The sequence below is a fragment of the Pinus tabuliformis genome, chromosome 4_2, assembly GCF_031772625.1.
Source record: "Pinus tabuliformis cultivar Carrire ecotype Pingquan chromosome 4_2, CPIR1, whole genome shotgun sequence".
NCBI classification, from domain to species: Eukaryota; Viridiplantae; Streptophyta; class Pinopsida; order Pinales; family Pinaceae; genus Pinus; species Pinus tabuliformis.
Window position 1 is genome coordinate 891,065,758 of NC_142304.1, and position 144,179 is coordinate 891,209,936.

The window sequence follows — 144,179 nt, forward strand, 5'->3', positions numbered from 1 at the left end:
GGAAAAGGATACGGCCGAGGTAACCACAGACCAACTTTGGACTGCAGGTTCTAGCCAACCTGCAATCAGAGAGGGTTCTCTCTTTTAGATTTAGCTTTGTTGAAAAGGATTTTAGGCTAGGTTTTGAGTTCGGAGGGTTTTTTGTTTTGTTTTTGGTGGGAAAATTGATGTTTTCAGACAGAGAGGCAGGGCATAGTCTGGAAGTTTCAAACCATTGGGCGTGGAGTCGAGGAGGAGAACCGCTAGTGCATTTTTTCGGTCACAAGAGACGGAAAATGGAGCAAGATAGCTGAGCATGAAACAATATTTCAGGTTTAAATGATGGAAAGAATGCTAAGTAATGAGAGGCAGTTAAGAATCTCTCAATCAGCTTAACAGATGGGGGTAACAGAGCTCTACCTAGGGGCAGTAAAGAATCCCTAGATAATTGGCAAACACAGGTGAATCGGGGTAAATATGAGCCCGGGGGAATTCACATTCATAACCAATTCATTCATTCAGAGAAAAACATAAAGAAACAACAAAAATTGAGCATAGAGTGTACTTAAACAAATTCTAAGCTATTCTTTCTTTCTGCTATTTAGATAGTGGTAAACAATAAACAGAGGTAAGATGCACTTATTGCTTCAGACTGCAGCACAAGAATTCGATCTTCATATCTCCAAGCATTCATTTACAACAGAAAGTTTGCTCTCCCAGCTTTTAGCAATCTTTGATTATAGAAAAAACTCAGGTATACAATGCGAGTCTCTAGTGAAAATTCTCAATTTTCCAACCCTTGAAACAATGTAGAGGGCGGTATATATAGGGAAAAACTCTCTACAACTGCTTTTATTACAACTTGACCTAAACAGGTCTGAAAGAAAGATGATTACTTAACCTAATCCTATCCAGAAATAAATGCAAAAAAAAAAATCTCGGGCTGCGCTCAGGGTTGCCGTATCAAAACTAAGTAAATGATGTAATCCTTGGCGGCTTGGTGCAGTGTTTTCTGCAATAAATGTGTATGGGTTTCTGCTTTTTTGTTGTCTGTCTGCATTTAAAGCTTTAACTGTGATTTGAGGGCAAGGATGGGCTTACGCCTCTTGATTTGACTTTCTGGGGGGCTCATCAATGTTCAGGTGCTTCGAGCCACTAAAAAAAATCTTCGGCTGATATTCTTTGGCTCTTCTTTTTCCTCTGATACTCTTTGGCAATAAACCGATGTTGTTCTGACGTGCTGTGGGTCTAATCACAAATTAATGGCCGTTGTTCGGCCTCTGTTTCCTTCAAAACTGTTTTCTGCTCCTTTCTGAGTGCTTCGCGAAGAAAAATGGTTCATTCGGCGCCTTTCGGGCTTCCTGGGGGCTGCAAAATGAAAATATTCCCTAAAGATTCCCCATTCTGGCCTAAAAAATCTAGCGGCAAATCGCTCATCAAAAACTGCCTCAGAAACTGATTCCGGGGCTCCGAAGTGCGATTTTTGCTCCTTCGCGCCAAAAAAGTGCTGATGACGTCAGCATGACGGGACGTTGTACGGCGGGTGACGTCAGCATGATGACGTGGCGGGATGACGTCAGCAGGTGACGTCATCATGTACGGTGGCAGGAGGCCACGTGGCTGGTGACTCGGTAGTACGATGGCAGGGGGCCACGCAGGCGGATGACGCTTCATGGTGATGCGGCAGGTGACGTGGGGCTTACGTCATAGGGGAGGGCGGTAAGCGGTTTTGGGCGCACCGCCTTAGCGCCTGGGCGGTTTTGGGGGGAGGGGCTCCGCCACACCCCAGAGCTTGACGCGTGGCGGGAGTACGGCGGTAATACCGCCCATCTCCCGGACGCTAAGCTTCGGGCGGTTCGGGGATGGGAGGGCCCGTCAGCCGTAGATCTGCGGGGCGGATGATCCAACGGCTGGCGGCGATGGTGAGTCGGCGGGGGTATACGGGCGGGGAATATGAGCGGAATATTCCAAATTTAATACGGCGCGGCGGTAGGGTTTTAAAACTTAGGTTTAGTGGGTTTGGGGGGTTTATGGAGTTTAAAAATGGGCGGGTTACGATATTTACAGTTAGGACTTAGGAAAGAGGGGTGGAACATGGGTTTTTTGCGCGCGGGTTTAATGATTTATGTACAAACTTTGGGTTAGGGGTGGAATAGAGGGATTTTTGAGGTTTTTAGGGCTAGGGGAGAGGTTATTAATCTGGCCAGGTGTCAGATTAATCCCTGCTTGGACACGGATGGGCTAAAAGCAGCCCCATATGGACCATTTTTTCCCGGACTCATAAAGAATATGGCTATATAGCCAGGGAGGGGATATTTACATAGGGGAATTTTATATACAAAGTTGTAGTAGGGGAAGGGGGAAAACTGATAGGGAGTTATATACTAGAGTTAGTAGTCAATATGGAGATGATAAGCATGCGCCAAGGTCAGGGACCTTAGGCTAATTTTGGGGAAAAGAGTTTGAAAAGAAATAAAATCCTTGAGTGAAGCAGATCTTCACCAAGGCAATTGATATGGAGGATGATGAAACTAAGAGGAATCAAGCAGATCTTGACCTCTTTGGGAAGTTAGTAAGTGACTTGGGGAATTAGAAGAAGGGGGAGTTAGTTATGTCCACCTTTGAGCTCCTTTGCATGAAAACTGCCTGCATTGTAATCTGTAAAGATAAAGCACTTTGTAACACAAAATTGATCATAAATTATCATTCTACAACCACACAGCTACCTACCCAGCCTACCTTCCTAACATTTTTTCTTCTTTTTGGTTTGGGTGCACTTAGACTTGCAGACCCAGATTTACAATTTTTCTTTTGAATGTTTCCTATCTAAATCTGCACTTATTTCTGCCAGGGCCTAGATTAAACAGTTGGGTCCCTTTGATTCTCTACCTATCTACAGATCTGCCAAGATTAAACTGTTTGGACAGATATCATTCTCTATATTCTAAAACAGGAAATTGAAACCTAGGGAGACCAAGATTAAACTGTTTGGACCTCCCTTAAATGAAAACTCTTCAAAACTGGGACAACTCATCAAAAAATGGAATACAGCAGTGCATTTGGACTAAGCATACTTCATGGCACCTCGTGGAAATATGGAACATTGCAGCCTGCAAAGTATGACATATTTGGCATGTAAAAATGTCAATCATGAAAGATGATATCCTGTTGCAACAGGAGGCTAACACATGACATCGAAAGGAGCCCCACAAGAAGTTTATATTACCATGATCTCCATTAAGAGCAGAAAGTTGTTGTAAGCAATTCCCTAGATAAGAGGGAGCTTGGACAAATCCCTGGATAAGAGGGAGCTTGGTTACATTCCTTTTATAGGGATGGTAATATCTTCCCTAGTTGAGAGGGAGAGATAGACACATCATTCTTGTCTTCATATTGTGAAGAAAGAATGGAGGATTAGGTAAGGATTTGGCATTTGATACTCTTTGAGGATGTGGTAGGGTATCCAAGATAAGAGTAGTCGAAGAGGACCGATATTCTTTGAAGACTGGGAATCCAAGATAAGAATAGTCATGGAAGGACATACCCTATCAACACCTGGGTGGGGTATGTTGTTAAAATTGGCAACTAGGGCCAAACTCCATGTGGATCACCTTATTTATGGCTTCTGATATTTTTCCTAGATTCCTCTCATCGCGAGGTGTAGGATTGATCTAAAGATCATCCGATTCCAATAAATATTTATGGCGATATGAATTTATTTTGATTATGGACAAATTGTCAAAGTCGGCCAACTAATTTATGTAGGCTCAAAAGCCCAATAGTCATGTCTATTCAACCTCAACGTTTGCATATAAATACAAGGAGCATTCTCCTCATTTGGACAATTCAATTCACTCATCTTCTCTCTCTCTCTCCTACGCATAAAAGGAGCCTCTCTCTCTCTCTCTCTCACGTGTCGCTGAAAGGAAGACGTCCTAGGGCAAGGAAGACGCAGAAAGGACGCTAGGGAAACAGGTCATCTCTTTGACAAGCATTGACCTTTTAGAAGCGCTGATTGAGTGTGGTTGCCTCTCCTAGGCAGGCCACAATTTTTGGCATGAAAATCGAGGTGATCTGACCTCTGGTTTGACCGATGTTGATTGCCCTAGTTTAGGGCTGCAAGTTGATTTCAGAGATTTGCAAATTGACTGAACTTTTGGGGATGTTCAAGGGCTATTTATTCAGGTTGTTCAAGGACAAGTTGACCGGAAATTGACCAAGTATTTTAGAGGTCAATTTCAACTAGTTTGACCAAGTTTGACTTTGTTGATCTAGGGTTTGCTGCTGCTGATATAAAATTACAGAATTCAAATTTTTTATTATTTCTCTTTGCTGAACTACTGAAGATAAAAGAAGATTTGATCAAAGGGTTTCCCCGCATTCGAGTTTGTCCTTGGCTAGCCGCCACATCTTTTGTCTCTTGCCTTGGCTTGTTTTTTGTTGATCATTTAATGTTCTATCTGCACTTTAATTAATGTATATGTGATTGCTAATCGATGGCTAATAAGAAGAAAAATAAGTAAATTGCTCTAAGCATAGAACATACCATAATTTAACATGGTATCAGAGCTTAGGTGAAGACAAAGCCCAAGCAAGAGCAAGAGCAAGAGCAATCACTGAAGAGAAGGTTGGCAAGGTTATCTTAAAAGGAAATTATGGGGTCCTCAACACCCTTCCCTGTTGAAGACAAACTCCATGAGAAGTCTGACTATCATGGATGGAAGATGTCTCTCGATCTAACATTAAAAGAACAGGAAGTGTTGGACCATGTGAGAGGCGAGATTGTTGAGCCTCCATCAAACGCATCCACTGTTGTTAGGAACAAATGGACCAAGGGAGAAGTCAAAGCAAGGAAGATCATTCGGGACTCTATCGACAAGTGCTTGGTGGCCTATGTTTCCGAGCTGAACACCTCCAAGGAAATCTACGATAAACTCGTGAGTTTATTTAAATTTAATGATGCAAATCAAGTCATGTTTCTTAGAAATAAGCTGAAGGAAATTAAGAAGGGCAAAGATGAGAGTATGCAAGAATATTTCTTAAGGATCACCGAGATCAAGAATGATCTCCTATCTATTGGGGAAGTAATTCCTGACAGGGAAATGATACTCACAACTCTTGGAGGACTGCCATCTGAATGGTATATATTTAGGACTACTCTTCTCAACAATAACTTAATTCCTGGATTTGAGGAATTAATGGCCAGATGCATTCAAGAAAAAACGAGGATGGAAGAGCAAGAAATGCCCATACTTAAAGGTCATCCCTCTGCTTTTTCTTCTCATACTAAAAGAAGAAACAATTCCGAGGCTAAATTCAAAGGAAAGGCTAGACCAAAGGATGGAAGAAAAGGACGATGTTACAATTGCAATATGGGTCATCATGCAAGGGAGTGCCCTGATAAAAGGGACTCACACTGGGACAATGATCAAAATCCCTCTCAAGGCAATCAAAGAACGGCAGGTCAAATGGCAGAGGTAAAAGAAGTGTCGGAAATCAAGGAAGAGGACAACCATTCAAGAAGGCAATAAATTCCAAGTATGAATCTAACACTGTTAACAATAAGCAAGATGAATATTGTCTACCAGCAACTCTATCTACTACTGCTCTCCCGGACTCGCTAGGAAATTGGCTTATTGATAATGGTGTCTCAAAACACTTCACTGGTTACAAAGAAGCTCTCTATAATCTGATAGAGAAGGAAACCAACCTAGAAATTGTTCTTGGAGATAATTCAAAATATCCCGTGAAAGGCATAGGAAATGTCACTCTTCAATTGAATCAAGGTAATACCATCCACTTACAAGATGTATTATATGTACCTGATCTCAAAAAGAACCTTGTGTCCATTTCGGCAATGGAAGACAAAGGCTACAAGGTGGCTTTCAGCGATGGCAAGGTACGTGTATGGAAAAAGAACTTTAAAGATGCTTTTACTCTTGGGTTTTGAGTTGATTCATTATATCAGGTCGGTGGAAGTCCGTTGGGTGTCATGTCTTGTGACACATCTCTTCAGTCCGAACTATGGCATTGGAGGTTTGCTCACCTTCATTATAAAGCTCTACCCGATGTAAAAAAAATGGTGACCGGGATGCTCGAGTTCATATTAGAGCAAGAAGGTTATGTCCAGGATGTGCCGAAGGGAAGCTCAAAAGGGGACCATTCCCCTCAAGCCAAAGCAAGACCTTCGATATTGCAGTTGGTTCACTCGGCCATATCCAGTATGATGCTTGTGAACTCCTTGGAAGGATATTTATATTACCTCACTTTTACAGATGATTATTCTCGCAAGACTTGGATATACTTCTTGAAAAAGAAGGATGAAGTGTTCTCTTGGTTTCAGCACTTCAAAGCCTTGATCGAGAATCAAACCTAAAAGAAGATCAAGATCTTAAGGACTAATAATGGGACTTAATATGAATCCAATGAGTTTCATGACTTTTGCAAAGAGGTTGGCATTAAGAGGGAGACTACTACACCATACACTCCTGAACAGAATGGTGTGGCAGAAAGGAAGAATCATACAATTGTGGAAGTTTTCCATGCTATGCTCCATGATCAAAGACTTCGGAAGTTTCTATGGGCCGAAGCTGCAAATACCGTCGTATATGTACAAAAAGCATTGGGTTCCAAGACTCCCAAAGAAATGTTCACCGGTAAGAAACCTGGCGTATCTCATTTTAGAATTTTTGGAAGCCCTGTATGTTTTCATGTGCCCAAAGAAAAAAGGAATAAATTGGGTACATCTAGAAAGAAAGCAATTTTCGTGGGCTATAGCAAAAATTCTAAAGGCTATAGAATCTATGTAGTTGGTCAAAGGGAAGTCAAGATTAGTCATGATGTAACCTTTGACGAAGATATGGCTCTTAGCAAGGTAGACAATCTTCCTACTTTAAGGGAATCTAAAGAAGCTGACACCGGGGAACCGAAGGAAAAAGGAGATGAGATGATCCCTGATGTGGAAGAACCTATGGATCCTATTGATCCTCCTCCGCAAGAGCCTTCCTCTTCTAGGAAGAGGCCTTCATGGCTTAGGGGAACACTTGATGATGCTGAAGGACACATTGCACCTCGAGGAACCTTCCGTGAAAGTAAGAAGCTGAACAGGGATCAGGGATACCTAACCATCATGAGCACGATCATCCAAAATGAGCCTTCGTCATTCACAGATGTTGTCAAGCATCAAGTATGGAAGGATGCTATGACCGAGGAATATGAGTCCATTGTGAAAAACAATGCTTGGGATGTGGTCCCCAGACCCCAGGACAAAGCAGTTGTCACTTCAAAATGGCTTTACAAGATAAAGCATGCAGTTGATGGAAGTGCGGAAAAGTATAAGGCTCTTTTTGTCGCTTGTGGCTTCTTCCGGAAGGAAGGTATAGACTATGAAGAGATATTTGCACCTGTTGCCCGATATACCACCATCCGCTCGATCATAGCCCTTGCTGCTTCGCAAGGATGGAACCTACATCAGATGGATGTCAAGACTGCGTTCTTACATGGTTCGATCAAAGAGGAGGTCTATGTGGAGCAACCCGAAGGATTTGAGATTTATTTCGAGAATCTCATGTGTGCATGTTGAAGAAGGCCCCTTATGGGCTAAAGCAAGCACCCCGAGCATGGTATGAGAGGATCGATAGCTAGTTGATGAAACTGGGATTCACTAGGAGTGAAGCCGACCCTAACCTTTAATTTAAGGTTATAGATGACAAGCCTCTAATATTGGTGCTATATGTTGACGACCTCTTTCTAACAGGTGCAGACCCTCTCATTCACGAATGTAAGAGGGAGCTGGCTTCTGAGTTCGAGATGAAAGATCTAGGATTTATGCACTATTTCCTAGGGCTGGAAGTCTGCCAAAAACCAAGGGAGATTTTCCTATCTCAAGGAAAATATGTGGTGAAGATACTGGAGAGATTCGGCATGGTGGACTGCAAGCCCGTAACTACCCCGATGGAGCTTGACTTCAAGAAGTTAAGCAGTAGTGATGCTGGACCTGTTTTACAAAATGCTAATGAGTATCGTTAACTTGTCAGAGCATTAATGTTCTTGGTAAACTCCCGTCCGAATATATGCTTTGCAGTCAACAAATTGAGTCAACATATGGTTGAACCTCACCACTCACATTGGATTGGTGCCAAGAATCTGTTGAGATATCTTCGTGGCACAATCACTCATGGGTTGAGATACACTGTCGGAGAAGTGAGACTACTTGGGTATACTAATGTTGATTGGGCAGGCAGTGTGGTGGACCGAAAGAGCACTTCCGGGTGTTGTTTCATTTTGGGACCTGCCTCGATATCCTGGATGAGCAGGAAGCAGAAGTCGGTGGCTTTGAGCACCGCCAAGGCAGAGTACATTACCACTAGCATGGCCTCCTATGAGGCAGTTTGGTTGCGAAAGCTCTTCAATGAGCTGTTTGGATTTACATTGGATACCACCGTGATTCTGTGACAACCAGAGCGGGATCCGTTTATCAGAGAATCCTATATTTCATGATTGCTCCAAGCATATCGATATCAGGTACCACTATATTAGAGATATGGTGCAGCAAGGAGCAATAAGGATCCAACATATCGATACAGATGAACAGGTCGCCAACATTTTGACAAAGCCCCTAGGAAAGGTCAAATTCCTAACTTTCCAAGAACGACTTGGTGTTGTTCAGAGACCCTCTTATGAGGGTCGAGTATGATGTATTGAGCTCTGGGAGCTCCAAGGGAGCGCAGGGTACTTCTTGGAGCGACATGTGACCACAGGGCGACTCACCATCCCCTGGTGGTGCACTATGTACAAGGTAAAGGTTCAACCTTCCCCTGTGACACCCCGTGGCAACTGTGGAACAGGATGATTAGTTCTTCGTGGCATCCACTGGACAAAATGATTCGTTCTCATGTGGACAGGATGATTAATTCTCCTGTCGAGGCATCCTACCCATGCAGTCTGGGACTCATGGGAAGTACCTCCCATTTAATCAATGAGCAGGGAAATGAGGATAGGGACCATAGTAGTACTATCGATGGATGCATCGATGTGTCTACCATACTCCCTATGCTAGGATGACCTCCATTGATCTGGGATAAGTGAGATTGGTTCACACTCTGAGACTTTAGGTCAGTGGAAGATGGTATGATACATCCTCGATCATTTCTTCTTCTTCATAGTTTGAGCAGAGCAAAGTGGGGTCAAGTTGTATAGGGCAATGCATTTGATGGATGGATAGCAGTGACGGTCTGGCAGATTGCAGATGAAGTTCTCCCTAGTTGAGAGGGAGTGTTAAAATTGGCAACTAGGGCCAAACTCCATGTGGATCACCTTATTTATGGCTTCTGATATTTTTTCTAAATTCCTCTCATCGAGAGGTGTAGGATTGATCTAAAGATCATCTGATTCTGATAAGTATTTATGGAAATATGAATTTATTTTGATTATGGACAAATTGTCAAGGTCGGCCAGCAAACTTATGTAGGCTCAGAAGCCCAATACTCATGTTTATTCAACCTCAACATTTGCATATAAATACAAGGAGCATTCTCCTCATTTGGACAATTTAATTCACTCATCTTCTTTCTCTCTTTCTCCTACGTATAAAAGGAGCCTCTCTCTCTCTCTCTCACATGTGTGGCTGAAAGGAAGATGTCCTAGGGCAAGGAAGACGCAGAAAGGAGGACACAAGGGCAACAAGTCATCTCTTTGACCAGTGTTGACCAAGTGTTGACCTTCCAGAAGTGCGCATTGAGTGTGGTTGCCTCTCCTAGGTAGGCCACAATTTTTGGCATGAAAATCGAGGTGATTTGACCTCTAGTTTGACCGATGTTGACTGCCCTAGTTTAGGGCTGCAAGTTGACTTTAGAAATCTGCAAATTGATTGAACTTTTGGGGATGTTCAAGCACTGTTTCTTCAAGCTGTTCGAGGACAAGTTGACCAGAAATTGACCAAGTACTTTAGAGGTCAATTTCAACTAGTTTGACCAAGTTTGACTTTTCTGATCTAGGGTTTGTTGGTGCTAATATAAAATTACAGAATTCAAATTTTGTACTATTTCTCTCTGTTGAACTATTGAAGATAAAAGATTTGATCAAATCTAGCCAATGCGGGGAAACCTAAAAGGTTAGCCAGGGACAAACCCCAATGCGGGGAAACCGCCACATCATGTGTCTCTTGTCTTGGCTTGTTTTTTGTTGATTATTTAATGATCTATCTGCACTTTACTTAATGTATATGTGATTGCTAATCTGTGGCTAATAAGAAAAATAAGTAAACTGCTGTAAGCATAGAACATACCATAATTTAATATATGTGCCTTGAGAGACAATCATGATGGTTTTTGCCAGTCATTGGTCTCACCAACATTGTGCTCTGATCTTGTGGAGTGATAGAGTTGTTAGTCAAGGCTTTGCTATGTGACAATCTTGGTTGGTATAATGCAAATAGATGGCTTACCAATCCGACCCTTCTTATGAGAATTCTTCGAATTGAGAATGTCCAAGTACCTTCTATTGATTATGAATACCTCCCTAGTTAAGAGGAAGCGTTGAAATATGTAACTAGGTTCGGTCTTCATAATGACATATGTAATCATGATTTTATGTATTTAATGAAAAGAGAAAAATAAATTTATTATTGTTATTCTTGAGGCATGGGTTTCATGCTCAAGGGAAAATTATTTTTAGGTCAAGCTCCCATTGTGAGCTTCTAGGGTTTTTCATTGAGTCTACAAGTCAAGAGAGTCATTGTCATGTATGGAAGACCCATTTGGGCATATTACATATTGTAAAGAAAAAATTATTTGAATCAAAAGACCCTTCAAGTCCTCGTCATGGTGCAAATATCAAGTCAACCTACTCAAGTGGACAAGTCGGCCTAAAGGGTGCAATTCGACCTAGCAAAAGACCTATATATAAGGAGATGTCGACCTCACTTGCAACACTCACTCACTTCACTTCAAGTTCAATCAAGAAAGAGAAAAAGAGTGTGAAGAGGAAGTCAAGAAGGAGAAAAGAAATTTGAGCTTTTTGGGGTTGTTTTTGGGCTATTTTTCTCACACGTGTGAAGTGGATTAGGACAACTTTCTGCAGTAGCAAGTACCAAATTGCAATCATCATTAAGGGCCGAGTTTTGGGTCAAGAAAGATCTCCTTTGCAAGCAAAGTATTAAGGAAGAGAAGTCAAGTCAAGCGAAGGAGAGAGGAAACAAATTCATCCATCTTCTCGCCACACGTTTGAACTAGGGTTTATGTAGAAGATTTTGTTGGGCAAGTCGAAGTTGAAGAAGATTTTGTTGGGCAGGTCAAAGTTGCAGAAGAATTTGTTGGGTTAGTTGAAGTTGCAAAATGATCTACTGAGAATCGAAATTGCAGAAGTTGCTAAAAAACAGAAAAGATTTGACTTGGTCTTGGAGGGTCTTGGTCAAGGGTCATATATCTTGGAATTCGTCAATTAAAGGTTTATAAGAAGAGAAGAATTCTTGTGGTTTTTCCTCTCAGTTGGAGAGGTTTGGCCTTGGCTCATCGCCTATATTTTGTGTCCTCTTGCCTGATTGTTCTTTATGGTTTGGTAGTTGTTTGATGATAACACAATAATAATCATATTGAAGAAGAATCTAATTAAGATAAGTAAAAATATATCACAAGCAGTTATCATAGTAAGAGAAATCACCTAATCTAGATGCCCCTAGATTTCTCAACATAGGGAATGGAAGCGGCTACCAGATATCGTGCCACCACATCTGCCTCGGCGATAAATAGAATTGAACGCTGGGAGGTCGAAATAATCAATGGAGAGGAACCAAAAATAGAGGAACTTGTCAATGAGCTAAGAGAAATGGTGACGGACCCGAGACACACCAAGGGGAGAAGATATATGTATTTACAAACATTATTGATTTATTGGAGACTTAAGACTTTGATGGCTAGGGCTATGGCAGCTTTGTCGACAGGACACTCAAAGTCCAATGGAGACCTGGGTGGGATAAAATGGGAACAACAGCAAATCAAGTTTTACTTCATTCAACTGAATGGGAGACTAGCCAAAATTGAAATCCATATACCATGAATAGCTCCATCAACTCAACCGAGGGTCAAGTGCAAAGGAGCCTGCTCCCATGGACTCATTTGATGAGTAATTTTGTTTATCTGCACTTAGTGACCTCCAAGAATGCTTGTAGCAGTGGTAGGAGTATTGTTGATATGTCAGTGCTTTTTTATTTTCAAGACCTTTTAAAAACATACAAATTTTGGACTAGATATGATGCAAACAGATAGTCAACAAACTTGGTTTTGCTATGGTCAGGTTGAGGTCATTTGGTTCCATTTTAAATTCGCATGTAAAATCTATCTTTTTTGAAAAAATAGAAAAACCCACATCACCATACAAAAAAAAAATCATAGTTTATTCCTTTTCCTCTTTTTTATTTTTCTGATTTCTAATTTTTAATATATTCTTAATTCATTAATATCTTTAATCTTAATTCTCATATTTGAAATTTATTCTTAATTCTCTTCTTTGAAATTAAGGTTATTCATTTTGATTTTATTCATATTTTTAAATCAATTGTTCATTAGATATCTTTTTTTCTTAACTATCACTTTTAGCAGTACGGTTTTTCATTTTGGTTTTATTCAAAATTTAATTTTAAATATTATCATATTTTAATTTTTATCCCTTCCGTTAAAGTTTACCAGGGGCTTTGATATCACTTTAATCTCAACAGCTATGTTATAACTTAACACTTGGTCTTTTAGAATTTTTCTTGATTAATCTAATCTTAATTTATACCAATTATCTTTCAATTCAATCCTTTGTCCAACAATTACCCATAAAATTTTCTCCTTTATATCATATCACCAGCACCCTTCCATCATTAGTACAACTTTCTTTCTCCATGATGATAGCTGGAATGTCAACTCCAAACATTGAGTATTTCATAAACTTGCACACAGTTTAATTCCAAACAAATTATGCAACGTCATTTATCTTTATCAAGGACCTTTCCTAAGATGAATGTGTTTCAGATTCTCCCTAGATCTTTATGCTAATGTACAATGGTTCCTCAATTGTGCACAGATTTTGAGCAAGATATGATCCACCAGCTTCATTAACATTAACATATGACCGGACATCAATGGTTCGGTGTTTTGACTTAATTAATTTCAAACCACAGAAGAAAGTAAAAGGAATGACAACCAGTTCAATGCTCTTTTTCATATTACTCAAATTATCAAGGTTGATTTGGCATAGGAAACTAGTAAGGTGTGAAATGATCGAATAAAGACCTAAATTTGTATTAAATAGGGCAATTAAATTACTTGTCATTTTGCAAGTTTTAACTCATGTGAACCTCGAAAATGTTCTGCAGGGCGGATGCAAACTACTTTCAAGATCCCCTTCAAAAAGGTTTTTGCAGGCCTGATGCAAAAGACTTTCAAGTTCCCCCTTGAAAAGATTTTAGTTTGGTCACAAGTCAAATGTTGATAACACATTCAAGTTTTTTTTGTCCCAAAATTAAATGCAATGTCAAAATAAGATTGTGAATATATCAAAATCTTCTCACATGTCATATTTTGCCATTTATCAGAATCCTTCTTCCAAATGTCTTAATTTCAAAATATACAAATACTAAATCGAACTCCATATTGGAAATATTCTGAGAAGAACAGGTTTCCAACGAAAAAATAAATTGTATGAACCATATTCACAAGAACTTACATCAGGATGATTGTGGTCATCAATTTGAAGCTTCTTGGAAGGACTTTAATTTAGATACAAAATGTAAAGAAATCATGCATAAAATTTTAGAGGTCCAAGGAGAATCCTGTCCACTACACCTCCAAATTGACCACATTTTTTTCAGAATTCATGGCCATTTGTATTCTATATATGAGAAACATCTATAATGAACACAAAATAATGATATTCACAATATAAATAATCTGCCTTCCGAAATTAAATTTCTTATGCAGGTGCAGATATCTTGCCAGAAATATTTTCCAATGAATGACAACATTGCCTTTTAAAATGTGTCATTCTCAATTAAAACAATAAATGCTCTTTGAAAGCCGAATTTGAACCTTCACGATAGATTAAAATCATTTCCGCAGTTTAGAGATAAATCGAAGGAATCAAATAAATAAATATTCTACCTCTGTGGAATGTTATAAATACTGTAATGTGTCAGATGAACAAGGATATCAAACAAAGGCCAGTCATCCAACAGTCAGCTGCCTGCAACAAATAAAAGTCTAAATAAGTTTTGCAATCCAGGCACTTGAGTTTGATGCAATCGTTATAGTCTAGGCTACATACCTTTGAATAGAATCCATCCCTCTTCTCAAAATAACAATAATTGTTTCCTTACTCCAGCCCTTTCACAGTGTCAATCAAAGCAGTTTACATGCTATTTATAATTTACAATATTTCAGTTGTCTAGTCCCCTTCTATCCACACAATCAATAAGAACATTCTATACGATCCTACAGATGGAGAATCAAAGAGTAGCTGGCCTGTAAAATTGTTTTATACTGCTAAGTATCACCTTGTATTGAAAGACAGCTAGAAGAGTGAGAAAGAATCTTTGCAATTAGCTGGAGAGAACAAGAGAACGGAAAACTCATAACCTATGAAATTATATGTATCTGTGTGCTTCTACATACTAAAGATAGCGTGTACTCTGGAAATACTTCCAAGAAGTGCAGATATCACAAATAACAACCAAGGAACATTTTTCACAGAAGACAACCTCATTGCAAGAAATAAACTTTGATTTATTAATTTAGGAGATTCTAAGGACAAGGTACCAAACTAAGCACATCTATTTCATATAAAATGTGCAATACATGCATTTGACATTATTAGAACAAACACTGATCTTACCTGTCAACAACCCATTCTAGTCCAAAAATGTAAATCAATAGATTGGCATGCAGTCAATTTTCTTTGCACAACAGTGTTGGCCTATAAAATTTGCATAGACGAGGACAAAGGCTTCGTGTTGCTTGGAAGAATTTCCACACTTGCATTTTAAATACATTTTAATATTGTTAGCGATAATGTGACAGAACACCTAATTATGTTTAGGTTGGTGGGAAAGCCTGGCAGGACCTGAGTTCACCTAAAAACGGTTTTATTAAACATCTAGGGACTAAAATTACTTATTAACCAGCTTAGAGAACCAAGCAATGAAACGCATGAGGGTTAGGATCTGTGCATGCTTTGGCATTGAATGCTATCTAAACTTTATTCCCAGTGTCCTTCAGTGTTCCTCAAACCCTAGGTGACAGCTTCCCCTTGTTGGGTGGTAAAATTTTATAAATTATATCCCACACTCCTTCCCCCATGGCACTGAATACTGCAGGTGGTGAGAAGGACCGTGGTGTGAAACAAACTCAAAACTTTATCCCAAAGGTATAAAAAAGATCCATCTTAACCCTGAATCTGTTAAGTACCAAGATGAATCCAAACGAACCCAGATGCAAACCTCTCACTGCTTAAAAGATCCACAGTTAAGATGGGTTTATGCTAGTTTTTATTTGTTTGACATTACATATTGGATGTCCTGTTTTTCTCATTGCAGTTTATTAGCATGACATGTGAGTCTGTGGCACCTCTTTCATCCTGGGCTGCAACAGCCCCTTTCTTTTCTTGGTGCAATGAGGTAATAACTCTAAATATTTTTCACTGATCTTGATGATTATAACACTATATGTGAAAGACTCTGTCGACATGCTCTTCCTAGGTATTTTGTGGGTCAAGTCCCCTCTAATCAGAACCTGGGTGTGAAAAAATCAGGAACATCATGGTTTGCATATGCATGCCATCCAAAACCTGATTAAAGGATTCATCTTTTCCACTTCTGAAAGCAAGCACACTGTAACCAGTTGATTAGCTGCATGCCAAGGGTTCACAAGAATAACCATTTTGTTTTCTCTCTGTGGGCTGATAAAGCAGTAGTTGTACCAAGGTTACTTGGGAACGTGGGCGGGAGCGGGGAGTGACATTTTCAAAAGCTCCTGGTTTGGGAGCGAATCAGGAGCAAATTTTTATATATTTTGATGCATATATGTCAAAAAAAGCATGTAGAATGATGAACTAGATATAAAAAGCATAAAAACATGAATCAAACCATATAACATCAATCATCTGGAAGTTATAATCTTCATCAACCACGTCCAAAAGTTAGTAACATACAACATATCGAGTCTCGTGTTTCATCAATCTTAAAGTTTCAAGCTTTCAAAATTCAATATATAACATTTATCATCACTGATCACTAAAGTTGTAACTTGTACTTGTAACCATTACCGTTACCAAGTAACCAAACGATAACAAAGAATATCTAACATGAAATGAAATGTTTCAACTTTCAACTTTCACAAAGCATCATATTCATAATTCATTACCAATCAGCTATAAATGCCAACTTCAAACTTAAATTGTCATATATTGTTTACAAAAAATACCATAATAAATATGAAAGAGACAATAGTGATAAAAGGTACTAGCAACTAGAAAACACAAATAAATATATTATCTACTGCTTGACCCTCTTGCCACGAGAAATTTCTAATTTCTTGTCTCGTGCTTTATTGGAAGTCTCCTCTAGCATAGTCGAACAGCCTTGGTGCTCTTGATTAAATACAAGTTCCATACCCTAGTACCTTAGGTGCTCTTGATTATTGGGAGTCTCCCCCGCATAGTTGGTTTGGTGCTCTTAATTAAATACAAGTTCCATAACATAGTACATGACAAAATCCAATGGAAACATTGTAATTCCCCCAATCCTGAAAAAATGATAACTCTGCTGAATTTTGAGTGAGATCTAAATTTCTACTTTCTCCATATGAAATCCAATGACGTCAAAACCACTCTCAAACATCCTGAGTCATTTCATGGTAATATTAAAAATTTTAGTAAAAAGATGAAAATGAAAGATAAAGGAGAATGTCACTTTTACACATTACCATTAACTGCATATCAACACTAGGGCCATAGGCTTGAATATTAGGCTGCCCCACTCAAAAATTCTTGTTTCTGATCTTCAATAGCTCCCTCTATCACCCCTGAATTGGTAGGAAGCGAAATTAAAATTAGGGAGTGAATTTTGGGAGTGCACTCCCAAGGTTGCTCCCGCCTGGAGCACGCTTTGGGGGGACGGGGGGGGCGCTCCCCCGCAACCCTGAGTTGTATTGTCCCATCTGAGTTGAAGTTGTTGTCTTTCAGTGAAATTTTGGCCATTTTTAAAAATGGATTTCCCAACCAATTAACGAGATTGTTTACCAAAAGCCACATCACATGCTTATCCCCTGGCTAAATAGGTGTTACTCGTGTTTAACTCAAACTATCTCAGGACCTCAAAAAGTTTGTTGAAATTCTGACAGGAAACGAGAAATTCAGACCTGTCCAGTACATCAACCTTCTGAACACTTGTTTCTGTTGTCAAAGACCATACCATATAATTAAAAAGATATCCACTGTCTATAAGCAGTGCTAAGGTTAATCCTTGTCCCATCTGACCTCCATAAGCCCCCAAAGGAGAGGACACATGCTAGACCACAATAACAGGAACTACTTGCAGGCTACAAGACCTATGCAGACTCAAAAGGCAGCAAAGCACTGCCAGCCAAGGGATCAAGACTTTTGAAAAAGGAAAGCCTTAGTCTCTACAAGAGACTAGTAAAAAAGTTGGCCCAAGTTCTCAAGCCACAAACCCACAGGGGTCTGCTCCTAGGCATGCCTGCTTGCTGCCTTCCTAATGGAATACCTGGGGAGAATCCCCCAAGCTATAACCCCAACAACCAAGGCACAAAACCATGAGTCTGCAAGACTAATTGATCAAACCTAACAACAAAGAATCCCCCAAGCAATTTGGGATTGTACAGCATATAGCTGGACAGGATATGAATCTCAAGATCCTCTGTCAATCTTGTCAATGTTGTTGATTTTTGGGTGACAGCAGGAGGTATTCCCGCATGCCAAATAAGCCGACTAAATTGGCCAAAGAAAAATATGAAAAATAATATTAAAATTATAATTTTTGGAGATCATGTAGGCTCCAAATCATCAAGTCGGCTCCCCATGAAGGGGTGTGACTTTTGGTCAAAAGGTCACCCATTTGACTAATATAAAAACCACAAGATGACCTCCTCATTTGGACCAATTAAAATTATAATTTTTGGAGATCATGTAGGCTCCAAATCATCAAGTCAGCCCCCCATGAAGGGATGTGACTTTTGGTCAAAAGGTCACCCATTTGACTAATATAAAAACCACAAGATGACATCCTCATTTGGACCAATTCGAGGTGGGGTTCGAGGTGCTGAAGTTTGACCAAAAGTTTGACTGAGTTTGACGACTGAAAAGGGGCAAGTTTGACCACAAAAGAAAAAAGACTTTGACTGCAGATTTTAGCCACAGTCAACCACAGTTGACTGCAGACCTGCGACTGCAGGACCGAGCTGACATCAGGGCCGAATTTCAGACCATTGATCAGCGTTGACCAGCAATTAAATTCCCTGATACTTGGAGGTTTGACAAGCATTGACTAATCTTGTATTTGACGAGGTTTGACTGCTATCTTGAGCTTGAATTTGTGGCACAGATTTCTAGAATTCTTGGATTTACAATATTGCTGAAGAAAATTTCTCCTTAAAAAAAGTTTTGTTGGGTTTTTCCCAAGGTTCGGTTTTCCCAGGGTAATTTTGGTATCTCTTTTGTGTTTCGCTGTCTCTTTCTGATCCTACTATTTTCATTTCTTTACTGTTGAGATTTTTTGTTGTAATTGCTTAATGATATAGGTGATACAACATAACTGAATTGGAAATCATTGGAAAGTAATTATCAAGATCAGAAGATCAATTTCTACTTTGCATTATTGTAGAAAATTCAACATGGAATCAGAGCCTTGTTAAAAGAGCAGCCCACTAAAGAGACAAGTATTCAAGCAGCTTAATTGGGAAGTCAGCTTTGGAGACAAGATCAACAACCTAATTGATTTTGGGTCTCTTATCTAAAATGGCACCAAATCTTAGATTTGAAGACACAGGTTGGATGTTGCCTCAATTTCGGATCTTGGAATACATTTTGGAAGAGAATGAACTTCAGGAACATGTGGAAAATGTCAGTCCAAAACCAGAGGGAGCTGAAGAGAAAACTAAACTATGTTGCATGGGTTCGCGAACCCGGAGGTGGGGTTCTCAAACCCGTCCCGGGTCCTCGTCCCCAAGTACCGGATTTGGGTACGGGTGCTTCTGAGAAGAACCCATAAGAACCGGGTTCTTCTATGAAGAATCGGGTTCTCCATTAAAAAAAATTGGGTTCTTTTGTTTTGACGGGTACGGAGAACCCTGATTATGGGTACTTGGAACCCCAAAATCAGGTTCTTTGGGGTTCATTTTAGTTTTATTTTTAAATTTTTAATTAATTCAGTGGGCTTCCCCTAATATTCCAGGTAGCTAGTTCTTCATCTTGCGAGAGGAATTGGAGTACTTATGCCTTTATCCATTCAGTAAAGAAAAATAGGTTGGGCTCAAAAAAGGCAGAGAACTTAGTGTACATTCATAGCACACCTCGTCTCATATCTCGAAAAGACCCTGGGTACAAGGAAGGCCCTTTGAAGAGATGAGACCAATACACAGATGATGCTATGTGTGTGGACAAGAAGATACAACCAAATGGCCTTATTGAGCTACCTCCAGTTGCTATGGATGAGCAAGAGCCTCAAGATGAGTGTGATTCCTACCTGGAGAGCATGCTAACTAAAGATCTAAGTGATGCTAATGACATGGCTTGAGGAAGCCATTGTTCACTATTAGCTATTTTTATTTTAGTATTTTAAATTTTCCTAGTTCTTGTTTGGAGATGCCTTAAGGCAAATTTTGAATGTAGTATGACAATGGACATATATCACAATTCTTATTAATATGTAAACTCCAATTTGCACTTGATATCAAACTAGAAATTTTGAAATTTCATTGTGAATGTTGAATGTTCAATAATGTGCATGTTTAAATATTTAGCATTGTAATCATAAATATTTTAGTTTTCTTGTTTAAAGTTGAAAAATACACAAATTCATATATATTATAATTTATAAAATATTATATTATATATAAATCATAATATACCCCCGACGAACCCCCTGTTTCAAAAAATGAAGCACCCATCCCCGTCCTTGTACCCATACCCATCCCCGAACCCACGTTTCTTGGCACCATAGAAGCTAAATATAAAAGAATGAGGCTAAGGCCAAAAGAATCCTGGTAGATTCCATCAAATATCACTTGATTCCCCATGTAGCTAGATTCAAAACAGCGAAGGCAATATATGATGCTCCAATGAAAATATATGCAAGAAACAATACCTACAAAAATTAGCTTTGAAAAATCGTCTTCATGATATCACAATGACTAAATCTGACTCTGTTGTCTCATATGTTATAAATATCTCACAAGTCAGAGATGAGCTTGTAGCCATTGAAGACAATATTGAAGATCCAGAACTTGTTTCAATTACTCTCAATGGATTTCCATCCTCATGGGAACCATTTATTCAAGGAATTTGTGCATGATCAAAACTACCCACATTTGATGAGCTATGGACTGATTCTGTTCAAGAAGAGCCAATAATAAATATTATCATCTAAAAATAACTCACAAACTCCTCATAATGAAGAAGACAACCCCTTGCAGCTCATACTAGAAAAGGAAAGGGAAGAAGGAACTTTGAAAATTTTGACAAAAAGGACTTTGGAAAATTTAGTAAGAAGAATTCAAGTAGAAGACCTACTCACACTCAAGATAAGAAAAAGAAGGACATGTCAAAAGTGAAGTGTTTCACTTGTCAAAATTTTGGACATTATGCATCCAATTGCCCTGAAAGAAAAAGGAAGGAAAGGGAGCATGCATCAGCAGCCAACATTGAAAATGATGATGATGAGCAGCCACCTCATAAAAAAGTCAAAAGAATTTTTCCTTTACATCTGTCAAGAAATTGACAAATCCCCTCTATATTTTTCTTTTTCTTTTAAGAATTAAATAAAAGCATTTTTTTTCATTTAGTCAGCCTCTTATCCTCTTCATTTTTGGCCTCATTATGAACCTTCTCTTAGTGAAGTTCATGAATAATCAAATGTATTGCAGGAGAATTGCCACTACATAGGTAACAACATAAGAAAGTACAAGGCAAGGTTGCAACAAGAGAATTAAACGAGCAAATTTTTTATGGCTATATTCTTAAGAATGTTAAAAGAAATTGTACATATTGACATCTAGGATCGTGTCCAACAACAGGTAGAGTTGCCAGTTCCAAGAGAACCAACAGTTAGGCAAAGTGGAAGGAGCAGCCTTCCAAGAAGATATCATGAGCTTGTTATTCATAGTAGGATAAAACTGCACATGACAAGTTTGATGGAATTACAAAAAGTGTCGATAAAATTTGGAAGATAGAGGTTTGTAAACCTTAGAAAACTAGAAGGTTATGACTTGTATTGAAGTCTTGGATGAGAAAGTCCTAGGGTTTGTGAAACCCTAGAATGACACCTAGAGTGTTGAATGCCAATGGAGTTTGTACTTGATTCATCTTCTTGATAACATGGAAATGACTTAGCTTATCCCAGATAAGGTAGTATCTGATGTCTATATATTGGAGCAATCATAGAATACGAGATTCCTCAACAATCGAATCTCCACCTGGTTGACACAAAAGATCATTGTGGTATCCATCATGTGTACAAACAGCTCACTGAAGAGCTCCCACAACTAGGCAGCGTCACACGAGGTCATACTCGTAGCTATGTATTCAGTCTCAGCGGTGCTCAAAGCAACCGTCTTTTGCTTCCTGCTCATCCAGGATATTGAGCAGAACCCAAAGAGAATCAACACTCAGAAGTGCTCTTGAGATCCTCCACACTGCCTGCCTAGTCAGCATTCGAATAATCATGCAGCTTCACATTTCCGACAGTGTATCTCAATTCATGAGAGATTGTGCCCCGAAGATATCTTAGAAGATTCTTGGCACCAATCCAGTGAGGCTCAACCATATATGAGCTCATCATGCTAACTACAAAACATATGTCCGGACGGAAGTTCACCAAGAACATCAACGCGAATGAGTTTATGAAACTCAGAGGCATTTCCCAAATCTGGTCTAGCATCACTACCATATAACTTCTAAAAGTTAAGATCCTCGAGGTAGTCACGGGCTTGCAGTTTACCATTCCACATCCGGAATCCAACTCCCTCTTACTTCTACAAATGAGAGGGTCTGCACCTGTCAGAAATAGGTCGTCCTTAGAAGGTGTCGGTATGAGAGGTCTATCATCCACAACCTTCGAGCAATGGTTTGGATCGGCTTCACTCCTAGTGAATCTCAGCTTCATCAAACAACTATCAATCCTCTCATACTACGCCCAGGGTGTTTTGCTTCAAGCCATAGAGGGCTTTCTTCCACCTGCATACATGAGATTCCCGATCATGAATCTCAAGCCCCTCGGGTTGTTCCAAACCTATGGACCTGCTACATGAGGGGAATGGTCCCCTTGTAAGATTTTCCTTCGGTACATCTCAGACATGTACCTTCATGCTCTTTTTGAATTCAGGCATCCCTGTCACCATCTGACTCACATCGAGTAGGGCCCCATAATAAGTAGACCTTTAGTGCTATATATGAGATGTGACAACTGACATGGTCCCCAATGGACCATCCTGCAACTTGATAAAAATTCCCAACCCTGAACCCATGAGTAAAAGCATCTTAGAAAATTCTATTTTCAAACACGTACATTTCCATCGATGAATGCCACCCTGAAACCTTTGACTTCCATTGCGGAAATGGAAACCAAATTCTTCTTGTAATCAAGTACATAAAAGAGATTTTGTAAATGAATCGAGTTACCCTTATTCAATTGAGGGGTAATATTCCCTACACCCTTTCTGGGATAGGTGGCATCGGCTCCAAGTATAATCCCACGATTGTTTCCATCTCTACTAAATTAGAGAGATCACCCTTCTATCCGATGAAGTGCCTTGAAGCACTATAATCAATAAGCTAGATTCCCAAAGAATCTGAAGGAGAGGGCTAATACAAGATAACGCTTCTTTATCTTATCAGAAACAACATTTGATTCTTCGTACTTGGGGTTCCTTCCTTTCTCTAAAGAGTCAGCCATTTCCCTAATGACTTGCACTGTCATTCCTCTTATCATTGAAGATGTCCCTGGAATGGTTTTTATCATCATCAAGTGATGTGTCCATGCCATTCGGACACTCCTTCGCACAATGGTCGAACTTATTACAAACAAGGCATTTGCCTTTTCTTCCACCCTTAGATCCAGACTTCCCATGGAAGTGATCTTTAGGTAGGCCATCAGAAGCTTTCGTTGCGCCATTCTGATAATGTTCTCTGCTTCGATTTCACCCTCGGTGAATTTGAAGAGGGATGAGGAATCCACTGATCCTTTTGTTCTTTCCCAACTCTCTTCGGTGATTGCTCTTCCACTCTTGCTTGAGCTTTGTCTTCACCTCAATTCTGATACCATGTTAATTTTAGGTATGTTTTATGGTTAGAGCAATTTATCTCAATTTTCACAGTTAGCTCAATATATTTCCCAAATTAGCAATCACATCAACGTTAAAGTAAATTGCAGATAGAACATAAACATAGATCGCAGAAGACAAGCCAAGACAAGAGGACACAAGATGTGGCGCTAGCCAGGGACAAACCCTAATGTGGGGAAACCCTTGATCAATTCTTTTTATATGTTCTTCAATAGTTCAGTAGAGAGAGAGAGAGAGAGAGAGAGATAGCACATTTACAACAGAAGTCAACATTTTGACTTATAATACAATAGATCATCTCTAAGAACATGATACATGAGGTAGCCGAACTCAGTTGAAGACATGGTGCTTCAACTGATTCTCCAAGGTGATTCCATCACCTATCATTACACTGCACCTCGTCATCACGCTGCACCTCACTGTGCTGCATCATGCTGCATCCATCATCACTATGTTGGACCTCATTATGCTTCACTAATCATGACTGTACCCATCACTGTACTGCATCTCATTGTAGCATTTAATATCACTGTACTATACTAGCAAGTGCTGCACACAACATGCTACACTTTACTTTGTCATGATGCCCATCATTGTGCTGTAGCATTTCACATCATGTTGCCCCTTATCACAATGTTGTCACTGCTCATACTGTTGCACCATGATTGCTTGTTGTCCCATGCAAGCACCATGTCCTTGTTGTCCCATCTACCTTTGCTGCACCATGTGACCTTGTTGTCCCATCTTCCTTTGCTGCACCATGAGACCTTGTTGTCCCATCTATCTTTTGCTACACCATGAGACCTTGTTGTCCCATCTATCTTTGCTGCACCATGAGACCTTGTTGTCCCATCTATCTTTGTTGCACCATGAGACCTTGCTGTCCCATCTATCTTGCTGCCAACACACCATACAAACGTTGTTGTTTGTCACTTCATTACTGTTGTAATTTCTGGGACTGGTTAGGGCACACAACAGTCCCTAACCGTCCTCAAATCTGGCCCAAAATTGCCCTTATGAAATGCGGCCTAGGCAAGTGTAAACCCTCTGCCTTCACGCTGAAGATGAGGGTATAACATGACCCCAAAACATCACATGCTGTCCCATGTATCTTTGTTGTAGCTTACAACCCACACATCAAACCAAAACAGCCCTCCTCTGTTCGGCCCTCCTAACAGCAACTCGACCTTCACATATGACCCTAAAACAACCTCCAAAAACCCACGTTGTTCGCTCTTCCTTACTGTGGCTAGCACATGATAGATTTGCGTATTTGGGCAGCGTGAACAGGTCTTCTTCGCCGAGCTATGTCTCTCCTTTAGGTAGCGTAGAGGGCAGGTTGGGCAGCATATAGAATCAAGGGTCTTCTCCCTTGGACTGCAGCGAGATCTTCCACTTTAGGACTGCGGCTAGGGCAGCCTTTAGGAATGAGGCTAGGGCATCCTTTAGGACCGCAGTTAGGGCATCCTTCTCCTAAATTTCTCTTCCACTAAAACCCAAAGCGAGTGGAGAGAAAATCAAGAGAGAAGTGTGTGTGAAATAACTCTCAATTCATCTCCTTTTATACTAAAACATTGCGCACGTGGGGTTTATTTGGTTGTGGGCCGACCTTGACGAATTGTCTATTAACACAAATAAATTCATAACTCCGTGAATACTTATTGGAATCGGATGATCTTTAGATCAATCCTACACCTCTCGATGAGAGGGATCCAAGAAAAATATCAGCTGCCATAAATAAGATGACCCACATGGAGTTTGGCCCTAGTTGCCAATTTGAACACTAGGTTAGGTCATGACCAAAAGGATATTTATAAAAGTTGCCTAAGGAGCCAAGAAGGACTTTGGCCAACCTTGGATATACGAGGAGTTACATTGCCCACTCTAGGATGGAATTATCTATAGACATGCATCAATATGGAAAGCTCATAAACTCTTCTTAAGGAATGACAAATTTCATCTAAAGGAGAATCTATTGCAAACAAGGAAAATACCTCCCTCGCTAAGAGGGAGTGATGATTTTTGTGTAGCATGAGGAGGTATTCCCACGTGCCCAATAGGCCTACTAAATTGCCCAAAGAAAATTTTGCAAAATAATATTAAAATTATAATTTTTGGAGATCATGTAGGCTCCAAATCATCAAGTCGACCCAACCATGAAGGTGTGTGACTTTTGATCAAAATGTCACCCATTTGACTAATATAAAAACAACAAGATGACCTCCACATTTGGACCAATTCGACCAACACATATTCTTCTATTTTTTGATCCACACGTGTGAAGTCAAAGAAGAAGAGATCTAAAGGTTAACCGAAATAAAGAGGCTACCATTTGATTGAGTTTGACTTGCTCTGTTTGACCGAGATTCTGCAGAAGTTTGACTGAAAGTTTAATTGAGTTTAACCATTGAAAAGGGGCAAGTTTGACCGCAAAAGGAGACTTTGACCACAGATTTAAGCCACAATTGACTGCAGTTGACTACAGTCCTTTGACCGCAAGACCGAGCTGACATCAAGGTCAAATTTTAGACCGTTGACCAGCGTTAAATTCTCTGATACTTGGAGGTTTGACCAACTTTGACTAAGTTGGTATTTGACTAGGTTTGACTAGCGTCTTGGGCTTGAATTTGTGGCACATATTTCTATAATTCTTGGATTTAACGATGCTAGAGTTTATCATTGTTCAAATCCAAAACATTCATGTGAACATGGACAACCTCAAGAACCAAAGGTATGATGATCGTAACGAGTTGGCAACTTTCGTCAATGACATTCAATTTGGCCAAAGTGAAATCATGGAACAATTGGATAATCTGCGATGCCAACAAAGGCGCACCAACGACCACCTTTGCAGTCTAGAAGTGAGGGTGGAGCATATTGATTTTCATATGCACGAATATGCTGCCTATTTCGCAGCTCCCCCTGTAATCCCCCCAACCCCCCTCCTTAATATGTTGCTTTCTGTTATGTTTCTCTTTTTGTTTACAGTATGTATTTCATGGCTCCTATGCCGCTGGAAAATAATGAGTGAAGCCGGTAGCTCATGTTATCCTCCAGGTCCCAATCTCAACAAGTTTGGTCGGACTGAGAGAAAGAAGCCTGTTGAGATGCATTTTGTACTCTACACTTTGATGTTAATATAATGCTTGAACTTTGACTGACAAAAAAACAAAAAATTTGTTTACAAATTTACAATTCAAATTATCTATAAATACTTGTAATTTGTAAATAAGTAATGAAATGAACTAAGTTACTAATTAATGTCTTTTTCTTTGCAGCGCATTGGTGGGAGTCATTTCGCAGCCAATGTTCTCAATTGCAAAAGTTTGCAATTAGAGTCCTCAGCCAAACTTGCAATGCTTCAGGTTGTGAGCGCAATTGGTCTATTTTTGAGAACATATACACGAAGAAAAGAAACAGGTTCGAACAAAAACAGTCTTGTCTCGTGCAATACAACCTTCGACTAAGGTGGAACCAAATGATGAACAGAACACCTGGTCTAGATCCCATTATGTTGGACGATATTGGTCCAACATCAGAATGGGTGGAGGAGACTAAAGATCCTGTGTTTGATGTTGATTTTGATATTGACCTGGCATTGGGGGGGATGAAGCATATTTGGTAGAGCCATTAGAACCAGGATTAGTAGCCCCATCAAGAAAAGGCAAACAACCAATGGAAGGCACTAGTCGTGAAACTCGACGAACTCATGCTTCCATTAGGTCCTCTTCTATTGTTATTGGTGGCAGTGTTACTACTGAGGTTGCAGATGAGGCTGAGGCATCTTCAGACTTTGAACCAGATGATGTCTATGTAGCTTCTGTTGATGATCCCGTGTCTAGTAGTGGTGATGAATTTGATGATTGATCGTGTGTAGACTTGTAGTCTTGTAGTAGACTAACGGTCTCATAGCTTGTAGCATTATTTTTGGACTTTATGGGCCATTTAGAGCCTCATTGCTTATGTATTTTTTCGATGATATGTATTGCACTTGGTGCCATTTTGATATATTCACCTTTACATGGTAGATAAATGAGCAAACTTTGCATATTTTGTCTCTATTGGCTTGGAATCATGGTTTTAAATTTAAAAATAGTTTTTTTCATTAAAAATTAATTATTTAATGTATTTTTTTTTAAACCAATTCATTGAGATCTCACCAGTCCCGGTTTGACCAGTTCTAGTTTGAAACCCAGTTTATTAGGTTGACCAGTTCGGTGACTGGTTCCGGTTTTTAAAACTATGCCCATACCTCACCAAGATCTCTCAAGCGAGAGATGAGTTGGTTTCCATGGGAGAGGCTATCCCCGAGGACTAGTTGGTCAAAATCGCACTAGATAGTTTCACCTAGCAGTGGGATGGATTCATACATGGTATTGTGTCCAGAGAGCATTTTCCAAACTATAGGAGGATGTGGGAAGATTTCATCCAGGAGAAGTGCCAAGAGTGGCAGCCAAAGTGATGGGGTAGGTGAGGAGAGAAGGTTGCCCTTGCGACTAAGGGCAAGAAGAATAAGCATCAGTCCACCAATGGGGCCAAGCAGCAGAAGGAGGAAGAGAAGTCCGAGAAGGACATGAGCAAAGTCAGATGCTTTGCTTGTGGGGAGATGGGTCACTATGCTTCTAAGTGTCGCGAGAAGAAGGAGAAGAAGAAGAAGGATGTGGCAGCATCAGCTGAGGTGGAGGAGTTCACCTCGAGATTTGACACAGAGTTTGCACTGGTGGTGAGCTTAGCCACTAGTACTATATCTATGAGTGTGGCTTATAGACAGTGGAGTATCTTGCCATATGACTGGAGTGAGGGAGCACTTTACGAGTCTTACAGAGGGTTTAGACTTGGAGGTGGTGCTTGGAGATGACACCAGGGTCAAAGTGGTAGGAGTGGGGATTGTATCCTTTCAAAGGGAGTCATTGCCACCTCTGAATGTGACGGAGGTCCTTTATGTACTAAGGTTGAGGAGGAACCTGATATCGGTTTCCTGTATTGAGGACAGGGGATATGTTGTGTTGTTCCGGGATGGACAGGTCTTGATGTATCCTGTGGGATCTAACATAGCATCTGCTAGAGTGATTAGTGTCCATGAGGGGAGACTTTACAGGTTCATGTTTCAAACTTCCAAGACCATGAGGAGGTCACAGGAAGGTGATCGAGTAGAGTATCAAGCTCCTCAGCAGGGAGCCACACCATAGGTATCAGGGTACACTGGTATAGGATCACAGAGGTCAAGAAGATTACTGGCTTCTCAAAGTGTAGGATCTCAGAGTGTTGGATCACTACAAGGCACAAGGGCATCATCATCAGGGCCACAAGTGTCAAGGGATGGAGATGAGGCTCCCAAGCTTGTGCGGGAGACTTCTTCAAGGAGGTGGAAGCCGAGAAGACTTTATAATACATTGAAGGAAGCACGAGTCAATGAAAGAGAGTAGACCACCAAAGAGGTTGGGTGGTTATGTGGCGAGAGTAGTGGGTGACAAGATGGTACCATGGGGTGAGCATATCCACTTCAGAGATAAAGATGGAGTGGTGGGAAACAACTTCCTCGATAAGGAGTGTTGAGAAAAATGGTACCAAGTGTTTCCTAGTGCATTGGCCTTTATGCCAAGGAAAGCACTTTCATAGCATTTTTGTCATGTGACATTATGGATTTTAATAATGTCATGGGGTTAAGTCACTTTATGAAGTGGTACATGTGTTTGGTACTTTATAATAAAGTCACTTTATGTTTTAAATGTGACTTTAAGAGAAAAAGTACTAAGTGTCCTTTTATTATTAAAGTCACTTTATATTTTAATGTTGACTTTATGAGAGAAAAAGTGCACAAGGTACAAAACATGTTAAAGTGACTAGGAGTTCTTTAAGTGAGGGGTACAACATGAGAAAAGGGGTCAAGAGAGAGAAATGATCTCTACCCTTGACCTAATGAGCTGAGATTTAATTTCAACCATTAGATTTACAGGGTTATGTTTCTCTTCACTTACAGAAGACAAAAGAGAAAAAGCTAAAGATAATTCATTATTCTTCTCATGGGACTTGAGGAGAGCGTAGGAGGTCATGTTTGCAAGGAGAGCTTAAGGGAGAGTAGCACGCAGCCAAGGAAGGCAGAACGCAACCAAGGATAGTAAGTCGAGTTTAAGGCTTGTAGAAAAGGTTGAAGCTCTCATTATTCTCAAGAGCATAGAGGGAGGAGGAGGAGGGCAAGATCGTAAAGAAGGAGAAGGTGCAGCGTACAAGGAGGAGATAAACCAGAATTTTCTGTTGTAGATTCTTGGCACGCAAATCTAGATTCTCAAGGTTGAGATTCAAGGGAACGCAGGCTGATTTTCTAAGGAAAGGTCTACACTGATTTGGAGGAGGTTGAGAGTGATTCTCTACATAAAACTCAGGGAGGTTAAGGGTTGTTCGAAGCCCTCCTTTCTAGTCATTTCACATTTAACTGAGCCCGAGTTTTGCAGTCATTTACAACATGAAACCCAAGGCAGATTGCTTCAAATTTGAGGCACGAATTTTCTGGGAAAGTTTTGTTATGTTTGGCACAATATTCCAGTCAGTTTCAGCATGAGAATCAATGAAAAACAAATGACAAAGATTGTCAACTGTGTGGCAATGTTCTACATGCAAAAAGGACTGTACCATCTTGTCTACAAAGGGAGATAAGTTTGGTGTTATTTGTTGTGTATAAATTTTCCTTAAGAGCAATAAAAATCCTCTTTGAAAACTAGTTTTTGTTGAGATTTGTAGCTTGGGAGGTACTCTAAACCCTAGGTTGCAGGTTATGGAGGTAGGAGCGCCACAAAAATACTTTATATGCTTGGAACCCAAGATGTGGGCTTTGCACCCAAGCTTGTGGGTGTGGAACCACAAGGCGATTTTGGCATGTGATGATTTGAGATGATAGAGGACCTTGACAGAAGAAAGAAGCAACAAAAATCACTCACTGTGTTGTCTATCATGAGATATGAATTTTTGAAGTATATGTATGGGCTTGGTTAAGGTCGGCTAGGTCATCTCTAAAACTTGGTGCAAATTACCTTGTGGAGGAAGTCGCAGGCTTGAGGCAAATTGTATGAGGCTTGGGAGACCTATTTGGTGTGCCTTGTCACTAGTTTTTGGTGTGTTCTTCTTGTAGACTTAAGTCGTTGTCACAAAGGTAAGTTGGAGTCTGGTTTGTGTTACTTTTTAGTGCGTTTGGTGCTTTGTTTGGGTTGTAGGGGTAGTTGAAGCTACAGTGTCGTGTGGAGGGTTGTTTGGAGGAGCGAGAGGGCTAAGAAGGCTAATCCAACCTAGCCGCAATCAACCTTCCAGATCTTCGACCTCTTTGTAGCAGCACTTCCACCCCAGCAACTTTGACTATGCAACAACTCACGGCATCGAGCAGCAACTGGCAGCAACAACACTAGAAGACTTTGATCTCCCAAACTACGGCACAAAACACAGAATCTTCAGACATCTTGATACAACTTTGATTGTCACAATTAATCACAATAGGACCCAGAGACTTCTCAAACAAATCTATCAGAAGCTTCCTTAACCAAACAACCTCCTTTCCTACTTCACATGCAGCCACATATTCTGCCTCAGCACTACTTAAAGCAACGGGATCTTGCTTCCTACTCATCCATGAGATCATAGCAGCTCCCAGACTAAAACATCCTCCGGTAGTGCTCCTTCCATCGGTCTCACTGCCACCCCAATCAGAATCTGTGAAGCCAATTAGCTTGACTTCCTTACTATCATACTTTAGGCAGTGATGTAGAGTTCCACAAAGATTCCTCAATATGTGTTTGGCAGCCATCCAGTGATCATGACGAGGCTCCAATTAAAATTGACTAAGAATGTTTACTGCAAAACATATATCTGGCCTATTATTTACCAGATACATTACGGAACCCACCCACTGTCGATAGGAGGTAGGATCCAAGAGACTGGAGTCAGAGCCCCTCAACTTCTTGAGATTGGTGATCATAGGAGTATTCATCAACTTGGAATCCATCATCCTTAAATTTCTGCAACAACTTGACAATGTACTTTCGTTGCCCCAAATATATCTCCCCAGGTCTCTGCCATACTTCTAGACCCAGGCAATAGTGCATCAATCCTAGATCCTTCATTTCAAATTCAATTGCCAACATCTTCTTGCATTCTTGAATTCTTCGCTCCACACCTGTGATGAATAGATCATCCACATTTAGTAGAATAATGATGGGCTCATTATTCATGACCTTGATGTAGACATTCGGATTAACAGAACTCTTTACGAACCCAATTCTAAGTAGATATGCATCCATCCTTGCATACCATGACGCAGGTGCTTGCTTCAAACCATATAGGGCCTTCTTAAGTCTGCAAACATGAGAGTCCCTGCTATTAACTTCAAATCCTTCAGGTTGTTCGATATACACTTCCTCATCAATGGTCCCATTCAGAAATGCGGTCTTCACATCCATTTGATGGATATTCCAACCCATTGTAGCAACCAATGAAACCAAAGATCTAATGGTAGTGTACCTTGCTGTGGGTGCAAAGGTTTCTTCATAATTAATGCCTTCCTTTTGAGAGAAACCCCTTGCAATGAATCTAGCTTTGTACTTGTCTATACTTCCATCAACAGCATGTTTGATCTTATAGATCCATTTGGAGGTGACAACCGATTTGTCACTAGGTCTAGGAACAATTTCCCAAACCCCATTCTTCATGATGGATTGATATTCTTCCTGCATCGCTTTCTTCCAAACCTCTTGATGAGCAACTTCCTTGAATGTAGATGGTTCGACTTCAATTAACTTCATCATATATGTAGCATAACCAAAGTATCTCTTCGGTCTTTTACTTTCCCTGAAGGTTCCTCTCACAGCTTCATGTCCTTCATTATCTTCTAATGTAGCTTTTAACCAATTTGGCCTTTTCCTTGTAGTTGGGATGACCACAGATTGAATAGGCTCACTTGGTCCTTCTTGATTTGTAGTAGGGTTTTCATGATGATATTCTTCTTCTTCAAATATGGGAACTTCTTCATCATCAGAATCAATAGGAATATCCTTTGATTTCTTGTAGGCTTGATTTTCATCAAATATGACATCCCTGCTTACTTCAATATGACTTCCTTCCTTAATGTAGATTCTATATGCTTTTGAGGAGAGACTATATCCAACGAATATTCCCTTGATACTTGTAGAGTCCAACTTCTTTCATTTGTCCTTTGGAACATGAATGTATGATGGACTTCCAAAGATTTGGAGGTGATCCATGTTCGGCTTCTTTCTTGTGAATACTTCTTCGGGTGTTATATTATTAAGACTTCTATGAGGACTTCTATTTTGAATGTACACGGCTATCATTGTTGCTTCTCCCCATAAGAATTTTGGTAGGTCTTGATTAAGGAGCATAGCTCGAATGCCTTCTTCAATTGACCTATTCATCCTTCGTCCACTCCCTTTTGTTCGGGATAACAGGGAACAATGAGCTCCTTCTTAATTCCTGCTTCCTTACAATATGCAATCAATTCCTTAGAAGTGTATTCCCCACCATTGTCGGATCTTAGAGTTTTTATCTTTCATTTGGTTAGGGTTTCCACTTCGGATCTAAACTCTTTGAACTTTTCAAATACTTCATCTTTTGTTTTGAGAAGGTAGAGCCATGTCTTTCTAGAATGGTCATCAATGAATGTTACATAGTAGAGATGACCTCTAAGTGATTTTTCAAACATGGGCCCACACACATCAGAGTGGATGAGATCTAATATCTCTTTAGACCTAGTTTCACTATTCGGAAATGGCTTTCTTGTATGTTTTCCCAAAGAGCATCCCTTGCACACTCCTTCATGATCTAACTTCATATTGGGGATGCCATGAACCAATTGACTAAGAGTAGGGATGACCTTATAATGTAGATGACCATACCTCCTATGCCATAGCTCAATGGGATTGACTTCCATATGAACCAAAGCTTGAGTAGGTGGTGTAATGACTCTATAAGGCTTCCTTCAAGAACTCCAATAACCCTAGCTTTATCAATGCTAGTCTTTTCCCCAAACGGATACGTTTCCATCAACAACAACAACTCTATCCCCTTTATCTTCTAAACAAGAAATAGAAAGCAAATTCTTTTTCAAACCTGGAACATATAGTATGTTGTTGAGGTGCAGCTTCGATCCATTTTCTAGCTTCAACGATGTTGATCTCAGGCCTCTAACAGCATAGCTTTTGTTGTCACCCAATTCCACTGCATGAGAAGATGGCTCCTTTGATAGTGTATGAAGTTGTGAACTTTCTCCTATCATGTGTCTTGATGCTCCACTATCAATGATCCATGCATTGTCATCACTAAGTGTTGGCATTATGGTTCATGGTTCAGGTGTTGTCCTTGATGGCAACCCATTCAGGTGGTAGATCGTTGTTCTTCATGTCAGCAGCAAAGATTGATGATCAGCTCTTAATTTATTGAAAAATTTAAGAAGGACGCAGGTACACCTTTCAGATAGTGCGTACCCGCAGGTAATCCATGCATAGACCGCGTCCAGGGACGCAGTCCAGCCGTTCAGAAGGTGCGTCCACCCAGTGCACACTTTTTAAGGCAGAGAAAAGCACACGTGGGGGTTTCTTGTGATTTACTCCTGGTATCTAGCCGACGGTATTGTGTTTTTAAGGTGTTGGCTCGTGGTATTGTTCCTTGATTTGAGGAGGAGCTTGCCTATATAAAGCAAAGGAGATCATTTGGTTTGAGTATGTCTTTGGTTGAATATCTTATTGGGTGAGATCTAGTCTAAATCTAGAGAAGGCGAATCTACTGAAGGACTAAGATCTCTTTGGCGCATGATCAGATCTGTAGATCTGTGTGTTTGGGTTTCTCTTAAAGTCTTGAAATCATTCATACCCGAAGGCACGCAGGTACAGTGAAAGGAAAGTGCGCCGGGACGCAGCGCAGCAGAGAGAGACCTGCGTGGGGACGCAGGGCAGACGTGGCTCAGGTGCGTCCGGGACGCAGTTCAGTAACGGGAGATCTGCGTGGGGACGCAGGACAGACCAGGTTCAGGTGCGTCCCTGAGGTAAAAAGACGCGGCGCGATAGTATCTCTGGGTGCGTCTTTTGAGCAACTGGACGCGGCGCGATAGTGTTTTTGGGTGCGTCCCTGCAGCAAAAGGACGCAGAGCAGTTGAAGGAACAGTGCGTGGGCACGCAGTGCTGCAGTAGGATCTCTGCGGGTGGTCGCAGGAAAGCAGAAGGTGAACTGCGTCTATACGCAGGCCACAGAAGGGAAAACTGCGTCTTTGTTCTGTTGATTGTATTTCTCTGTTGATAAGGTGTTCTGGGTTAATTCTGTTATTGCTGATCTGATAACTATAGTAGACAGTAACTGTTATGTTCTTGATGATCATTTGATGTTTTATGAAAAGAAGTAGAGAGTTGTAGCTCTCTGCAGGTTGCAGCCTGCGTACTGGTAAATGACTGCACCAGTACTAAATCATTGTAAAAGGAGTTTCTAATTTGAAAGAAGATAGAGACATATTGCAGCAGGTGGTTTTCACCCACATTGGGTTTCCACCTTACATCTTGTGTTCTTTGGTGTGACTATCTGTTTTCCTTGTTCATGCTCATTATTTTATGGTACTGATATGCAAGAATAATTCAAAGATCAAATAAAGAAGATTTGTTAAATTGCTAGATAATACTGATTCACCCCCCCCCTCTCATTATTATTTCCAACAATTGGTATCAGAGCCGGTCCTTCAGAGAAGCTTGATCGCTTGAAGGTAGATCGTTCATCATGAGCAACTACGAGAGAGAAGCATCAATCAGGCCACCGGTTTTTGATGGGACAAACTTCAATTATTGGAAGGTAAGAGTTACTGCATATCTTCAATCTCTTGGTACAGAAGTTTGGGACATTGTAGAAACAGGCTATGCTTTTCCTTCAGCTACTCCTACAGATCCAGCTGAGAAAAAGAAGTATGAAACAAATGCAAAAGCAGTCAGTACTCTATTAGGAAGTATATCCCAAACGGAATTCATGAAGGTAATGCACTTCAAATCAGCAAAAGAGATATGGGACAAAATGGTCACGAGCTATGAAGGAGATGAACAGGTAAAGCGAGCTAAACTTCAAACTCTCAGGATTCAGTATGAGACTCTCAAGATGTATAATGATGAAAGTGTGGCTAATTATTTTCTTCGGGTAGATGAGATTGTTAATTGTATGAAAAATTTGGGTGAAGAAATAAAAGAGGCTATAGTAGTTGAAAAGATTCTAAAATCATTATCCCCCAAGTTTGAATCTAAAGTATCTGCAATAGAAGAAAAGGAAAATCTCTGAATTCTCACTATGTCTCAGCTACATGGAATTCTAACTGCTTATGAAATGAGAAAGGGAGGTCCATCAGACAGAAGGGAAGCTGCTTTCAAGGCATCAGGCAAAGAAGATTACTATGAAGCAAGACATGTTCCAGAAGAAGAGGAAGAAGAATCAAATTTTGTCAGAAATCTTCAAAGGGGTTCTGGAAGGTTCAGAGGTAAGCTACCTTTCAAATGCTTTGCTTGTGGAAGAGTAGGTCATTATGCTGCAAAATGTCCCTATAAGGATAAAGGTAAGGAACCTGCTAGATGGAACAAGAAACAAAGTACAAATAAGAAAAGCTACTACACCCATGAAGACAGTGATGGTTTATCAAACAGCGATGAAGATGAACAAGGTAATAAATATAAGTTGTTAATGGCATTTGAAGATGATGATTATGAGGATGCTGTAGATGTGAATAACCTCTATGATGAAATTACTAGACTCAAGAGATGTATAGAAGAAAAGAATGTGATCATTGATACTCTACAATTTCAGATTGATGAAAAGGAAAAACATCTTGAAAAACTAGAAGGTGAAATTGTTGGTCTCAGAAAAGAAATTGAGAAAACAAAAGCTATTAATCTTAAGTTTGTCAAAGGATCTGAAACTTTGGATGAGATTATCAATGTGCAGCGGTCTCCTCTAAACAAGACAGGTTTGGGTTATAATGGAGAAACCTCTCAAGCATCCACCTCAAAAAGTTATCTTGATGCGGCAAGAAGAAATGAGTAGAAGAACAATGAAGATAATCAGGTGAAGCAGGGACGAAATACAAACAGAAACTATCAAGGGCAATCCATCTTAAGGGTGAACAAAAGCTACAACCAGCCACAGGTAAAATCTTCTCAGTTTGGTTCAAGAATAGATGAAAATAGAAATTACAATCAGTTGGCAGGTAGATTCAATAACCGCAGAAGCTTCTTCAATGGACAATGCTTTTCTTGCCATAATTTTGGTCACAAAGCAGCTCAATGTGTTGCATATAAAACAATCATGACTAGGGAAGCTCAAAAACAAAGAAGCATGACAGGGATTACAAAAAGGACCTATAACAACTTTTCGGCTCTTGAGAATGAAGTTGAATGTTCCATTTGCAATAATTTTGGTCATGAAGACTCTGAATGCAGGAGCAGGTTTCAGGAGAGAAAGGAACAAGAGCGGAAAAAGGAACAAGCCTCAAGCACCAAAACATGGAGAATAAAGGAACCTCAAACAGAAAGATGTGGGATAGCATTCTATGCAGAGGGACAGGAAAATCTATGGTATATTGACAGTGGATGTTCGAAGCATATGACAGGTGATAAAGAAAAACTTGAGTCTTATTCTACTTTAGAAAAGGGAAAGAAGGTCTCTTTTGGAAATGATACTCCTGCAACTATAAAAGGAAAAGGTATTGCTCCTTTAAAAGAAAATGTCAAGGCTGGAAATGTTTTGTATGTTGATGGATTGAAGCATAATCTACTAAGTGTCAGCCAGATGTGTGATCAAAGAACCGAGGTTATATTCAGATCAAATGGATGTCTTGTTCGTGATCTTGATACAGGTAAAACAGTACTCAAAGGCAAAAGAACTCCAAATAATCTGTACATATTTGAAGAAGGACAACAACAATGCTATCTGAGCAAGGATGAAGAGCACTGGTTATGGCATCGAAGGTTGGGACATCTAAGCTTCTCACAAATAAGGAAAGCATGCAAATATCAGGCAGCTCGCGATCTTCCAGATATCAAAATTCCTGACAACACCATATGCAGATCATGTCAGTTTGGAAAACAAACCAGAACTAACTTTCCAGAGAAAGAAGGATCAGCTAGCATGCCTCTTGAGCTAGTACATACAGATACATGTGGTCCATTCAGGAAAAGAACACCTAGAGGAGAGGAATACTTGATATTATTTATTGACGATTTCTCCAGGTTTGTCTGGTTGGGACTTATGAAGCACAAAGATGAAGCATTCGAAAAATTCAAATCCTTCAAAGCCTTGGTTGAAAATGAATCAGGTCACAAAATTAAGTGCCTCAGATCCGACAGAGGTGAGGAATTTACCTCAAATGAATTTTTCGATTTCTGTGATGAACATGGGATAAGGAGAGAATTCTCTACAGCTAGAACTCCTCAGCAAAATGGAGTTGTTGAACGAATGAACAGAACAATCCAACAAATGGCTCGTGCTATGCTTGATGAATCAGGAACTCCCGCAACTTTCTGGGGTGAAGCTGCACATGCTGCGGTCGTTATTCTCAACAAGACAAATGTCCGGGTGAACAGCACTCAAACTCCTCATGAGCTTTGGAGTGGCAGGACTCCTTCGGTAAAGCACTTCAAAATCTTTGGGAGCAAATGCTATATCAAGAATACTGATGAGCAGCTTGGCAAACTTGAACCTAGAGCAGATGAAGGCATTCTTCTTGGCTATTCTCCACATAGCAAAGCATACAAATGCTACAATAAAAGACTAGGCAGAATTGTTGACAGCATTGATGTAGTGGTTGATGAGAAGGGATACATTCCTAGGCAAGTACATCATGAAGATATAGAAAAAGATGAAGGCTACCCTTAAAGACAGAATAATGAAGAAGAAGAACTCCAAGGAGAACCTCAAGAAGAACCAGAGGAACAGACAAGAATGGAAGAGAAAACTCCATCCAGATATGTTCAGAAGAATCATCCAGAATCTCAGATTGTGGGGCAGAAAGAAGCAGGTGTACAAACAAGAAGAACAGTTGCAGAAGCCTCAAGCTATTTGGCATTACTCTCCTCTACTGAACCACAAAATGTGAAAGAAGCATGCAAAGATGAATGTTGGGTGAAAGCAATGGATGAAGAACTTGAGCAAATCGAAAAGAACAACACTTGGGAGCTGGTTCCTAGACCAAAGGATAAGAATGTTATCGGAACAAAATGGGTCTTCAAAAATAAATTGAATGAAAATGGAGAAGTAATTAGAAACAAAGCCAGACTTGTTTGTAAAGGGTATGCGCAGCAAGAAGGAATAGACTTTGAAGAAACTTTTGCTCCTGTTGCAAGACTTGAGGCCATCCGAATGTTCCTTGCTCTCTCAAGTTTTCAAAACTTCAAAGTATTTCAAATGGACGTGAAATCAGCCTTTCTGAATGGAGACTTGGAAGAAGAAGTGTACATTGAACAGCCAGATGGGTTCATTCTTGGAAATGATCCAAATCTTGTATGCAGATTGAAAAAGGCTCTCTATGGTCTCAAACAAGCTCCAAGGGCTTGGTACTACCGGTTGGACAAATATCTTCATCAACAAGGTTTTTCAAAAGGTTCCGCAGATAGCAATCTGTATATAAAAGTTGAAAATGACAAATTGCTAATACTTGTTGTGTATGTAGATGACATTATTTTTGGTAGCAATGAAGAAGCTATGAGTCAAAGCTTTGCCTCGGTCATGCAGAAAGAATTTGAAATGTCCTTGCTAGGAGAACTGACATATTTCCTTGGTTTGCAAATCCAACAAAAGGAAGGAGGAATCTTTTTATCTCAAACCAAGTATCTCAAACAGATTTTGAAGAAATATGGCATGGAATATGCAAAACCAGTATGTACACCCATGGTCACAGGATGTAGCCTCAGTGCAAATGATGAATCTGCAGCAGTACATCAACCAACCTACAAATCTATGATTGGAAGTTTACTTTATTTGACAGGTACCCGACCAGATATCATGCATGCAGTTGGAATAGTTGGAAGATTTCAAGCAAATCCGAAAGAGACTCATCTTCAGGCAGTGAAGAGAATTTTCAAATATCTTCAAGGGACTCAAAATTATGGCTTATGGTATCCTAGAGATACAGATCTTACACTTCACGATTATACAGATGCAGATTGGGCCGGAAGCGTGGATGACAGGAAAAGCACAAGTGGTGGTGCGTTCTTTATGGGTTCCAGACTGGTATCTTGGTTCAGCAAGAAACAGAGTTCAATTGCCTTGTCTACAGCTGAAGCGGAATATGTTGTTGCTGCATCTTGTTGCACCCAACTCCTTTGGATGATGCAGACATTGCAGGATTTTCAAATCACTTGTACTCCACCAATCCCTATCTTATGTGACAACACAAGTGCAATCAGCATCTCAAAGAATCCTGTTATGCATTCAAAAAACAAGCACATACCAATCAAGTATCATTTTCTCCGGGAACAAGTACTTGAACAGAAGGTCAAATTGGAGTATGTTCCTTCTAAGGAACAAGTTGCTGATATTTTCACCAAACCATTGCCCAGGGACACTTTTGAGTACCTCAGGCAAAAGCTGGGGGTTGTTGATGCATCATCTTATTGTTGAACCTCTTCTTATTGGTGATACAGGCTCAGGGGGAGCACATAATGCATTGTTGGCATTATGGAGGATGGTCAGAAGAAGATCTTGGAAATTGTTGCAATATGTCTCTATCTCTTTCATGGTAGATTATGGTTCGTCGCTGCAGATCTGGTTCATATTCAGGAGGAGCATGATCTTAGGGGGAGCATACCCTTTGCCCTTGATGTCAAAGGGGGAGAATGAAGCTGAAGATTATGAGGTTGCCATCAAGTCCAAAGGGGGAGATTGTTGGCATTATGGTTCATGGTTCAGGTGTTGTCCTTGATGGCAACCCATTCAGGTGGTAGATCGCTGTTCTTCATGTCAGCAGCAAAGATTGATGATCAGCTCTTAATTTATTGAAAAATTTAAGAAGGACGCAGGTACACCTTTCAGATAGTGCGTACCCGCAGGTAATCCATGCATAGACCGCGTCCAGGGACGCAGTCCAGCCGTTCAGAAGGTGCGTCCACCCAGTGCACACTTTTTAAGGCAGAGAAAAGCACACGTGGGGGTTTCTTGTGATTTACTCCTGGTATCTAGCCGACGGTAATGTGTTTTTAAGGTGTCGGCTCGTGGTATTGTTCCTTGATTTGAGGAGGAGCTTGCCTATATAAAGCAAAGGAGATCATTTGGTTTGAGTATGTCTTTGGTTGAATATCTTATTGGGTGAGATCTAGTCTAAATCTAGAGAAGGCGAATCTACTGAAGGACTAAGATCTCTTTGGCGCATGATCAGATCTGTAGATCTGTGTGTTTGGGTTTCTCTTAAAGTCTTGAAATCATTCATGCCCGAAGGCACGCAGGTACAGTGAAAGGAAAGTGCGCCGGGACGCAGCGCAGCAGAGAGAGACCTGCGTGGAGACGCAGGGCAGACGTGGCTCAGGTGCGTCCGGGACGCAGTTCAGTAACGGGAGATCTGCGTGGGGACGCAGGACAGACCAGGTTCAGGTGCGTCCCTGAGGTAAAAAGACGCGGCGCGATAGTATCTCTGGGTGCGTCTTTTGAGCAACTGGACGCGGCGCGATAGTGTTTTTGGGTGCGTCCCTGCAGCAAAAGGACGCAGAGCAGTTGAAGGAACAGTGCGTGGGCACGCAGTGCTGCAGAAGGATCTCTACGGGTGGTCGCAGGAAAGCAGAAGGTGAACTGCGTCTATACGCAGGCCACAGAAGGGAAAACTGCGTCTTTGTTCTGTTGATTGTATTTCTCTGTTGATAAGGTGTTCTGGGTTAATTCTGTTATTGCTGATCTGATAACTATAGTAGACAGTAACTGTTATGTTCTTGATGATCATTTGATGCTTTATGAAAAGAAGTAGAGAGTTGTAGCTCTCTGCAGGTTGCAGCCTGCGTACTGGTAAATGACTGCACCAGTACAAAATCATTGTAAAAAGAGTTTCTAATTTGAAAGAAGATAGAGACATATTGCAGCAGGTGGTTTTCACCCACATTGGGTTTCCACCTTACATCTTGTGTTCTTTGGTGTGACTATCTGTTTTCCTTGTTCATGCTCATTATTTTATGGTACTGATATGCAAGAATAATTCAAAGATCAAATAAAGAAGATTTGTTAAATTGCTAGATAATACTGATTCACCCCCCCTCTCAGTATTATTTCCAACACTAAGAGACCCTGTAAGAGCAGCGAAGAATCCTTGACTTTTGACCTTGTTGAATAAGTAGTAGATGACCTTCTTGACCCAGCTTCCAACAGTGTTGATACTCATTTTAATGTAGTTTATCAAAGAGGGAGAATCCATGCAAACAAAGTGATCTTCAACTTTTCCTGACCTTAGCTTTGATACCATGTTCAGAAATCAATACTAGTAGCTTAGGGTTCGATTCCTCTTTCTTGATAACCTGTCAGTTATGTTGGCTTCTTTTACTTCTTTATTATCTTATCTTTCATCAAGCAATTACCATATTATGTGTGTATGAAGATCACAAAACAAAAGACACAAGATGTAGGCACTATGCCAAGGCAAAACCCCCCTCGAGGGGAAAACCCAATGAAAAATTATCTTCCTTCAATAGTATTCTTTGAGACTCTTCAACCTAAACAAAGACCAAACCTTCCCTCCACACCAAATTAGCCTTCCAGATCTTCAACCCCTTTGCAGCAACACTCCAGCAACTTCGACTATGCAACAACTTACGGCATCAGGCAGCAACTAGCAATAGCGACACTTGGAAGACTTCGATCTCCCAAACTAGGGCACGAAACAAAGAGAGAGTAGCTCCAAAACTTTGATTTTCTTCTTCTCCTTAGACTTGACCCAACTCGCACTTCCTTTAGACTTCTTTGACCCACTTCGCACTTCTCCAGCTTCCTTAGAGATATCAAACTAGCTTGAGATGAGATGCTCCAAATGAATTCGACTTCCTTCTATTTATAGGTTCCAAGTGAGGTTGAATTGGTGTCCTTAGGCTGACTTGATCTCCTTTATAGGCCAACTTGTTGTGGAGGTTACATAAACTATATTTGACTCAATAGTAAACCTTTTTACATTATTCAAAAGCCCAAGAAGGGTCTCTTTAAATGTACAATGACTCTATAGACTCAATATTAATCCTAGAAGTCCACAATGGGGACTTTGACTAATATAATGATGACCCAAGCATGAAACCCATGCTTTAATAAGTCATTGATACAATAATAAAAATTCTTTTCTTTATTCTTTTGACAAGTACATTTCATGATGACTCAAATACATTAATGAAGACCGAACCTAGTTACATTTTCCAACAATGTGTTGATGATAGATGGATGTATGAATAGCTAAATGATAGATTGGAGAGTCGATTTCAATTGCCTAACGGAGTAGGTGCATTGATAGAGGTGGGTGCTGCAGAACGGAAGTGAAGGACCCGTAGTGTACAAGATACGACAAAGCAGTTGTGATTGTCAACTACATCAACTAGATCAGCAATATCTTGTCCTTTGTATTCTTGTACTAGTGGATATTTGAGGGCGATTATCCCTGGTACGGGAGCCCTAGACTGTTGTATTATTCAATTGGATTAATATAACGAAGATTGGGTTATTATACAAAATTGTGTAAAAAGTTGTGTATATTTTGTGCACTAGTAGATTTATTGTTTTATATTGTTCCGTTGTGCAAAGTATACGCGTTGTGATACTTGGTTTGGTAGCCTCAATGATTTAAGATTCTATCCTAGACAATAGTATCATGGAAAAACAACAATTTTCCCCTAATGGGTTTTTCCAAGGTCTTCGGACCAAAAAATAACTGTGTAAAGTGTCTAATTTTCCGAGTGTGTGCTTGTTTATTTCTCATATCAGCTGAAAGTCAAATGTGTAGAGGTAGCTCTTAAATGTTTCAAACTATGTTGCAGGAAATGCCATATTAGTGGCGTACCAGTACTGGGGACGGCTCAAAACGCCGAAACGGGGCTGAAACGTCGTCGGTTGTAACGTATGGCGTTTCACGATTTTGAAATGTCGGACGGTACAGCGAGCAGCGTTTCGACCCCAACAGGTCGAGTTTCGACGGCCAAAAAGCAAAAAATAGAATTTTTGGGCCTTTTTTCAGCCATCTCAAGGAATGGAAAGAGGGTGTGGACCCCATCTAACACCAAAACACACTAACAAACCAATTTTTATGTGGATGTTAGCTAAATTTAATAAAAAAATTACAAATGGAATTCTCTAGAAGATGAGAAGAATAGAATTCTCTAGAAACCCTATGAGCCTCTTCTTTTCTTTAAAAAGGCACTTCATTCACTCATTTCTCACACATTGTTTTGCAAGAAGAGCTTCCTATAGCAGCAGCAAGGAGTTTATTTGTGTTTTGGAACATGGGCAGCAAGAGGAAGGGCATGAGCAACAAGAGGAAGAGTGTGGGCAGCAGCTAGTTGGTTTAGTTTTTCATTTCCTAATTTTGCATCATTCATGGCTTCTCAAAGTTGTGTTTCAAGTGCCCCTAAATTGGATGAGTTTTTCATTTTGTATTATTGTAATTTTGCAACATTCATGGCTTCTCAAAGTTGTGTTTCAAGTGCCCCTAAATCCACTCAAGCAAGCAGGCAGCAAGAATATTATCCTCTATGGAAGTATGTTACCAAAGTGAAGCAGATGGGTTCCAGTGGTACATGGGAATGGAAATGCAATTTATGCAAAAATGAAAAGACCTTCAAGGGCTCTTACATAAGAGTGAAGGCTCACATTTTGCATGAAGAGATAAAGGGTATTGATGTGTGTGCACATACCAAAAATGCAGAGGTGAGGGATAAATTCAAGAAAGAGAGCGATGATGCTCAAAGGATAAAGGATCAAAGAAGCAAAATCGGCATGGGCACTGCCAATCCTCGCATGTCTAATAGCATTGAGCCAAGGATTGTTCAGGAAGCAAGAAAGAGGATGACACTAGAAGTAGAAGCAAATTTATCAAAGCCATCAACTCCAATTCAAGGCAACAGATTGTTGAAAATGTTTGATATTCAAGGGAGAAAAGAAGTTGACTCAAGAGTGGCAAGGGCCATCTTTGCTTGTGGCATCCCCTTTAATGTGGTTCGATCCCAGTATTGGCAGGATTTGGTGAGAGCGATTAACAAAGCTCCTCAAGTTTACAAGGGCCCAAACTATGAAAAAAGTCGGAACAGTTTTGCTCAAGAAAGAGAGGCAACTTCTTGATGATGTTCTGAAACCAATTCGTAGTTCATGGGGCAGTACAAGGCTTTCTATTATCTCAGATGGTTGGACTGATACAAGATGCATGCCTTTAATTAATGTCATTGCATCATCACCAAAAGGAGCCATGTTCATCAAAGCAAAAGATTGTTCGGGTGAGATAAAGGATAGTAAGTTCATTGTTGATATTTTAATTTCTTCTATTGAAGAAGTAGGGCCAGAAAATGTGGTGCAAGATAATTGTCCACAATTTTAATCTGATTTTAGAAGAGATTGAGGCAAAAACAGAATGGATTCAGGAGGTCACAAGGCAGGCTAGGGAGATTATAAAATTCATCATCAACCACCACCAATCTCAAGCAATATATCGAGAATACTCCAAATTGGAGTTGTTGAAAGTAGCTGAGGAAAGGTATGCCTCAAACTTCATCATTTTGCGTCTCCTTGTTGAAGTTAAAAATGCATTAATGAGTATGGTGGTGGGTCCAACTTGCGCTAAGTGGAGACAGGCAGATTCAGAGAAGGGAAGTATGGTGAGGAGGGTGTTGGTTGATGGAGATTGGTGAAGCAAGATTCATTTCTTACTCAAGTTCACATCACCTGCATTTGATCTTCTCCAAATTGCAGACACAGAGAAACCTTTCCTAGGAGAGGTTTATGATGGCATGGATACCATGGTTGAAAAAATTGTGGAAATTATTACACACAAGGTTCCAACTCTTCTTTTTGTGCATTTTGATTTTGTTGAACAAGTGAAGTCCATTATTGTTACCAAGTGGAATAGCTTCAACACTCCATTGCACACTTTAGCACATGCTCTGAATCCAAAATTTTATGATGAAGAATTCATTGCTGAAAGCAATGGGAAGATGAAGGTTCCACATAAGGACAAGGAGGTGGCCAATGGAGTGAAGAAATCCTTTTAGAGGATATTTCTAGTGTCTTTACAAACTTATGTAAGGCAAGAATTTGCCTATTTTGCTGTTGGATTAGAGGATTTTGCAGATATACCAGCTTTGGATGAGAGGAGGACCATGGACCCAGTTAAATGATGGACTTGTCATGGAGCAAGTGGTGTTCATTTGCAAAATCTTGCCACTCATATTCTATCACAAGAAGCAAGCTCTTCATCAGCAAAACGATATTGGAGCACCTACAGTTTCATTCATAGTGTGTAGCGCAACAAGTTGGGATTGCAGAAGGCAGAGGACCTTGTATATGTGCATTCAAACCTATGCCTTGTGTCTCATAGGGGTGAAGAATATACAAGTGGACCTCATAAAGATTGAGATGTAGATGCAGAATGTCTAGATTTAGAGCTCTCTCTTTCTGCTTTTGATATTTGTGTTGTTGGAAAATCAGAAAGGCAGTAAAGATTTTCTTCATCTTGATAATTACTTGTGATGTTTCTTATTATTACGATTCTTTATATCTTCTTTGTTTAGTTCATCAAGCAATTACCGAAAGCAGCAGCACAAAACAATGAACACAAGATGTAGGCACATGCCAAGGAAAAACAACCCTCAAGGGGAAAACCCAATCAAAGTAATTCTTTCATTCAATAGTATTCTTTGAGACTCATCACCCTAGACCAAGACCAGACCTTCCCTCCACACCAAGTCAGCTTCTAGAATATTGACCTTTTCGCAACAACTTCGACTATGCAGCAACTTGCAGCAGCTAACAGCGTTCGGCAGCAATACAACTTGGAAGATTTCGATCTCCCAATCCAGAGCACGAAACAGAGAGAGACCACCACCAAGATTTCGATTTTCCATTACTCCTTAGACTAACCCAAACTCGCATTCACTTCGGCTTCCCGGCAACAGACTTTCCCAGCTACCCACTTCGCACTTCTACCCAGCAACAAGATTTTCACACTTCTGCCCAGTAGAGAGAATTCGAACTTGATGAGAAGTGATGCTCCAAATGAGTTCGATGTCCTTCCTTTTATAGGCTTCTTGTGGGATCGAATAGGGTCCAGGGAAAATTTTAGGGGCTAATATTCGCCCATGGGCTAATTTTCTATACTTTTTCCAAAAAAAAGATTCGCTAATTTCCATTGTTTTATTAGCCCAAATTTTATTGAATGAAATTATTTTACCCTAAGTCGCCAAAACATTATATATAGACTATATAAAAATATTATAAATTTGAATATTTTTACAAAAATATCTCCAAACATTTTATAGATTTCATATTATGGACTAGTGGGATTCGCTAAGGTTTCTAAACGTTAAGATAAATTTCCATCCTTAAAATTTTCCCTGATAGGGTCTTAGGCTGACTTGATCTTCCCTTAGGCCGACATGATGTGGAGGTTCCATAATTCATATTTGACCCAATACTAAACCTTTTTACATGATTCAAAAACCCAAGAAGGGTCTCTTTAAATGTACAATAATTCTATAGACAGAATAAATCCTAGAAGTTCTCAATGGGGACTTTGACCTAAAACATGGTGACCTAAGCATAAAACCCATGCTTTAATAAGTCACAATAATAATAATATAAATTATTTTCTTTATTCTTTGGAAAAGTACATTACATAATGACTCAAGTACATTATTGAAGACCGAACATAGTTACTTTTTCCAACACTCCCTCTTAACTAGGGATGTATTCATAATGTACATATATAATGGAAGATCTCAAACTATATGAACCATGAAGAACTTTAGGCACCACAATGCCATGGACTAGATTCCTAACCAGGGCAATCCATCCAAGTAGGATGAGGGTGGACTCAAGCTTTCAGCCCCTCTAAGTACCATCAAGCTTCCTTGCTAACCACCAACCCAAAATTCAGGTGCGTGTCAGACCTCAATGACCAACGCCACCTTTACAACTTTGGGACCCAGACATCGACACAAAGTGCCAGCCGCATGTCTGCCCAAGCAATGATTCACTCACAGAGCCTCAACATCCCTTGATCCAACAGATCAAGAATGTCCAATCTCTCCCAATCAAACTGATTGGTAACTAGCATGTTATCAAATCCTTCGAGAGATTCACCTGTGCAAACACAACTCCGATCAATAACATACTTTCACATGTACATAACCAAATACAAACCTCAGGGGTCTTTCAGACAACAGATGTTGCTTCTCAACTTTCCATAGTAGGACTATCAACCGAATCTTTGACAAAAGATTCCTCAATCATATGTTTTCCTTCCTACTTTTCATGCAGCAACATATTCTTCAATCGGATCCTCCTTTCCTTCTTTCAACGGCACTTCAAAATGCATTCTCCAATTTTCTTTTCCTATTCATGGCCTTCACTTAGACTTACAGTTGTTAGTCTTGGTCTAATGCATGACACATGAAGCAGAGAACCATATCTGTCACTCCCTCTCAACCAGGAAGCACCTCTTTATCCAGACTCCCTCTTAATCTTAGGGAGATCTCTTTTTCATGCTTCCTTCGGGAGATCAGCTTCTTCTTTTCAACATCAGAGAATATTTCGTGGCTTCCAACCATTTCATCAGAGTTATCATCATCCTCATCATGCTTATCACATCAATGAGCATCTTCACCAAGTTGAAGATTGTGTACCTGCACAACTTCAATAGCAAGTACAACCAAATCTATAGAAGCATGATGTTAGCCATATAAAAAACATGGAAGCATTTCAACTTTATTCATATCAGATATACCCAAATTCAATTACAAACAAGAGACATATATTCTTCAACATCTTGCTAGGGACTTATCATAAACCCTAGACTACTTTATAACAACATTCATTCCATCTAGGGTTTCAATGTGTCTTCCAAAGGTATAACATACCTTACTACAACATATAGAAAACCCTAGAACTAATTCAGAAAAATATAGATCTACAAAGCATCTATCATCCTTTCAAAATACATATGTCAGACTTCTCACTAGGGATCCATTCAACTCCTATATTTTATAAAAGAATCAATTAAAGTCAATCACAGCGTAGTCATTAACCTAACCAGCTTCTACTAGGGTTAGTTCCAACCCCTATATTTCTGAGCAATCATCATACTCAACCAAAAAATACATATGTCAGACTTCTCACTAGGGATCCATTCAACTCCTATATTTTATAAAAGAATCAATTAAAGTCAATCACAGCTTAGTCATTAACCTAACCAGCTTCTACTAGGGTTAGTTCCAACCCCTATATTTCCGAGCAATCATCATACTCAACCAAAAAATTCAAATTTCAACAATCTCTTCACAAATCTCAAATTATCATATTTTAAAGATTTTACTTTGACTAAGGTTTAACTCCAAAACCCTAGAAATTCACAATCTCCACAATCATCAAATACATAGATCTCGGATTGTTACATTACACACATTAGACAATGTCACTACTAGGATTTAACTGTAAAAACCCTAGATTTTCATTTCCAACAATCACTTAATAGATTTTCAGATTGTTATATCACACATACTAGACAATTTAAATTCACTAGGGTTTAGCTATAACACCCTAGATTTCCAAACATCAACATCCTAGAATCTCAGACAAGGACTTCCATTGAATCCTAACACTCATGACCATCAATGACTAGGTCAACACATATCTAGGAAATCATAACCATACATCAGCATATCATATGTCTAATAACATAAATACATTTGACCTAGACCAACCTAGGACTTCAACCAAAAAGGACATATTCATATATATGCCTAGATTTTATCATCATGCAAATATATATCATATCATGTGTTAGTCAAACCCAACTTCACAAATATCAATAAGAGTTAGACACACAACCATCTTGATTACACTAGGGTTTGATCAGACAAACACACATACCAAGGAAATCATTTATAAGACAGTATAAGGGTCTTGCTCACACATTCCACCAAACCCTAATGAGTTAGGGTTCCAATGTAGAAACATAGCAAACCCAACATAACCAAAACTTCAAAGGTTCCAGGATTTTAGACCTTATCATTCCATCCTAACAGGTTAGGATTTTCCGATCATGCCAAAATCCCAAACATGACATCAATAAAGACTTCAACTAGCATTTCACAATATCGCTAATTAGCTTTTAGGATTTCAAACATCCACAATAGCATACCCTTCGGTTAAGGTTTTCCAAAACCTGTCTAGGGTTCTATATAGTCAATCAAGAATATGAATGGGGTGGGTAGATTTATCAAGAGATGAATCACCCAAACAAGAATCACTAAGATTCAGTACAGCTAGTCATTACTGAGTTAGTAATATATCATCAAATGAATAATCCTTTCAATCATGTATTCAAAACATACCTTTGTTTCTTGACTAACCTTGTCTAACCTTGTCTTGAGAAATCCTCCTTCTTTCAGATGTTTTCCTAGTCAAGACAATAGAGGGAGAGAGGTGATTAGTATTTAATATAATCAAGACTAAATGAGTACATGAACCCAAAATTGAAAAGACATAGGATACTTATCTTGGGTAGTTGTTGGGAGCTCCGTCCAAAGCTTGAAGTAAACTTACAAACTTAATACAAAAATGCATTTTCCAAAATATGTTAAAAACCTATAAATTCTAAAACATATAAAACAAGTTATGTAAAGCAAATGACTTAATAGTGTAAGTCCCTAATGTCGGATTCTTCGGGCTTGACTTTCTTTGAGTCTTCTTCTTTAGCAAAGTTGGCTTGATCCCATCCTCTCTTCTTGTTCCTTGGATTCTTAGGACAGTCATTTTTGTAGTGACCCTTCTTATGACATTAATAGCATTCTATCTTAGACATGTCAACTTTCCTCCTCGGTCCCTTCGATCTCTTTTCTTTATGATGAGCAACAAAATCATTTGATACTCCTTCAAGATTGGCAACCATTGATATCCTTAATTCTTCTTGACTACATGCGGTCCATAATTCTTCAAAGGTGGGGCTACCTTCCAACTGTTGAGACCTTAAGCAAATGCACTCCAAGAGGGTGGCAATCCTAATATAGTAGTGATCACCAATTCTTTGTCTGGAGATCATCCTTGAGTCTAGTTATCTTCACAAAGAAGGTTGCCACAGTATCTTCTTTAGTCATCTTTGTATTTCTCAACTCATTCTTCAAACTTGCTATTTGACCAATGTTCTTCATAATGAACAGCTTCGGCAAGGCTTCATACATCTCCTAAGCATGATCGATATTAGCTATGAATGGGACAAGAATGTCTTTTATCCCTTCTACAATCAAAGTCAGAGCCACCAATTCTAAATCCCTAAATTTCGCTTTGTCGACATCACTAGTTTCTTCTATAGGCTTCTTTACATTTCCTTTTACCAAATCTAACACCTTGTTTTTTCGAGGATTAGGTCAATCCTCTTCTTCCAGGATCTGAAGTTAGATGCTCCTTCAAGCTTGTTCTCACCCTTGAGTGAGTTAGACATCTTCCTTGACTATAATAGATTCCTTCCATGAGATAGTGCCTATGAATGGATTTGCCTTTTTCTTCTATCTTCACCAAAGCTCCAATACCATGTTGGAAAATCAGAAAGGCATTAAAGATTTTCTTGATCTTGATATTTACTTGTGATGTTTCTTATTATTACGATTCTTTATATCTTATTTCTTTAGTTCATTAAGCAATTACCGAAAGCAGCAGCACATAAAACAATGAACACAAGATGTAGGCACATGCCAAGGCAAACCCCCCTCGAGGAGAAAACCCAGTCAAAGTAATTCTTCTTTTCAATAGTATTCTTTGAGACTCTTCACCCTAGACCAAGAATAGACCTTCCCTCCACACCAAGTAAGCCTCCAAAATATTGACCTCTTCCCAACAACTTCGACTATGCAGCAACTTGCAACAGTCCAACTTGGAAGACTTCGATCTCCCAATCCAGAGCACGAAACAAAGAAAGACCACCACCAAAATTTCGATTTTCCTTTACTCCTTAGACTCACCCAAACTTGCATTCACTTCGGCTTCTCAGCAACAAACTTTCCCAGCTACCCACTTCGCACTTCTGCCCAATAGAGAGAATTCGAACTTGATGAGAAGTGATGCTCCAAATGAATTCGATGTCCTTCCTTTTATAGGCTTCTTGTGGGGTTGAATAGGATCTTAGGCCGACTTGATCTTCCCTTAGGCCGACATGGTGTGGAGGTTCCATAATTCATATTTGACTCAATACTAAACCTTTTTACATGATTCAAAAGCCCAAGAAGGGTCTCTTTAAATGTACAATAATTCTATAGACTCGGAATAAATCCTAGAAGTCCTCAATGGGGACTTTGACATAAAACATGGTGACCCAAGCATGAAACCCATGATTTTATAAGTCACAATAATAATAATAATTATTATTTTCTTTATTCTTTTGACAAGTACATTACATAATGACTCAAGTACATTATTGAAGACAGAGCATAGTTACTTTTTCCAACATGTTCCAGTGGTGATGCAAGTGCAACTAGAAGCACTAGTAGAGTTGCCTCTTTTGTTGAAAAAACATCTTGTTCTATCTTTGCTGATGAGGATGAGGAGTTTAATTAATAATGATATGTTAATGTAGCCATGATTGTCTTTAGTTCATGTTTTATTTCAGTTTTATCACATATAGCCTCACATATAAAGGCTGATTTTGGAGTCTTGGATGTAAAACCTCATCTATAAAGGCTAATTTTGGATATTTGCATCATGTAATCATCTGTTGGAATTAATACAAATTTGGGTTTCCTTCTAAAATGTCATTTATATGTCTCATTCTTTCTTTTCTTGCAAAATAATGTGTTATAATTTATTTAATATTGACTATATATATATATATATATATATATATATATATATATATATAAAATGTTTCGGTCACGTTTCCATTTTCTGGGGATCGCATTTCGGGTCGTCCCCATTTCGAAAACTTCTAGACGTTTCAACATTTCATGCAACTTAGGTTTCAAATTAATTTGTATTAAAAGTTGTATATCAGCCATTATTTACTGGGGTTGTGGGTATTAAGTTTAAACAAAAATTTTGAAACTGTGATGAACTACCAGGAAACAAATTTTTCTACACATATCCCAATCTTTATGAGGTCCACTTGTATATTCTTCACCCCTACGAGACACAAAGCATACATTTGAATGAACATTTACAAGATCCTCAGCCTTCTACGATCCCAACCTATTGCGCTTCACAAAGTGAATAAAGCTATAAGTGCTCCAATTACGTTCTGTTGATGAAAAGCTTGCCACTTGTGATAAAATAAGAGTGGGAAGCCTATGCAAATAAATACCATTTGTCACATTACAAGTTCACCACTTAACCAGTTTCGTGGTCCTCCTAGTTGAAAAAGGTTTTTATTGATGTCAAAGGTCGTCCAAATGGAAGGGTAAACTTCATAAATAGATGGCCCATTTAAAGACCTTTTCAGTGATAGATTGCATGCCTCCTAATCTTCACGATTGAAGAGAGATGAATTTTGGAATGCATATGTGCCTAGCTAAAGTTGGCATCAAGTCGGCCTCTCCCATAAATTCTAACTGAATCCAAATTTTAAGGTTACAATTAGACCCCCCCCTTATTTAGTATAAATATTCCACTCGTGTGGCTCATTTTGATCACCATTTGAAGATTGAGAGTTAAATTTCCACAAAACTCTGCAACTACTTAGATGAATAACTGAAAACTAAAACTAGTTTACTTTCACCAAGATACAGAGCTTCTTAATAAATCATATGCAACGGAATAATAACACGAAGATAAAAACACATGCACAAATTGACACACTTTTCTCAAGAAACCCAACAGGGAAAACTTGTTTGCTTGATGTGGCTATTTTATTGATTGTCTTGAAGCAATTAAATCTATTACAAAGCAATTTGTCTCTCTTGAGAAATCATTCTTCTTGTCACACAAATCTTAGTTTATACAATTGATATTGGTTTGGCCTAGATCCTGCTTGATCTCGGCCCTCTAGCACACAATTCTTACTTTATTGCCTCCTTGACTTGCTCTGCAAAACTTGCTCCCTTCTACACACAAGAAGCCTCCTATTTCTTAAGGTAAAGCTCCTCTTCTCTGCCCATAACCAGCTCCTAAATTCTAACACACTTGGGGCTCCTATTTCTTAGGACACTATTCCTGCACTCCACAATCAAGGGTCTCTCTAACAATCTCGTGAGCTCTATCTTGTCACAAATCTTTGTGCACAAAACAATATGCTTCCTTCTACCTTCGTCCCCCTCTTTATAGATTCAATCCACACTATAATAGGCATGTTACAAATTTTGAAGTTGAGTTGTGACTGACTAGTTAACTAAGTTGAACTGGTTCTCTTCTCCAATCATCACTTGGAGTGATAACTCGTCCTCCTTCAATCAAAGACTGAAGTTCCTAACTCGTCCTTTTCTAAATTTGAATTTCCATCTATCTTGTAGTTAATTGAAGAAGACTTCCACTTATGTTTTAACTAAAGCTCCAACTCTACACATGTTAACTTGAAGATTATTCTAGTAAACTGAAAATAACTCATCGTAACTGAAGTATAACTCCTGAGGGCAATTCGAGGTCTTCAGTGGCTAAGGCACAAGCTAGAAGACCTTGCTCACTACATTTTCAACATTGAGCATGTAATGAGGTCTGAGACAGACCACAGGAGATCCAAGCTAAGGGCAATGTTGAGACAGGGCAGAGCTGAGGAGAAGAGTTGACTAAGGGGATTGTTAAGACAAGGCCGAGATGAGGAGCAGAGACTTGACTGAGGAAGATTGTCGAGTTGCTAAGGGAGGATTGCAAGGGTAATTTTTGTGGATATTCTTACTCTATGATAGAGACAATTCTGTGTTTTTACCCTTGTTGGTTTTCGAGGAGGCCAAGCCCTAGTTTATCTACGTCGCAAACCTCTAGGGCATCTTAAATAGAAGTGACAGCAAATTTGTGAAGGTTGTAAAGGCTAGAACAAAGTCTGGACAATATAAGTAAGTGTTGGAATAGCAAGTCAGGTAGTGAAGAAGAGGGTGCAGTATTGGGTACAAGCTGCCAGGTGGGAAAATCTTTTGTTTTGAGCCTAAATATTGACACTTGAATAGTGAACAGCAAAGAAATAAGCTAAGTTGACGTGAAGAGGATCAATATTGTCATCCATTCAACAAGTTAGAGTCTGAGCAGCTATAAGTTGGTGCTTACAGAGGATTGGTGTCCTCATCTTCTTGACAAGTTGAAGCATACCGATATTGTAAGTTCGTGCTTAGAGAGGATAGGTTTCCTCGCAAGTAGTTTCTTGTAACATTGTAATAAATCGAATACTGTTAGAAAAGCATTCAATTGGTTTTTCTTCCAATTTAGGTTTCCACTTTAATCTTTGTGTCCATGCATTGTGTTAATGGTTGACTATGTGATGAGATTTATGTTTTAAGATTAATAAAGTGAAAAGAGTTTAAATCTATGTGATACCGATTCACCCCCCCCCCTCTCATCATCACTATGTATTTTCAACAATTGATATCAGAGCAGGTGCCTTCAAAAACAGGTAATCACTAGAAGGAGATCCCAGGAAGCACTCATGGATAATTTCTCTTCAAACAGATCTCCAATTTTTGACAGAAAAAACTATGCATTCCGGTCGATAAGAATGAAAACCTATATAACATCTCTTGGCTTTAACATTTGGCAAACTGTGGTTAATGCTTATGAAGCTCCATCTACTCCCACAATAGATCAAACTGAAAGAAGGGCTAGTGAACTAAATGCAAAAGCAATGCATGCCACTTTGAGTGGTTCATCGGAAACAAATTTCATTAAATTATGCACTTTAAATCAGCCAAAGAGATATAGGATAAGCTTCAAACTATATACAAAGGAGATGTCAAAGTCTAGAAGGAAAAGCCTCAAACTCTACCAAAGACAATTTGAAACTCTGAAAATGAATGATGAAGAAGATGTTGTTGATTACTTTCTTCGAGTAGATTAAGGGGTTAATTCCAGTACTGCACAACTCGTACTCGTATAAGGCTTGCCTGCCTATTGACTCGGCGACTCACATAAGAATCGAAAACGACCCATATAAAACTCAGCAAAATTTGCCATAAACGGAGATATTTAGATTCATCTCCCTTATAGAAAGACTTGATGGTCTCTTTGGCCCTGTCCATACCCTCATAAATATATCCCATTATAGGTTTCTCTCCATCCATCAATCTCAAGACTTTCACAAGGGGCTCAATGAAGCTAACAATCTCAGTGACTTTCTCCACAAACTATCACCTAGGATAGATGCTTTCACAATCAATGCTTCTGGTTTTGTGCTATCTTTCCAAAATATCCAACGTTGGCTACAAAACATTCTTCTCAAAGCTTGGTACTCGTACAAAAGGATTTGGAGGGAATGAAAGTTTGTAGCAAATCGTATGATCGCTGGGAAACTAAGCTCACCCTCCATGAATTCCCTCATAAGGTTCAACACCCGAGCATGGTTATAAATATACTTGGTAATTTGTATGCACTCTTGCACAACATCTCGCACCCACTCCAACTTCCCAATGTCCTCTAGTATCAAGTCTATGCAATGGGAAACACATAGAGTCCAAAAAATAGTGGGATATTTGGCACAAAGCAACCTTCCAGGTGCCACAAAATTTGTTGCATTGTTCGTGATTACTTGGACAACATTTGCAACCCCAACTTCCTCCACAACCTCAACCAACAATGTTAAATCAAATGTGCATCCTTTACATGTGTAGGTGCATCAATGAATCTTAGGAACAAGGTTCATTTAGGACAAGCTACAACAAAATTTATTATTGTTCTACCCCACTGATCTGTCCACCCATCAGACATAATTGTGCAACCTGTAAACTTCCATGAGCTTTTAATGCTCTCCAATTATGCCTTGACACACTCGAACTCCTCATATAGCTCTTTCCCCCTAAGTACGTTATAAGACAGGGCTTTGTATCCAGGGCCAGAACTTGCAATGGCATCCACCATGCCCTGATAAAAATAAGACTTTGCATAGTTGAATGAAAGACTATTATGGTACCAAAACCTCTTCACTGCCATATATGCCTCCTTCCTCTTATTTCCATTGAAACTCTCCAAAGTTGGCTGAGATCCTGGAGTTGTATGAGGAGCGAAGAAAGGAGAGGTTATACTCTTGTTTGCCACAACACTTGAAGAAGAGTTACCTACACTTTGATTCTATGGTTCATTCTGAAATCTACCTATCCCAGAAACCTCAACCTTCCTTCTTGCCCTCTTAGAACTTTTTTCTTTAATGGCTTCCAAAGTAGCTACCATTTTAGCAGTGACTTCTTGAGGGCAATGTTCACAAAATTCCACATCATTCCCAGGAATTATAGCTAGGTGGTATTTTAGCCTGTTTATGCCTTCGTACATTGTGGCATTGCAATAATTACACTTGACATGGTGGTCATTACCGGGAATGAGTAAGAGAAAATGTGCCCATATTGGATAACGAGATTTTCTACTACCCTTCGATGGCATGGTGATGGAATCAATCAAAAAGAAAATGAGATTTTATATTTTTTTAATTTAATTATAATAATTGAGGCCCTATGTGTGGCTAAAAAACTCAGCCACAAGGCCTGCGCGCTAAGAAACTCTGTGAGCGACTGAGAAGCTCAGCCATGGCCTCAAGAATTCAAACTAAAAAATTTTAAAAATGAAACAAACAAAAGGGAAAAAAAATTCTGTTGACACCTAATCCTCAGCGGTTGGGTGTACCCAGAATGTGAACAGTCATCAAGTAGATGAACTGATCAGTCACATTCCTGTATATAAACAATAGTTACCTAATGAAATAAATCAATCAGTTTTTTCTGCCAAGTCTGGAGTTACCCTGGCCTGACATGGTATCAGAGCACAGGTCCCAGGTTCCTTTTTTGGCATGCCTTGTAACTCCTCTGTCCCATATTCTGGCATAACGCATCTGCCTGCTGGTTTTAGTGAAATTGCATCCATTGGTTAACGCCTCTGCCTTATTCCCTTCTGTTCTTAAATAATTTGTCTCTGCCAGCGCTCTGTCTATAAAGCTTGTCTCTGACCTGCATAAGGACTGACAACGCTGCGCACTTATTCCCGTTAGAGAAACTGCAAGAGAAGAAAGTGGCACGATGGATGATTGAACATTGAATGCCCACGCTGAGCTTTCTTGTCGGAAAAACCTCAGGAGAAGAAATTGGCGTTACCGTGCTTTCTTGCAGAGTGCGTTGGAAAAGGGGATGCCTTTGGCGGTCTGAGATCATTGTGTGGGTTATTGTTTTTTACTGTGGATGAAGTACGCCTCCCTCTCCTTGTCAAGAGCCACTCTACTCCGCAATGATAATGGTTAGAATATCATTTGGTCTCTGAAAAATTGACACGCCCTTTTCATTGGATGTTATCACTATGGAGTAATTTGTCGTTGAAAATTCAGAAATGGCGACATTTCCATTGCAAACCGCAAGGCTATGACGACATTTTGCATCGCAAACCGCAGATAGCATGTTTTTGATTTGAATGTGCGCTGTTTTAGATATTCAATACGCACTGTCTGATGGTTGTTAACAGATAGCATGTTTTTGATTTGAATGCGCGCTGTCCATGGTTATATACAGTGATGATAGCACTGTATCAATACGCACTGTCTGATGATAGCATGTTTTGATTTGAATGTGCGCTGTTTTAGATATTCAATACGCACTGTCTGATGGTTGTTAACAGATAGCATGTTTTTAATTTGAATGCGCGCTGTCCATGGTTATATACAGTGATATATGAAACGACTCAATAATATTGGATGCGTTGTTGAATGTGCGCTGTTTTAGATATTGAATACGCACTGTCCTGGAGCTACGCATTACCTCTTTACAAAGGGGCCGAACCCACGACCGCATGGATATGGTATGGTAACTGTGAGTGTGAATGTCCGTGGATACGCTGTGATAAGCATTGAGTCAAAGTATTGTGCAGTTTTCAAAGCGTTTATATATATCAGTCAAAGTGTTTTTGCGCGTTTTATTACACAGTTTTCTTTTGAATGGTAATGCTGCATTGAAAAGTTATCATTTCAATAAAATGCTGATGCTTCTAGCAAACATTAGAGGGATTTGAAGGCTGTAACGTAAGGAATTTTTTTATCAGCAGAAGTAATTTTTTACAGAATGCATTCAATCATTTCTATGGTAGGAATAGTTCTCACTGGCAAGGAGAACTATCCTGAATGGTCCCGGATGATAAAACACACCCTCATCTTCAATGAGTTGTGGAAAGGAGTGTGTGTCAGAGAAGAAGACAAAGACCCAGTGCAGCCTACATCAGACAAAGAGCTCGTCATTTGGGAAAACAAGAACAGCAAAGCCTATGCATTAATCGCAGCATCTGTAAATGAAGAAGTAAGTCGCCATATTTCATCATATTCAACTGCCTTTGAAGCTTTACAAAAGCTGAAAGAACTCTATGACTCACATTCTGCACTTGAAGTTGTTCAGCTCATGATTAAACTCTTCACTCTTGAACTGAAAAATAATGATCCTCTTGCTCTTGCATCTGAAGTAAAATCCATAATGCATGATATCAAATCCACTAAGGTTGAGCTGGATATCCCTCTTATTGCCTTTCTCAAGGCACTCTATCCTACTTACTCCAATTATCTTGAGTCTTTACAAGCAAATGGAAATCTTAAAGATATAACCTTTGACTCTCTTGTGAAAAAGTTTGCTGAAAGAGAGAAAGCCTTTGGAAAGAAGACAGTCCTTGAATCTTCTGAAGAGACTGTGTGCCTTGCTCATAAAGAAAAGCATCCTGCTCAAGACTCTACAAGAGGAAGAGGTGGACGAAGAGGAAGAGGAAGATATTTCAGAGGCAGGGGGGGCAGACATTCTCAAGGAGAAAAGGCAGATCTGCATTGCATTCGCTGCAAACGAAATGGATCACATGATGCTTCTACATGCAAGCTACCATGGGACAAAATTGAGCAGAAAAGAAACCAGCAGAAAGGTAAAACTGATGATACAGACAAAGGTAAAGCACCTGAATCCGCTCACTATATTGAGGCACAATGTAACATTGGAGTAAATGAAGATTTGTTTAATGCTTCACTTGCTTCTTCGAAAAATGATTGGTTGCTTGATTCAGGAGCAACCTGTCATATGACTCATAGGAAAGATTTTTTTGAAGATTTCACTGACAATGTTGATGGAGCAGTATACTTTGCAGATCAGTCAAAAATCAAGCCATCAGGGCTTGGCACAATCAGGCTTAAACTGCCTGGTCTTCCAGACTTTCTTCTGGATCATGTTCTATATCTCCCATAGCTCAAGAGAAACTTGTTGTCCTTGGTCCACATCCGCCAGCAAGGTCACTCCATTCATATGTTTGATGGCAAGCTTGAGGTAAGAAAAGCATCTGACCACTCACTTGTCATGAGGGGAATAGAAGAAGAAAGACTTCTCAAACTGCAAGGAACCTCTGCTCATGCACAACATTTCTCATATATTTCTCATCATGAAGAAGGTACACTTCCATCAAGTTTATTATGGCATGCTAGATTTGGACATTTAAACTATGACAGTCTCCGCTTATTGAAGAAAAATGGTGTTGCTGGTTTGCCTACAATTCCTAGAAAACATAAGCAATGTGATGCTTGCATTCTAGGAAAGCATAGCAAACAGTCTTTTCATGATTCACATTCAAGAGCACATAGGAAGCTTGAACTCATTCATTCAGATTTATGTGGTCCAATGCATGTTCCTTCTGCAAATGGAAATAAATATATCATGACATTTATTGATGATTACACCAGAATGTGTTGGGTTTATTTATTGAAGAACAAATCTGATGCTTTTCAAACATTCAAGAATTTTCATAAGTGGATTGAAAATGATGCACAATCTCATATTGGGTCTATTCGCACTGATAATGGAAAAGAATATACATCAAATGAATTTGAAAACTATCTTCGCCAACATGGGATCAAACATCAAACAACTGTGCCTTATAATCCCCAACAGAATGGTGTAGCTGAAAGAATGAATAGAACAATCTTGAATATGGTACGATCCATGTTTTTCTTCAAAAATGTAAAGATAATGTTTTGGGCTGATGCTGTTCTATGTGCTGCATATATAAAGAATAGATGTCCATCTAATGCTATAAGAAACAAGACTCCTTATGAATTGTGGTATGGACATGTTCCTTCGGTAAAACATCTCAAGATCTTTGGTTCCACCTGTTATGCTTTGATACCAAAGGTACATAGAAATAAACTTGGTGCTAGAAGTCGTAAGTGTATCTTCCTGGGGTATTCAAACACCTCTAAAGCATACCGTCTCTATGATGAAGTAAATAAAAAGTTTGTTGTATCTAGAGATGTCATTTTTCTTGAATCATCCAAATCTGACAGTGTTGTTGAGCGGCAACTTGATCGCTTGGATAGATTCACAAAAACGAAATCATTTCAAGAGTTTGATAATCAGATTCCACATCTTGAAGGGGGGGATTCCTATACTAGATCAACATGTGGAATCTTCTTCTGAAGAACAATCTCCCCTGCATGAAACTCCAACACCGGATGATCCTTTAAGTGATGTAATTGATAGAATTGGGAGACTCAATCTTGATTCAGTCCCAACTCAATCAACAGAGCAGCCTGGACCATCTCAGAAAGGTCCCCCAAAGTGGCTGACAAAAACACTTGAAAGTGTTCATCCTGATGAAATTGGAAAAACAGGAACCAGAAATTCAAACCGACAAAATGGAGGTGATGTAGATGACTCTAATTCACCTGTTGATATGGATGTTACTTATGATTGTGAATTGAACTTGTCTACAGATTTTGAACCAACTTCCTTCAAAGAAGCTGCTTCTCATGATGAATGGAAAGAAGCGATGCAAAAGGAGTATGATGCCCTCATAAAGAATCGCACTTGGAAGCTAGTTGATCCTCCATTTGGAACCAAACCAATTGGCTGCAAGTGGGTCTACAAGAACAAATACAAAGCTGATGGCTCACTTGACAAGCACAAAGCTAGGCTTGTGGCAAAAGGTTTTGCACAGAAGGAAGGGGTCGATTATGAGGAAACTTTTGCCCCCACAGCAAAATGGGCCACCATCCGGACACTCTTTGCACTAGCTGCTCGAGACGGTTGGAAAGTCCATCAAATGGATGTAAAAACTGCATTCTTGAATGGAGATCTAAAAGAGAATGTTTTTATGTCCCAGCCTGAAGGATTTGCTGTGAAAGGACATGAACATAAAGTATGCAAACTTGTGAAGTCCTTGTATGGCCTCAAACAAGCACCATGAGCCTGGTATGAAAAACTAACGGAGCATCTTCTGAAACTCAACTTCAATCATTTTGATCTTGATGATGCAACTTTATTTGTCAAGAAAGTTGGCAAAACAGTTGTATATCTTGTGGTATATGTAGATGATCTTTTAATGACAGGGAACAATGAAAGCTATATTGCATCCATAAAGAAAGAATTAGGAAAAAGTTTTGAAATGACTGATTTGGGCTATGTTCATTATTATCTTGGCATTGAAGTAACCCAACATCCAAAATCCATATTTCTTTCTCAAAAGAAATACATTGGAGATTTGTTAAACAGATTTGGCATGACAGAGTGCAATCCTCTTTCTACTCCAATGGAACAAAACTTAAAGCTCACATCTATTGAAGGAAAGGAATTTGAGGATGCAACAAAGTATAGACAGCTTATAGGAAGTCTCATCTACCTCACTACTACCAGACCAGACATTTCATTTGCTGTTGGAATCATCTCCAGGTTTATGCAAAAGCCTTGTGAGGGACATTGGTCTGCTGCAAAAAGAGTCCTAAGGTACTTGAAGGGAACTCAAGACCTTGGAATCAAGTATACACAGGTGGACGACTTCAGCTTGATTGGATACTCTGATTCAGACTTCGATGGAGACAAAGAAACTGGAGTATCTACTTCAGGATATGCTATGAGTCTTGGATAAGGAGCTGTCTCTTGGAGATCACGCAAACAATCAGTTCCAGCAGATTCCACAACAAAAGCAGAATACGTGGCAGCAGCTGAAGCAACGAAAGAAATTGTGTGGCTCAGGAAAATTCTTGAAGATTTGCAGGTAAAACAAGTACAATCAACGCCACTCATGATTGACAACACCTCTGCAATAAAGTTGGCAAAGAACCCAAAGTTCCATGATCGTACTAAGCACATCAATACTAAATATCATCTGATCCGACATCGTGTTGAGGCCAAAACAATCTATCTCCGTCATTGTTCCACAAATGAGCAAATTGCAGACATCTTCACCAAAGCGCTTGGAAGAGAAAAGCTTGAAAGATTCAGAACGATGCTTGGACTCACCAACATCCCTTCAGATTAAGGGGGGGAATTGTTGACACCTAATCCTCAGCGGTTGGGTGTACCCAGAATGTGAACAGTCATCAAGTAGATGAACTGATTAGTCACATTCCTGTATATAAACAATAGTTACCTAATGAAATAAATCAATCAATTTTTTCTGCCAAGTCTGGAGTTACCCTGGCCTGACAAATTCAAACAAACAATCAAGTTTCATGAAGCCTACCTGATTGTGATGAAATTGGGTCTGATGAACCCTCCTTTAGCCTCCTGCAAGAGCTCCTTCACTATGCAATGGAGTCACTCAACTCCTTCAGTGAAGACTCAACACTCGTAGAAATTAGTCAAACACTCAAATGACAAGTGAATGAGAAACGAGAGGGAGGGAGGTGCCTATAAAACATTTTCTTCCCTCCATTTTCCCTTTCCCTCATCCTTCTCTCAAAAAAAATAAAAATAAAAAATCGAAATTTGAGGGTCTTGATGGATATCATGTGGGTCTTCACGAGTTTAATGCGAGTCGTTTGCAGGTAGACGAGTTGAATATGGGTCAACATGGGTGGGGGTAAGAAGCGTGGGTTATATGTGAGTGACCCATTTCACAATAAGAAACGTCAAGACCTGTGAGTCTTCGTCGGTCTTGTCGTGCTTCATTGGTTAATCCTCTCAAAGGACTTCGTGAAACAGTTAAAGAAACAATCGTTGTTAAAGACGCGTCCCCCAGGGTCGGGTGCGCGCACCCCTCGCACCCGGGACGGGGAGTCTCTTGGGGGTGCGTTTCCCCACGCACCCTTTTTGGGGAGTCTCGGGGAGACGCAGGGGGGTGCGTTTCCCCAGTGTGGGAGTCTAGACTCCCCAAGACTCCCCAAAAAGGGTGCTTCTGGGCGTCCCCCTTCAGTATGGGAGTCTAGACTCCACAAGACTCCCCAAAAAGGGTGCTTCTGGGCGTCCCCCTTCAGTGTGGGAGTCTAGACTCCCCAAAAAGGGTGCGCCTGGGCGTCCCCCTTTAAATTTGTCTAATAAGACTTAAAAATTAAAAATTCAAAATCCAAAATTCAAAAATCAAAACCATTAATTTTTTTTTTTAACTAAAATTAAAACTAAATAACTAAAACTTAAAAGTCTACAAAAGAAATTAAAATTAAAACTAAATAACTAAAACTTAAAAGCCTAAACCTAAAAGTCATGAAAGACAAAACTTAAAGTTAAAAGCTCATTTCATTTCAATCCAAAGTCATTTCCATTTCCACGCAGAGGCATTTCCAGACAGCGCTGAAATACCATTTCCACACACAGTTGAAAGCGTGAACAGTGAACACGCCCAGCCAACCTCCCTGCCGCCGCTGCTGAGCCAAGACTCTGAGCCAGTCGCCTTGCATTGCTCCAGCCCACTGTTTGCCTGAACGTTGAGACGCTAAGCTGAGGGACGGTGAGCCGAGTCATTGTTGTAGAATGATGAACCATTGAATGATGAATGATATCGATCAATGTATTTGAATATTTTATTATTGATTTTTATTTTTGTTTTTTGAATCTCATGGTATGTATGAATAATAATTAATTCAATAATGAGACTTGTCACTTGAGTATGTCATATGAATGATGTATGTATCAAAATGAATGATGAGGATGGATCAATGATTTAAATTTCAATTGTCTATTTAATATTTTTATGCTTTCATTATTGAACAGTGGACAATGAATATGAACTTGAATTATATATATATATATATATATATATACCTTGACGACTCCCCGCACCCCCGAAATTTCCCTAAAATTTGAGGGTACTCCCACACGTCCCCCCTGTGCGTCTCCCCGCACCCGCGTCTCCCCGCACCGGAGTCTTGGTGGAACATTGCTAAAAATGTGCCCATCACTCAAAAAAATAATTGATTTGACATGCTACGTTTTTTCTATCTTATTTTAATGCTTAGAGGGTGATATTGATGATGAAGATCCTAATATGGGCAATGATTTTGATGATAGGTAGGTATTTGTGCATTATTTTTTCTTGGATGCTAGAGGCCATCTAGAGCCTGTTTGTTGATGTATTTTGGGTTTAGAGATGGATTGCACTAAATGTTATTTTGGTTATGAGCACCCTTACATGCTATATAAATGAGAACTTTGCTTATTTGTGCATAAATGGTTTAGATTCATATGGATGCACATGAATATATATATTTTTCTTTAAAATTTGAATATTTTATATGTTTTTAATCAATCTGTTTTTTGTTTTAGTTTTTTTACTGATTATGGTCTAGTTCCAAGTGGTTCCTAGTTCAAAGGGTTTTCCATTTTGGTCACTGGTTCAATTCTAATAACATTGCACTTGACGTGGAGGCCATCTCATTGGATGGGACTGATACTATTGTTGCATGGAGGGTTGAGGCCGAGAGGCCTATCATGGAATATACCCTTGATTGGTTATAGGAGGAGGCAATGGAGGAGGTAGCATCTACAGGGGAGAGAGAGGTAGTAGAGGAGGAGGAGGAGGAGGTAACACCACCTACCAAGGTCACCAATAGAAGACGTAGTCTACCTCCTCCTACTTCTTCTAGAGGACATTGACCAACCCAAGGGCCGTCTTCATCTAGAGGAAAAGCCATTACATTTTCTCGCAAAAGGGGCAAAGGAAATCATTAGTTAGAAGTTAGAACCTATTTAGTGACTCAGAATTCAGGACATGGTTCACTGTTATGTGTGATGTAGCACTAGACATCTTATATATTAGTTTTATTTTCATATTTATGTATCAATGCATTTATTTTATGTTGTGGATGCTTTAGATACTAAAAAAACTAGAAAAAATAAATAAATATATATATATATATATATATCTATTTGAATTTTTTAACTTTACCGATGTTTTGCCAATTTTTACAATTTTTTTCTTTTTTGAGACCCTCGCCGATTTTCTCCCAATGGTGATGTTCACAACATTGGAAATAAGGAAGATTGATTTAGGAAGATTATTGTGAAGAGCGATAAGGATTCCAAGCAATGTATATATTCTTGATGAAATTCAAGGAGAAAAATGCTACATGGAGAGACATGACTGTTGGTTATGGCATAAAAGGAGGACACTTGAGCTTTGATGGTTTGGTAAAAATCAGCAAAACACAAGCAGTGAGAGATATGTCCAAAATCTCAAAACCAACAGGCGTCATCTATCAATCATGCCAACATGAGAAAAAGATGAGAGTGAGCATTAAGTCAAAAGAGTGTTTGACATCACAACCACTAGAGCTTGTTCACACAGAACTATCCAAACCAACAAGAACACCAACTCTTTGAGGTGAAAGGTATTTTATGTTGTTTATAGATGATTATACTAGAATGATATGGCTTGCATTTCTTAAAGCAAAATCAAAAACACTGGATACCTTAAAATCATTCAAAGTCTTAGTTGACAATGAAAGAAATCTAAGAATCAAATGTTTAAGATGAAATAGAAGAGGTGAATTTACCTCAAATATGGAATTAAGAGACAACTTTCAATTGCAAGAACTCCACAACAAAATGGAATTGTAGAAAGAAAGCAAAGATCAATGCAAGAAACAACAAAAACAATGTTTCTAGAAGCAAAATTACCAAACAAGTTTGGAAAGTAGTTGGTACAATAGTTTACATCATGAACAGATCACAACTCTGAGTGGTAGAAAAATTAAGGTGTGTTGTAGCCCCTCCACTTTCAGTTTGTTTTGCATATCAATTTAACACCCAACCCCATAGTTTACTGCATATTTAAACATGAATGCAAAATGCAATTAAAACATTGTTAGGCTACCACTACTTTCATTTTCGCTTTTCAGTTGATAAGAAAAATTTAGATGAGCACACACACAAATTGAAGACTGATATTTTTAGTCAATCTCAAACCCTAAAAAAACCCACAAAGGGAAAACTAGTTTGAAGGAGTATTTATTTGCTTTTATCAGAGAATTAGTTACAGCATAAAATACGCATGGGTACTTATTTCCTTTGAAATTTGTGTCACTGCTCAACACTTTTAGATCTAGGAATCCGTGCCACAATCTACTCCTTTTTCTTCCTTGAAAAACACACTGGCAGACCAAGAATCTCTGCTAGTTTTTCATGCCACAGTCTAAACTCGGCTCCCTAAAAATGTATGTCAACAATCCTACAATCTTTGCTCCGAAATCATGTTGTCAAACAAACTTCACCTTGGTCTACGTGCCATTGGCATCCCTTTCTCTGGCGCAATTTTCCAGACATGGACCCGAATTTATCTCCTCAAAATGTAGGCCTGTCAGACCACATTAAATGCATTGTCTCTCCCTCAAAACCCACGTTGAATCCTCCTTGATTCACACACAGGAAACTGTTGTGGGTGCCTCGAACTATGTGCTATAGCATTGCCTTAAAACTCGGGCCTGTCTCCTTGGGATTCAAGTGGTAGGTGGTCTTCTCCTTGTTGTAGCTTGGTCTCTCCTTCAACAAACTTCAACTATCACAACCTTCACTTCTCCTCTTCATCTCATCTCTTCTCCAATTTTGCACATGAAGAATGAGAGCCTCCTTTGCCTTTTTCTTCCTTTTAGTCTCATAATGATGAGAGAACCCTATCCCTAGCATTAAGGGTTGAGATTATATCTCAGCTCTCCTTGATCAAGGGTGGAGATCTAATCTCCCATTGACCCCCTCTTAATCTCCCCCTTCATTAATGAGCCTCTATGTCACTTTATAACTTGTTTTTGTACCTTGTACCTTTTTCCACATATAGTCACTTTAAAAACATAATGTAACTTTAATAATATAAAGTACTATGCATTTTGTGTACCTTATAAAGTGACTAAAAGTCACATGACTTTAATAACTCATAAGTTACACATTAAAAAGGTGTCTCATGTGTTTTCCTAGGCCAAAGGCAAAAAGGCACTAGGAAACACCTCCTTGGTACCCTTTTCCTCAACACTCCCTCTTACCAAGGAAGGTGTTTCTCACCACTCCCATCTTATCTCTGAAATACACATGCTTTCTCCTTGGCAATGACTTGGTCAAAATGTCTACAACTTGCTCCTAAATGGTTACTCAAGCTTCATTTCTCCTCTCTGAACACAATCTTTAATGAAATGGTACTTGATCTCTATGTGCTTTGACCAGTCATGAAATACTGGATTCTCCGTGAGCTTAATACAACTTTGATTATCACAGTATATCGTAGTTGGCCTCAGCCTTTGATTATCACAGTATATCATAGGTCGGCGTAACGTACTCATAGTAAGTAAAGAAAGGGAAGACACTTCAGACTGCTCAAGCTTGTAAATCAGTTATCATAACTCAATGTTTAACCGAAATAGCAGTTCTGTCTCTGTACAGTCAGGAACCGGAAAGAAGCCGACAATCAAAAAAAAACAAAATAGAGCTTATCATTCAATCAGCTCGGAAACATTTGCCTCGATGCCGAGGGTAAACTCATTTTCCGTTTAAACTAATAACAAGCATGCAATGCAGAAATGTAATCGCATTAAACCCAGAAGGGCTTACAAAACGAAAAAAAAAAAATGCAGACAGTTTATATAGGCAATAGTTCGGTGGAAAACACCATACCCAAATGGAATGGGTTAAAATCCCTTAAGGGTTTTCTCAGATAAAACTCATCAAAGAACAGGCAAGCTTTCCCAGTAATTAGAGGAGCTTGGCCAACCTGTATTCGAAGGGTACGAGTGTTGGACGATATCCTGGGAACTGGCTTTCTTGAGAGCCGCATTGAAACCCTGCTCTTTCTCCTGCGTGAGAACCAAAACACCCAGTTAGGCTTATTAACAAATCAAAACAAATTAACAACACATAACGATGAACAAATGGAGGAAGTGTCTAATATATGAGCATGCTACATGGGGAAGGGTTCCATTTGTTCGGTCTAGACACTCAAGAGGAAGACCATGAACTAGGCGATGATGAGGAAACCCTGTGAATACCAAACTCGCGAAGGAAGAGACTTGATCTCTTCGCGACCTGCTTCTGAAAAGGAAAAGACAATAGGTGGCGGCCATTCACAGCCCTGCAGCAGTGAAACCAGTTAACCAAGAACCGGTGACGCACAGCAAAAGAAATCACAACAAACTAGCATATTCTCATGATCTGTCACAGCGGGAAGAATCGAAGTTACTTGAGGAGGGTATTGCAACAGCCCGGTAAGGACTAAGGCCAGAAGGTTGGCAAAGTTATCCTCCTTGCAGAGGCACCGAACCAAATGACTACTAATCGCGGTTACCCGGTGGATAGTTACCCTTATCCCATGCAAAATGATCTGAGCCGTTAGATGCCCCTCCCTTAGATCAATGGCAGCAATGTCCACATGTGGACAGAGATAGCCGTGTACACCTGGAGGATGGTGCCACAAGGTCGAGAACAATCCAAAGCCAATGGTTAGGGTCACAGTAGATATTTAATGAAATATGAATCAATGCATTTAATATCCATTACCCATGACCAGTAATCGGAACCCAATGGTTAACCTGTACATCCAGTTCATTAATGATAATTACATCTAATGTACATATGTAAAAGTGTATCAAAATAAAACAAAAATTGTGATTGTTTTGGGTTGCGAGCTTATATGTTAGAATTGGTATCAGAGCCCGGGATTCAACATTGTGGCCTCAAGGAATAATATAATTAACAAAACATTTATGTTTGACAGAGGGGAACAGAGTATATGCAGAAGAGCGTCGTCTACACTATCGCGAAGGGTGGCCATCGGAACAGAATTCACACCGCATTTGGGAACTAATCCGGAGGTGTGGGTGCAGTTGGGAGAAGGCACCCGCAATAATACAGATGCAATGCTACTGGAAACTGTGAAACAACTTCGAGCTGAGATGGCAAATTTGAGGGAAGATAATGAAAGATTAAGACTCGAACAAGAAAGAATATTGAAGAGTCTTTCTAACAAACAGAACCAAAGGAACCCAACTCCTAGTCGGGAGGAGGAAAATAGGAACAAAGAACACCAACAGCGAGCAGAATATTCCAGGCTAGATAATGAAGAAGGGTCAGAAATGTTTCAAGTGGTAAAGGTAACAAGAGACAAAAGACCGAATTACTGGGAGAATTTAAAAAAATTAAACCTCCAATGTTTGACGGAGAAAAGGAAGAAATTGTTGAGGCCTAGTTAATCAACATGAACAAGTACTTTCAGATCTATGAATACGAAGATAACCTAAAGGCCAGACTCACCATTTTCCAACTACAAGGAAAAGCTACCTTGTGGTGGGAGGAAGTCAAAATGGTACGGGGAGTTGACAAACAAGACCCCATTATTACAAAAATTGCCCCCACCATACTAGAGTTGCGCAAGTAGCAAATGTTCAGGAATCTTCCACAGTTGGAGATTTGGCCAGAAGCATTCCTTGGATAAACGCAGCCTTAGACAACAATCAAACCGAGTATCAGCCTTCCATGGTGGAATTTGAAGGTAAGATTGCTAATCATCATGTATCCATTTTGATTGACCCAGGAGCAAGTTTGAGCTATGTTAGCCCTAAGATAGTTGAATTATGTCACTTGAACTCTGCCAAGTTTAAAACCCCTTGGCTGGTCCAGCTAGCCACTGGGGAGAGGCATAGGGTTTCAGCTAAGGTAAAAAATTGCCTATTAGAAATAGTCGAACAGCCAGTAAGGGTAAACTTAAACATGTTACCTTTAGGGTCATATGATGTACTCATCGGAATGGACTGGTTAGAAAAACATTGGTCAATCGTTAACTGTAAAGACAAGACTATAAATTACCTCTCTAAAGAAGGTGTTAGACAAGAGATTCAGGGAATTCGAAAAACTGTTAAACTACTTCCTATTACCGCCAATCAGTTAAGTAAATGTATTCGAAAAGGTTGTCAGGTGTATGTTGTCCAAGTTGGTTATACCAACTCCAAGGATAAAACAACTACTTTAAGGGACATGCTTGTTATTCAGGAATTTGCAGACATTTTCCCTGAGGAGATACCAGTGTTACCGCCGAAAAGGGATATCGACTTCACTATAGAATTCATACCAAGGGTTGCCCCGGTGTCAAAAGCTCTTTATCGTATGAGTATACCTGAATTAACCGAACTCAAGATGCAACTGCAAGAACTATTGGATAAAGGCTACATTCGCCCAAGCGTGTCACCGTGGGGGCACCTGTGTTGTTTGTAAGGAGATGGCACATTATGACTGTGTATTGATTATCGACAACTTAATAAGTTGACTATCAAGAATAAGTACCCACTACCAAGGATAGATGATTTTTTGACCAAGTGAAAGGAGCCACTATTTTCTCCAAGATAGACATGCGGTCAAGTTATCATCAAATTAGAGTAAAAGAAGAAGATATTTGCAAGACAACGTTTAGAATGCATTACGGTCATTACGAGTTTATTGTATTGCCTTTCGGACTCACCAATGCACCAGCAACCTTTATGAGTCTGATGAATGGCATCTTGCACCCTTATCTGGATAAATTTGTTGTAATATTTATCGATGATATACTGATTTATACTAAAAATTTGAAGGAATATCAGGAACACCTCCGTATAGTTCTTCAAGTCTTATGAGAAAACCGGTTGTACGCCAAATACAACAAATGTGATTTTTATAAAAATCAGATCCAATATTTAGGACACATTATATCATCAGAGGGTATAGCAGTAGATCCTGAGAAGATTAGGACCATCATGAATTGGATGGTCCCTAAAAATGTAACTGATATCAGATCTTTCATGGGCTTGGCCGGTTACTACCGACGATTCATAAAGGGGTTTTCAAAAATTGCGTACCCTATCACTTCTTTACAGAAAAAGGGAAGGGATTTTCGGTGGATAGATGAATGTCAGCGCGGTTTTGAACTGCTAAAACAGTTACTAACCACAGCCCCTGTACTGGGAATAGCGGATCCAGAGAAGGAATTTACTGTATGCACAGATGCTTGTCAAGAAGGGGTTGGGGGTGTGTTAATGCAGGAAGGGAGAGTGATAGCCTATGAATCCCAAAAGCTTAAGGATCACGAACAAAGGTATTCAACTTATGATTTAGAACTAACAGTCATGGTCCACGCCTTGAAAATGTGGCGACATTACCTATTGGGAAAGAAATTCCTTCTAATGACAGATCATAGTAGTTTGACCAGTTTCTTCAAGCAACCAAACTTAAATGCACGACAGGCAAGATGGATAGCCTTCCTAAGCGAATTTGATTTTGATATTAAGCACTTGAATGGAAAGGAGAATCGAGTGGTGGATGCCTTAAGCAGAAAGTTGCATCACATCTATGAGATCTCGTTCAGCAAGGTGGAAAGTAAGCTCTTAAGTCAAATTAAAGAAGCTGCTATGAAGGACCTTGAATATGAATTCCTTTAGCAGCAAGCAAAACAAATAATAGATTCAGGAAAACAGGGTGACTATGGTGTAAATTGCGATCAAATGTTGACCTTCAGAGGAAGAATTTTTGTGCCAAACCAAAAAGCTATCAAGCAATATATGCTGGATGAATTTCACAGAAGTTTGTATATGGCACATCCAGGCTATCAAAAGTTGTTTTCAGCGATTAAAAAGAATTATTTTTGGCCAGGAATGTGGAAAGATATTGTAGAATACCTGGCTAAATGCTTAGAATGTCAGCAGGTTAAAGCAGAACATCAGCACCCGACTAGTTTACTTCACCCACTTCCTATTCCCGAATGGAAATGGGATACAATTACATTGGATTTTATAACCGGACTGCCTAGATCCAGAAGGAAAAACGATTCCATTATGGTGGTGGTGGACAAATTAAGCAAAACAACTCATTTTATTCCTGTTAAATCTACTTATAAAACTGTAGAAATTGTTGATATATTTATGAAGGAGATCTTTAGATTGCATGGGTTGCCTAAAGTAGTAATATCTAATAGAGATGTTAAGTTCACCTCTGCATTCTCGAGAGCTTTGTTTTCAGGTTTGGGAACTCAAATTCAGTTCAGTACTGCCTATCACTCACAGACGGATGGGCCGACTGAACGAGTGAACCAAGTATTAGAAGACATGCTACGGATGTATGCAATGCAGCAACCTACAAAATGGGAAGAATAACTCCACTTAGTAGAATTTTCCTATAACAACAGCTATCATGAATCCCTCAAAATGAGTCCATTCGAAGTACTGTATGGGAAGAAGTGCAGAACTCCAACGAATTGGAGTAGTCCTGAAGATAAATTAATTCTAGGACCTGACATGCTAATAGAAATGGAACAAATAGTCAAGAAGGTGCGCAAGAATTTAAAAGCTGCCCAAGATAGGCAGAAAGCTTACGCTGACAAAAAGAGAACCTATAGGGAGTTTGGTGTGGGTGATCATGTATACGTGAGAGTAAAGCCTAGTAAAAGTTCCTTAAAATGGGGGGGATGTGCAAAGCTAGCCCCTCGCTATTGTGGACCTTTCCAAATTCTGGAAAGGGTAGGGCCTGTAGCTTACCAACTTGCTCTACCAGGCCACCTACGAATTCATAATGTGTTTCATGTATCACTACTTAAAAGATATATTTATGACCCCAGGCATGTCATTAATTGGCAGGACGTGCAGGTAAAAGAAGTAGTGACAATGTTTTTTCTTTTATTATTAACTCTCAGACTATTTCAGTTATATGATTAGTAATAAGTGTATGATGAATGCAGGTAGAACCAGACGGAGAATTCCTGGTCGAGCCCCTGCATATTCTAGAACGGAGAGAAATAATGCTCCAGAAGCGAGCTATCATCCAAGTTAAAGTGCAATGGAAGCACTTTAGCCCAGATGAAGCTACTTGGGAAGATGAAGGCTTTATGCAACAAGCTTATCCTGTTTTGCTTCAGGACTGGGAGAACATCGAGGACGGTGTTGCACATAAGGGGGGAGATGTAACACCCCCAGTTACCTTGGTTTTATTTCTGTCTTTTACAAACAAGTTTAATTGTTAAGTAATTACCTCTTATGGAGGTTAACAGGTTGCTTGGTTAGTTAAATGTGAAAATTTGGGTACCAAAGGACAAGTGGTTCCCTAAGGCTTTGATCTTTGGCCTAGGGAAAAGTGTCCAAATTTATTTGTACTTTTCTCCTAAAGTGACTTTATAAGTGGTAAAGTCAATTTAATTTAAAAGTGACTTTATATGTGGTAAAGTTACATTCTAATTTAAAGGTGACTTTATTAAAGTCAATGAAGAATTAGAAAGTGAAAAAGTGAATATGGAAATAAAAGGCTAAGTGGGTCTTTATTTAAGTGGGTGAGTTAAAAAATAGAAAGCGAGAGTTAAAATGCACATTTATTCTCATCCCTAGATCTAAATAAATCTTAGTCATTAGATCTTAGGCTAACTCAAAAGGTCATTTAGAGAGTAAAAGGAGAAGAGAAGAGAAAAAGATCAATTCTTTTTTTTCATGAGCATTTGAGAGAAAGAGAAGAGAGAGCAAGGAGAATTTCTAAGCAGTGAGGAAGTGAAAGAGAGCAGCAAGAAGACATTTCAGCAAATCTGGGCAGCCGCATTTATTGGCACGCATCCCAAGGCAAAACCGCACAACAGGAAAAAAAAAGGCACAGAAATCGAGGAAGAGGGACAGCGGCAAGGGCACGATTTTTTAGACAGGTTGTACAGCATTTAATGTTGTTTTATTGCTAGAAAAATTTTTGTTTTGCTAGTTTCTTGATTGGCACAATTTTTTAGGCACGGAAATCGAGATAAGTTGTAATTTGTGGTTGCTACAATTTTTACTGTGTAAGCATTTTCAGAAATAAAAAAGAGCTCTCAAACTGGTTTTCCCCAAGAGTTGTAGGGGGGTTTTTCCAGGGTCACATGACCAAAAATCACTGTGTTTTTTTCTATGTGTGGCTGTCATAATTTTGTTGTGTTTTATTTCTGCAATTTCAGTAGTTGTGAAATCTCTAAATTTGTGTTTTCAGAAAATATTGTCATTTTCATATTTTAGAATTTTTATCATGCTTGGATTTAAACTAAATGCATGGAGTGATAAAAAAAACTGATAACCAGAGTGGGGGTTGAAATTCTTCATTAAAGACCTAATTGAGTTAGGAAAGACTTTTTAATTCTTATTTAAAAGAAATGATTAGGATTTACAAGAATGTGTGTTATCTGAGGAAAGGAAAACTCATGGAGGACCACAAGAGTTCCTAACTCCCAAGACAGTTGGAGGAAACAGTTACTCCTTATTCCAAAGGATTTCCTTTAAAAAAAGGAATCCGAGGAAAAGGAGGGGGTTGGCATTTTTCCTTCTTGAAAAGTTAAAAGCGGGAACAAAGAAAGGGGTCGATGTTATGCGTTGCCCAAGAGCTAGGTTCTTGAGCTGGTAAGGACTAGTGGAAGGTTCGAACTCTGTCATAGTTATATGTCAGGTTGGGTCAAGTGAGACCCTGATTGCCATTGACTAAGCTTTAAGGAAAAACCCTCCACTGTCACCACTATTTGGGAGTTGGGAGAGCTCGAGGGGGAGTACTGGTGACCAAGCCATTCTCATTGGACGATATCCTGGGAACTGACTTTCCTGAGAGCCGCACAAAAACCCTGCTCTTTCTCCTGCATGATAACCAAAACACCCAGTTAGGCTTATTAACGAATAAAAACAAATTAACAACACAGAGCGATGAACAAACGGAGGAAGTGCCTAATACTTGAGCTTGTTATATAGGGAAGGGTTCCATTTGTTGGGTTTGGACACTCCAGAGGAAGACCATGAACCAGGCGGTGATGAGGAAACCCTGTGAATACCAAACTCGCGAAGGAAGAGACTTGACTTCTGTGCGAGCTGCTTTTGGAAAGGAAAAGAGAAGAGATGGCGGCCATTCACAGCCCTGCAGCAGTGAAACCAGTTAACCAAGAACCAGGCTGCACAGCAGAAGCAATCACAACAAACCAACATATTCTCATGATCTGTGATAGCGAGAAGAATCAAAGTTACTTGAGGAGGGTATTGCAATAGCCCGATAAGGGCTGAGACCAGAAGGTGGGTGCAGCTAGCCTTCCCGTAGAGGCACCGAACCAAATGACTGCTAATTGCGATTACCCGGTGGGTAGCTACCCTTATCCCGTGCAAAATTATCTGAGTCGTTAGATGCCCCTCCCTTAGATCAACGGCGACAATGTTCACATGTGGACAGAGGTAGTTGTGTACACCTTGAGGATGGCGCCTCAGGGTCGAGAACCATCCAAAGCCAATGGTTAGGGTTAGGGTAGATATTTAATGAAATACGAATCAATGCATTTAATATCCATTACCCATGACCAATAACCAAAACCCAATGGTTAACCTATACATCCAGTTCATTAATGATAATTATGTCTAATGTAAGGTTGGGTACATGTGTAACATATGTAAAAGTGTATCAAAATAATAAAAAATAAAAAAAATAAAAAATTGTGATTGTTTTGGGTTGCGAGCTTATGTGTTACACACAGCAGCGTCAACTACGACAGTTGTGACCACGGCAGCTTCCACCACGACAACCACAGCAGCTTCGACCACGAAAACTACGACAACTTCGACCACAGCAACTTCTCTGCTCCTAGCTCGAACCTGTGGGAGACTATTAAACCCAAGAATAATTCCACAAACTTGTCTTCCTTGCTTTTCTAGGCTGCGGCTACTTCTCTACCTCTTATCTTGTCTCCACCAAAAAATTTGAGCTTGAATGGACAAATTTAGGTTTATATTTATAGTGGTTTTTCCATATTCTGAAGGGACACGTCTCTTTGCCAAGGGTTATGAGCCTACTCAAGTCGGCTTGGACAGTTTGACAATTTTTGACATATGCTAATTTCAAAAATTGATTTCTCTTCAACGATAAGGAATTAGGAGGCAAGTGAGTACTCATTGGAAAGCTTATGACCTCCTCTATAAGTTGATATAGTATTCCCTTCAAGATATGACCTCTAATGATGGAAATTTAATTTTTCTTTCATCATATGCATATTTTTTCATAACAGCCCTATTAAAGAATTTCTTTTATGGAATTAGAGCATCAAGTGGATTAGAATTTTTTTCACTATTTTGACATGCTAGTGCATGTGATCTTCATGCATTAGGATTGCATACAAGGACTAGGGTTTCTTTGACATATTCATACATCTAGGGTTACTAGATTAGGGCTTCATCACATGGGAATTATGAGCATCATTCAACAAGGCTAGGGTGCCTTTTCAATAATGTCTTCATGGGCATCTTCAACAAGGTAACTTCTTTCTTAGGGCATCTCCAACAAAGCTTGGGCAATGCATATAAGGGAAAGTTATTGGCTTGCCATCATTAATGACTGACATGGCTAGCTTCAACAATGCAAACATGATATCATAATGACATCATTGCTAGCGCTTCGTTATGGCAAGTGCATCTAGAATTTCATTAATATACACATGCACCTAGGGTCTAGTCAAGTAGTTAGGGTTTAGGTCTCCTAGGGTTTGCACAATATCTAGGGTTTGTTTCAACAATTCAACTATGATGCCATCAATGACAACTTTATTCAACAGGTTGTTGCAATTCTAAGTTATTCTCCTTGATGAAAGATGTTTGGTTCCTCATCACATGGTGTTTGATAGTAGTGTATTCCTCGTTGAATAATTGTGAAAGGTATATATAACCCTAAGTTGCACGAAACGGGGAAACGGGGAAGCGAAACGAAACGCGGAAGCGAAACGAAACGCGACCTCCCCAAATTTTGGAAACGGGGAAACGCGAATATATATAATAATATATATATATATATATATATATATATATATATATATATATATATATATATATTAAAAACATTTAAAAATTATTAATATATATATGTGCAATCATAAAGCATTAATGATACATTTACTTAAACATTTTAACATTAAGATTAAGATTAAATGGTTTCTAGAACAGCTTAGAAACCCTAAAAAAATTTACAAACTAATTAGAAAAAAAAAAATTAAAAAACAAGTGATTTTTTGGAGGAAACGGGGCCCGTACGGCCGGAAACGCGTTTCCAGGCCGTACGGTACGCGGAAACGCGTTTCCGTTTCGTTTCCGTACGGAAACGGACCCTACCCCTGCGTTTCCTGCAACTTAGATATAACCACTTGAGCTCAATTGTCTGGTTTTGTTATCATTTAACTGGAAATATAGTGGAAAATTGTGCACCTACAGCCAACAAGTAACAAACTGATGTGCAAAATGGATCATTGTAACTGTCACACAGACTCAGAAATTTATTGGAAATTAAGAGAATATACAGGAGGGAATCCTACATCTTATACTATGGTATTGTGATAATAATATGGCCAAAATTATGTATAACAGTTGTGAGTAACTTTCTGAGTAATGAAGATATCATATTTGACTCTTTAGAGGCCTCATTTGGATGTTATTTGTCCACTGTATATATTTTCTGAAGTGAAAATTATTAAGGAAACACCTACAGCAATTTTCACACACACTGTTCGAAGAAAGGTCTCACAAAGGAAGTTATACAAACTCAGAAATTTTTAAAGAAAAATCAGAAGTTTGTCAAGGTAGAATCTTACATTTGAATAGTGTACAGCAAAGTACTAAACTGAGTTGAGTTGCAAAGGATCGTTAATGTCATTTATTCAACATGTGAGAGACTGAGCCAGTGAAGCATGACCCTTATAAAACCCTTCAAAACTTGCGGGTCTTGACGAGTCATATGTCGAAACAGATCACTAGCATAGAACTCGCGCATAAGACTTGTGTTGACCCATTGACTTGCATACAACTCGTATCAAACTTGCACGAACCTGTATAAGACCCATCCCTGTCAGCAAATTTCGATTTTTTTTCCTTTTTTTTAGATCAAGTGGAGGGAAAGGGAGTCTTATTTTGAGTTTTATTTTTTGAGTCTTATATGAGTCTTATACGGGTCGTCCCCAATACTTATACGAGTCACTAAGTCAATAGCCAGACGAGTCTTACACGAGTACAAGTCGTGCAATATTGGTCTGAACAGTTACAAGTTGGTGCTTACAGAGGATTGGTATCCTCATCTTCTTGATAGGTTGGAGCCTACAATATTGTAAGTTGGTGCTTATAGAGGATTGGTGTCCTCACAGGTGGTTTCCTGTAACATTGTAATAAATTGAAGATTGTTAGAAAAGCAAGCATGTGGTTTTTCTCCTAGTTTAGGTTTCCACTTTAATCTTGTGTTCATGCATTGTGTTAATGGTTGACTAGGTGATGAGATTTTTGCTTTAAGATTAATAAAGTGAAAAGAGTTTAAATCCATGTGATACTGAAACCCCCCCCCCAGTATCACTTTGTATTTTCAACACTCCTCTCATCCAAAGCTAATATGTCTACAAAATCCTCTAATCCAGCAGCAAAACAAGGAAATTCCTCCCTTACATCATTTTGTAAAGAAGCTGGAAACAACCTCTGAAAGGGTTTCTTCACTCCACTGGCCACCTCCTTGTCCTTATGTGGGGCCTTCCTCTTCCCATTGCCTTGAGCAATGAATACTTCATCAGAAAATTTTGGATTTATAGCTTGTGCCAAAGTGTGCAATGGAATGTTGAAGCCATTCCACCTCATAACAATGACGGACCTCACTTGCTCAGCAAAATCAAAATATGCAAATGGAAGAATGGGAGCCTCTTGTGTAATAATTTCCACGGTTTTCTCAACTATGGTATCCATGCCATCATAAACCTTTCCTAGGAAAGGTTTCTTTGTGTCTACATCTCAAAGAAGATTAAATACAGGTAATGTGAACTTGAATAAGAAATCAATCTTGCTCCAACAATATTCATCAATCAACACACTCCTCACCATACTTCCCTTCTATGAATCTGCATGACTCCACTAAGCCCAAGTTGAACCCATCACCATACTCATTAATGCAGTTTTAACTTCAGCAAGGCATTGCAACATGATGAAGTTGAGGCATACCTTATCTCAACAACTTTGAGCAATTCCAATTTGGGGTATTCTCAATATATTGCTTGAAATTGGTGGTGGTTGGTGATGAAATTTGTGATCTCCCTAGCCTACCCTTTGACCTTCTTAATCCATTTTTTTTTGCCTCAATCTCTTCTAAAGTCATATTCAAATTGTGGACAATGCAAGGAGTCCAAAATATGTGATTGTACTTACTCTCAACAATTAAGCTTGTAGCTTTGCCAACACGTGCATGATCTGTAACAACTTGCACGACATTTTCTGGCCTCACTTGTTCAATAGCAATAATTACAATTCCAGCAATGAACTAACTATCCCTTACGTCACTCGAACAATCTTCTACTTTTATGAACATGGCTCCCTTTGGTGATGATGCAATGACATTAATCAATGGCCTACGCCCTGTATCAATCCAGCCATCTAAGATAATGAAAAGCCCTATGCTACCCCATAAGTTATGAATTGATTTCAAAACATCATCAAAAACTTGCCTCTCTTTCCTGAGCAAAATTGTTCTGAGTTTTTCATAATTTGGCCCCTTGTAATCTTGACAAGTTTTGTTAATCACTCTCACCAAATCTTGCCAATATGGGGATCAAACCACATTAAAAGGGATGCCACAAGCAAAGATGGCCCTTGCCCCTCTTGAGTTAGCTACTTCTCCCCCTTGATTATCAAGCATTTCAACAATCTACTATCTTTGACTGGATTTGATGACTTGGATAATTCTTCTTCTTCTATTGCTAGCACCCTCCTCTTTCTTGCTTCAAGAACAATCCTTAGCTCATTGCTAGCACCCTAGTGGGGATTGCCAGTACCACCCATGTATGTTTTGCTTCTTTGATCCTTCAACCTTTGAGCATCATCTTGCTCATCATCATGCTCTCTCTCTTGAATGTAGCCCTCACCTCTGGATTTCTGGTATGTGCACACACTTGAATACCCTTTATCTCTTCATGTAAAATGTGAGGCTTCACTCTTGTGTAAAAGCCTTTGAAGGTCCTATCATTTTTTCATAAATTGCACTTCCATTCCCATGAACCACCAAACCCCATTTAATTGACTTTGGTAACATACTTCCACAGAGGATAGTATTCTTGCTTCTTGGTTGCTTGAGTATATCTAAGGGCACTACAAACACAACTTTGAGAAGCCATGAATGTTGCAAAAACAAAAAATAAATCACTCACCAAAACAGTTGTTGCCCACGCCCTTCTTCTTTCCGATACCCTTCTTGTTGCCCACAAACCCACACCCTTCTTGCTAGAAATGCACCAAAGCTTCCTCCCGATGCTCCCAAACACAACCAAAATGCTTCTTGTTGCTACAAGAAGCTCCTCTTGCAGAAGAATGTGTCAGAAATCACTGAATGAAGTGTTTTGTTATAGAAAAGAAGGGGCTAATAGGGTTTCTAGAGAATTCTAATTTTTTAATTTTCTAGAGAATTATATTCCTAATTTTTTTAAATAAAATTTGTTAACTAAGCATTTATATTTAATAAAATTGTTAACTTAGCGTTTTTGGGCCATAGAAGGGACCCTTTGTTAACTAAGCATTTATATTTAAGAAAATTGTTAACTTAGCGTTTTTGGGCCATAGAAGGGACCCGCACCCTTCTTGGCCACTTGAGCAGACCCAAAAAAAAGTGAAACACACCCTATTTCAACCAAAACAGCCCTGAAACGTCGGCATCAGTACTGTACAACATTTCAAAATCCATACAGTACGAATGGTGGCATTTCGGGGTCATTTCAGTGTTTCGTTGAGTTTCAAGTGTTGGTACGGCCCCTAGCTAGACATTTCCTGTTGTTGAATTTTCCATAAGCCCTAGATCTAGTATATGGCTAATCATGCACATAAACACACTAGGAATCCTCAACTTACAAGCACTTTGCACAACAGAAATCTACAGCAATGAAATCAATAAAGTATACAGAGATATTGAGCCCAAAGCTCGATTTTTTTATTAGTCCATTAATAAAAGAATCACGGGGCTCTCGTACCAAGGATCATGGCCCTTCAGATCACTAGTACAACTAGTATACATAGTATACAAACAAATTAGGGCTTGAGGTTCGATCCTACATATTCTCAATATGCCCACAAAAACACAGATAAATAACCTGCCTTGCTGTCAAGGTCCTTCACCTTCAGCCCTTTTAGTCTCCTTTATCCACCACTCTGGTAGGTCCTTTGCCTCCTTCACAGAATGACCTGAATCTTTTCAGATCTCTGTCAAACCCAGTTGCTCACAATGTGTTTGACCTATCAAATACACTGTATATCAGCCTTCAAATACATCAGCTACTCATAGTAAGTTTTGACCTTCAACCTCACTACATATTAGCCCTTGTAAAACACAATGTTCACAATTCCATTTGTGAACAAACTTCATGAATAATGTGGGACCCTCTTCCTAACACAGAATAGTAGCCTTTCAAATACTCCCATAAACTTCTTCACCTTTTGTTCGTTGTTCCAAGCCCTCACAAATGTTCGGCCTGTTGGAAAATCAGAGAGGCAATAAAGATTTTCTTGATCTTGATAATTACTTGTGATGTGTCTTATTATCATTATTCTTTATATCTTCTTTCTTTAGTTCATCAAGCAATTACCAAAAGCAACTGCACATAAAACAATAGACAACAGATGTAGGCACATGCCAAGGAAAAAACCCCCTCGAGGGGAAAACCCAATCAAGATAATTCTTCCTTTCAATAGTATTCTTTGAGACTCTTCACCCTAGACCAAAACCAGACCTTCCCTCCACACCATGTCAGCCTCCCAAAATTTTGACCTCTTCCCAGCAACTTCGACTATGCAACAACTTACGGCAACTGGCAGCTTCCAGCAACAGTGAAATTTGGAAGACTTCGATCTCCCAATCTAGGGCACGAAACAAAGAGAGAGACACCAAAATTTCAGTTTTCCTTCTCTCCTTAGACTTCCCCAAACTCGCACTCACTTCAACTTCCTGGCAACAAACTTCGCACCTTTTCCCAGCTACAAGAGATATTCGCACTTCTGCCCAACAACAAGAGAGTTTGAACTTGATGAGAGAACGATGCTACAAATGAATTCGATGACCTTACTTTATTGGCTTCTTGTGGGGTCGAAAAGGGTCCTTAGGCCGACTTGATCTTGTCTTAAGCTGACATGATGTGAAAGTTCCATAATTCATATTTGACTCAATACTTAACCTTTTTACATGATTCAAAAGCCCAAGAAGGGTCTCTTTAAATGTACAATAACTCTATAGGCTCAGAATAAATCCTAGAAGTCCTCAATGGGGACTTTGACCTAAAACCAGTGTTCCACCAAGGTTCCGAGACGAGGGGGCGAGGGAGCGAGGGGGCGCGGGAGCGGCCTATGCAAAAGCTCCCTACCATTTTTTAGGAAACGTGGGGGAGCGTCAGGGTCTTAAAAATTTATAAATATAAAATATAATTTATTAATTGAGTCCACTATGACAATTTGCCAATTTGGTTTGAATTGAAAAGCTGCAAAGCATGATCATTGATATGAATATCATTTGACATTATCTAAATTTATAATATCATATAAGTTTTCTTTTGGACAGTGGTTTCTAAGTTTGCTATTGACATCTGCCAAGTGTATTAATTTATTAACCTGATTTGGTAAGTTATATTCCTTGAGTTAAAGAATTCCTAGAGCAAGAAAGCAATGAATTTGAAAATTTACACAATCCTTCTTAGAAGAAAACTTAAACAAAGAGAGAACTGTCCTTAGAAAAACAGTGATGAGCAATTTTTTGGTAGAAAAAGGTGGCATGGAAGAAGTAAACTACCAAATTCCAGATCTTTATGAGGTGCAGCACAGTGGCACACTATAGATTTAAATTTTGGTCAGACAGAGGGAGAGCTTCAGCTTGATAAGGTAGCCAGTAGCCACTGAATTCTGTGAAAAGGTAAATGAACAGATCAGGAAGACTGCATTGGCAGTAGAAGGGGCAACTACAATGGGTTGTCCAGCTGTATTGGAAATTTGGATCCAACAGCTAGAAAGTTTGTTATATAATATAGACAGTACACCATATGCTGAAAATCATACTGTGTAATTAACTCCAAACAATTATGAAAATCGTATGATGTAATAATAAAAACCAACATCTATGATTGTAAACCTAATTAGTCAAAGGATTGAATCCATAAAACACCCTTCATGGGATCTTGGAAAAGGATTATTGGATGAACAGAAGTGGAGGAATATGATACCTACATTAAATCTTTGGAAGGTAAAAATTTAAAGCAAGGATTGCAAGAACTTGATGAAATATTGGAGGCCTTGACATTGGATTATTTTCAATAAAACCAAAGTTTCTGTTTTTTTGTATTGTGTGGAAATCAACATCTTCATAAGTTTGCAGGCTGTGTAAAAGACTATATAATGGAGTATTGGGATAAGCTCTAAGACAGGCGAGAAACAATGTTTCATATTTAGATGGATAAACTTCATCCAAACCTTTGTGTTATATAATATATTTGAAAGTTGAAACGGTTCATATATTTTAGAGCCGCAATCATGTTTTTATAAAAGCTTCTAGCTTAATTGGCATCAGTATGAGCGTTGTCATATACATTATTAGCAATATTGCTCAATCATACCGAAGTTGACTGGGCAGGGTGTAGAAGGGCATTTATGATTTAACCATGGAAAAACATTGTAATTTAACTCTAACTACACCAACAGTACACACGCATCACAAAAGCAAACCGATTTCAATTTTCAGGGCTACTTCACAGCAATAAATTTTATATTGATATTAGTTAGGCAGGCCGTAGATTTTCAACTGATAATATTAATATATGAATAGCGGCTAGCCTATTTGGTTGACAGTGGACACTGCTCTGAGACAGACACTCTGATGATTGCCCAAACTTCATTCACACGCCCAATGATTCGGAAAGGGCTGATGTACTGTGCAATGATAAATCATAAAAACTGCAGAATATATGTAAAATCGAGACAAGGCCGTCATATGAAAACCAGTGTGGCCGTAGACAAGGCCGTCCGGCGTCATATGAAACCCTGCATAATATATTTAAAATTTTTAATTTATAACTGAAACATGGAAACCTGGTTTCTTTCGAGACCATGGTGACTCTACGGGAGAACTGATGGCTGGAAGTTACGATAGCATTGTCGCTTAAAAAAAAGTTAAAACAGCCGTCAAGACACACCAAACAATGCGCACTATTGATCTGTTGGAGACTTATAAGTTATACTGTTATATCACTTATTGAACTGTTAGTCTGTTACTAACCTGTTCAGCTGTAGCAGTCCGCTCCTCAACACGCAGCGCTGCTCAGGGAGGTGCTGCTCGCACGATGCTCGATGGGAGCTGCTGCTTCTAGGACGCTCGACCAGAGAGAGGGAGGAGTTCTGGAATGATGAATCGGAAATCCAAACAGTGAGTGGAGCGCTCAGCAAACTTGCAAAGGCTGTGAGTGTGTTGTTCATGGCTCAGGTGCCGTTTTTATAACATGAAACCGCCATTTTCCAAAACCCTAAACGTTAATTAACTCTTAATTAAAGATTAAATTCAGCGTTTAATTAATTTAAATGGTTTTTAATGTGCCACGTCCCCCCTCGCCCCCTCACGCCCCCCCTCGTCCCCCCTCGCCCCCTCACGTCCCCCCTCGCCCCCTCACGTCCCCCCACGTCCCCCCACGTCCCCCTTTTAGGAAACGCCCCCTCAGGGAAGGGAAACGCCCCCCTGGCACGTCCCCCTGAGTTTCCTCATTTTTGGGAGCGTGGGGAAACGTCCCCTTCTAGTCCCCAAGTCCCCGGAGCGCGGGGGAGCGAGGAAACTAGACCCCTAAGGGGGGGGGCGAGTCCCCGTGGAACACTGCCTAAAACATGGTGATCCAAGCATGAAACCCATGCTTTAATAAGTCACAATAATAATAATAATTCTTTTCTTTATTCTTTTGACAAGTACATTATTGAAGACCGAACACAGTTACATTTTCCAACACGGCCTACTCACTGAATGATCAACTCCATTCTGAGGCCATTCAAGACTACTATCTTTAGCTTGAGGCACTCTCAACCTCCTCCTTTACCAGGTTTGAAGCCCTTTTCGGCCTGTTCTGAGACAACAGAGGTCTCAACCTCTTCCTCAAAGTTGCGGCTTCTTGGACAGATCAAACTCTCGGCCACTCTTCTTTTGACTAAGTCTGCTCAGCAAACCACAGAAAAACCACTCGACCTCTTCAAGAGATGTTTGCATCCTCAAAAATACTCCAACTCAGCCTCTTGAAGGTTTGCAGCGTCACTTCTTGGCATACTCTATTCACACAAGGAGAGATGCTATGACTTTTACTTAGACCCTAACTCGGTCCTGCTACAAGTAACCCATAGCCACTATAAAAATGTTTTTGAGCCCACAATTTGCCTTTGGACTGTTCTTTTAGGTCACGGCCAGCCAGCACTACCTAGTTGTTGGCACCTATGGCCCTCCTTCAGACTCCTAATTAGCAGACTCGACCTCCTTGAGCAGAATTGCTCAACTCAGCCTCTTCCTAGGGTAGAAACCCTTCTTTACTCAGCATCTCTTGGATGATTGCTTGACCGAGAAACCCTAGCTTGGCTTCCTCTAAGCAGCTTCCAAATTCGGTCATAGGCCGTAGTACTCTCTCTTGATCTGTGGCCCTTCTAGGGCAAACGACCTCCTCAAGTGAAGTCCATCTCACTTGAGATACAATGAGTCTCTCCATAGGTCTCCTCTATTTATTCTTTTCTCTTGGGTCATTTAGGAAACATCTAGATCTTAGGGTTTTAGCCTCTCAACCCATTAGAATAAATAATTAGTTTCTTTAGGTCCTAAATCCACTGCTTTAGGTCCAAAACCCCAACTTTGGGTAAATTGCCCAACCAACCACTTTTGGTGGGTATCCTTCTCTCGGAAATACCTTACGAGCTACCCAAATTCTAACCCCTGCAACATAGACTTGAAGACTTAAGTCCAAGCCCGCAGGTTGGAACTATAGACTTAAGGCTATCCATAAGGCTCCACTGAAACCAACAGGCTTGTTTCCAATGGTTCTTAGTTTATGATGGATTGGGCTGACACTGTTACCTGCCCCATTTGGCCATCCCAGCACCAGGATCCCACTTGAATTTTTTGTGATGCTTTGGAATCAGCCAACATATTTTTTGATACTGCAAAAAACCTCAAAGACACCCAGATGTGGGCCAAATTTCTATATGGACAATTTCAAACCTTCCCCAGTATGAGGGAAATGTGCAATATTAGAGGTTTACCACCCCTAAGTTATGAACATCACCAATGTTTAACATATGATTTAGATCAAATTCATTTTCTACCTGTTGAAATGTCAAAATGATATAATTTTTGATAGCCACATAGGTGCTTAGATTCTACTTGAACTAGTGTTACTTGGGAGTGGGAGCGAGAGTGGGGAGCAAAAGCGAAAACGAGTGCGGAAGCGACATTTTCAAAAGCTCCCGGTTTGGGAGCGAATCCTGGAGCATTTTTTATATAATAAATATATTTTTTATATTTTGATACATATATGTCAACAAAAACATGTAGAATGATGAATTAGATATAAAATCCATAAAAAACATAGATTGATCATTGAACCATATAACAACAATCATCTAGAAGTTATAATCTTCATCAACCACGTCCACAAGTTAGTAACATACAACATATTGAGTCTCATGAATCATGATTCATCAATCTTAAAGTTTCAACTTCAAGCTTTCAAAATTGAAAATTCAATATATAACATTTATCATCATTGATCACCAAAGTTGTACTTGTAAGCTAAGTTTAACCATTACAAGAAATAATATCTAACATGAAATGAAATGTTATAAAATGAAATGAAATGAAACAACTTTCACGAAGCATCATATTCATAATTTAGAATCATTACCAATGAGTTATAATTGCCAACTTCAAACTTCAAACTTAAATTGTCATATATTGTTTACAAAAAATATCATAATAAATATGAAAGAGTCAACAGTTATGAAAACTACTAGAAACTAGAAAAGACAAGTAAACTGTAAATCTATTATCTACTACTTCATGTGGCCCTTGCCACGAGAAGTGTCTGATGTATGAGCAGGTCGTGGTGGTCTTCTAGGAGTCTCCTCCCGCACAGACCAACGACTAGAACCAGAAGGCACATGCCCTCCACATGAGGGTGTAGATGGAGGCGGTGACAGCAAAGGAACAAGACTCGGAACTCGAGCACTGCTACTGGATGGTGGAGGTGGCATGGTTGTTGCTTCATCTTCCTCTCTCATAAGTTCCGCTTCCAGTTCTTCAAGATGTATAGTGCCATCCTCCAAATTATCATCCTCTGGGTGGTTGTCCCAAATTTTATATGTTGGATCCTCATAAGCCCGATCACAGTAATGACTCAATAACCTCCAGTTATAGTTCACATAAACCAAGCTTTCTGCCCGGTTTTCATTGAGCCCGTTTCTTTTCACATTATGTATGAAGTTGTAGGTGCTCCAACACCTCTCTGCAGAAGAAGTATTTACAACCTGTGAGAGAACTTTTTTTGCCAATTTTGGCAAAAGTCCCTGCCTGCCATATGCTTCCCACCATGTGAGAGCATCAAGTCTGTCTCTATCTTCCATTGCATGGAAGGCTGCCCGGTTTTCATTGAGTCTGTTTCTTTTCACATTATGTATGAAGTTGTAGGTGCTCCAACACCTCTCTGCAGAAGAAGTATTCACAACCTATGAGAGAACTTTTTTTGCCAATTTTAGCAAAAGTCCCTGGCCGCCATATGTTTCCCACCATGTGAGAGCATCAAATTTGTCTCTATCTTTCGTTGCATGGAAGGTACCAAACAAACCAGTGCAACTAAAGTATCTGCCTAATTCAAGACACAGACTAGCACATTCCTCCCTGTCAGGTATCAACTTGTCTAATGCTTGCAAATATCCTGTAGATACCTCTTCATCTATATGGGGTTTGACCCTAACCCCACCCCCTGGTGCAGGTTGGCCCAACCAAGATGCAAAGTAGTATTTTGGCGTAAGGATATACGCCAAGGCATGTAGTGGAACATTAAGTTTATCCCACCGTATACACACACAATTGTGAATCAGTGTATACAAGTTGGGATCATTTTTATGAACAATATCTTTTATTTGCCCCAACATGGTATCCATCTGCTCATACACCTCCCCAATCACTGGTTTATCTGTATATGCAAACCAAATCATGTGATAAACGGGCTTGGTGAAATCCAATACTTGCCTCACACGTGCCCAAAACATACCATCAAGAGCGGTCTCCTCCACCTATTCAAAAACTTGCCTGTCAGCTGCATTTGTAGCCCTTTCCTTTAATACCTGCTAGTATGGACCTAATACCATGCTAGCCAATGACTCTCTTACCTTCAAAAGGCGCCTGAAGGTGAGGTAATAGCTACCAAATCTAGTCCTCGCAATCTTCAACAACTCCAATCTTGAGTGACTGCAGAAAAGGCCATGGGTATTGCTATGATTTGTAAATTTTATCATTTCTTTTCCGCTCTTGTACAAATCACCAATCCATTTGTAGTGTTGGTTTTTGTTCTTAACAATATCATGCATCAAAAGGTTCATTGTGTGAACCAAACACCCAGACCAAAATATGTTGGGGTATTTATCCTCAATAATTGCTCCCACTACCTTACAATTAGGAGCATTATCAGTGATGACTTGGATGACATTGTATGGCCCAACACAGTGAATTGTTTCAAGTAATGGTTCTGCAATGTTGATGCCAGTCTTGAACTTGTCTGAGTAATCATATGTTGAAAGAAAGATGGCACCACTAACAGACACAGCAAGAACACTTATCAATGGCTTGCCTTTTACATTTGTCCATCCATCAGATACAATGGACACCCTATGGTCAGTCCAAGAACTTGTCACTCCACTCAAAGAGTGTGATATTTTTGCTTTTTCATGATCAAGTCCAATGGTTCTAGCCTTGTCATACCTAGGGCTCTTGTATCCTTAAGGGGCATCATTTATGGCAGAAACCATTCCGTGCCAATAATGTGAGCGAAGAACATTGAATGGTATCCCACATGCATAGAGAAACCTGTAAACTTTTGAATCCACATGATTCCTACACCCTTCATCAAGGAAATCTAATACGCTTCTACGCCTTAAACTTAGTGACCCGGTGCCTCCATATCCATTGCCTTGGGAGGATGCTGAAGGAGTTCTTTGTGCATGTGATTGTGAGCTTGGTTCAAGGAAACCCTTGACTTTTTAGATTTGTATTGGGCTTCCTCCTCTTCCCTTATGTATTTGGCTCTATCTGTCGCTGACACACCTGTACAAGTTTTGATTCCTATTCGTTTATCTCCATCCCATGGCCTTTTCCTGCAAAGGTGCTTTCTGGCATGGGTGTATGAACCTGTGTAATTATTGTTGCAATGGGGGCAATGAAATTTAGTGGTTCCACCCCCTTTCCCTGCTTCAGGCCTATTAACATATTTCCAAAATGGGGTTTGGTCTTGTTTATTTTTTTGAGACTCATGTTCACTCTCCTCCAGCTCCTCCTCTCCAGGGTTTTCATCAAATGCACTATGACCCACTTCTTCATCCCCTTCTTCATTTTCAACCCTCCTTTTTCTACTCTCCAACACCATAATAACCAAAAAAAGAACCAAGAAGAAGAAAATGCCAAGAAATATAACCATGATGTTTGAAATTTGAAGTTTTGAATCTACAAAAAAATGGAATGGGAATGGGAGAAAAAAAATTATTTATTTATTTAGGAATGAACATTAAAAAAAAATGCTAGAATAGAGCCTACCTCTTTGGCCTCCAATCTCCCCTTGCAAGTCCTTGCTCCTCTCTCCTTGCTCCTTGCTCTCACTCTCACTTGCCCTCTCTTGCCCCTCACTCTCTCTTGCTCCTCACTCTCTCTTGCTCTCACTCTCACTCTCACTCTCTCAATTTCTAAAATAATGAAATTCATTGGAGGGAGGGTTTATTTATATTCCCTCCTCCCTCCCTTTCCTCCCTTCCCTCCCTTTTTTTTTCCAACCAGCGCCTTTTTTTTCCAGCGTAACTTTTTTTCCCGCGCGATTTTTTTCGGCATCGCTCACGCCGCCGGGAACGATTTCTATAGCCCCCCGACCGCTCCCGGGCTATAAAAATCGTTCCCAGAGCGATGCTCCGCAACTCAATCAGGAAATAAGCAGGGAGCGAAAAAAATTCCGGGAGCGCACTCCCACCCGGAGCACGGATTGGGAGCGGGATCGAGGGGGGTGGGGGCGCTCCCCTGCAACACTGACTTGAACTAACATTCTGGCCACAACCAATTTGTTCCTGCAAATACAGAAACAAGCAATGAAGGCTATGGAGTTAGACTGACTATATTCAACCACATGAGGGAAGTGCTTCATGCTCCATCAGCAGTCTCACTAGAAGCATCCTTTGGTAATCAAAACGACACCAGAAGAACTCTCCTGACAATGCAGGAATAGGGTGGACAATAAAGATCACCGGCAAAGACATCACAGTTGGCCAAGGCAGAAGCATAATTACATATTCTATCCCCTGCAAAATTACAACTTCCCAACCGTCCCATTTGCAATTTCAAAGAATGAACACGCACCATCAGAAGCAGTATTGAACAGAACCATAAATGTCCTAGCTAATGAGGCACCACAAAATGGATGGGGACCCATGCCTGAAAATGACGATGACCAAATTCCCACTACCAGTTGGGTGGGTTCAGGTGCCTAGCTTGCACGGGATTATTACTTTATGATTAATAAGATTGCTGATCTGTTGGTTATGATATTCCCCACTAATGGCTATAAACATGGCACTCTGACAATTTTGTTGTTTCCGTTATATTAGACGTTGGTCATCTAGTATGGCATGGTTTGAATATTCTGAAGATTTTTTGTTCGTTCTCTTGGTGGCATGCCTTTTGTGGGCCATTTTCCTAGTAAATATGTTTTGTAAAATAACATTTGTTTATCAGAAATATGAAGCATCTTTCACAAAAGAGAATAAAACATCAAACAAATAATTGTATTGATATTCAAATTGTGCTTTAAACCAAAAGAATAAGTAAAGTGGTGATTCCAGAAGCAACAAGGCACCAAGGGAAGTTGCAGGGAAGCATTCATTTTGGAATTGTTTTCAGCGTCTTCACCAGAGTCTGAGAAAGTTGCAAGCATCAGACAGCAAAGGCTGCAGATTCAGGTATAGCAGCCTGTTCACATAAAATTCATTCAGGAATAGCAGTTCACAATGGCAGAGAAAGAAGCCCTGGGAGAAACCAGGAAATCGCTCCCTCTCCCTTTCCAGGGACTTCAGCCTTCGAAGCTGTAGCAGAATCTGCAACCAAAATAATCTCAAAAGGATTAAAAAGGACCATCATCATGCTTTGTCAAGAGAATGAAAGGAAACCCAAGGCTCAAAGTCAAATCCACAGATCTAACAAGGGTGGTAGAGTTTTCTGAAAATGCTCTGATAGAAAAATTCAATGGCAATTGACCCAGCCGAAAATTGTTGAAGCATGGATCAAGACTCAATGGTCTGCTTTAGCCCCAGAAGGGGTAAAAAGTTTCTAGTGTAAGGATTTTACTCTGCTCTTTGGAAGCTCTAATTCCATAAACAAAGCTTTTAGAGGACAATGGTTCATGGGAGCTAATGGCCTTTACCTAAAGCATTGGTCCCTATCACTTGATCCAGACGAACGTCTGCCATCCTCGTCCGGGTGAGACTCCTCTTGCTACCAATGATTTTTTGGGATTCTGGAACATCAAAGGAAATACACTGGGTAGATATATACACAGATCTGAGCTAAAAATGGACTTTTCACTTGAGCAAGAAACTGTGTAGGAGTAGATCTGGAAAAAGTTCTCATGGAAAGCATCAAGCTGGAGATCAATAACCAGGTCCACAAGCACAAGCAAGATTATCAGCAAGTTCCACTTAAATGCAATCTCTCCCACAAATATGGTCACTTTGACAATGACTATCCAAAAAAGAATCCCACTCACCCAGCCTGTCAAAGAAAATGGATTCAAAGGGTATAAAGCAACAGGAGACAACAAGACTATGGACAGACTCAAACTGGTGCACAAATCCCTAAAGAGCAATCCAGTGCTAAAAACTAGAACCTCTCAAAAGTGCAGCCAAATACGTTGGAGAAGACCTGGTATCCTGCTTCTCCAAAGGTAATCGAAACAGAGAATAGATTTGCAGCATTGGAATCACAGGAAGGCAAGGAAGAGGAAGACACTCAGGAAAGGGCTACGGATCCTTCATCTAACAAGAAGCATCGAGTGGATCCCCCTGGAGATGGTAACGAAGCAGAGGAAGAAAGGCCTCCTTCCCACCAACCAAAAAGAACCATAGATCCAGGTGACTTAGCAATTGCCACAAAAACAAGAAATCAGATCCATCTTCCCACTCCTAAAGATCAGGCCCTGCCCTTACACAGAATGAAGCCACCAAGAATAAAGCCCTAGGAATTCAAGCAACTATTCAGCAGGCCTTTTCCTCTGGGTCTTCCCACAAATCAAAAACCAATCGATGATGAAGGTCCTCTCCTGGAATTGGGCCAGGGCCAGAAGAGAAAAGAGCTAAGGTTAGACAGCTACCAAGCATTGTGTTATCACAAAATCATGCCCCTGATAGGCTGTTGATCAGGAAGACTTTGAGTAACTATTTCAAACCAAACTTTTGGCTGAGGCTTAGCCTCCTCAGCCTGAGAGGGCTCTCTCAAAGGGTTAAAGATTTTGATTAAAGAATAAGATAGATGGCTAACTCTATAGTTTGTGATTGTATATGTTTATAGGTTGAAAGATGAAGGTTGGCTACCATTGGGCTATGGAGTCAAAGTATGTTCAGTACCACAGCAAGATCAGCTTTAACATGAAGTCAGGGCATAGAGAGTTTTTATACATCAACAAAACAAAGACACAATGCAAGGAAACACAGTTTATAAATACATGAAGGAAGTTAGAGCATCATTGATGAATTCTAAGTAACATGTATTCATACCACTGCAAGTAAGTGAAAGAGGAAAGCCATGAGACAATAGGACATTAAAAACCCTCTTTGAATCCTGAGTAGTGAAGCCAAAACATTCTACCTAGCATGGAAGTCAAGGCATTATAGAGTTCAAGTGCAGAAATGCAAATATAAAACAGTGAAACACAATTAGTTTATCTATGAAGGAAGTCAGAGCATCATTGATGAATTCTGAGTATCATAAGTAAACCTCACTGCAATGTAAGTATTGGAAGATGCCATCAAAACAAGAACATACAAGAACTCTTCATGAATCTTGAGTTGTCTAAGTAGAAATTCTGCATTAGGTTAAAAATATACACAGTCTGCACATAGAGCAGCAATTGAGCCAAAAAGTCTCCAACCCCTTGCTAATTCGACCTCTTGCTCTATATAAAGCATTTACAATTAGGATTCCATCATCCCTCCTCAAGAGAATTCGAATTTGCCATCAGTGACACCTATTCTAACCATAAAACAAACCATTAAATGTATTTGACACCTAACTAGTAGTCCTAGAGACCTAATACAACTAGGAGTGTAACTCCTTATTATGATTACAACAAACTTATCTAAACATTTAAAGCATTCTTTGACACCTAATACTCCATGAGGTCAAATTTGATGAAGCCTCCCACGTGGTCACCCAACTGCTGATGAGAAACCCTAGAATTTAGGGAACATGTTTCCCTGTTTTTAGGGTTAGATCCTTGAAAATTGCAGAGCCTTTATCTCTTCATCCATGACACATTTTATGAAACTGAAGGAGGTTTTTGTAGCCCATGATGTCTAGAACACAAACCTCTCCTGGTTTTTTAAAATATTTCTCCAGCTGTCCAGAACCTGTCCTTGAAAAACACGTGGCAAACAGGGAAAAATCCGTTTTCTGAAATTAGGGTCTCAATGAAAGCTTCTTATCTCCCAACTGAAAACACATACGAATAAAGTGAGATAGGTTATTGTATCTGGACATGTTATGAAGAGAAACCTCCTTCAGAATTCCAAGATAGCCTTTCATGTGACCAGAAACTGATTTTGAAAAACACTACTAAAACCAGTAGACAAAGCTTGACTTTCTGCAGTTTCGTAGCGCAAGTTTAACCATAAATTACTCCCACCTCAGAACGAATTTGAAGAAACGGAAAGAGGTTTTTGTAGTGCAGCATGTTAGGAAGAAAAGCCTCTTTCAGTTTGCAAAATTAAGTTCTCATCTGCTCAGGAAAGCTTTTAGAAATTGACTAGTAAAAGCAGAAAACAGAGTTTCTTCAGCTGAAACAGGCTGCTACAGGGGTTTCGTAGCGCGCTGCGAAAACATTGATTTCGTAGCGCAAAACAGGATTTTTACACTGTCTGCGCTACGAAAACTTGGATTCGTATCTAGTTTCAAAATTTCTCCTTATCCTCCTCAAAGCTCTATCTTTCTTCTTGACTGCTGGCTGCCTTGTTTCTGTCATTCTTGTACATTGGTGATGGTTGTACTGATGATGATATTTTCCTTTCTTTTGACATTTTCTCCTTTGAAATTTCTTTAGACAAAACAACTTGGAAGAAAATACCTTGCTTAATTGAGGAGCTGCCTTGCTTGAATTTGATGAAGATTTCTGCTCTCCTTTTCCTTTGAAATATTTTCAGTGATAACAGTGGCTCCACTTGGGATAGTGTGCCCTTGTGGTACACTAAGAACCTGCAGTTCCAGTGCCTTATCCTCTTATCATGAACAAAAATTTATTTGACAAACATCTTCTTTAAGTTCCTTGGGCCTTCACCTCAGGCTTAAGCTTGATGATCACTGTAGGAGAAAGAAGTCTATATCTACTGAAAAATAAAAATGCTCAGTCACCTTGAGCTTATTTGCACTTTCCTACCTACCTACCCTATCAGCTGCAAGCTCCACTTGTAGCTCAAGGAACATGAAACTTCCAATAAATCCAGTCATCAATCTGATCTGAAACTTGGATCTCCTTACTGTGCTTGAAGCATAAATAAACCAGATACTGAAATAACCAAGGAAGCATGAGGTGCAACTGTTCTTCAAGATGAACATATAATTGGAAGCCTGAACAGTAAATCTTTTCCATGTATTCAGCTATAGGGTCAAAAAACACATGGTTAGTTTGATGATTCTCATAACATTTTATATCTTCTAACAACTTATCCTCAACCACACAAAATTCCTTTGATGTGCTATCCAACTGCCTTTCTGCATGATGCTCACAAACAATGTAATTTTCCTCACTACTATGATCATTATTTGAAGTAAGCTGCTGCAAGGAATCACAAAAATGAACAACCTTTTCCTCTGCCTGAGGGTCATAGAAAATTTCCTCCAGTATTTCTTCTTGCTGGGTGTAATCATTTTCATCTTCTTTATGATTCGAACACTGAGAGATCTGCTGCATCTCTACATTCATATCAGAGGATGTAATATGATTTTCATAAGTAAACCCCTGCTGATCTTCATGCTGCATTTCATGAGATGTTGTACTTTCTTCTTGGTGCTGAAATGCATTGTTATGAAGAGCCTCTAAAATTTCTTCATCCATAAATTCATCATCATCATAACAATCCTCCAAGTACTGAATAAGACTTAAAGAATGTCTACAACAATCTTTGAGCAACAATAAGGAAGGATGACACTCTTTATACATGTCATAGAAGACATCATGGAAATCAGCAAGAGAAGATAATGAACCATTTTCCAAACTTTTATACCAAGACCATGCTTTTCCTTCTAAAGTGGCCATAAACATCCTCATGAGACAATCCTCAGGAAAGTGAACCTTAAGACTGCGTACATGCATATGAAACCTAACCAAATGAACAGCAGCATTGTCTTTCTTTTCATCTTTGAATATCGGAAGATCCTCTAACCAATCAACCTTTGGCATAGGATTTGGAAAACCAGGGATATGATACCGATTCATAGGAGCATACCTGGCATTCATTCTTGCAGTGGAACTCATTTTGAAACTTCATCAAGCTACTGATCTTCTAGCAGTGGAGTCACCTTACAATTTCTTATTCAATGTGTGGAGTCGCCAAGGTAGTTTTGCAGCCTCAAAGATGTCTGAGCTCCTGCTACCTTCAGAAGTTCAACCATTGATTTCGGGAATGAATAGACTTCAGGCTCCCGGCAGACGCACCAAAATGTTATCACAAAATCATGCCCCTGATAGGCTGTTGATCAGGAAGACTTTGAGTAACTATTTCAAACCAAACTTTTGGCTGAGGCTTAGCCTCCTCAGCCTGAGAGGGCTCTCTCAAAGGGTTAAAGATTTTGATTAAAGAATAAGATAGATGGCTAACTCTATAGTTTGTGATTGTATATGTTTATAGGTTGAAAGATGAAGGTTGGCTACCATTGGGCTATGGAGTCAAAGTATGTTCAGTACCACAGCAAGATCAGCTTTAACATGAAGTCAGGGCATAGAGAGTTTTTATACATCAACAAAACAAAGACACAATGCAAGGAAACACAGTTTATAAATACATGAAGGAAGTTAGAGCATCATTGATGAATTCTAAGTAACATGTATTCATACCACTGCAAGTAAGTGAAAGAGGAAAGCCATGAGACAATAGGACATTAAAAACCCTCTTTGAATCCTGAGTAGTGAAGCCAAAACATTCTACCTAGCATGGAAGTCAAGGCATTATAGAGTTCAAGTGCAGAAATGCAAATATAAAACAGTGAAACACAATTAGTTTATCTATGAAGGAAGTCAGAGCATCATTGATGAATTCTGAGTATCATAAGTAAACCTCACTGCAATGTAAGTATTGGAAGATGCCATCAAAACAAGAACATACAAGAACTCTTCATGAATCTTGAGTTGTCTAAGTAGAAATTCTGCATTAGGTTAAAAATATACACAGTCTGCACATAGAGCAGCAATTGAGCCAAAAAGTCTCCAACCCCTTGCTAATTCGACCTCTTGCTCTATATAAAGCATTTACAATTAGGATTCCATCATCCCTCCTCAAGAGAATTCGAATTTGCCATCAGTGACACCTATTCTAACCATAAAACAAACCATTAAATGTATTTGACACCTAACTAGTAGTCCTAGAGACCTAATACAACTAGGAGTGTAACTCCTTATTATGATTACAACAAACTTATCTAAACATTTAAAGCATTCTTTGACACCTAATACTCCATGAGGTCAAATTTGATGAAGCCTCCCACGTGGTCACCCAACTGCTGATGAGAAACCCTAGAATTTAGGGAACATGTTTCCCTGTTTTTAGGGTTAGATCCTTGAAAATTGAAGAGCCTTTATCTCTTCATCCATGACACATTTTATGAAACTGAAAGAGGTTTTTGTAGCCCATGATGTCTAGAACACAAACCTCTCCTGGTTTTTTAAAATATTTCTCCAGCTGTCCAGAACCTGTCCTTGAAAAACACGTGGCAAACAGGGAAAAATCCGTTTTCTGAAATTAGGGTCTCAATGAAAGCTTCTTATCTCTCAACTGAAAACACATACGAATAAAGTGAGATAGGTTATTGTATCTGGACATGTTATGAAGAGAAACCTCCTTCAGAATTCCAAGATAGCCTTTCATGTGACCAGAAACTGATTTTGAAAAACACTACTAAAACCAGTAGACAAAGCTTGACTTTCTGCAGTTTCGTAGCGCAAGTTTAACCATAAATTACTCCCACCTCAGAACGAATTTGAAGAAACGGAAAGAGGTTTTTGTAGTGCAGCATGTTAGGAAGAAAAGCCTCTTTCAGTTTGCAAAATTAAGTTCTCATCTGCTCAGGAAAGCTTTTAGAAATTGACTAGTAAAAGCAGAAAACAGAGTTTCTTCAGCTGAAACAGGCTGCTACAGGGGTTTCGCAGCGCGCTGCGAAAACATTGATTTCGTAGCGCAAAACAGGATTTTTACACTGTCTGCGCTACGAAAACTTGGATTCGTATCTAGTTTCAAAATTTCTCCTTATCCTCCTCAAAGCTCTATCTTTCTTCTTGACTGCTGGCTGCCTTGTTTCTGTCATTCTTGTACATTGGTGATGGTTGTACTGATGATGATATTTTCCTTTCTTTTGACATTTTCTCCTTTGAAATTTCTTTAGACAAAACAACTTGGAAGAAAATACCTTGCTTAATTGAGGAGCTGCCTTGCTTGAATTTGATGAAGATTTCTGCTCTCCTTTTCCTTTGAAATATTTTCAGTGATAACACATTGAAAGGCAGATCTACTTCTCTTGCAAGAAACAAAACCGGCCAAAACCCTTATTTCAAAATAGATTGAGTGTATGTGTGTACTGGGAACCCCTGGACAGCCCCTTCAGTGAATGATAGGGAAGCTGGTTTTTTCAAAGTCAGTAGAGGTCTACATCAAGGTTGTCCCCTTTCCTCATTTTTATTCATTTTGATGGCATGCTGGGAAGAACATTAGAGGAAGCCAGGGGAAGAAATCACATTCCACGGATGGAAATAGTCAAGAGTGATGACTGAAATCACTCCCAGTTCACACATGATACAATCCCGCTGGGGACTATCCTCAGTAACATTGGCCAGAAGATTCACAGGTATCTTGGACTTATTTCTCAAGGCTTTAGGAGGAGATCTAAACAACAAGATATGCAAAATTTTTGGGTGGAACATCACTGACTCTCACTTGGAAAGAAGAGATCCTCAATTTTCAGGCACAAAAAAGGCAAAAGTCAATCCAGTATCTCAAGATTCCCCTTTCATCAGGATAACTCTTATCAAGTCATATGACCCTATCTTCAAGAGAATAAAACAGAAAATGGCGGCGTGGGGCTTCCAATGAACGAACCTGTGTGCTCAGGCCACTTGAATCGAATCAGTCCTCATGGCCCTTCCAGTTTACTGGAGTTCAATAACAGCAGCCCCAGCTGGAGTGTTAAACAAAATTCAGCAATTGATCAGAACTTTCATGTGGAAGGGAGGTAAGCAGAATAAGCAGAAGAAATCCTCTCTAGTTGCTTGAACAAGGTGAAAAACAACAAATTAGGGGGTGGAGTGGGAACCCGAGATCAGCTATTGGAGAGTTGAGTTCCAAAAGCCAAACTGTTATGGCTCCAGATTCAACGAGTTTCAAACCTAGAGAAATCCTGTCATCCCATAATATCTCCAAGCCACTTCTGGAATCCTACAAAATACACTCCTTGACATGTGACTTTCCATGCTTGGCAGGTTATTTCAAGACTCGTGGAGGAAGGAAATCCTTCTAAAGAAATATTGTAGGTGTACAGACAGAAGGTAGATTTGAGAACAATGGGCAGATCTCACAGATCCCAAGCATGGAAAAGCATATGCCAAGGAGCCTCACTTATCAAGGACGATATTCTCTGGGATCCCAGAGGCAGCTCAGAGATATCATGAGATGACAGCATCTCTCCAGGTAAGAAACTCATTCAATCTGGAAAGAGGAATCTCAAAGACTTGTCATGCTCACCAAATCTTTAAGATATCACAGACATGGCACCTTGGAATAATCATCTCTCCTGGTCAGGGCTCAGGATGGCAAAGCTCCCAGAAATTCAATCTTCACAAGCACCTTCAATGTGAACTCCATGAACTGATAAGCTCTTTAAAGAGTTATTCCTTGACATCAAGAGCATTTTCCGACTTCAGAGTCTGAGGCAAGCCAGGTTCTTTTGCAGTAAAGAGAGATACAGAATTCCAGGAATGATTGTGGAAGAAAACACCCCAGATCCAAAGTAGAAAATAATTTGAAATCGATCTCCATCCCTAAGGTTCAACATCCTTTTGTGGCTCTTTGCTCATGGAAAGTTACTCGTGAAACAAAATCTGAGGAAAAGAGACATTGTAGGTCCATCGAAGTATGGCTTCTGTAAGCAAGCAGAGGAATCAGTACAGCATGTATTCTTTGAATGAAGAGTAACAAAAGAAGTTTTCAGCAGCAATTAATATTTCCACGGCTGGAATTCAATGGACAGTATAAAGGTTCCCTTCAGAAGAAGCCTATTCTTGAGCAAATCTGGGAACTCATCCCAAGGCTAGTTGGAAAATATGGTTAATGAAAAACAACCCGATATTAAAGAATCAGCACCCAAAGTCCAAAGCATAAAACAGAAAACTGTGAATCTTCTCTCAAAAACAATTCTAACGAACATCAATATCAAGGCTTAGGACTCAGATCTAACTACCAACTCTAAAAGAAAGGCAAAAAGAAAAATGGAAGCTAAATGTCCACCAGTCTGTTGGAAATCCCCCAGCCAAGCTGAATTGGCACATGGACCTGGAGGACCTCAATTCAACCTTAATCATAGAGACAATATGAGGATCCTCCTCTGTTTGAATTATTCCTAATTTCCTACAGAAGGTGGTTGACAGGATTCAGGACCTGGTCCCCTCCTCCCAAGCCAGCTTACAGTATGTCTACCATGCCCAGAACTCAAAAGCTGATGCTAAGCCAAATGAAAGGGTATTGCTACCTGAGGAAGAAATTTGAACAACCAGAAATCTAAGTATGGAAAGGGTAGAGCCTCCATCCCTTAGCATGTGAAAAATAAATGGTTAAAATCTAATAAGATGGGAAGCTTAATTTGGAAGTCTTGACAGGGTCAAGGAAAGCAACGATTACTTCCACATCAAGAGGTTTGTTTAGAGAAAAGCTCACCTACTGAAAGTCAAGGCTTCTTTCTGACCAATCACCAGCCTTAGGAAGATGAGACTTCAAGAGAAACAATCAAGTCTGAAGATATAGGAGTTGATGAATGCCATTGCTCAGTTGGCTTGGCATTCTCTGTTTTATAAATCAAATAGTGTAAGCGGAACTATTTTGAGGAGTGCGGAAGGTTTAAGCATGTCTAGTTCCCGTTTTGGGCAAAATAGTGAACAGTGAACCTTAGCAAATAACACAGATCCAGAATGATCAAAACCTGCATTTTTCTTTTTATGATCAAAGCAAACCTTTGTCATTGAAGGATCTCCTTTATGATATACAGTCAAGGGTAAAGCTGGCCAAGTTTCTTAGTGATAACAACATAATCTTATATGGTCTGGTTAAGAAAATTATTCAAATTCTGCTTGGCTTCTTGCTAAAGATATTTCCTCAAGAGGTTTTTCATTTTGCAGCATTCTCAGAAATTTTACAGTCTGGAGTGTCAAAGAAAGTTATCTCAGGAATGTTCCTCAACTATGATCAAAAGTCTAAAGACCTACCTGTTTTTACTGACATCTAAGTGACAGCAATTTTCTCATTTAATTTTTCTAAATGTCAAATTTTTCAAGGGGTTGTGCTCCAAGTGGACTATTAGAGCCTGCCAACCTGCAACTTCAATGGTCAAAATATTCTAGGCAATACAGTCAGTACAGAAGAAATATATTTTATGGATATAGTGTCATCGTGCAATACCTGCCAACAGAAAATTTTAAGCCTGACCAACTTGTAGGATGCTGCAAGTCAGGACTCAGATTTAAAAGTTGTCCTGCCTTTATTAAAAAGCAATGTTGCACGAAGCGGCCCCCCCCGGGTTCCAAGCCCCGAAGCGCGTCCCGTACGGAAGCGCCTAGGAAGCTTGGCCGGAAGCGGCGCTTCCGAATTCAGAAGTGCCGCTTCAGCATTTTTTGCCGCTTCCTGGAAATTTGGAAGTGCGGTACGGAAGCGCCGCTTCCAGACCTCCGAAGCGCGCTTCGTACGGCGCTTCGGGCCTCGGAAGCATGGCGCTTCGGAGGAGGAAGCGTACACTTCCCATACGCTTCCGGAAAGAGACCGCGCGCAAGGCAAAAAAACATTTTTTTTTTATTTTTTTTTTTATTTTTGTTAACTTAGCATAAAGGGGGTGGGTTAGGGTGAGGTTAGAGTGAGGTTAAGGTGAGGAATGAAGAGAATAAAGCCCCCATTCATTCCTCATTTTCTCACTTTGAGTTTATGAGAGTTGGAGAAGAGAAGAGAAGAGAGGAAAGGAGAGGAGAAGAGAGGAGAGCTTGGAGGAGTGAAGGAGGAGGAGCTAGGAGAAGGAGGAGGAGCTTGGAGTAAGAGCTTGGAGGACTTCATCTACAAGAGCTAAAGAGGTAAGTTCAAACCCCAAACTCCCTTATTTTTTTGACAATTTTTTTGTATTTTTCTCCTCCCTCTCCTACTCTTTCCCATTGTTTCTACTTGCTCCTTTACTTACAGGTTGTCCACCACCTATATCCATATTCCAAGATGGTGTTCTTTTGGCTTCTATGTATCATTCCACTCTTGGTTTTAATGATGGCAAAGGGGAATAGGAATAGAAGGGAAGAAACACAAGAGGACAGTGGTCCCAATATGAGTGACCCAATGTATGATGAGGAGGAAGGGTTTGAAGAGGAAGGGGATGAACCTGAAGGGGACACTGAAACACAAGATGAGAAAGCTACATCAACACCCTTGTGGAACTATGTGACCAAACTTGATGGTGGAAAGGGTGGTGGATCTTGCAAATTTGTGTGCCCTCATGGTTGTCATGAAGGAAAACCATATTATGGTTCATATACCCGTCTGAGGAGGCATCTTTGTGGGGTGCTGGACAGTGATGAAAAAAGGGTCCTGTGGGGGTACAAATTTGTCCAAACATTTCAACTAAAGAAAGAAGAAAATACATCCAAATAGAGATGGCTGCACAACAAAAGAACAAGAAACAAAAAACTCATTCTGAATCAAGTGCAACCTCTAAATTTGGTAGCTGCTCATCTCCTCATGGTACTTCTGCAAGCTCTGGAGGTAGAAGAACAATAGGGGATTTCCTTAATGTTGTTGGGAGGGATGATGTGGATGGAAAGATAGTCCGTTTTCTTTGTGCTTGCGGTGTACCATTCAATGTGCTTCGCTCTCCCTATTGGCATGAAATGGTAAAGGCCATCAATGAAGCCCCAAAAGGATACAAGGCCCCCAACTATGAGAAAGCTAGAACAATGTTATTAGAAAGAGAAAAAGCTAAGGTTCAAAGAGCTTTGACACGTTTTACAAATGAATGGGTAGATTCTGGGGTATCCATTGTATTAGATGGGTGGACAAATATTAGAAACCAACATTTGATAAATGTTCTTGGTGTTTCTTCTAGTGGTGCAGTATTTATTACATGTCATGACTCCTCCATCACTGCATCTGTACAAAACATTGCAGATCTCCTATTGAAATCAATCAAAGATGTTGGTCCGAATAATGTGGTTCAAGTGATCACAGATGATGCAGCAAATTGTAAGGCAGCAGGAAAAATTATTGAGCGTACTTATCCACACATCTTTTGGTCTAGGTCCCTAGTTCACACATTGAACCTTTTGAATCTTTGATGCATGATATTGTGAAAATGTGGGTGGAGTACTGAGCTTTACAGGAGAGGGAAGCAGCTCATTAAATTCATCACAGGGCATACAAGGGTAAACTACTTCTATGGCACTTACTCCAAGTTGCAGTTGCTTAAAATTGTAAAGACAAGATTTGCTAGTTATTACCTCACCTTTAGGTGGCTAGTGAAAGTGAGACAAGCTTTAACTAATATGGTGTGTGCTGAATCATGGGATGAAATTAACACTGACATAGATGGTGCTAATGCAGTCAAGGACAGTGTTCTTGACAGTTACTTTTGGGGACAGGTTAAATATGTTTTGCAATTCACCAAACCAATTTATTACATGATCAAGTTTGCATATTCAGATCGACCAGTAATTGGGGAGGTGTATGAGCAAATGGATAGCATGTTGGGGCAAATTAAAGACATTGTTGAGCCTAGAGATACCACCTTGTACAATTATATTCATGCAGAGGTGGAAAACCGATGGGAAATGCTAAATGTTCCATTGCATGCATTAGCATATGTTTTGACACATAAATACTATCATCCATCATGGCTTTCAACACCAGCACCTGGGGGGGGAAGCAGGAGAAAACCACACCAAGATCAAGAGGTTCACAAAAAATATATGGTTGCATTGAGTAAATTAATCCCTGATGAGGAGGAGGCTGCATTGGTACAGAGACAGGTGAGCAACTATACGCTTAACACTAGTCCATTTGGGAGCATGCATGCAATTAAAGATCGAGAGACTTTTTCTTCTCTTGAGTGGTGTAACATGCATGGAGGGGGTACTCCACTTCTACAGGCTTTGGCATTGCGGGTGCTATCACAGGTGGTAAACACTTCTTCTGCAGAGATGTGTTGGAGCTCTTATTCTTTCATTCACAGTGTTAAAAGGAACAGGTTGAGTTTAGACCGAGCAGAGAGCTTGGTTTATGTTCATTACAACTTGCGATTGTTGTCCCATTACTATGAAGATGCAAAGTCTAATAAAGACTTGTTGATTTGGGACAAGAATCCAGAGGAGCCCAATTTGGAGGATGGAGTGTTGCGATTAGAGCAATTAGAGGATGCTCTTATCCAGATATGTCCATTGTGGTATGAATTTTCCAATTTTTCCTTATAAAGCATTTCTCTAATTCATGTTTTTTATTTTTTTGTTAACTAGTGTTTTCTTTTTTGCTTGAATTTTTTGAGCGATTCCAGGATGATGATGATCGTGTTGATATGCCACCCCCACCCCCATCTGGTCCCTTGGTTCCTAGGTTCCATGGTTCAACACCAACAGCAGGGGGTTCTTCTTCATCAGTTTCAGTGCCACAACTTCCATAGGCACCATCTTCTTCATTGCCACCACGTGGAGGCCCGCCGCCACATTCTCTTCGTGGTGGAAGGAGGAGAGATTAGTAGATATATTCACAATCTGGATTTTTGTCATAGATTACTCATTAGACTTGTAGACTTGTGAATCTAAATTTTGAACCTTTTTTGTCTTGGCGGTGACCAAGTGACATATTTTGTAAACATTATTATTTTAATTTTGGACATGACAAATGTTGACAGCTGCTCACTTGCTAGATAAATCATAATATGCTCTATGTTTTATGTTTTATAATATGCTTAAATGTTTTATGTTTTATAATATGCTTAAAAATTTGATGTATGTTTGTAATAGCTAGAATATAGATGATTGTTGTACATACTAGTAACTACTATGGAATCATGGATGCCATATCTATCTTGATTTATGCAAAAATATGCATGTTTTCATGTCTTCTACAATTAATTTGGTATTTGGGATGTTTGTTTTGAGTATAAATGCAAAAAAATATGATATATATATATATATAGCAGACGCTTCCGCGAACGCTTCGCTTCCTAGATTTTTGGAAAATGACGCTTCTGCGTCCCCGCTTCGCTCCCGCTTCGTGCAACATTGTTACAAAGTTCTATCTAATTTTGTAGCATAAGTTGTAGCATAAGATGTAAGGCTGAGAAACAATGTAGATTAGTTAAGTCTAAAAAAAGCCTGACAGATAGGTAAATGGGACTAAGAAGTACAACCAGTGATGTAAATATGTAGGGGAACCCTTATATGGTCTAGTTAAGAAAAATATTCAAATTCTGCTTGGCTTCTTGCTAAAGATATTTCCTCAAGAGGGTTTTCATTTTGCAGCATTCTCAGAAATTTTACAGTCTAGAGTGTCAAAGAAAATTATCTCAGGAATGTTCCTCAACTATGATCAAAAGTCTAAAGACCCACCTGTTTTTACTGACATCTATGTGACAGCAATTTTCTCATGTAATTCTTCTAAATGTCAAATTTTTCAAGGGGTTGTGCTACAAGTGGGCTATTAGAGCCTGCCAACCCGCAACTTCACGGATCAAAATATTCTAGGCAATATAGTCAGTACAGAAGAAATATATTTTATAGATATAGTGTCATCGTGCAATACCTGCCAACAAAAAAATTTAAGCCTGACCAACTTGTAGGATGCTGCAAGTCAGGACTCAGATTTAAAGGTTGTCCTGCCTTTATTACAAAGTTCTATCTAATTTTGTAGCATAAGATATAAGGATGAGAAACAATGTAGATAACGCAAGATAATTTTATTTTAAGTCTAAATAAAGTCTAACAGATAGGTAAATGGGACTAAGAAGTACAACCAGTGATGCCAATATGTAGGGGCACCCTATGCTACCCCAAAAGCATAAAGCAAAATATAACAGGATCAAACAAGAGAACATGAACTAAATATGAGATCAAAAAAGTGGAAAGAGGATAGAGTGCAAGAGATTAACTAGAGGTACATAAGACAGGATGAAGAGGAAAAGGGTAAAAAGAAGAATCTACCATGGAATCAATCACTGAGAATGATCCAATACACTGTCTAACGATATTGTCTGGGCCCTGAAAAGTACCCATGCCTGAGAGGACTTGGCTAGATGATCCTGGGAGGCATCTGCCAAACATGAGCAGACCTTCTCCGCACATTCAAGGGAAGTGAAGTCATGGCTTAAAGTGTGTGCATCATTGAACCTTTTGATGAAAGAAATTCATAACCAAGCAAGCCACTAATTCTAACTTGTATAAGAAAGAATTTGCATTGAAATCTTCTGGCAATTGGAGAGCAAAACCTTGGGATTGGCAGGGTATTGTTCAAAAACACCAATACAAATTGAGAGAAGCCTTACAACAGTGGTTTCAGATTTGCCATTAACATCAACCGTAGGGATATTTAAATTTTCTGAGATGAGAAATCCACTGCTGCTAAATATCTTGGATCATTTCCTGAATGGTTCAACAATGTAGGCCACTTTGCTTGTTAAAAACGTATTGTCAGTGGTTTATCAAAGTCCAAATGACCGGGGTAAATGGCAAGATAATGTTAAATATGAAAAATCCATTGCATGCTCTGAAAAACATAGCAGAATAAGTGGAAGCAGAGATTCAGCCATGGGTAAAATTAAGAGAAAAGCAAATGTTTGCAATGCCTGACATGGTCTAGTCAAATATTATGCATACTACGAGCAGCTCCAGTGTTGTATATAAAAACAGTCACCGTGGATAAACTTGGCAGCAAAATAAAGCAACATTCAATACAGTTGAGCATACCTTATAAAGTTCTCATATGTTGAAACGCACTCACGTGTTGAATACTATGATCTCTGTTCAACTTTTCTATCAGATGTAAAGAGGTCATTATCAGTCATCACTTCCTCAATACTTCCACCATGGTACAAGGCCTCGGCCACAATCAGAATGGACCATTTCCTGAAAAGTCTATATACCATTCAGGTTAATTTTGAAGCCAAATCTTCTTTCCAAAAGATGAAATCCAAATCAGCATAATGATACTTCTACATGTTTGTTCAGCTTTAGTTGATTCTCTTTTGCTTGTAGGATAACAGGCAGATGGAGAGAATCTTTAACAAAATTTGATATCCAACCCTTAAAAAAAATTCATGGTCTCTTGCAACCACAGTTATATGTGCTTCCAAACCAGCGGAAGCATTCAGCTTTGGCTGGCAAAGTGATTATCACCCCTGTTCCAACTGCAGGAGGCATGAATCCACCTAATTTGGCCTTCCAGAACAACTGATAATCTGTATCATACTCAGCAACTATCTTCTCACCTACTTCAAATGAAAGGGAAATTTCTCCCAGTTTACTCTTGGAGTTCTTAACTTCCACATTGCCTGTTCCAAGAGCTTCACAAAGCTCTGCTGGCTCAAATCCTTCATTGCAGGATACCAATGGACCTTGTACATGCTCATATCTGACCAGTTGAAAAGCACTTCTGTCTGCAGCAGCAACCATCTCTAGATCAGATCTTTTGCCCCTCCATATATATAGCTTGCTAGATAATTGGATTATAAAGACTCCTCTCGAATCAAGAGAACAAATACTTGGGTTGGGCACAGTTTTGGCAACCAGATGCAGTGGTGCATATGAAGAGTGAGGGACCACACAATACATGCGAAAAACATTTTCGCTGGGTGGGTTTTGTATTTTTGACTGCCACTGCAGAAGCTGGACAACAAAACCAATATTGGGGCTTGCAATACATCTTGCCGCCTTGACAAAAGCATAAGCATCGTCAAATGATCTGTGCTCTTTCCACATCAAGTATGCTATAACAAGAGCCACAGATCTTGAAATCCCTTGGCAACAATGCAGAAATAACCTGCAATCTTCTTGTTCACGAACCTCCTCGATGAAATCAAAAACATCATATAAAATGCAAGTGAGATCCTCGCCTGGGCTATCTTCTAACCAGAGTGTCCTGTAGCAAAAATCATTTGGAAAATTCTCTATGCAGGCAAAGCCCACACAATTCAGAATGTGGGTGATTCCACAATGATGCAGAGTTGATAGCTTCTGAGCCACTGTTCTGCTACCGACGAACAGATAAGGAAGAACCTGTGAACATTCTTTGTCGCATTGAGCGGCTCGATCCTTAGATTCTTCCATTTCCCCATTCTCTTCAATAATATCATTACCCCCAGCCTGATGTTCTTCATCGTATACAACATCTTGAACAAAATTTAGATCAATTTTCGTCTGTGTCTCATTTCTAGTGTCCAGTGCTCGCTTTGGCAAGGTATTCATAGCTGGCTCTCTTGACATGGTTTCCTTGTGCGAAAATCCTGAGAACGATAGAGCTCTAAATGGAGGGCAGAGAAGTTGCATATATCGTCCTTGTGAATCAAAAAACCGAGGGGGGCGTGTGCATGAGACTTCCTGCTCTTTGTTATCTTCTTCTGCATCAAGAAATAACCCAAACTTGTCATAGCCCTCTTCTCGATTCCTAGGACTCGACTCTGGTATTGGGGATGGAAGAGAGGGAGAATTGGGTTTCCTCGACTGCGTTTTGACTCCTGTATCATCAAACAATAAAAAGCTGTCATTGCCCTCTTCTCCATTGCTAGAACTTGACTCTGGTATTGGAGATGAATGAGAGGGGGAATTCGGTTTTTTGCACCAAGATGCTGATCTCCAGTTGTGTCTTGGGGTGGCACATGTGTCTAGCACTCTAAGCCTTAATAATTCCATGCTCAATGTGGCATCCCCCAAATCACCCATGATCTGTATATTCTTAGCAGTTTAGAATAAAACAATTCTATCGGCCTGGAGAATTTAGGTACCTGATCTGTTGACATCCAAGCATTTGTTCCTTGCCACTAACAAGTTCTACACCAGTTTGTTCTGCAAAATCCACTGCTAGAAGAATGAGAATACAGTTAAGAACACAAACTCAGGCATGAAAAATTGGAAAACCTCATTTTCCAGACAAGCATACCCCCACATGATCCTACGGCAATGAAATCCCTATGCCTAAACATTAGGCCAAACACATTTTCTTCAGTATAAAATCTGTTATGGGTACAGAGAAGTATAATCCCTGTATAAAATACATTATTGCACAGAGAATTCTCGGAAGAATCTTCTCTTGGGCAGTCCAAATTCTTCGAGGAATTGAAATGGGTACAGGTAAAAATGTTTCATGGATCAAATCTGACAGTAAGGCGACAAAATTCTCGCCAAAATCCTTCTCAAGCCTGGCAACAAATGCTAACAACTTGATATGGACACACGCAGACATTTTCCAATGCCATGATGCAGACAATTCACTAAAATCCTTTCAATTTCAGCATTTGAAAGGTCTCGGAGTTTCACCAATTTCCCAATACATTCAATTGGGTATTGCAAACTCACTCCACTGATCTAAGGATTTTACCACTCCCACCGTTGGTGTATCGAAACCAGGGATATGGGTATGCCATTACCATAATCGCACGCACACATAAAGCAATTCACATTTTCCCACGGGGTTGTAATAGAATAGAACAACCCAATCAGACATTTAATTGGGTATTGTAAACTCACTCCACTGATCTAAGGATTTTACCACTCCCACCGTTGGTGTATTGAAACCATGGATATGGGTATGCCATTACCATAATCGCACGCACAGATAAGCAATTCACATTTTCCCACGGGTTTGTAATAGAGTAGAACAACCCGATCAGACATTTCCGTAGAAAATGTTATTATAGAAATTAAAAATAAAGATTTTCCGATTATGAATATGCTCTCAATTAGTCTGACATTGATGTCTGGATGGAGGGGTGCGAAAAGTGAATTGATTAGCTTCGTTGCTTTTTTATTCTATTATTGATGGATATTTATTTATTTATTTATTTATTTTATTAATTTAATATTATATTATATAATATTTTTTGGGTTTAGTATCAAGGGTTAGTTTAGTGGGATGAGTTCTTATTGCTAAAGCATTTCGCTAATGAGAGGTCATGGGTCAATTCTCTTTTGCACCCTCGGGGTTAGGCTCTACTAATAAGTTAGCAAGGCGTGATTCCTTTGGGTCGATATGCTAAAATATTTCCAAAAGTAAGCCTTGAGGGTTAGCTCAATTGGTTGAGTTCTCATCACTAAGGCACCTCGTTAATGGGAGGTCATGGGTCAATTATCCTTGACGCCCTCGAGGTCAGGCTCTGCTAATAAGCCAGTAGGATATTGATCCCTTAGTGTGGATATGCTCGTATATTTCCTCAAGAAAAAAATAATAATAATTTTTTGGTTCAATATCCAAAGTTAATGTCTTTTATCTCAAATGTTTATATACTAACTGAATACATACAAAAAGGTTTACTGACCAAGGCTGCATTATGCCACAGTAGTAATGAATTCCAAGTAAAGTAGAAAAACCATAAGATAACTAAAATCATCAAGAGGACGTTGAAATATCAATCGTGCTTGGAATAGTTGGATTGATTGGAGGTGTAGGATCTGGATTGTTGCAAAGTTGCTCCTCAATGCAAGCCAATTCTGCATGTTCTTCCACCCCCAGCGAGATTCTTGATTTTTGTTTCTTAGATCGATAAGTCTCAGACTCCAGTCCTCCCATAAGTGATTGTTCCATCTTTCCAAAAGATGAAGGTGAATGTCATTCCATCTCAAGTTGGCTAGAAGATCCATTACCTTATTGCCTATTATCCTGATGTGAGAGGGAATATTGGCTAGAATCATATGGATCAGATGGTTAATTTGTGTGATATAACTTTCCAATCTCCAATTGTGGCAATTTTTTTCTGGAGAAGCTCCATTGATCAAATTTTTTACTCTTGAGATGACTAGCTGAGAATAACCCTCCACAATCAGCCTTAAGAAGCCTTGTGATGATGTGATAATAAGGCCAAACTTTATAGCTACAAATCTGATTGCATTGTTACTTGAATGTTCCATATTATCTGTGAATAGAAACATTAGTTGCCCATAGTTGACACAAAATATTCCTCCAAGACCAGCAAAATTGTAACACCCTCCGGGGTAAATTTGCATATAAACAACATAATAGGAACAAAAATACAATAAACATATCAACCATCAAAATCCATATATACATCAGTACATTTGCACATGAAAATCAAGGGAATGAATTTTTCATTAATAAATGCAATGAACCAACCAGTGATGGGACTACCACGTTCCACCCAACCATAGATTGGCTGAGCCAAGTCTCTCTTCAGCCAATCACCCCTGTGCCATATTCCAAGCATGAATGTGGGACTCATAGAACACATCAAAAACACCAATCAATGTGGATGCCACCAGAGTTCTCCGCCTACATCGTGAGGAATTTGAGTACCTCCTAGTCTCTTAGGATTTATCGTGCATTCGCAGTCTGATCCAGGGATCACTAGGCCCTACATCGAGACATACTCTCCAAGATTTACCATGCATTCCATCCCGGAATCACTAGGCCCAACAGAGAGAAAATCCACCTCTTTGCTTTACTGTATATCTCGCCATTCACCGGCAAGGATTCCTAGGCCCACCGAGTCACACAATCTGGCTTTACCGAAACCCACAGTCTGGTTCAGGGGTTACTAGATCAGTGGCTTCGTGCATCCTCAGTTTGGTTCAGGGACCACTACCACCATGTGTTTGTCAACTCAGAGATCCACCCCACTCAGCTTCGAATCCAATCCGGCCATGTGTTTGTCAACTCAGAGATCCACCCCACTCAGCTTTGAATCCACTCCGGCCATCCCCCACAAAACGCATGAGAGAACCCATCTCATCAAAGCTATCAGAAAATGGCAAGGCTAGGCTGAAAATACTGTCACACCTGGCAAAACCCATGCCATGGTAGAAAAGAAACACATGAAATCCCATGCATGCCAAATCTAGCAAGGAAAATACACATGCAAGTTGATACCTGCAATGAAGCTTGTTGTAGTTGGTTGATCCTGGCTTGTCCTGCTTGATCTTTGCTTCCTCTTGCCTTCTTTGCTTTTCTTGATCTAATGCCAAAGTGCTCCAAGAAAACTCTAAGTGTCCAAGAGTATGGGAGAGAGAGAGAATAATGAGAGAGCTCCAAAACATAACTGACCAAGTCTTGCCCACTGATCCTCAAAAGCCTTTTTATTAATGAGGCCTATATTTTCTTCATGTTCCATTAGTTTCCTTCAATTTCCTCCTCACATGCAACATGTGACCTTTCAGCTTCCTTTTCTCCTAATTTCCATTATTTTCATAAATAAATGTCATTTTGCCTCTTTAATGCCTTTGCCAATTTCCTTAGCCATAAACAACCAAATGAACACCCCCTAGGATGTCTTGCCCACCATTCAACTTGGAATACGTGTCCCATCATCCGTTGTATTTATATATTTTTACATGGAATTTTCACCAGGGCTATTACAAAACCCTCCCCCCTGGGGGAACACCGTCCTCGGTGTTCAATGACACTTATAACCAACATGACTACTAAAAACAAAACATACTGCCCATGGAGCTTTATAGCACAACTCGTTGCAGTATTTACAATGAATGACCCGCTCAAAAGCAAAACATCATGACAACATGACCAGATAAAAACCATACCGCATATTGGAGCTTTATAACATAGCTCATTATGGTATTTCAATGATAAACACATATATACATTTGCTTAACCAACAAATAAAGTAATACAATGCTTGCATCCACAACAAGGGAATCCAGAGGCTCACACCTCCACCCTCAAAGTAATACCAGGATCCACCTCCTTCCTAGGAAGTCCATAATCCACTACAAAGTCAAATCTGCATTCAATGTCTAGCGCTATAATCTCGTGCCACTTGTCCTCTCAGCAAACAATTATCAGCTCATTGTCCCAGAGCGCACTCCCAATGTGCATTTGATTCCATCTGAAAATGTTAATGACCAAACCAAATCCATCCACGGACTTCCCTTCTCTGTTACACAGTCCCTTGGGAATCCGGTCACCTCTTCTGTGCAGTCACTCACCTTCCAAGTTCCGCTGGCACCCCCATCCCAGGCAGTCCATCCCTTGGCAAGGCTTCCTCGCATCAGAAGATTCAAAGACCAAGGCATATACCTGCCTCAAAACTACCATATCGGTCATAGCATGCTCATGGAAATCAGTGGACACTATTGGGTACCAGTGCCCCACAATGGCCTTGCTCCTGAAGTGCTTTACCAGCATAGTATTGCATGTTCCAATTTCTTTCGTTGTTGTTGCTAATTCTTGTAGTCATTTTCAACCACCCAACTGGGCATGTTCATTCTTCCTGTACCAAGAACATAACTTCCATTAGATTCAAAATAAATTGAAATAACTTCAAATCATACCTCATTGGTAGCTCGTCAATAAGGTACATTTACAATCCTGTTTACTTTCTGCCACAACAAGTCAAACTAATTGTTTGATCAAAACATCATGTATAAACATATCACATATGGTTAGCTCAAAACACAACCATCATAGATCAATATCATAAATCACATGTAACCATCATAAACCAGAATCATAGATCACATACAATGATCATATATCAGAATCATAAATCACATGCATAGTAAAACTGAAATAATATACCGATGCTTATCCTTCATCGATCCTTACTTCTGCCTTCGTTCTTTTGTACACACGCCAGATTGGTTTCCACACCTAGCAAACACCTAGTGCCTTCTCCTCTACCAAGTGCACATATGCATAGTGTGCATCACACACATGCAACCACACCTGACACACAACACCATGCAATACATGCACCTACACCTGACGTACAACGCATACACCTACAGCCAATGTATAACACAATGCATCCATCTATACCCGATGTGCAATACCACCCAATACATGTACCTACACAGAGTACAACACAACGAGTACACACGTCGCAATACCACGACTACATGATGCACATACATAATACCACATTCCCTCAACACTACATGTATGACATGCACACAATACCACACGTACACCAGTACCATATGTACAACAAGTACAGAGTACCATCTGTACATTGCACCACCTGCACAACATGTGCACAACATCACATGTACACGGCGGCACTTGCACAATGTGTACACAACACCACATATACACTACACCATTGTACAATGTGTACACAATACCACATGTATAGAGTACCACACGCATGATGTGTACGCGACACCATATGTACATAGCATCACATGCACGACATGTACACAACACCGCATGCTCATAACACCCTATGTACAACATGTACATGGCACCACATGCTCACAACACCACTTGTACAATCATGCACACAACACCATATGTACAACATGCACACAACACCACGTGTACATAGCACTGCATATCCAACATGTACATAGCGGCATCCATACACAGCACTGCATATCCAACATGCACAAAGCACCATATTCACACACACCACATATACATCATGAAGACAGTGCAATATGTATGCAACACCCTATATGCAATATTCGCACAACCTTATTTGTACCATCCTGGACATAACATTGCATAAATAACATGTACACATGTTATGTATACACAACACCACGAGTGCACACATCATATATGCAACATGTACAACATATACAACGTATGCTCAACAATAGTACCACACATCCAAAACCACATTGTCCTTACCAAGAAACCTTGCTTCTGGTATCTCATCCATGCTTATCCTAGCATGTCGCAGACCACACTGCTTTCACTTTGTTGATGTATCCTTCAACATTACCTGTTATAACATAGACATAGGCATAATACAAGTATACAATATCAAATCATATCCACATGATATTAACCTCGTATATTTGTCGTGACTATTCTTCCCAATTGATTCCTCGTAAGACCATGAACCTCTTCATGTTGTTCTCCTGCATAAGTAATCATTCCTCCGCAAGAATGATCCCTGACAACCATGTCAGAGAGTAACATAGATACATGGATACATGCATACATATATAAACGTTAACATAAAACAATCATGATCCTGTCAGACAATGACATACATACATACATGTATACATATATAAACTTCAACATTATCATGATCATAAAATAATTACCAGATATCAAGGTCAAGGTTAAAAGAACTTACTTTATTCATGCACAACATGTACGATATTTAGAATAATAATTCCCAACATAACCAAGGCATCTGACGCCTCAAATCCATTTACTTTACCATTTTTTGTTACCTTTCTTGTGTCTTCATTGCTATTGTCCATTTACCACAATGAACCCAACCAGTCCAATCAACTATCATAGTCTTACCTCCCGCTGCGCTTACTCAAGCACAGAGCTTCATCTGAATCATACATTACCTTTCAGGTACCACACAGCTCTCCTCGAGCTCCGTCAACTTTCCTCTTTCCCAACCAATTCCCAAGACTCAAAACATAAAAGGCAAGACAAGCAACAAACAAGAAGACCATAAAAACCAATAACAACATGACTCTGCAAACAAAGTGGTATGACCATACACTAGACATAAACAAAGCCGCAAAACAAGTTTAACAATTCATAAAAGACCAAAAGCACAAGATAACAACAAACACCATGACTCAATCCCCATGGTTCCCAGGGAAAGCTCAACCCAAGTCTTCTTCAAGATTTCATGGCAACCTCTCTTGCCATGCAACTCCTTGCATCATGCTTTCATTAGCACATCACTATGTGTGCATCAATAAACATAACAATACACTAGTTACCTCATCTTGTTGTGCTAAGCACGTTGCTTGCAACTGAACACATCCATGCCATCTCTCAAGGGACTCCAATCCTTTAACAGATCCACATGTAGCTAAAGACTAGTTAATATACGTGTCAAGTACATGTTCATGAATATAGCACATATCCACATAATTTCAGACAAAATCAAGGCTAAGAAGACTTTCTGTGTGCAAAGCACTCATTCGTTCGAAATTAGGGTTTCCAAACATAGCCAAAGGAATTCTCGCCCAATTCCTTTCTTTTACCTTTTTACCTTATTGTAATTGAGGCTTACTATGTGTTGTCGCACCACCCAACTATTAGTTATAAAGATACATCAACTATTACATTGTCATGCTAATACCAAGCATGTTACCCTGCAACTGCTCGCACATGTCCACCACGTTTTCAAAATATGAAGACAATCATATCTGTTAATTTGAAATCAACTGTTACCAAGACTAACAATCATGTCATAATCCATAGTCAACTCATAGTCATCAATCATAATACTACAACTATCACCTACTACACTCAAGTACATATCAATTGTCTCAACACATATATTTTAGTACAATCATCTTAAAACAAGATCATTTGAACACATACTCATATTATGCAATTCATGAAACATTCATACCAACTTGCAACATACCATGTTAAATAAATCATTTAGATGACATAATAGGCACCAAGCACTCAAATACCAAATAGACGACATAATCAACTATGAAACACCAAGTATAATACATAAGCAAACTCATACCTTAGTGTACCTTAGGGGAGGCTATCTTGTCTGCATAATCAATCTAGTTAGTGAGATATAAATTTACAACATGTCAACATAAATCGTGATATCCATAACAGTAACTAACTAACATGTTCATATTACAAGCTCATAAGCATTTTCCATTCATGCATAATAATCACATATGTATGATCAGTCTAGATTAGTACGACACCATATCACAAATATGTCAGCTCATACCTGAGTTTCGCAACCATAACCATCTACATAGGTCAAACCAGGTTAACATAATGCATATAACATCAAGATCTTCAAGGCAATGAACATAATCGTCATGCATATGACCAATCCAAATTATAACATCAATGTCTCGATGAAATAACCCTAATCATCAAGTTAATATCATATAACAACAATAAGCTATATATCATGCTCATCAACAATATAAAACTGAATCATCAAGCTAACTGTCATATAACAATCAACAAGTTAACCTATAACATACTCATCAACAACATATAGCATAATCATTAGGTTATCTAATATAAAACAAAAAAAGCAATACACACAACTACATGTTACTATCATTCTTGACTATCTAACACATGTGGATATAACCACACTAATTGTCAGGCGGAAAGAGTTGATAGTGCAGACACAACCAACCTCCCTAGGAGCCTAAGACTCTCTAGTGACAAACAAGACAAACAAGAGCAATCCTTCTCTAAACATGCATTTACTATATAAGAAATCAAGTGTTTAGATCCTACCTGTAATCCAACGCTGTTGTAGCAGTCCAGCCTCACTGATCCGGATGAGCTCCTCCTTCACTTTGAAACCTGCATTCACTAACAATCAAACGATTAAATAGCACTTGATAATCCCATAGAATAAAACATATTTAACACATAGACCAAGGAGTACATGAAACAACTCATAAATAACAAGTTATTGAGAAGAATGGACTCATTTGCATTAATAGGAAACAAAAGGAACAATTACAACCTGAGCCTTGGTGTTGTGCAAGTCCCTCCCAGGGTCCATCAAGAGTTCTCCTTTACTTTGACAAAGCTCACCCACTTCCAAATAGAACAAGCAAAGATGGCAATCTCTCCTCACAAGCTTCTAAATGGGAGTCCTAATTCCAGCAGCATCTACCCTTAGAAATGTTTAACTTCCAACCTCTCCTCCTTCTGGCCCAATGCCTGTATTTATAGTGCTCTAGAGGAAGTTATTCAGGTCCACCATCAATGGGATAATCCCCTCTTTGGATGGGATAGCTCCCTTATTGATGGGATAAGTTCCTCTTTGGTAGGGGTACATGAACCATCTGGAGGCGCTCAATACACGTCGAACAACCTTCTAGAATGCTCTAGAAATGACCACAAGTAACTTTTTAAAGATGAAACTTGTGCATTTTGACCTTTACAGGGGTACGCACCTGCCCCTTTACATACAGAGCGTACAAGTACGCAGCTTTTGTGAACATTAGGTGCGTATCCGCAGGTAAGGGTGAGAGAACCTGCGTACCCAGAGATAAATACATTTACAAAGACTTTCTCTCTTTTTGGAGTTTGACATGGAGAACAGAGGTATGAGACTTGCCCAGGAGGATAGCATGACTGTTGATAGAGCCATACTAACTGTAAATAGTCATGGTGACATTTTTTAGTGTAACAGATTGCCCCCTAAAGTGCGAAGCCTGTAATAGATTAGGGTTTTGTATTATCTAGGAAGGGTGAAGCGCTTTATCATTTCAAGGATTATCTCGTGGAGAGCCTGGTCAGAACCTGCAATTTTCAACACAAAATACATGTATAAGATTATATCATCACTGAGGTAGGCATTTCCATACTCAGATCAAAACTTTAACTAACATACTAACTACTCTGATACAGGAATGATCTTGCAGTACATCATAATCATAGACTTTTGTAGACACAGTATGGGCGCAGCCATCTGTTTATGATTAGTCTACTAGATAATGAATACAAAACTCCTCGCAGCCTGGATGGTGGAAACTAGATCCAGGGTCTTCATTTCTACTTCCCGAATTGGTACGATTCTAGCCATGCGAATAAATGAGTCGATGTCGAACATGGTAGAAACCACTTGATTACCAGTCGATGATGTAAACTGTTAACAAGTGTGAGAGAGACCACCAGTAATGTCAATGGTTCTCAAAGTACCCAGTACAATCCATGAGATGTGAATGAATGAGTTGATGTCGAACATTTCACGGAATCCTTCGATCGAGAGTCAATGATGTAAACTGACGTCAAAGGCGAGAAACCTGCCATTGATGCATGCAGACTTCAAGGTACTGATGATTTCTAAGTCATCTCTCTAGATAATGTGCTGATGTCGATAGAAAGCGACCCGTTGCAGGCAAGCCCACAACACGAAATCATTAATCAAGTTGAAGAAATATTGCTGTAAGGACTGACTCAGGGATGGTCAAATGGATGACAAGTATTTTGCAGATGAAAGTTTTTCTTGCAGACCTCTTGAACACATAACGACACGACAGATGGCTTGGTGATAAATAACTCAAAGTTAATCCCCGGAACCCGGCTGAAGTCTTTCAAAGTGGTTTGATCAACTGTGAGGCAAAGGATTTCCCAACCCAGGTGAATGAAAAGTGTCGTGTTCAAGAGTGGTAATAAGGTTTCTTCTGAGACAAAAGATAACAAATAGGTTCATTCTTCTCTCTTTTCCCCCACCATTTCTGGCAAGTACCTCTTTATTTTTAACAAGCTTGAGGAGGATAACATATGCTTGATTATAAGCTCATCCTTCGGATGAGTCCAACCTAGTTTTGATTCGAACCCTAGGAAGGAGTGGTTCGTTCCTGTTTGTAATTGAACAGGTCCTTTACTGTGAAATTTTAACGAGTCCAGTATAGGAGAAACTCGTCGTTTTTCAATTTTAGAGAGTCTGAAAAACTTAAGAAGACTCCAGGTTGAACTTTTTCGTAAATTTGTGTCTCCCAAGCCCGAAAAAGTATAAAATAATACCTGGGAGAACCGCTTGATCTTGCGACCAAGGAGTACTTTCATGATTAGTGTCTCTGACCTGAAAAGTAAAAAGCGATCAAGGACACGTCGTTTTATTTCCGTATCGAGTTTGAAACGACAAAAACCCGGCAATCTTTTCCTGATTTTACGGTCAGAAAAGAGTTATAAGGGTACCGTCTTTTAATTCCGTTTTAACGAGTGTAAAAGAAACGCTCAGCGATCTTTTCATATTTTAGGAGTCAGAAAAGAGCTTAAAAGATGACTCTGACGTGAAAAATGATAATTTACCCTAAAGTCCCTTTGTCCTGCACAGAAACAACACATTACTCATAACTGTTTAAGATGGGCAAAAATTAATCGAAAATGTCCTTTCATGGTGAAAAATAAACAAATCTAGCATTTATTTATCCAAAAAACCTATAAAAAGACTTCTTACCATGTCATTTTTACCATTTTACTGTTGAGGTTGAGAAAAGGGCTTTTGACAAGAAACTTCCCGTGGAGATTGCGGAGAATCCGACCGTCAGAATCGAACGCCGTTTCACCAGGTATTCTACAACACCCCTCTCTTGTTTTTCATCCGTTTAGAATCTAGTTTTAAGTTTTTATTTGATTTTTTGGGAGCATTGGGGTTTCAAAATGCGGCCTTCGGGGTACGCAGGTCATGCACTGCTGACCTGCGTACCCCGATATTTTCCCAATGGGAAAATTACGGGGTGTACGCACCCGGCCTTAAGGGAACCTGCGTACCGGCGCTCTGTCCCTAAAGGCCAGGGTGCGTACCCCGCAAAACACAATTTGAAACCCTTGGCCCTCCAAAATAAACCAAAATTTTTAAATTTTATGGATTCTAACTGATGTTTTATGATGTGCAGGGAGCACACCATGCTTGATTGGCGTGAAAGAGAGCACGGGGATGTTGATTTGGCCGCGATAGGTCATCAACCTTCCATTGATGCATTAAAAGCCTGCGGACTGTACAAATACTGGGCCATACCTGGCATGAGGGGCCAAGTGCCTTTTCTTGAGTGGCTGGTTGAAAGGTGGAACATTCAGGAGCAATGTTTCTACATCGGAGAGCACCAGCTCGAGATAGAGCCCTCCGACATATATTTTCTCACTGGCTTGCCTAACAGGGGCGAGCAACTTTCTCTATTCGGGACTAGGCCGGGTGGCCAATCCCTTGCTAGTCTCCGACTAGAGTGGTGCAACAACCAAAACCATGAGAAGGGGATAGAAATCAAGTACATATCCCGACCTGAACTTATGGTGATAGCCTTTACTGTTACCAGACTTTGCGGCGCGGCCGCTTTGCACCAAGCCACCGGGTCCCAAATGCGGATGGCTATAGACTGTTTCCATGGCACCATTTTCAACTGGTGTGATGCTGTGTTGGCTAATTTGAAGGGCCAACTAACCAGGGCAAAGAGAGGACAACTGAAGACCTTTGGATATGGGCCTATAGTTGTCAGCTTTGCCCTAGAGAGAGTTCCAATGCTGGTCCCCCAGCATCTTACAGTTCCAGTTGGGGCGCCTCGGGAGCCTAAGTTGACGAGATGGGTTGCGGTAATGGCCCGGCATCCTGACGAGGGCGCGGCAGTTGTTCGATTCCCTGCTGGTTATTTTCACTGGTTAGAGGACCAAGTCTTTGCTATTCAGGACTTTCCTTATGCCGGAATGGATTTTCGGAATGATCCGGACATGGTTCTTCCACAGGGAGAACAGTGGGACGACAGAGGTATTTCATTTTTCACGAGTTTTCAAATTATATATATATTTTTTGTTTTTATATATATCACCTCAAACTGATAGTACAACTTTTCAAAATGCAGATGTAGGTCCACGACGTCCAGCCAACCTCCGGGCTTTTGAGAGGAGAGTACCAGCTGTACCAGCACCAACCCCATAGGATGCGGTTGTAGAGACCTTAGCCGAGCTGGAACAGGATCTAGAGCGTCTGACGGCGGATATACCAGAGACCACCATAGATGACATTCCCATTCGACTTCAGCGCTATCTGGTCGCAGTCCTAGGACCTTTTAGGAGGTTCTTGTGTAGGGTAGCGCGGGTAGTGGTCTCGTATAGAGAGCACCACCAGTGTTTGGCTAGTCGTTTTTGTAGACACATATGACATTTTTGGTTTTTTGTACTTATCATTTTTGCCGATCATAAGGTGTTTTTCAACCTATGATCGAAGACGATGTATATTTTTTGACACACTCCTATCTATCTATATATATATATATATATATATCATTATTACCGGCTCATTTTGTTTAACATATGTGATGAAATGTTTTTAAATTTACTTGCATGATTATCGTAAATGTCTGTCCAACATTCGAGAAGCAATTGCATCTGCTAATGTATTTAAAGACCTTGGAATATGCTGATATTCAATGTAATCAAATTCACGTTCCAAGAGACGCACCCTCAAAAACAACCTTAATAACACAGGATTTCTAATGGCATATACTCTATTAAGCTGTAATACAACAAGTTCAGAATTCCAAATGAAATAGATTCAGATAATAATTCAACCACTGCACTGTATTCTGCAATGTTGTTCGTCGTTTGACCGAGGCTTACCCCATGCATAGAAACAAACTTGTTAGAGGGCAAATAGATAACCCAAGCTGCGGAAGAGATATTCTGTGTACTACGACAAGCACCATCAGCAAATCCAATGTATGTTTGGAGAGGCGTCGACATCTACAATATCAAGAGTAAAACCAAGATAAGCCAGAATAACGACGAAAAACACACTTTCTAAGCTAAGCACACTAACTAAACTAACAAACATACTAGCTAGAAAGAAAACCTAACCTAACTAAAAATTCTCCATACCCACCATTTAAGCATAATACCTCTTTAGGTAAAGTCCATTTATGGGTTTACCCAAAGAGTCCCCATCAAAATCTACCAGCTCATAGGCCCCTTTTGCTAGCTTTCGCTTTACAATGTAGGGTCCATGCCACATAGGAACGAATTTTCCAGCACCTAGCTTATCGTTAGCTTGATCATATAATAGCACTAGGTCTCCCTCCGAAAAACTTCGAGGGGTTACATTTCTATCATACTGAGCTTTCATTCGCTTCGCGTGAGTCTCGATTGCCAATGCAGCGTCACGTCGAGTCTCATCTAATTGAGCTAAGTATAACAAACGTTTCTCCTCTTCGGAAGTAGCTGGGAGTAATTCGACAGCCATTTGAAGTGATGGGATTTCGCATTCAATGGGTAACACAGCTTCCAAGCCATAAACTAGCTGGAAAGGAGTGAACCTTGTTGAAGTTTTCACTGAGGTTCGGTATGCCCATAGCGCTGAAAATAACATGTTGTGCCAATTCGACCGATGAATACCAATGGTTCGTCGGATCATGATAACCAGAACTTTGTTGATAGACTCAACCAAACCGTTGGCTTGCGGATAATAAGGAGTAGAGCTATCGTGGCGCAAACCAAGCTGGCTTGTAAGCTCAGTCATCATGATGTTTCGAAAATGGCTCCCATGGTCAGTGATGATTGCTTGTGGGACACCAAACCTAGTTATAATATGATTGAATACGAAAACTGCAGCTGTTTTACCGCTTGCGTCGAATGTAGGCATCGCCTCGGCCCATTTAGTAAAATAATCAACCGCGAGGATGATATACGCATGCCCCCCGGCCGAGTGAGGGTTACAAGTAATAAAGTCAATACCCCATTTGGCGAATGGACCAATGGCAATTATAGGATGGAGAGGAGCAGGTGGTGCGCGCATCTTGCGATCAAACACTTGACAGTTGTGGCACTTCCGGACTGCAATGATACAATCTTTAAACATGGACGGCCAGAAATAGCCGGCGCGCAACACCTTCTGAGCTGTGGCATACCCAGACATATGATCGCCACATGCTCTAGAGTGACAATCATTCAAAACCCTCTCAGCCTCTTCGTGAGTTAAGCAACGTCGAAAAACTAAGTCTGCCCCCCGGCGATAAAGTGTATCTCCAATAATCTTGTATTGTTGGGATTGAAACCGAATTTTTCGACGGTCCGACTTTGAAGCTTCAGGCCGAAAGGTTTGGGTTTGGAGATAGATGATTATATCCCCGTACCACGGATCTAAAGTACTGATAAGAAACAAAGATTCGTCCGCAATGGACTCCTCTGCCACAGTTTCTGTGTCAGCATGCGGGAAATCACACATCAATTCCGCAAAAACTAAGGATTTCTTAGACTTGGACTTCTCAAACTCCAAGTCGAACTCTTGCAGGATAACGATCCATTTAGAGTACTTGCCCCCTAGCAGTTGTTTTGTCAAAATATAAATCATAGGGTTGCAATCCGAAATAACTGTAGTTTTACGGAGAAGAATGTAGTGACGAAAACGCTGGACAGCTTGAACGGCTGCCAGGGCCAATTTCTCCACATGTGAATATTTTAGCTCAGTGGGGTTTAATGTCCTACTAAGATAATATATCACATGTTCCCCTCCGAATTCATCTTCTTGAACTAACACCATTCCAATGGTGGAATGCGAAGCTGCGAGGTATAAGAAGTAGTCCTGGTTGTAGTTGGGAGGATGCAACAATGGTGCATGGGTCAACGTGTGTTTAAGTGCATCAAAAGATTGTTGGGCAATCTCATCCCAAAAGAATTGAGCGTTCTGTTTCAACAACCGTGTAAAACCTTTAGTGACCTCGGCGTAGTTTGGAATGAATCGGCGTAAAAAGTTCGCTTTCCCTTGCAAACTTTGGAGTTGGCGCAAACTCGAAGGAGGAGGCAATTTGATGATAGCTTCGACCTTCGAGGGATCGACGCGAATGCCGGCTTTTGAAACAACAAATCCCAGCAATCGACCCGTCTCTATACAGAAAACACACTTGTGGGGATTCAACCGAATTCGATAATGCCGACACCTCATAAAGATTGCTCGTAAGTGGACAAGGTGATCAGCTCGGTGTAAAGAATGAGCAGGCAAATCATCGAGGTACGGTTGCACAATGTGCTTGACGTCATGAAATGCATAAGACATCGCCCATTGAAAAGTGGCCCCAGCATTCTTAAGCCCAAAAGGTAATTTGCAATAAGCAAATGTCCCCCATGGACAAATGAATGTCGTTTTTGGTTGGTCGGCAGGTAGAATATTGATTTGATTATAGCCCGAAAAACCATCCATGAAGGAAAACATTTCACTTCCGGCACAATCATCAATAATTTGATCGATATAAGGCGTAGGATAGTTGTCTTTTGGACAAGCTCGATTTATATCCCTATAGTCGATACAGATTCTTATTGTTCCTTGTTTCTTGTTGACCGGAACAATATTCGATACCCAATCCGTTAATGGGATTGGATAAATGAAACCTGCTTTCAACAGCTTTTCGACTTCTGCTTTAATTGCAGCCGCTTTCCGAGGGTGAATCTGACGCAACCGTTGCTGGACGGGTTTAGCGTCCGGGTAGGTCTTTATTTCATGAACAACAATGGCAGGATCGATTCCCGGCATTTCCTCGTAAGACCAGGCAAACACATCGCGGAATTCTTGGAATAGGGCCTTGTAAGTTTGGATTTCTTCTTCTGTACATGAGGCACCTATATGAATGTTTTCCTCAATTCCAGGCTTCACTGAAATATCAATGGGAATAGTGCGAGAAATATTCCCTAAATTCAACTCTGAATCAGAATGTTTCGTTGGATTCTGAGCGTCTTTGACGTATTCAGCGGTAAAGATAGATGAAAAATCATTTTCAAAAACATCATCCTTAGGTAAAAACGAAGATCTGTGATGAAGATCTTCCCATGGTAGATCGTCTACACTTAGGATTTCGCGAAGTTGCTCGTCAGATGACACGACTTCGGGAAACGCTATCCGTTCTAAGGTTGATGTGAAAAGTGATTCTTCACTGACCACATTCATTTGGTCGATTTGGGTTGAACGTGAGTCGGTAAAAGACATGACAACTTCATAAGCAATTTCATATGGACTCAAAGGCATAGCATCACCGAATGAGTCTATCTCAGATTCAGATGGGACAATCCAAGGATCATCATAAATAATGTTGTCTGATGTAATCATATGAATTGATGCAAATGAAGGGTCTGCGTTGATTGGAGGGAAAGGAAAAGTTCCCAGTAAACCAGAATCTTTAACTAAACCTACGCCAACGTCCCTATAAGGGATTGTCGTCTTACCGACATGCTGGATACTCTCTGAAGAGGCTGGGTCAGATGAAAAGTATGTCAGCTGATCAATAGTCACGATCTTACCGTTATATGGAAACTTTATTACTCTGAAGACCGATGAAACGACTGCTGTCATAGCATATGACCAACTTCGACCCAAAAGAAGGTTGTAGTCTAGAGGGGCATCAACCACCTCCACATCCAGACTAACGGTTTTACCTTCTACCCCTATAGGCAATTCCTGTAGAATACCAAACGGACGGAACCCACGGCCATCAAAGGCCTTAAGGATGGTCGGGGATTGGTTCAACGAAGGAGAACCAAGCGATCTCCAACATTGAATCGACATAATACACGTAGAAGCTCCCTCATCAATCACAGTCCGATGAATAGGCCTATTTTTGACTATCACTGGAATTTGGAAAGCCATTTGATGGGGTAGACGCGGTGTACTATTTTCTAGATCGAAGATTATCAGGTTCGGGTCCTGAACATCAACAGCTCCGATAGCCGACAAAAGTAATTTTCGTTGTGCTGGGCATGATTGCAGCACTTCTAAAGCCGACATTGCTGAGGGTGAACAGCTAAGTCCTCAACAATGTTGTAATTCTGGGCTGCTCTTGCATGTGGATTGAAAGCAGACCTTCGAAGTACACCCTTGGCGGGCGGTTTGATTACTAAGTCCGGGTTAGGTTTTTCGATCTGTAGTGGATCGGAACCAGGAGCTGAGGTTGATGGGTTAGAATGAGAAGATTCTGCTTCCTTACCATCAACAGGATTCTTACTACCATAATCTTGCGATCGAGTCGCAATCCTCACATGAGACATCATCAAAATGGGTTCTTCACTGGCAGTTGGTGAGCTTCAGTATTGTAGCAATAATGCTACAACTCCTGGGGCTTCCTGTCTCTCATTTTATCAACCCAGTAGTTCGTACAAACTTGGAAGCGACGGTGCTATATGCACAAGTACTAGCTCTTGCCGCAACTGTCACTTGGTCAGCTGGCACAAGTCCGTTAGGGCTCAAGCCAACTTCTATAGGCTCTCAGAAGAAGCTTGCTAATTGATGGACGAAAGCTATTCCCAAAGGAAAACTACTCTACTTGACAAAATGGACTGAAAGCAAATCAAAGCATGTAAACCTAGGAAACCCTAATTTAACTAGTCTAACCTCTATAATGCAAAGAATGCGAATGAAACCTCTACCAATGCTGTTGTTACCTCTAATAAGTGGAAATGCATGGATCTAAGCTACTTGCATCATAAAAGACATGTTTTTGTATTTTTCCCTTAGGTGGATGGAATGATTGTGATTTTGTGCTAACTAGGGTTTGGTTGTGCAGATGGGATGGAGAAGGAAGGAAAGCGTGGGACAGGTTGGGGAGGCTAGGAGAGGTCCCTAGGGATCCTTAGCATCCATCCACAGAGGTTCCTCGCATTCAGATGCTCAGCAACCGAGTGAGTGGCCTCCTACAGGATGTCTGCAGGGGATCCTACAGGATACGCAGAGATTTCTACAGGATGTCTACAAATTGCTACAGGATGACCTACCGTGAGTGTTTGAAGTGATGGAGGAGTGATGGAATGGTAGGGGGAGATGGGTAAGGTAGGAATAAGGCTGGTGATGGCTCAGAAGTGGAAGAATGGGATAGGGAGTGAGTGTAGGGAGTAGGTTGGAAGATAGAGGACTAGGTCAACGAAAGGGCTAGAGAGTGAAGCTATGTGAGGAGTGAAAGACTTTGGGAGATAACAGAGCGGAGCAGGGGTCAACGATGTATTTGCATGCGTGATCAAGATGGAGAATGAGGTACTGGAACGAGAGATAGCAGTGTAAGTGAAACAAATGCTTATGACTGTCACCAAACCGAAAATGCATCAACCTAAACTACCTGTGCGTATAAATTCAATGAACAGCAATCCAAAACGCGAAGGAGAATGTGCATGAAGCTGTGATGAAGGCGTGTGTGCAGGTGTGAATCATGTGGAAAGATCTATCATAACGAGACTATGTTGCAGCATGTATGAAGTGAAGAACTGCGTGTTTTTGTGGCTGGTATAGGCTGCACTCCAATCTCCAAACGGAGATGGCAGTGGAGACTTCCTCAACCTTTTTTGTTGGAGCTCCAATGTATTATCAACCTGCTAATCTAACTAAACAACCGAAAGCAATTCAACCATAAACTAGTCCTATCTATGTTCATGAAAAAGACTAATTCAACAACCTGTAATTCAAATTGCATGTGAAAATGAAAACTCAGAGTGCTGAAACGAAATGCAAACAACACTACAGCAAAGGGGATCTATGGCTCTCAGGTTGGGCCCTAACCTGAGAGCTATAGTCTCCTTAAGAAAACTCAGAGCTAGATCAAAATCTGCCTTCTTTATTCATAATCTAATGTTATGCCAAAACTGGCTTACAACAAGAACTAACACCGAGCTGTGCTCCAAAATTACAATAGTAATGCGAAAGTTTCAACAACCTATCAAAGGCTACGGCCTCTATACTTATGCAAAACAGTGATCCAACAAGTGTCCTTGATTTTAGGAGCTCGGCTGTCCAACTAGAGTTTAACTGCTGATCCTGTAGGACAGTCATAAGTGCTGTTCCTGTAGAACAGTTGTAACTGCTGTTCCTGTAGAACAGCTGGCTGCTTCTAAGCTCGGAGGGGAGATGGATTGGAGCTCGGAGTTCTTGGTGGGAATCACGAGGAATGTCCCCAAGACCGTGGACATCCTCTCCTAAAAACCAGCAGTGCCACCTCGTTGTCTCGTTGTCTCCTTTTTCGTTGTCTTTTGCTCCCTTTTAATACCAAAACCTGGAATCATAATGCATTAGTCACGTAGATAGAGTGCCTACCCTTCTTCCTACAAACAACATGAACAAACTAAGAAATGCATGCATAAGCAATAAAAAATGAATGGTTTGAGCAAGTAGAATAGGCCAAAATGAGCCCAAATTGTACCAAAATTGGGGCTCATCATCACCCCCCAGCTGAACCATTTGCTCATCCTTGAGCAACCTTGCTCCTGCTCCTTGTCCTTGGCCGAGGACTCGGGACCGGAACAGGCTCTTTCTTTTCTGCTTTTGATGGCCCTGCCTTCTCTGCCCCTGGTGGTGACGAGGGTGGAACTTCTTCCTTCTTTCCTGTTTCTTTGAGCCGGGCTTTGGAAGGCGATTGGCCTATCTTTCGTGTCCATGAGGTGATCTTCGGGCTTCCTTTCTCGGGGGTGGCCGGTGTCTTAGAGGGAGTTTGCTTACTGGGTGAAGTAGGAACACTCCCTAAAGTGGTTGTGCTGCTGGGAGGAGGCTGCGTCTTGTTTGTCTTCATTCTCTGACTTCTCCTGGTCTCGGAAGGTAGAGGGATCTCCCTCTCCCTCTTTTCTTTTGGTTTTGCAGGTGTGCTGAGGGCAGCCAGCGCAGCTGCCGCCTCCTTTTCGAGAGGATCAACTTTCTCTCCTGTGCCTTTTACTTTCCCGGTGCTCCTTGTGGAAGGCCCTTCCCTTTCTATTTTCGGGCTTCCTGTAGAAGACTCTTTCTTTACGCTCTGTGGGTTTCTTGTAGAAGACCCCTTCTCTGTTTTTGGGCCTCCTGTAGAAGCCTTCGTCTGCTTTCCTGTAGGCGTTGTTCTTGGGCTTCCTGTAGAAGCCTGCGTTTGTTTTCCTGTAGAGGCTGCTTCCGGGCTTCCTGTAGAAGCCTGTTTTTGCGTTCCTGCAGATGCAACTCTCACCACCTTTTCTTGCTTGGCTGCATGGATTTTGCTTTTGGCTTTGACTGCAGGAGCTGACGAGGTGCTTGGGCTGGCAGGGACCACCTCGGTTTTGACTGCCCTACTTTTCAACCTCTTTTCCCTTGCTGACAGGATGGGGGTGTCCTCTTTTGCTCTGTCATCCTTTCCCTCCTCCTTCTCCTTTCGTTCTTTCTTCTGTGTTGGAGTCGGGATCTTTTGGCTTTTCCCTTTCTTACTCTCGGCTACTGGCTCTTCTTCTTCACCGCTAGAGGATCCCGTTTCTTCAAGCAACATTTTTATGTCCCCTTCTCTTGTTAAATTCCTAAATGATTCCCATGCGAGGGGGACTTTATATGAGTGGAGAGCATCCTCCACAAGAAGCTTGACTAACCCATGGTGGGCTACCTGATCCGGAATGCCGTCCTTGAGCTTTGTAGAGCACTCCATCAAGGACTGTAGTAAAAAGTAAGGAATGCTCAGCCTCTGTGCTGCAGGAAGGTCAATCCGGTGTCTTAGTTCATTGAGCAGCCTGAAGTGATACGCATATATGATGCTGTAACGACCCTCACAGGTGATATATTTCATAATTTGCAAACTGACTTCGTTCCATGGTGGCAACAGGCTTGTCCTCCTCACCCCATTTTTGTCCTCTGTGAATGATTCTTCAGGTGGGAAGAACTCCTTCTTGGCTTGCTGGCTTAGCTTTCGTTCTTCTTTATCCCACGGGAGACCCATAGGAAGCTCAGTGATTCTACTGATAGACTGCGGGGTGATCTTGAGGCTTAGGCCTCTGAAATTGACTGTGGCCAGCACCTTGGATTTTGGCCTCAGGGCCTGCAAGAATTCCTCGGCCACTTCCTCATCGTACCCCTGCAACTTATCACAAAAAGGCATCCATTGTGCTCTGGTGAAGAGCTCTACCACTGCCTGCTTTCTTCTTAGTGTATTTGAATCAGTGGGCTCTCGCCTGATAAATCCACCCGGCATGATGGCACAATTTTCTTAACCGGAGGTGGTGATGGTGGAAGAGAGTTTAGTTTCGGTGACAGAGTGCAGAACAATGCGTATAACCCACAAAAATTTTACAACACAGTCTAACCACGCAACAATCCTGTAGAATTGCGGTATGGGCACACAGACAGCAATTTGTCTACTTTCTCATTTACCCAGACAGTAACTGACAATCCTACCACCTTAAATGAGCAATTGCATGAGGAGTCCAGGGTTACCTCGTTACTCAGCCACCTTTTTTTACGTGAACACCCGCGTTCCTGTAGAAGACTGCGTTCCTGTAGAAACTGTTCCTGTAGGAGCAGTATGCAAACTTTGGGAAGGACTGCAATTGGACTGCGGTTGAGGTGCGCTTCACCGGTGTTCTGGTAGCCGAAAGCTTGGCGTATCAACGTGCCGAGGAAATCAGAAGAGCCACTCAAGTTTTGAAGTGGAGGTTGATGAATACATGCGCATAATCTAGTCGATTAGATTTTGAATTGGCGCAGCTCGTGGCGCGGGGGGTGAGCTGTCCCCACCGGACCGTTGGGCGACGTCACCCATCATTCGCCTGCATATTCACTCGCTGCCGCATTCATTCCCACAGATCTGCCGCCGCCCTTTTCGGTTAAACTCATTTCTCGGTTGACGGGACTATCTTCATGTGCGTGCTGCGTGTTTTCTTTGTCGTGGCTGCCACCCGATCATCCGACTATACCATAACTAGCCGACGTGGCCAGTCAACTGGCCATACGGCTGCTCAACCATTCACTCTTACGCCATGCAAACAAATCAAAGTAATATTCATGCGATTTGATGGAGAGAAGGTTGAGACACTTACCTGCGCGCGTCTGCACACGATTTTCAGTTTTTGGACGACGGATCTACCTGCTGCACGCGGCTTACACGGACCCGGAGGCTCATGGTTACAGGTTGCTGACGCTGGAGTGGATGGTTTTGCTTTCATGCGCCCGCGTTTCATCTCGGATGGCGGTGCTGTGGAGGGTATTCACTCGAGCAGGTTGAACTGTTACAAGATCCCCGCGAGGGGTCTCGTCACAGTCCTTTCTCCTTGGGTGCATGCTGCACGCTGGCGGTTCTGGCTTCTCGATCACGATCCCAGCGCTCTTGATGCATATGGTATGAGATCTCATCATTTGTTACCTTTGGAAATGGCTTGCCCGCGAGAACTCATCGATTTTCTTTGTGGGTGCAGGGACTTGGCCGCATGTCGACACGGGTGGTGGAGCAAGGTAACAGCGTCGTGCATGGGCCCAAAAGAGGCTTGCATGCGTCCACACCAACCCGTAGTCATTAGATCTTCTCATGAAACGCATTCTGGGCCGTTCTGAGTTTCTAAAGGAAGTTTCCTGTAGAAATACAGAGCTTCCTGTAGACAGGCAGCTCTTCCTGTAGAAATTTGCACCTTCCTGTAGAAACTGGCACCTTCCTGTAGAAAATCGCACCTTCCTGTAGAAAACCTGTGTCTTCCTGTAGGAGACTCAATCTATAATGAAAGTGCATATACCTTGAAGAACATAAGCATTCTTGGAGGAGGTGCTGGTGAGGTGTCCTAGCTGCATGATAAGGACCTTTGACCTTGAGTTGAGAGGCTTCTTCTCCTCCATAGAACACCTGCAATCTGCATGCAAATAACTTATGGATCTTGTTTTTTTCTTTTGTTTTTTTTTTTCTGAAAGATAGCAGGGGCGCCTCAAGGAGGTTTTCACCCGTGCCATCTGCCCTGAGCGCCTTAGAGAGGTTTTCGCTCAAGGATCTTTTTCAACCTTTTCCCTTCTTTTTTTTTTTTTTTTTTTTTTTAAACAAAAGCAATAGGAGCGCCTCAATGAGGTTTTCACCCCTACTACCTGCCTTGGGTGCCTCGGAGAGGTTTTCACCCCTACTACCTGCCTTGGGTGTGCCAGAGGCAGAGGCAGAACCCTTCTCTATGACCAATACAGATTTCTCCACAGTTTTGATAAACTCTTGTCTTGATAGAGGTCTCCTGTAGATCTTCAATCGATGCCCATTGACAAGCATGGGAATGGCTTCCTCATCAATGGTTCGAATGAGGACAGATCCATTGTCATGGCATTTCTCCACTGTATATGGTCCTAGCCATCTGGTTCTCAACTTCCCCTTGAAATCTTTGTATCTGGAATCATACAACAGAGCCCAATCTCCCGGCTGAAATTGCTTGTCATGGAGATGTTGGTCATGCCACACCTTCCTCTGAAGTTGAACCACTTCTGAGTGAAGGAGGGCCTGCATGCGGTGCTCATCCAGTCCATTCAGCTGCAATAACCTTTCTTGCTGTGCATGGCTGAGATCTAGGTCCAGCTGAGCTGCCATCCTCAAAGTGTTATACTCAAACTCAATGGACAACAAAGCTTTCTTCCCATAGACCAGCTCATAAGGTGTGCAGCCGGTGGTGGTCTTCCAAGTGGTGTTGTAAGCCCATGTGGCTTCAACCAGGCGATCTGCCCAATCTTTTCTGCTGCTGCTCACCACTTTGGTCAAGATCCCCTCTAATGCTCTATTGGTGACTTCCACCTGCCCATTTGCTTGAGGATGATAGGGGGTGGAAGTCCTATGCTTGATCTTGTGATGAGCTAGGAGATCTTCAACCAAGTTGGATGTGAACTGGCTCCCTTGATTGGTCACCAGCTCTCTGGGGTAGCCAAACTTGTAGAAGATGTTCTCTCTTAGGAACTCGACCACCTTCTCTTCTGTTGCTGCTTTGATTGCTTTAGTCTCTGCCCACTTTGTCAAGTAGTCAGTACACACAATGATGTAGGATCTCTGCCTCGAAGAGGGATTGATTGGACCCACAAAGTCCATGCCCCACTTCTCAAATGGCTCAAGAGTCACTTGAGGTTGGAGAGGCATCTCATCCCTTTGGGTCGGTTTCCCCATTCTTTGGCATTGGTCACACTGGCTGACATATCTTCTGACATCTTGATGAAGTGTGGGCCAATAGTAGCCTGCCTGCAGGATCCTGAAGGCAGTTCTCTTTGCTGCAAAATGTCCTCCACAAGGCCCATCATGACAGGTGAGGAGGATGTCAAAGACTTCCTCTTCCCTTACACAACGCCTTAAGATCTGATCGGGGCCAAGCTTGAACAGGTTGCCCCCGATCCAAGTAAATGAGGCACTTTTTCTGATGATTCTGCTCTTCTCTTTTGAAGAGAGGTGCGGAGGGAACTGAGCTGAAACAAGTTAGTTTGCTATATCAGCAAACCATGGAGAGAGTACTGAGATAGAAAACAGATGCTCATTAGGCATCTGGTCATCCACCGTCCCATCTTCATCTGCAGACAAATCCAATCTAGATAAAAAGTCAGCAACAACATTTTCTCTACCTGGTTTATCAACAATGGTTAAATCAAACTGCTGCAATAAAAGTAACCATCTAATAATACGAGCATTCACATCTGGTTTATTCATCAAATATCTAATAGCAGCATGGTCAGTATGTACAAATGTTTGATATCCAGTGATATAATGACGGAACTTGTTTAGTGCATGGACTACAGCTAAGAACTCTTTCTCGGTTACAGTGTAATTCAGCTCTGCTTTGGACAAGTTTTTGCTAACGAAGTAAATGGCATATGGAAGCTTTTGCTCAACTTGTCCTAAGGCTGCACCTATGGCTTTGTTCGAGGCATCAGTGTGGATGTGGAAAGGTAGGGCCCAGTTTGGACCTCTCAGGATTGGTGCTGACACCAACTTGTCCTTTAACTCATTCAAACTCTTCTGACAATCGTCAGTCCACCTAAACTCCACATCTTTTGCCAATAGGCCAAACAATGGTGAGGCTAACTTGCTGAAGTCCTTAATGAATCTCCTGTAGTATCCCGCTAATCCCAAGAAACTCCTAACATCCCTGACCTTTTGGGGAGGTGGAACCTTCTTGATTAGAGCGATTTTGTTGGGATCCACCTGTAACCCTTGGCAAGAGATGGTATGGCCTAGCACGGTCCCTTCAGTCATTAGGAATTCACATTTTTCAGGGCTAAGGGACAAGTTCATCTCGATGCACTTGGTGAGGACTTTTCCCAAGTTGGACAATGCTTCCTGGAAGTTAGCCCCGTAAGGAGTAAAGTCATCCATATAGATTTCTACTGCATCATGGACCAACTCTGAGAAGATGCTCAAGACAGCTCTCTGAAAGGTAGCAGGAGCATTGCATAGTCCAAAGGGAAGGACTCGGTAGGCAAAGGTACCCCAAGGACAAGTGAAGGTGGTCTTATCTTGGTCTTCCGGGCTGATTTGGATTTGATTGTACCCGCTAAACCCATCCAGGAAAGAGAAGAACTTCTTTCCTGCCAGTCCATCCAACACTTGATCTATGAAAGGTAGAGGGAAATGGTCTTTCTTAGTAGCTTTGTTCAGCTCACGGTAATCCACACAGATTCTCCACTTCCCATTCTTTTTGGGAACCAACACTAGAGGGGACACCCATTCACTATCTGAGATGGGGTAGATGAATCCGGCATCCAACAGTTTCTGCAATTCTTCCTTGACAATGTCTTTAAGTGCTGGATTCATTCTCCTCTGAGGTTGCCTAACCGGTTTACAATCCTCTTTGATGTATATATGATGGGTACAGACCGAGGGATGGACTCCTTTCATCTCTTTATAACTCCAAGCAAAAGCATCTAGGTGGTTGGCCAACAGACTACACAGCTCCTTTTCCTGGGAAGGAGATAGGGAGGAGCTGATTTTCAATGCTTTCTCAGGGCCAAACTCCACATTCTTAACTCTGGGAGTGACAGGGTTGGTTGTACAAAGATCCACTAAGGTGCTAGCTTGGGCATCCTCCACCAATTTTTCTAAAGGTAGTGCACTGGTAGGTGGGTTTTGGATCAGAGTCTCAATCAAGTCATCCTCGGTTGGGGGGTTTCTTTTAGTGGTATCTAGGGTACACAGAGGTGCTGAATACACCTCGTCTTCTTCTCCTTCCTCCAACCAGAGTGGTAAATCATGCTCTAAAGAAGGTTGGGCAGGAGGGTATAGGACTAGCTGCTTGGACATGGGACCATTTTTGATGGTCATGTTTCCTGCCCGACAACTTATGTAAGCATCTGCAGTAGCTAACCAAGGCCTTCCCAAGATGAGAGGATATCCAGTAAGCTTGGCCTTTGGTTGCAGAACCAGGAAGTCTGCAGGGTATTCCCAAGAATCGATGGAGACCATGACATCCTCCACAATCCCTTCGGGAGTCACGGTGGAGCGGTTTGCTAATTGCAGTATTGTCGAGGTCTTCCTCAAGGAACCCTGAAGATTGAGTTTAAGCATGGTATCCCTGGTCATCACATTGATGGCCGCCCCCAGATCAATCAAGGTGTGGGGGATAATGGTGCCATTGATGTGAACATCTACTACAGGACTTCCAGGATCTAGGTACTTTGGGCAGATGACTTGTCCTAGCATAAGGTCAGACAGTTGTCCTATGACATTGATAGTTGAGGCATCTTTCTTCCGTCTGCCTGGGTGTTTGAAGCACTTCTCCTTAACCAGCTTGTTATATATTGGCACATCCTTGATAGCTTGGAGAAGGGGTATCTTCACACACAACTGCTTGAGCTCTCCCAGAAGCTCATCCTCCTCTGGGTTGGGTTGTGTGGTGGCTGTTAGTCTCTCAGGAAAGGGTGGAATAGGCTTTGGTTCACTCTCCTGATGGTCTTCCTCATCCTCTGGGGGAGGAGGCTGGCGATCTGGAAGAGTCTTTCCAGATCTAAGATTGATCTCCTGGATCTCCACAACATAAGTAGGGCATGAGGTCTCCCCAGTATATACCTGCTGAGCCTGTCTATTGTTGGGGTTCGGGTTCGGTTGAGCAGGCATCTGAGGTTGCCTTGGAGGAGCAGGAGGTAAAGGCTGAGGTTGAACTGGTGGTGGAGGCAAAATGGCAGGAGGAGTGTTGTATTGGGGCCTCCACCCCGGCTGAGGTGCATTCCATTGAGGTTGTGGCTGGGTATGTGAGTGATATGGATGAGAAGTAGGTTGAGTGGGGTACTGAGGTGGATAGGACCATGGAGGAGGCATGGACCATGAAGGATGAGCAGGGGGACCCCAGGAAGGCATAGGAGTTGACTGGTTGGGGTTGTAATAAGCTTGAGATGCCCCTTGCATCCCCTGCTGATAAGGTCTAGATCCTTGTGGCCTCCTTTGGTTGAGGTAATAGAGAGGCTCTGTGGGAGCTTCGGTCCCTTGGTACATGGCTTTAAACCCAGGTAAGGTTGGACACTGATTTGTTGGGTGGTCCTCCTCACAAACGAAACACACTTCAATCGAATGCAATGGGCATTCGTTCTTAGGGTGTCTTCTAGTGCACCTAGGGCAGAAGACAGCCAAGGCTCTCTCAGCTTCCTCTTTCTTCTGCTGGATCCTGAATGTGTCCAGCTGCATGGCAATGGTCTGTCTCACCTCACTCTTAAGATCTTCTAATTGGTTTGTAAACTCATGTTTGGAGAAAGGGACACCAGTGGAGAGGAGATTTCCTCTACCTCGTTTCCTAGCTGCTCTGGAATGATTTCTAAACACAGTTTTGATGTCCTCATAAGGCAGTTGGTAAATGTCCCCCCCAGCTAACATGTGAAGGGTGTCTAAGAGATCTTCAGGGACTCCTCGGAGTAGAACCAACTTGAGGGATTCAGGGTCAAGTGTGCACCTGGCCCGCTTATAACTAAGTTGGAACCTCTCCTCATAATCCTCTAAAGACTCATCACTCCCCATGGTCATCCGAAAGATCTCTCCCTTGGTTTCCTTAGACCTACAGTAATCCCTATACTTGGTATTGAAGGCTTGCTACATTTGAGCCCAAGTAGCGATGCTATTCCCAGGTAGTCCCATGAACCAGCGTAGTGCTGCATCCTTAAGGGTTGAAGGGAAAAGCTTCAGCTTTTGCTCATCTTCAGTATAGTCATAGGTTCTACAAAGGACAACAAACTCAAACAAGAAGGTATCAGGATCCTCAGTGGTCAGTCCATGGAAGTGAGGCAAGGCGGAGGGGCTAATGTTCTTCATTTTCATCTCTCCATTGGTCTCTCGGATGGGGAAAGCTCCTTCTATTCTCTCATCTTCTCTTCTATTATCAGCCATGGCTTCAGATGGAGTGGTCTCTAACTCTTCTTCTTCTATAGGGTCTTGGTATATCTCAGGATGTTTACCTATAGGTTCCTCTGGGGCACTGTCACCAAAGAAGAGAGAAGGGTGACTCAGTGATGTGGTGGGGGTGTTTGGTAGGAATTTGCCTGATCTATCTCGGTTCCTACGAGGCATGAAATGGAAAGGACTTTTTTTTTTTTGTGCTTTTGCTTTTTCTTTGGTACCTGCAAAACTGAAACAGAGTGATCTACACTAACTATATTGCTCAAATGAAATTTGCGGAATTGGAAAGCTAATTCTAGGAAAGCAGGAAATATTAATCTAGGAAAGCAGGAAATGCTAATCTATGAAAGCAGGAAATACTAAGCTAGGAAAGCAAGAAATATTAATCTAGGAAAGCAGGAAATGCTAATCTATGAAAGCAGGAAATACTAAGCTAGGAAAGCAAGAAATACTAAGCTACTTTTGCAGAATGGAAATGAAATAAACTACTGAGTAGAAGTAAGAGTACGAAAGTAGAAGAAGAGCAACAATTACTAATACTCTGCCGCTTCCCCGGCAACGGCGCCAAAAAGATGGTGAGCTCCAGTATTGTAGCAATAATGCTACAAATCCTGGGGCTTCCTGTCTCTCATTTTATCAACCCGGTAGTTCGTACAAACTTGGAAGCGACGGTGCTATATGCACAAGTACTAGCTCTTGTCGCAGCTGTCACTTGGTCAGCTGGCACAAGTCCTCTAGGGCTCAAGCCAACTTCTATAGGCTCTCAGAAGAAGCTTGCTAATTGATGGACGAAAGCTATTCCCAAAGGAAAACTACTCTACTTGACAAAATGGACTGAAAGCAAATCAAAGCATGTAAACCTAGGAAACCCTAATTTAACTAGTCTAACCTCTATAATGCAAAGAATGTGAATGAAACCTCTACCAATGCTGTTGTTACCTCTAATAAGTGGAAATGCATGGATCTAAGCTACTTGCATCATAAAAGACATGTTTTTGTATTTTTCCCTTAGGTGGATGGAATGATTGTGATTTTGTGCTAACTAGGGTTTGGTTGTGCAGATGGGATGGAGAAGGAAGGAAAGCGTGGGACAGGTTGGGGAGGCTAGGAGAGGTCCTTAGGGATCCTTAGCATCCATCCACAGAGGTTCCTCGCATTCAGATGCTCAGCAACCGAGTGAGTGGCCTCCTACAGGATGTCTGCAGGGGATCCTACAGGATACGCAGAGATTTCTACAGGATGTCTACAAATTGCTACAGGATGACCTACCGTGAGTGTTTGAAGTGATGGAGGAGTGATGGAATGGTAGGGGGAGATGGGTAAGGTAGGAATAAGGCTGGTGATGGCTCAGAAGTGGAAGAATGGGATAGGGAGTGAGTGTAGGGAGTAGGTTGGAAGATAGAGGACTAGGTCAACGAAAGGGCTAGAGAGTGAAGCTATGTGAGGAGTGAAAGACTTTGGGAGATAACAGAGCGGAGCAGGGGTCAACGATGTATTTGCATGCGTGATCAAGATGGAGAATGAGGTATTGGAACGAGAGAGAGCAGTGTAAGTGAAACAAATGCTTATGACTGTCACCAAACCGAAAATGCATCAACCTAAACTACCTGTGCGTATAAATTCAATGAACAGCAATCCAAAACGCGAAGGAGAATGTGCATGAAGCTGTGATGAAGGCGTGTGTGCAGGTGTGAATCATGTGGAAAGATCTATCATAACGAGACTATGTTGCAGCATGTATGAAGTGAAGAACTGCGTGTTTTTGTGGCTGGTATAGGCTGCACTCCAATCTCCAAACGGAGATGGCAATGGAGACTTCCTCAACCTTTTTTGCTGGAGCTCCAATGTATTATCAACCTGCTAATCTAACTAAACAACCGAAAGCAATTCAACCATAAACTAGTCCTATCTATGCTCATGAAAAAGACTAATTCAACAACCTGTAATTCAAATTGCATGTGAAAATGAAAACTCAGAGTGCTGAAACGAAATGCAAACAACACTACAGCAGAGGGGATCTATGGCTCTCAGGTTGGGCCCTAACCTGAGAGCTATAGTCTCCTTAAGAAAACTCAGAGCTAGATCAAAATCTGCCTTCTTTATTCATAATCTGATGTTATGCCAAAACTGGCTTACAACAAGAACTAACACCGAGCTGTGCTCCAAAATTACAATAGTAATGCGAAAGTTTCAACAACCTATCAAAGGCTACGGCCTCTATACTTATGCAAAACAGTGATCCAACAAGTGTCCTTGATTTTAGGAGCTCGGCTGTCCAACTAGAGTTTAACTGCTGATCCTGTAGGACAGTCATAAGTGCTGTTCCTGTAGAACAGTTGTAACTGCTGTTCCTGTAGAACAACTGGTTGCTTCTAAGCTCGGAGGGGAGATGGATTGGAGCTCGGAGTTCTTGGTGGGAATCACGAGGAATGTCCCCAAGACCGTGGACATCCTCTCCTAAAAACCAGCAGTGCCACCTCGTTGTCTCCTTGTCTCCTTTTTCGTTGTCTTTTGCTCCCTTTTAATGCCAAAACCTGGAATCATAATGCATTAGTCACGTAGATAGAGTGCCTACCCTTCTTCCTACAAACAACATGAACAAACTAAGAAATGCATGCATAAGCAATAAAAAATGAATGGTTTGAGCAAGTAGAATAGGCCAAAATGAGCCCAAATTGTACCAAAATTGGGGCTCATCAGCAGTCAAGGAAGAACCTATCATCTTACTTTCCTGCTTTGGAAATGGATCTTTTAACACAGCAGGAGTGGGAGAACCTTTGACTATTTTCACAACCTCGGCCCGATGAGGGCAATCTCTTGTAAAATGATCCTCTTCACAAATAAGACAAGGATATCGAGGTTTGCGCTTTTCGTCATTGGTTTCCGACTTTTCCATTTTCTCCTTCGGAGCCTTGTCTGCTTTAGCCTTCTTCTTTCCTTTCTTCTTTCCACCGTTTTTTGATTTGGCCGTAGATGACTCTACAGCGTGAATATCGGCAGAAATTTCAGGAGAAGATGACTCTCCTGTCGGGGAATCAGGTAAAGTGATTATAGGAGTAGTAGAATTCTTGGAAGACTTCTTCTTACTCTTTGTATTCACGATACCAATCATACCATCAACGGCATGAGATCTCGAAGGAGCAGCAGCGATTTGATTCGATTTTGGAAGATCTGGAATCTTCTCATGTAACGTACCCGACTGAGTATAAACTAAGTCAAGGTATTGCGCCTGAGCAATGACTTGCTCCTCAGTAACTACTCCGGCCTTAGCTACATCTTCAGTAATCTTTGGTAATAATGATTTAACAAACCATTCAGCTAAGATTTGGTCCGGGATAAAAACTTTCACTAACCTTCTTCGACGTCTCCACTCATGAATGTGATCAGAAATATACGTGGACGTTGATTGTTTTAGTGAAGTTAATAGCTCCGTGCCGTTATCGTATCTGACCGGCAACTGAAAGTGATTTAAGAACGAGGTAGCTAACTGGCTGAAATTGTAAAAAGAGGCCCGTGGTAACTCAATGTACCACTTGGCCGCGAGACCAATGAGTGTACGCTGGAAAAGACGTAAGCGGATCGAATCATCCGAGATAGAATTTGAAGCACACCAGAGGTGGTAAGTCATCACATGATTGGACGGATCCTCTCCAGACTTACCTTCAAACTTGGGTATATCACTGGGCAACTTATTTGGCATTGGCGGCCAAAACAGAAGATATTGAATTGGATCGTTCGTTAGGCGCGTCAAGTCTGGTAAATCCAAAGTTGCGATAAACGGTAACTGCCGGTTAGGATCTCTAAAACTCTGGGTCACAAGACCAGTCCCAGGAGGAGGATATCCAGGATAACTAGGAACAGGAGTCGCATTAGGGATATTATATCCTCCTGGAAAACCAGGATTAACCGGACCGTACTGGGGTTGTTGAGGTTGTTGATAAGTGTACCCAGGATACGGTTGATACTGGTAAACCGGCTGTTGGACAGCCTACCCATGTTGGTACTGTCCCTGGTACGGTTGTTGAACAAATTGAGGTTGAGTAGTGACAACCGTACTTATACCAGGTTGACCTGTAGGCATCTGGACCGTGGTTTGAATCGTAGATCCAGACAACGGTAAAGATGTCTGAGGAGTGGTTGCAGAGACAGTAGAAACCGGAGCTGTCGATATTCCAGAAGTAAGTGCAGCAGATGTAGCGGTAGTTGCAGCAGCCGTTTGAGATGGAGTACTAGGTGCAATTGGCGGCTGAGTAACTACCGAAGTTACAGAAGTTTGAACATTTGACTAGACAGGTTGCGGTTGCTGGAGTGGACCAGAAACTACGAGTTGTCCAGCTTGAGGTACCAACTGTATACTTGGCTGCAACACCTGTTGACCCTGTGATGGATCCCACACTAACATTCCGGGGTATTGACCCGTAACAGGTCGAGGATACTGAGATCCATAACCGGATTGAGGATAGGATTGATAACTGAAAGGTGCAATTCCCATACCTTGAATATATGACTGACCTTGAGGTGGTTGATAACCTTGACCCGAGTATTGACCTTGAGGTAAATACGGGTACTGGGGTTGACCTTGACCTTGAGGTTGATACCCTTGGGGTTGATACCCTTGAGGTAAATATTGATACTGAGGTTGACCCTGGGGTACATATTGAGGCTGGGGTTGACCTTGAGGCATGTATTGCACCATAGGTACATACTGACCTTGAGGTTTCCCCCTAGACACGATTTGTGTACCTTGAGGTTGCCCCCCAGGCGGTAATTGGCCACCTTGAGGTTGGGAAACGGGAACTGAACCTGACATCATGTAAATGTCTCCTACACCCAAAGGTATATTACCATTGTTTCCAGCTAATAACCCATGATCAACGGGTTGAGGAGATGCCCCCGCAAAGGTACCAGAAAGTGATTTATACCCGGTGGGAACAGAAGGATCGCCGTGTAAGAAAGATTCAGGAGTTTGAGTAAACACGGACGACTGACCAGACATATTTACAGGAGTATAAATACCTCCAGGTGGAAAGGGAGTACGAGGTGTAGAAAAACCTACCCCTGAGTTGTCTAAATAATTGGTTAACGAAAGGTACCAAGTAGTACTTCTAGGAGGACTGTAAAAGATAGATTCACGCTCCCTGAGCTCAATAGTAAGTTGATCTTCAAGGTTAGAGACGCCTATTTCTTCCTCTGGAGCAAGTTCTTCGATAACAATCAGACCAGTAGGAAGATTTTCGGTGATAACTCGTTCTACTCTTGGTGAATCTGGAACATTAGAAGTCGGAGTAACAGGTTCAGATATTTCAGGTTCTTCGCCTATATCACTAGTAGACGAAAAACTACCAGCAAGCTCAGAAACTGTAACAGCTTCGGGATTATAACCTGTCTCTAGACTTTGGTAATCTGGATGGACTACCAAGGAAGATTCTCCTTCTTCAGGTGAACCTACTCTACTGCCACTAGGAGGAGTTACAAGGACCTTTAAACCTTCTAGATTACTGGGGTCGTCTCGAGGAGGTTCACCCCGAAGTC

The 144,179-nt window shown here is 40.5% G+C and overlaps 1 protein-coding gene and 1 pseudogene across 3 annotated transcripts; one reads left to right on the plus strand and one right to left on the minus strand.

The window, feature by feature from the left end:
- Window positions 1–13,869: 13,869 nt before the first annotated feature.
- Window positions 13,870–110,880, minus strand: LOC149172565 (protein-tyrosine-phosphatase MKP1 pseudogene; annotated as a pseudogene). Of its 2 annotated transcripts, XR_016259087.1 has the most exons (3): window positions 109,994–110,880; window positions 107,961–109,726; window positions 13,870–14,202 (listed from the first exon to the last, which is right to left on the minus strand). The product of XR_016259087.1 is annotated as a protein-tyrosine-phosphatase MKP1 pseudogene, transcript variant X2 (transcript). The 2 variants fall into 2 exon arrangements; XR_016259086.1 differs by having other exon boundaries at window positions 107,961–110,880.
- Window positions 70,808–71,272, plus strand: LOC149172566 (uncharacterized). The gene has a single exon (XM_089426372.1). The coding sequence runs from the start codon at window positions 70,808–70,810 to the stop codon at window positions 71,270–71,272; it is 465 nt and encodes a 154-aa protein (XP_089282498.1).
- Window positions 110,881–144,179: the final 33,299 nt, after the last annotated feature.

Coding starts and splice junctions, on each gene's coding strand:
- LOC149172566 (XM_089426372.1), top strand. CDS start 70,808: ATGGACTGGTTAGAAAAACATTGGTCAATCGTTAACTGTAAAGACAAG.